This window comes from Myodes glareolus, chromosome 14, assembly GCF_982192425.1.
Source record: "Myodes glareolus chromosome 14, mMyoGla1.1, whole genome shotgun sequence".
In the NCBI taxonomy this organism is placed as follows: domain Eukaryota; kingdom Metazoa; phylum Chordata; class Mammalia; order Rodentia; family Cricetidae; genus Myodes; species Myodes glareolus.
This window is the reverse complement of record NC_142039.1, coordinates 58,140,449-58,270,352: the sequence shown is the minus strand read 5'-3', so window position 1 is coordinate 58,270,352 and position 129,904 is coordinate 58,140,449. Positions and strand designations below refer to the sequence as shown.

Genomic DNA, 129,904 nt, shown 5'->3' with positions numbered 1-129,904 from the left:
GCTAAGGACAATATCTGATACCAAGTACGGACACCCAATACTCAAGGTGCGCATTCCCTGTGAATGATTGGATGTATTCATTCCTAGTTAGTAATAACGTGTAGTGTATTATCTCAGGAACTTTATAATTGCATTTGAAGTCTCTTGAAGTGTAAATGTCCGCAAACTGTCCACCATAGCTGAATTAATAAGTCAGCTCAACTGAGATGAGAAGTCTGTGTCTTCCCCATGACAGACTGAGGCACTTACAGCCAAGTCCTCTGTCACGACATGACAGTTGCAATATGGGTGTCGTACGATGATTATCCGTCAACTTTTCAGAACTATTTTTATGCAGTGTGCACCTAGGAATTTCCCTGCTTCCCCCACCGCCTTGATGTCAAGAGTAGCTACACACGTGTGTCAGCTCTGAGGGCCACCGAGTTCATTTAAGATTTCCCTGGAAATCCCCAGCGTGAATGTGTTGGCACAATGGGGTGTGAGGTGATTTTTCTAAGATAGGTATATTAAAAAAAAAATTCTGAACAAGATAAAAGCAGTCACGTCATGTTCTTCAGTGGCAAACTTCTAGAGATGAAACTATGTAGCTCTGAATCACTGGGAAAACAAAGTCAAAAATTGAACTAACAAGCAAACTGCTGAGTTTTCTTTGTTGCGATGGATCCAAGCTGTGTGTATGGGCAAGATTACAGGGGGCGGGGGAGAGTCAGTCTTGAGAAATGTCAATATTTAATTGGTAGAAAAGGAAAGACAGACTTGAAAGGGGAACTTCAAAAAATGACCAGAGGATTGGGAGACAAATCAGTGTTTTGTTTGCTGAAGCCCAGATGGGCGAATACTCTTAAAAGGTGAGTGCAAATGATATTCTTGAATTATCCTATAAAGTTAAGTAATATAAGAAAAGCAAACAGTCTCGGAGCATGCTAGGTTGATTATTTCCTCTAAAATCCACAGAAGGGATTGTTAACCCCCACTGTGGTTTTGGAGATAGGGGTTTTTAATAGAGTAATTAAGATCAAATGAAGTCATGAGGGTGAACCCCAACCCACTCTCACTGATGTCCTTAAAGGTGACCAAGGGGATTTTGGAACAGACACGAAAGGAAGACCTTGAGGAGATCAAGAAAGATGGTACGATGTCCAAGCCAAAGATCCAGGCCTTGGGAGAAACCCATCCTGCCCATACCAGGTTATTATACTTGCAGCCTCCAGATCTGTAAGGAAATTAATTACTATAGTTCGAGTGACCAAGTCCCAGGTACTTTGTTATGACAGCCCTTGCAGACCAAACAAACAAAAGTCAGAAATGGCATACAACATGGTGGTCGCAGGAGGGTGGACACCTGGGGTATTTGATGAACGAACAGAGATAAGAAAATCAGCAGGGCAGGTCTTGGTAATCATGGAAAGAGGTTTGAATGAAAAGAGACTGAGAAAGAGGGAGAGTATCCACATCATACATGTTAAACTCGGGTAAGACCATTGATGGAAAAAAAATAAAACAAAACAAAACACCACTTTTCCCATTGAGACAAGAGTCTCACTATGTAGCTCTGGCTGGCCTGGAACTCACTACGTAGACCAGGCTGGTCCCGATTTCACAGAGATCGGTGACTAGAATTAAAAATGTGTGTCACCATGCCTGGTGCAGAAGACATCTTAGAAATGCAAAATGTCTCTCGGATTAAGGAGCAGTGTTATAATTTTATTTTGTCCGGTAATGACAATAGTTCTAACAAATAAATGATGGTACAATTAACTAAACATCCAAGGTCCAGCCAAGTTGTGAACAACCTGGTTTATGTATTTTACTAAAATTGGTCCTTACAGCTTAACGCCTGGAGCCGACCGTATGGTTAACACAGAGTTATCAGGTGGGTGATGAACGAGCCCCACAAAGTAGACACTAGCACTCCTGATGGATATATAAGTAGATTAAAACACTTTAAATAACTTCACCAGGATTTACACAGCAGTAAAAACCAATTAGTAGTGTGGAAACTACTATGGGACATGCCAACCAAAGAAAAGTGCTTTGACATATATATATATATATATATATATATATATATATATATATATGTCAAAATGCAAAAACTAGTTTCACTCTGATGTTGCTGTTCAACACAAAAAATGTCAGTCCAATAAAGCCACACCTCAGGGGTGAAAACTACGGAGGGCTTTAAGCTTCTGTGACTAAGGTCAGCCTAACACTACAACCTTATCATTCCCTACCTGGGGCCTAGGGCCTGGAGCCCAAAACTTGGAGTTTTGAGACCCATGTAACAATTACATGAAAAATCATATGTGGCTATTTTTAATTTTGTCTTCGTGTGTGTGTGTGTGTGTGTGTGTGTGTGTGTGTACAGCTGCGAGTGAGGGTTACAGTGTGAAAGAGGAGGTCAGAGTACAATTCTGTAGTCAGTTCTCCCCTCCCACATTTTCCTGGGTTCCAGGGACTGAACTCACGTTGTTCAGTTTACATGAAAAGAACCTTTCCCAGCTAAGCCTTCTTGCCAGCCCTGAAGGGGCTGGTTTTCTTGACTGCATTAGCCTGGATCATTTAAGAAGACATAAAGATGAGGGGAATCGTGTCAGACATTAATAATGGAAATGCCTTTTGGAGAAAAACCGATGGGGCAAAAGAGGCTAAGAGAGTCATCAGGCATTGGTAGAGGGCATCAGAAAGAAGGATGCTTAGGAGGGAAGTTTCTTAGGTTGCAGGCGTCTCTAAGAGAGCATTGGGAAAGCTACGGGGATTCCTCTGAGCGTCAGCAAGTCTGGTTGTTCATCACCGGGGTCCCTGTCTTCCAGGAAAGGGTCTCCTGCCAGTACCTATCAGACTTGATCTCTGGTAGGAGCCACCTAGCAGTGGGGCCCTGTGCTTGGGATCTGGGGTGCCTCCTATAGCAGAGCCTTGGCATCACCTGTACCCACGATTTCACATCATATTATCATGGCCACGTCATAGCCCATGTCTGTTTGTAGCTTCTTACTCAACACATTTCTTTTACACAAATGTGTGAACAGGAAGAAAAGGAAACTGGAAACCTGTTTAGTGAACTACCAGGTTTCCCACACCAGTACTCTGTTAAATAAGTCACCCGACAGCACCACACTGAAATTCAAGCAGCTTGGCATGCACTGGTTATACATTTTGTCATAGATGGCTAAATATTTCCAGCCTCTTGTAAAACGGTGATGTATCATTGTTTTTGAGACAAGGTTTCGCTATACAGCCCAAGTTGACCTTAAACTTGTGGTCTTCCTGTTGGTTTAGCATCTTTTAATAGACACGAACACACAAAGGAAAACTCATACTTGTCTGCCTTCCCATTGTCTTAATGGCATTAGCCAGTCCAGCTCCCAGCCTGCCTTCTCATGTAGTCTTGTCTTCTTCCTGCTTAAAAGCTCCTTCGTGGGTTGATTTTTTTTAACGTCTCTGCCAAAGTCAAACTAATGCCATTGACTTTCAACGTATTTGTTAGAAGAACCTTCTACCCATAAGTGCCCACTTAAGTTTCACAGGGCTAAGAGTTAGCGATCAAGAACCGAGCAGTGACTGGCTGCGCTGCCTCTCACTACACCGCTGAGCTTCAGCTACAGCCTGCCCAGTGTTTTCTCCTTCTAAAGTAGAGACATGACACATACACACTGTTACAGATAGAGGAATAAGCCTCTTTACCCTGCTCCCAACACAAATTGCCTCCGTGTCGACAACTGGGGCTTCCCATTTCCTCTACTTACCCTGCTGTCCTACAGAACACCTCCAGTGAGTCCTCTCACCATCCGTAGTTCAGTCTCCAGTGACCACCATACTGTGTTCCTCCGTGAGAACTAGCTCCGTGTTCCCCTAGCTCCCACACACGAATAAGGACGTACTTCAAACCCTTCTATGAGTTAAATCGCCCACCACAATGACCTCCAGAACCCCATGCATGTTGTGCCAAAAGTCAGGTTTCTGCCCATTCTTATGGATAAACAGCGTGACTCCATGTATTCCCTTCTAAAGCAGTAAACTGAGTCACAGAAGTGTGACTTGACTTTTACACTTCCTCAAGAGTAGATGCCATGTCAGAAAGGAAACAGAAGGACTGAGACAGCTCAGTCAGTAAAGCACAGGCATGAGGGACCGAATTCTACTCTCTAGCATACATATCAAAAACCAGGCACATGCTTACAGTCCCAGCACTGGGCAGGCAAAGTCAGACGTTTTCCTGGGAGCTCAGTACTGATCAGCCAGTTGAACTGAATTAGTGAGCTCAAAACTCAGAGAAAGAGAGAGACCCTGTCTCAAAAATTAAGGTGGATAGCAATTGAGGAAGACATCCAACATCGACCCCTGGCTTCCATATACACATACACACATGTGCACATAACATGAACACACATACACATAGAATACACACACACACACACACACACACACACACACACACACACACACACACTCTAAAGTTCCCAAACCTTGAGATTCCACAAACTTTAGGAGCTGAGTTTATCAGTTCCTGTGTCCACAAGAAGATAACCAATGTTTACAACTAGGTGTTGATTCCTCAGGGCACTCTCATACTGGGCACATTATTTCATTCGAACAAAGTCATTTTCTTTTCAGTATTTCAGGGGGGAAATATGGCTGCAGGACAGATTTTCCTGACTCCTAATGGTTCAGTTCCTTACATGAGGGCTTCTAGTTTGAATCTAACAGTAACTGTATTATTTCCGATCTTCTCTCGCTCCTCAGTAACACCCATACATTTGGGATTTACAATAGGGGAGGAAAGTGGATGGCAAATCAAGGCAAACCTGGGTTAGTCTGCTTCTCCAGAATAAAGAGGCCAGGGATTAACCAATAACAACGGACTCGTAATGATTCTTTTTGCCAGCTGAGGCTTCAGAGTTCAGCCACCTCTGTATGTGGAGCCCAGCCTAGGTTCTCTCACTGTCTCTGACACAAAGCAAAAACTCTGCAGAACCTCAGTAGTAAAGGACTCATTTCCTGGAAGTTGTGAATAACCATGTCAGAAAGTTGAACCTTTCAAAGGATTTAAACCCACAGATCAATTCCTATTTTGGAGCGCCAGGATCAGAAACCCACGGTCCCAAAGCAATGTCACTGACTATTTTGTTCAAAATCAGAAATGGTCCAAGTATGGCTGGGAGATTAGAATCAGAAGAAGAGGGAGGGACAGGCTATCCGTGCTGTGCTGGTGAAATGCAGTGCTGGGCTTAGTAAGGAGGCTGGACTGCAGCATGTGATTGCTGTCTGGATACCAGGAACGGCTGTCAGTTCTATTTCCTACGGCACATCTCTTGCTTGTGTTTTGTAACATGCGGTCTTTGGTCAGTAATTCTGGTTTTCCATCCTTATTTGGTTTGGCCAACCTCAGTGGAATCTTATGGAAGAGTTAAACCCAGGTTTCCCGTACAGATGCAAATCTATGCAATCTTTAACCTAGTTTGCAAAGACTTCAAAGTCCAGGATTATGCAATCTTGGTTCTAGCAAGTCTTTTCCTTTCCCCTACATAGATTCTTAGTCCCTTAAAATGTTTTGTTTTCTTTTTTTTTAAAAAAAAAAAATGTTCATGAGGATTTTTTTCTTAAAAAAATTATTAGAAGTCTTTTTCATATGGTTTATTTTGAACATAACCTTTCCCCTCCCCAACTCGTCCCAGGTTCCCCCTCACCACCCCCAGTTTTCCCACTAACTTGCCATGCTCCAGTAACTACTATTGTCTTAACATTTTACTCGGGAATTTTATATCCTCAACCTCAACAACAGTCTGAGAGGCCTTCTTTTTATTTATTGATGGAACAAGTTATTTAAGTGTTTGTCTTGGACAAAGCCCATGCTGGGTGCTGTTGGAAATGCTTGCTGTTGACACAGATCCCCAGGCAATGCAGGACATGTTGTGATTGCTTCGGCTCAGCCCTGCTCCCTTGAGTTTGTTTAATACCCGCATTGTTGACAACACGGAGAAAGAACAGGGCCAGGCTGTCTCTGCCTTGGTCTTTTCCTTGGGGGAAGATGAGAGCAAGGAAAAATTTTCTAACATCTTCCAGAACTTTCCCGTTCTTATTTTTTCCCCCTTGTGGTTCTAGGACTAGCTAAACAGGCACTAATAAATGTTCTTATTACAGTGTTACAATGTTTGGCCTAGACTAACCATTCCCAATAGAGTAGATGTTGGGGAAATAACCACGTGACTACAACAGGCATGTACAAAAAGTCATAAAATACCAGGATGGAGGGGGCAAACCAGAAAACAGACCTAGCTGGTGTGATTTGGGCGTTACACTTTGTCTTTAAGAAAGGGCTAACTTCTGACTTGGTGACTGGTCTTGGGTGGAGAAAAGGGAGAAGACTTTAATTTGCCAACGAGGCATTAACAATGGAAAAGAATGGGACCCTGATGAGGTCAGAGGTTACCTTCTTTGGCTGAGATAAAGGTGTAAGAGTGTGTCAGGCTTGTTTGCTTCCACAAGAATGAAAAACGCAGATCCACCCTTAGACTGCCTTGCTCACGGGAGTTCTATGGCTCAGGTCAGCTTTGTCTGGGTCTCCTTATTTCCTGGACCCAGGCTGGCGAACTAACTCCACACCTAGGACACACTTCTTTCATGGCAGAGAACAGAAATCAAGTCTTTGAGGTTTCTAGGAGCCCAGTGGACTGGAGAAGAGTGAGCTGTTCCATTTAAATCACGTCAGATTGCCCCATCGTAGCCCAAGCCCCGCACCTGGGGACACGTTTGGGCCCTGGAGGCAGCAGATGTCATAAGCAGGTGTGCTGTTGTTGCCAAGTCATCTTTGAGCCAGGAAGCTTTGCAAAGGGCCAAGTGTGAAAGAATGCGACAGCGCCCACACACTGTACGCTGCTTCACAGCGTGAGTTTTCTAAGTGCGGTGGTGGCTCAAGCGTCTGAGACGGTGAATGGGGTCTCCGGGTTGATCATGTTGTAGACCGCTGGTGTTTGAATGCGTAGCTGCCGTCCTCTACTGCTTTTACCCTCTCTGTTTATGACACACAGTTGTTGGCTTTCTATTGCTAGAGACTTAAGTTTGTGCTCATGAGAACCAATTGCCAGTGGTCCGACCACAGTTGTCCCCATACAATCCTGGCCTTTCCTTTGCTGTTCCAAGCCCTGAATGGTGGCTCCCATTAGCAGATTCTGATCTAGATCAAAGCAATGTAATCTTTTCTGTCAGTCAAAGTATAGGAGGTTCTGGGGGAGATGGTGGGAGGCCAAGTTGCCAAGGCAACCAGTACAGATAAAGAGAGGGTCCATGATTATAGAGAGAGAGCAGGACAGGACTTCTTCATTCTGTGTTTGTCAGATTTCTGTGACGATTAAAAAAAAACACCCAAGACAATCCACTTATGAATAGAAAAGATTTATATGCATATCAGGTTTGAAGGTTCAGTCTCTGGTCACTTCATGCATTACTTTGGGCCTGGGGTAGAGATGACACACTACATAGCAGGGGTATGTGACCAAGAAAAACCACTCATTTCATGGCCAAATGTCAAAAGAAGAAAAGGAAGGGGTGTGGCTCTCGTCCCAGGATCCTCCAAAGACCAAAGGACGGTTCATTAGGCCCCAACCTTCAAAGGTTCTACAGTTTCTCAAGATTATTGACCTAGAAATGTACACTTAAGTGTATGTGTCCATCTTTAGATGAAGCCCTAAGTGCTATTGTTTAAAGACAATATGTAGGAAGCTTTAAAACCTTAAATATGAGGCTTTGGGGCTCTGTAGTTGGAAGCATTTATGGCCCTGGCAAAAGACCTGAGTTCATTTCACAGAGCCCACACAGAGATAAGCAAACCAGAAGGCCTGACGCTTTCTTCTGGCCTCTATAGGTGCTGCACACACTGTGCACAGACACACATGCAGGCAAATAAATAAGCAGATACTAAAAGTAAATAAACATTCAAAACATCAAATACATAGATCAAATAAAATACTTTTAAACTCAAATATATAGTGGCATGATCATGGATTGGCTTTGAACTGTTTCTCTCTCTCTTTCTCTCTTTTTTTTTTGTTTTTTTGTTTTGTTTTGTTTTTGCTTTTGTTTTTGTTTTTTGTTTTTCGAGACAGGGTTTCTCTGTAGCTTTGGTGCCTGTCCTAGAACTCGCTCTTGTAGACCAGGCTGGCCTCGAACTCAGAGCGATTCGCCTGCCTTTTCCTCCTGAGTGCTGGGATTAAATGTGTGTGCCACCACTGCCTGGCTCCGTTTCTCATTCTTAATAGGTGACAAAGTGACATGAACCAGCAGAACCATAGCACTTTGCCATCTGTGTTCCTTATAGCCTGGGATGGAATGCAGCGCATTTAATCCTCACTCGTAAATCCTTTAAACCCATATTTTAGCCTGGCCAGGTGTATTTCATCACCCTTATTTTAAAATAAGAAAACTGAGCCCTTGAGAGGCTAGTGAACCAGTTCCACCTCCCTGCTGCTAACAGAATCCAAACACTTCCCATTACTGTAGGCCATTTCCCTTTATGAACTCAGACACAGAGACGGAGTCCTATAACTACTGGAGGTCACAGAGGCAAGCTACTCAGAGGAGACGGCATCTCCGTTTTGTAATAGTGTCTTTAGGAGTGCCTCTGCTCAACAAGGAATTTTCTCAATACCCAGAAATGGGCTAACGCCTAAAAGGGGTGCTCTCATGGTAAAAGCAGGAGAAGAAATAAGATCACATGGCTCACAGGGAATTTAAAGTGTACTATTTTAGTCTACCTTCCAGATCAATGAAATCTAGTAACAATTCCTAATTAAATTGCTCTGTACCCTCATGAAACCCAAACGCCAAGAGGACAGTGCTCAGTGGGCTTTTGTATTTCCACCGTCTGTTTTCTGAAAACGTCTCAATAAAGATCCACTGAGCAAACCCTGGTGTGACTGAGTGACTAAGAATCATATTTGGGTAAGAATTAATAGCTAAGCTTTCCTCTGTCATGGTACTGGCCCTTTAAACCGGGAGACTTTCTCACCAGTCACTAGCCAGAGCTGCTGGCAGTAGCCTAATACCTCTCTCACCCTCTTCCGGCCTCGGTTCTCCCTAATCACTTACCACAGGGTACGATATCTGAAACAAAGACCTCATTCATCATACTAGCCGTCCGATGACAGCTCCCCAAAGTCCCTCCCTCCATTTACCTCAGAGTTTAATGGTCCACCTGAGACCTCGTTGAGACTGTGCCCACAGCCCAAACTTACAGCTGTATTTCTCTCAGTTAAAAGTCAAGCCGGCCAGCAGATGACCTAGACCACATGCTCTGTCCGCAGAGGACCGTTTGTAATTCCTCATACACTCCAGCATGGCCTCCCCTTCTCCACCTGAACTCCAAATTATCCTTCATGACGTAACTCAAATGTCTTGACCGTCACACCCCAGGTGGAGTCTGTTGCCCCTTCTTCTGAGATAAAAGGCACTTTGGTTGCTCTCCTGATCCTCCCGCTTGTGAATTTCCCTGGCTGTCTCCCCAGACACTGAACTCAGAGTTGATGGCTCCTCATCTTTGCATGGGAGGTTCCTAGAGCCGTTCCATGCAGTCCATGGCTGTTCAGGACACAGCGGCTGGACAAGGGAAACTGTCAGTAAGGAATGAGAAAACTGTAATCCAGGCTTCTGTTTTGAAGTTCTCATACAAGCTTCAGATCATAATTTGCCCCTCGGTCACTGTAGATTATTTTTTTTTCCATGAAGGTGTGATGTGCAGGCCATGTCTTGCGGTCACAAAACTTCTCCCATAAGGATCAGTAACATGACAGTGGTGTCTGTGACCAGGGAAGTCCTCACAGGCTGTCCAGTAGCAAGGCTGATAGAGGCTTACATCTCAGATGGTGCCTCTTGGACCAGCCTGATCTGCATTCACCCTGGGTCTGCTACTCTGTTCTCCTTATAGCAAAAGCTAATTTGTGAAAACAGAGCACAGAGCCCATCATTATGTGAAACGGGTGCTTGTGCTGTGAGTTGCTCAGAGCTGGTCTTTCAAAGCATGTTCTCAATAGGGAGCAGCTATGATAGCTTCTAAAGCCCCATAATGTCAAGCGTCTGAACCAGACCTGCTCCCTGTCAGCTGAGAGCTGTTCCCTCTCCTTTGTGGCAGGGATGGGGATGACGGCAAACTTTCATCTTCCTTGACAGGATAACTCAGACATTTTCCCCAGGGAAAGGCGATTGATCATTAGCTTCTGCTCAAGAGAAACGGGGAGCGCACGGAAGCTCTCACAGAGCTGCATGCTTTGTAGCCGCCTCCTTTGAAAACATGTGAGAACCCACAGGAGCTCTTCAGTAGACAAGGAGGCCGTGTGTGTGTGTGTGTGTGTGTGTGTGTGTGTGTGTGTGTGTGTGTGTGTGTGTGTGTGTTTTCCTGAAGGCTTTCTGGTAGTCCTATGACGGAAGGCTGTCTCTGCTCCACAATGAAAACTGGCAAAACTCTCCCCACCTCCCTAAGTGCAACCCCAAATTAGCTTCTCTGCTACGGGATAGTCATTAACATCCAAGGTTTCCCAAAGACAACAGACCTACAGTGTCCATGTTGGTAGGTCCTGTAGTGCCCACTACAAAGCTGAGTAATATAAACATCCTCAACAAATGCATTGCTATTGTTTCAAGCACATGGAGTCAAAGGAACGAGGGAGATTAATTTTATGAAGTCAACTTCTTTTCAGTCAACTATGTAAAAAGCCACCATTGATTGATAGTCGGGCACCATTCCATTGGGGTGACCTAGATAACGGATAATTCTCTATAGCCAGTGACATACTGATTCTCTGGCAACCTGAAGCTGGTCCCTAATTCCTGCTAACAAACTATGTTCTGGCAACAAGAAAGAGATACAAAACTTGCAAAATCAGGATGACAAGTCAAGCCTGAGAATCCATAAAGTAAAGGGTCTTAGAAAGGAAGCGTTTAGAGAAATCCTTATCTGCTAAGAGTATAACTCGGATCTACGTTATTGTCAGAAAATGCTGGAGTGCTAATTGTTAACTTGACAGAATCTAGCTAGAATCTCCTAAGAGATGGGCCGCTGGGCATCCCGGGCATGCTGGGCATGCCTGATAGGCAATTAGCTTGATTAATTGATGTAGGAAGACATATCTTAATGGTGGGAAAGATGATTCTCTGGACAGAAGAACCTGACTGTATAAGCTGACAGAAGGGGCTGAACACTACGTGCATGAATTTGTTGCTCTCTTCTTTTGACTTTAAATGTAATTTGACCTGCAGCTTCAAGTTCTTGCTGCCTTGATTTATCATGATGGACTGCATCTTAAGCTCTGAGTCAAACCCAGGACAGATGGTTAGAATCAGTATATTATAAAGGAAATCAGGACCATGTTGTATTGCATTCTTTAAAAAAAAAACTTTTTCATTACGTTTTATTTATGTGTGTGCATCCATGCATGGGCAGGCTTATGTGACACTGTGCCCACGTGGAGGTCAGAGGACAATTAGTGGATATAACTCTGTCATATGGATCCTGTGGATTGAACTCAGGTTGTCAGTTTGGGTGGCAGATGCCTTTACCCATGGTTGTGGTTAGTTTCTTGTCAGCTTGACACACACTGGAGTCATTTAGGAAGAGGGAACCTCAACGGAGGACAGGCCTCCATCAGACTGGCATGTCGGTGAATCTACAGGACATTTTTCCCATCAGTGACTGATGTGGGAGGGCCCAGCCCATAATAGGCAATACCACTTGGAGGCCGGTGGTCCTGAGTTGTATGAGAAAGCAAACTGAGCAAGCCAATGAGGACCAAGCAAGTAAACAGTGCCCCAGGTCTCTGCTCCAGTTCCTGCCTCTGGGTTCCTTCCTGAGCTTCTAGGCTGATTTCCATTCACGATGGACTGTAATTGAGATGAGGAAGCCAAATAAACTCTTTTTCCCCCACGTTGTTTTGGTCACGATGTTTTATCACAGCAATAGAAAACAAATGAAGACAGCCACTGAGCCATCTTACTGTGCCTGTGTTCTTCTATTACAGAGCAGATGCCAGGCCTGCAAACTCATACTCAATGGTTTTCTCAGACACACGGTGATGAAGGACTGAGGAATGACGCACGTTCGTTATTATATGCCTTCATTTCTTTCCTCAGAAATTGCACTTTCTTTCTCCTATGGAAAAAATTTCTATTATAGCTACAGTTCACAGCTTTTTAATTAGTGTGTATTAATTTTATATAATGGGTTTCATTATATTTTCATGTATGAATGCAATGTATTTTGAACATATTTGCTCTCAATTGCCCTCTCTTATTCCTTTTTGCTCTCACTTAGCACCTCCCTTTGCTCAGTTCATTCTTCTAGAACTTTCCTGTCTCTGGTCTCTTGGATGACCTAGTGAGTGACATTAGGGCAGCTTTCAGTAGCACGAGCAAGGGCTGTTTACAGGGTACCCCTCCCACCCACACACCATCCACTCTCTGAGTCTAGGTCTTCAGGGAGTGGGGGTAGGGCCTCATGAACTCTTTGCACTCCATGACAGGTTATTGTCCGGCTCCATCTCTTGGAGCTCTTGGGCCGGTGATCACAACTGTCATGAGTTCAGGCCTGTTCCTGCTTGGCCTTTCCCTGCAGTCAGTCATCCACACCACCCCTCTGACTGTTAAATTCTTTACAGCCCTTCCTCCTAGAGAGCCCAAGAGTCTAGTGGGTGGTCTGTGATATAGACGTCAGTTCGCAGGGGGACGTTTGTCTGGTGTTTATTCTCCTCACAGTCACAAGTTATGACTGCCGTTCCCTCCTGAGGATGTTTCATGGAGTGGAGCTGGTAGCGCAGTAACCTTTGGATGTGGATTATTTAGAAATCGCACAATGTACACATCAAGACTTATAGACGGTTTTGCACCAATACTATACTATCCGTTTTCTGGGTCTTTATGTCCAGTAGAATAAAAGAGTTATTTATCTTATTATGTTTAGAAATAAAGATGATGAAAATGATGAAAGAAGCCAATATTTATGTGGTGACCAGTCTTCTGGTGCATTGGTAAGATTCCTGGGGATAATCAACCTAGAAGGAAAAAGGATTTAATTTAGCTCAAATTTGGGAGGTTTCAGTCTTGACTTGTTCCTTTGTGTCTGTGGTAAGAATGTATGACGAACTCTGTGGCAGAAAAGGGTGTTTAATTCATGGTGGCTGGAACAAGAGATATAGGAAGAGGCCAGAATCCCAATATTCCTTTCAACTGCATGGCCTCAGGGGTCTAACTTCTTTCCCCCAGGCCCTACCTCCTGAAAGTTCTGTTGCTTCTCAATCAAGCCTCAGGCTCCTCACCACACCTTCAGCATGAGAGCCTTTTTGGGGAGACCTTCAAAAATCCAAACTAGGGCAATTTATTTTGCTCCACTGTGAACCATGCTCTCTTTGGTTTTGTTGGTTGAGATCCATCTCCTTGCATCTATGCTTGTATTTCGGTCTACTAACATTAGGAATAGCATTATCTGTGAAGTCAACAGTTGCGGGCAACTTCAGTGGTTTGTTTTCCTTTGGGGTAACCTAAGAGCAAGGGTGGGTCTGATGGAGACACAGATACGATCTTAGTTTATCTTTCCCTTTAATTTTCGTGAGCCTGTTTGACCAGTTGGGGAGTGTCAGCTCATCTGGTGATGTATTTCTCTCCAGGGTCCTGTGTAGCAATGGCTAGGTTCAAAAGTTCCCATTCGCTTGCACACTTAAATTTTCCAAAGCCCTGATTTTGAACAGTGACTCACGTAGTGATGATGACCATGGGGAAAATGGAAGCATGGTGGCTTCCATTCCGGGACTCCTTCCGGGACTACAAGGGGATTCATAGACAACGTATTATTAGAATAATGAGAAAACCCACATGCCGTTAACATGTTCCGAATGAACTCTTTAATGAGCATGAGAGGCCTTTGATCATTTCCAACTTCTTTGTCTGTATCTGTTGAAGGTAGGTGGGTTCTACCATGCATGGATTTGAAATCTTGGCACACTGTGGAAATAGCAAAGGAGAAACTGCAGGCACTCCAAAGGCTTAAAAACGAATTCCAGACATCCTCAAGAAACTCCCCCTCATAGGAAAATTATTAGCTGGTGAGTAACGCGAAGGCCTTCGAAGCGGATCCCCGTTACATGTCTCAATGTCTCCACTGTTTACTTTTTCAAACGAGCCTTTCTCATGTTTCTCGTGGACTCCCAAACACACAGAATGGCCCAACAAAAACAACTGCTCTCTCCACCTCCCTTTTTCTACCAATCCTCATCCTCCCTAGCTCTGTTTTGGCATTTCCCTAGGGGTGTCAGCTTCTCAGAGAACTTACCCTTGGTCAGTAGATATTGGAAGGAGTTGAGCGAAGGCAATAGGAGGTTAGGAAGCCAGAAAACTTAGTCCTTGATGCCCCTCACTGCCTAAAAAAATTCTAAAATGGCCTAGATTTCTAAAAACCTGTGACATTTCCTCCATAGAGAAAGCAGGGCTCTGCAGAATCCCCTCCCTTCTCTGACTACTGCAGGGATCCTAGGTCCTGGCTTGCAGGGGTAGCTGATTTCCCCGTGGTTGGTGGGCATTGAGTCAAGATGGATCAATTCCCAAGCACTCTAGATGTATGTGAAAGTTCTCAGCCTCTACCGGGCAGTTTGTCTGCCAAGTGGTACGAGAAAACTTGTGAGAACAGGTTTTTCTGAGGTAGTTGATGCATCTGCATCCATCCCTGGCAGGAAACCAAAGCAAAAAAAGAGTCGAAGCCACCTTCTAGAACAGTGTAAGGGGCTTAATGTGAACTCCCAGCTTGGTGATTATCCCAACGAGTTGTGGTTTTCCCTGACGTTCCCGCGGGAGTCCTCATGACACTTCTATGCTCCTCCAGCCAACTCCAGCCGGCTGAGACTCGGGCCAGCCTTGTTCATCTGGATGGATTGTCAAGACCTAGCAGTTGAGCATGAGCAACCTGTGGCCTGAAAGGTCCTTTTCAACCATGAAGCTGTCGTGGGAACTCAGCCATCTCGATAGCGACAGGTCTGTAGATGGCCAAGGCCTTTCGCGTGAGCCCTCCCTTTAATATTAGGGGGGAAAGTCTCCATCTGTTGTAAAGGCATTGATTATAATAGCTCAGTTAAAACACATCTTCCCTCCAGTAGGAAATGGAGTCACGAGAGAAATCTCTGTTCTTGGCTTCCTTTGGGAAGGAACTCGCTGTCTTCCTTTCCAGGGAAGGGATAGAGGTCTTGATAGTCAGATCATAAGTGGCTTTCATCTTTGCTAACCCCTCCACTTAGATCCAAGAGAACATCTGTGAAGACTGTTCGTCTCTAGGAAGCTGGGTTCCCCCATAACCTCGCCTTCTCAGTTCTGCTTAGAAAAGCCTGCGGGAGACCAGTTGACCAACACTTGTTTTGTGGAGGGCTAGGACTTTTTTTTTTTAACACAACCTTTGCCTCTGTGAAAGCCTCCAGATTACCAGCTAGTACAGAGATATGTAATGTTATGCTGTTTGTCTCAGTAAACCTGAAAAACAATGCTTTGAGAGAAAACGTAATCTCTTGTTACGTAATTGATGAAAATAACAATATTTCAATGATGTTAACTTGCATCAAAAAGGTCTAGATCTTGGATTAGGCCTCATACTTGTTGGCTCATTTGAAAAGGTGTAAACCTACCATACCTTTGCTACTCCAAGCCCCATCTGGGAATGTTGACATTGTGTGGGGGTTGGTTAATGAGTTAGAAGCCAGGCACATGTCAGAATCAGATCCCAAGTGACCTGTGTGTATATATTCAAGTGCGTGGTGTCAAGTCTTACTCCTCCACATAACTGCTTCCAGCCAAGGGGAAGTTCAGCTGAGGCCTCAAACACAGGGTGATCCAACAAGATGGATGTCTCCTCTGATGTGAACATCAGGCAGGCTCAGTTTAATTTTTGTATTATTCATCTTCCCTTAATCCCAAGATTCAAATTTCCCCAACTTTTCCAAATCTAGCGAAAGAAAATCTCAATCTGTGCCCAGTTCATCTCAGGGGAGAGTGTTCTTGTGACTGTTTTGAAGGTTTCTAATGAAAACAAAGCAGGCCATTATTTCTGTTAATATGGGAATCCTAGCTGACATAATTTGGAGAGAGTCCACTTAACTGGATTACTATTACTATTGCAGATACTCATGGGTAAGAATTTGTTGTTGTTGAGCAAATCTGCTTATGATAATTGGTGTTTACAAAGGACCAGGAAAGGTAGACAAGAGAAAGGTGAAAGCCCCCAGGGAAAGAGGGCTCTGCTCCACTCCCTTGCCTGCCTCCACAAGCGAATGCTACACTGCCCCGCCCGTTTTGTCTTTAATGTGTCATTATTTCAATAAAACTGTGTCTGGGATCTTCTCCCCTTTCCGCCTTACAAATTCCACAGAGGATTCATTAGGAAAGCAAACGGTGAGATTTCAGAGACTGGAGAGGTCCAGTTACCCATGGCCCCCGACATCACCTGCCTTCCTGCAGCTGGCATTTCACTGGGTCCAGAAATACTCTCTGATGTTTGAAGAATCTCTGTGTGCTTGGTTAAGAGTCACAAATGCTCCTGGACATGTGTGACATCTTTGGAAAAAAAATGTAGTCTGGTTTAACTTTAGTCTGGGCCTTAGGACTCAAAAATTCAGACTCTACATGACAACGTGACACCTGCCCCTCCCCAGGAGAGCTTGTGTCTACCTCCCATGGTGAGTGCCCAGATCTACGGAAAAGGTGATCTGGGACAAAGGTCAGACTTCTCTTCTATGCAGGTTGCCACACCTGTGACTCAGAGGCGTGCCTCTAGATGCTAAGCCAATTCTCCTTAAGTGAGAGGTAATTTTAAGAAATAATAATAATATTATTGTGTTTATGTGAATCAAGGCATACATGCCATGACCCACATATGGAGGCCAAAGGACAAGCTCTCATGAGTTGGTTCCCTCCTTCTACTGTGGGATCCTAAATTAAACTCAGATTGTCAGGTGTACCTAGCAAACACCCTTCCAGCTGAGCTGTGGCATGAGATGAATTTTAATAGCGTCTTCTCATACTTGAGGTAGTTATTCAGAACACTTGTCCAAAGTTTGGACCCCAGGTGTATTATTCAACCCTTTTCTATTCTGGATCTCTGATTATGATTTATTTATTTATTCATTTATTTACTCATTTATCTATTTGGTGCTAATACAACTTGGTCACTTTATAAACCCAAATTCGATGCACTCCATTTCATAGCACATTGATTCTACATCATAGACCTCTAGGTATTTCATAACTATCTTCTACTTCAAATCTTCATGTCAGTATAGACAGAAAGCTCTTAAAATCCCAACCCTCTGTTTGTTATTCCTGGGTAAGTTAAAGCCACTCCGTGACCATTCAGCCTAACTGGAAAGCTTATGTAAGGGACTCCTTTGAAGGAAACAAATCTGAAGATAGCCAAAAGTCTATGTGATACATAAACCCCATCCAAAAAAATGGCGATGTTTAACATTTCTGTCTTAGAATTTACCACCAGACACATATATAAGAGTTTTTTGCCTTTATTCTGAGTTTGCTTCCTTTAAGAGAAGATTCCAAGTAAATATGCCCAAGGCTGGCCTTGAACTCTTTGTGCAGTCCTGAACGTCAGAGAACTCAAATTTCTCCTGTCTTAATCTCATGTGTGCTGAGAGTACACACGCAGACTAATGTATTTTAAGTACTTTTTTAAGAATAAAAATAGAATTAGCATAGTTTCCTCTTACCCAAAATTTCACTTTCTCCATATTCAATTAGCCATGGTCGATCAGTATTAACATAATGGAAACTTAGAATGTTGCCCTGTTCTGTCCTGCCTGAGACATGGCTCCATGTTGTATATGCTCTCCACCCGTGAGTTGCCTTGTAGCCATCTCAGTTGTCAGAGCAGTTGCTAAAATATGGAAGTGCTTATGTCAAACAACTCTTAGATTTCTTAATGATGTTCCAGAAAGCACAAGAGTAGGGCTGTTGATGGTCCAGATATGCCAAAAAGAAGCAATAAGGTATTTTAATTTTATTTAGGTGCCCTCTCACTATGTAGCCCAGGCTAGTCCTGAACTTTCGCTGTGTAGCTTGTGATGAGACGATGGGTATATACCACTCCATCTGACCTTGAGGTGCTTCCTTCAAGAGAAAGGCAAAAAAAAAAGTCCATATAGGCAAAACATATATGAAAGACCTGATACAAGCTATGGGTTCTCTGACTCACGGGGCAAGGGATCTTAGGACAAAGTCTCTGGGGTTTAAGGGGGTGATTACTCTCCACCAACAGACAAATTGGATTATTGCTTTTCAATCCAATTAAATTTTCCAGATCACATTTCAGAGGCCTCATTGTTTACCTGGAGGAGTTCGCTGCAATAAACACCATACTTGGACTGAACAGCTACTGACTTGCCATTGAACTCATAGTAGGCGCTCAGCAACTATTCCTGAATGTTTCGTCATGCCCTCTGTTCCTGCCTTACCAACGTGTGTCTACTATCTGAGTTGTCTTCCAAAAGTCTCCAAGGTGCTCCAGATGATGCAGAGTTTCAGACTAAGCCCTTAGTAATTCTGTCCTAAATTAAACACGCTGGCTGACTTAGTTCAGGCTGCTCCCTTACAGCAGCTTCTTCCACGGCGAGACACTCAGCAGTGGTTCTATGTAAGAAAAAGGGCTTAAGCAGAGAACACTTAGAAGGGAACAAAAGCTAATAGCACCATGTTTGCCAGTGACATCTTGGAGAACCCATGGGTATTAAACAGAAAACAAAGAGCGCCAATACAATATGCCCTTCATTCAAGTGCACATGAACATACACCAAAACACGGCAATCCCCTTTAAGCGGGAATATTTGTGGTGGAAATAATTACTGTATACTTATTACTGTTGGAGCTGTGGCCCAACAGGGGAATAGGGTAGAGCTGCTGGGGAGCCAACGGGCATTCAGCAATTTACAAAGGTCTCAGTTTGTTCTACCTGGAGAGAGGGGTGTATATTTTCAAATATCACGTTTAATTAACACTCGAGGAAGGGAATGAAATGGCTCACACCAGTAATCCTAGGCAGCCTTTGTATGGAACAGATGAAGGGGAAAGAAATGTGATTAGGCGCTGGCCTTAAGTACAGTTTCCGTAGATTTCTGTTCCTCTCTTTACCGTATAATAACATGGCTTAAAATTAGTTCTGACAGCTAATCAAAGTGAGTGGCCTTTTCTTTCCCTGGAGCGGTTAGCGAGTGCTGTGCATTGTGCCAACAAATCACACTGCGGCGTCTGTGTAGGAAGAGAAGGGGATTGACTGGTTGGTTCCTCCATGGCGGGAAGCTCTGAAACTCCTTTGTCAGAATCAGAGCCTTCTGGGGTATGCGAGGCTGCCATGGCCCACGGGAGTCTGGAGTCATCCTAACCCCATCACTGAATAAAACAGTTCTTCCTTCTCTTCTGGCTCTAACATCCCACCCCATCCTTCTCCGCCATTTCTCCCTCAAATACTTCTGCCTCTGTGGGCTCACTGGAAATCTGTCCTCTAGAAATAGACTGACGGACTAAATTTAGGCTGTTTGGTGAAGGGTGGGAAGAAAGAAATAGAACGAACGGCCTTTCTAAGAGAAGGGCTTGGGAGCCAAGAGGTTGTCTGAGACTGAGGCTAAACACCTGTATTTACCTGGGACAAGTCAGTCAGGTGAGTGGCAAGGTCAGCCAGGTGAGTAGCCAGGTGAGTAGCAAGGCTCTCTTTCCTTCGCCAAGATCTGTCTGTCTTACTCTTATCCAAAGACAGATATTTGTTTCCCCAAATTCAGAATCTCCTTCCTTGTTTGGGAGGCAAGAGAACAATCATTGCCCAAAGGGAAATGACGGCCTGGGATGAAGGTCAAGATCTCTCTGTGTTCCCACATGAAAGCAACAACAAAGTTTCCTTTGGTTGCAGTACCTGGTCCCAACACAGTCCACAAGCCTACCTACCCCAGAGCCAGGCCACATTCAAAATCCTAAGTACCCACGAGATCAGTTCTAGGTATCTCCTCTCTAAGGAGAGGATTAGGGGAATGGTTCTGGGCTTAAGATTCAAATAAGGCCAGCTGAGGCCTGAAATGTGGGCAGGTCCCCTAAGCCAAAAGTCGGTAGGTCGAAGTGAAGATGCTTGGGGGGCACAGTCAGGTCCCAGGAGGTTCTTGACTGGATTTAGGGAATCCCTTTAAAGTGTTTTGTGAGGGGAAAGAGGAACTCTTGAGTTCAGTAGTTTAAGAGTTTTACTGGGATTAGAGTACAACTGTCCTGGCTTCTCAGGGCTGTCTGCGACCATGGCCCTGCAAAAAGAGACAAAAAAAAAAAAAAAAAAAAAAAAAAAGCAAAGCTTCAAATCACTTTTTAAAAGGCACACCTGGTATTAATTATAACCAGACATGATGACACACACCTTAAAGCCCAGCTCTTGGGAGACAGAGGCAGGCAGATCTGAGTTCAAGTCCCGGCTTGTCTACATAACAAGCTCCAGGCTATCTGGCTACATAAGACCTTGTCCCAACTGAAAACAAGCAAATCACATTAAAAATCAATCGTGATGACACACAGCCAAGCATTTCAGAGGATGGAGCAGAAGGTTCTTGAGTTTGAAGCCACTCTAGACCATTCTGTAAGACTTTTAAAAAGCCAAAAAAAAAAAAAAAAAACAAAACAGATGAAACTGAAAGCACAGGCTCCATCTTACTTGAATTGATAGTTTCCTTTCTCATTGGATAAAAATATACATAAAACGTAATTGAGTCATTTTCAGTGTGTGGCTCAGTGGCATCAAATGTATCTGTAAGATCATAAACCATCAGTGCTGTCTCCTTCCAGAATGATTTCAATACTCTACAAGAAAACTGTGCACAGTCAGCCTCTCACCATTAGCTGACTCCTTCTAGTCCCTACCCAGGACCCATCTGCTTTCTCTTATCTGTTTGTGCTGGGCATTTTGTTGCCATGGGCTCATATTAAGTATAAGTTGCTTCCTGTCTTAATTCACAGAGCACCACGTCTTCAAGGTCGCTGGTGTTTCAGAATGTCATCCGTGCTTCACTCCAGTACCTGTCGTCAAGACCCTGTTTTATTTATGTGTGCAGCAGTCGGGGAATATTTGGGTTAGTTTGATGTGGGAACACTCTTATGTGCACTTGTGTGCAACTTTTTAAAAAAATTATTGATTTTACGTGTATTTTGCCTACATATATGTCTACATATCACATGTGTGCCTGGCATTCTTGGAGGTTAAAAGAGGGCATCTGATCCCCTGGCACTGGAGCAATGGACAGATATGAGCCACATGTTGGTGCTGGGAATCAAACCCAGGTCCTCTGGGAGAGCAGCCGATGTTCTTCACCACTGAGCATCTTTCTGTGCAACCTCACACTTGGTTTCCTGTCTTCAATTCTTTGGCCAACCCTAGGAGTGGAACTGCTGAGCTGCAGCATAATTTTATCTTTAGTATAAATAAGTGGTCACATTTTCTTCCACCGAGGCTGGTGCAGTCTCAGCATTGGTGTATGAAGGTGGCAGCTTTGAAACACACACACACACACACACACACACACACACACGTTCATCTGCATTGTTGCCATCACTGCCATCATTCCAGAGGAGAAGAGCTGTTTCCTCACCCCTTTGGTGTGCATGTTCTGTAGAACCATTGGTTCTGAGAGCCTATGCTGTGCGACTGCTGGCTATCGCGATGTTTTCTTTGCAGAAACAACTTTTCAAGTTCTTTGCTTATTTTACTATTGTGCTGCTGAGTTGCAGGTATTTATGAATTTTGGGTACTCGTACTCGGCCCTTATCAGAACATAACTTACAAATATCCTTTATTTCTGTGGTTTGTCTATTGATTATAGTCAGATAGGTGGGATTTTTTTTTAAAACAAAGATTCATTCATATTTATTTATTTATGTGGATCAATACTTTGCTTCCACTGCCAGTTTGTCTGGTATCCATGGAGGCCAGAAAAGGATGCTGTATGCCCTGGGGTTCCACACTGTGGGAATAAGGGATCTGAACTCTGCAAGAACGTACTTAACTGCTGAGCTGTCTCTCCAGCCCCCACATTCTTTCTGAGGGGCGGTGGAGGTTTGAGACAGGGTTTCTCTGTGTAACAGCCCTGGCTGTCCTGGAACTCACTCTGTAGGACCAGACTGACTTCGAATTCACAGAAATCCACCTGCCTCTGTGTCCCTAGTGCTGGGATTAAAGGTGTGCGCCATCACCGCCCAGCAGAGCATCTTTTGTTTTTAAAAGGGTAGATGTTGAGCAAAGCCCTCAGGTGCTGCCGAAATGAGTTTCAAGCAGAGAGGTCTCCTCGCATCAATTCCTTCTGTCCTGGTCTCTCCTAAGCAGTCCACACCCAACTTTTCTCTAATAACTATGAACCGCATACACGGTGTGAAGATTCTCGTCTAAGACACAAATGTCCTCTGTGTGTCTTCTGTCTGTGTGGGTGCCCTGCCTCGTAAGTGATAGTACTTCTGTTTTCCAGGTGGTGAAACTGAGGAACAAATACTTCAGTGAATGCCCCGAGGTCTTGCTGCTCATAGCAGCAGAGTCAGGATGCGAACCCCAGTCTATCCAGCCTGACAGCTCGACCAGCCCATCCACAGTTCGTAAGCTGCTGTTCTTGGGCGCCACAGTGCCTCCATGTGCGGGGGAAGCCTTTCTGCTCACAAGGAGGAGGGTCAGAAGAGGGTTCAGGTCTCTGGAGCCATCATACACCCCAACCACGGCAGCTTTGCTTTGATTTCTCTCATAATTTAGGACTCTGGAATCAGATCTTGGTTGAGAGAAAAGAAAGGAGGAGGATGGCGCTTTTAAAAGGGCTTGGAAAATCACAGCGAACTCCCGCCACTTTGTAGACCAAATCCCAAAGCCCTTGTCACTTCCCGTGACGCAGAGGTTTCAATAAAGGACACCCGGTTCTAAGCTGAGAGACAGAAAGGTGGCATTTGTTTGGGCCCGCCCACACCTACACATGTGCACACACGTATCCACACAGTCCCACATCCTATCTTTATCCCCCGATTCATGCCCGTTTCTGGCCCAGGACAATGCCAGCTGTAGAAGGAGTTGCCTCCAAACTCCCACTCACTAGGAAAAAAAAAAATAGTGGCCTCACCCACACTTCCCGGCAGTCCCAGTTGCCACCATCATCAGTCAGGTATGCTGCCTGCTCACCTGTGAAAGGCGTCTCAGCAGCCAAGCCATTCTCCAAACCAAAGCTTCCCGTCTCATTCTTTGCCTTTCCATGAGCAAAATGAGTTACCACCAGCCCCCCGGGGGGCCTTAGCTTTTCATCATCTCTAGTGATGAGGCTGAAATCCAGGACGAGCCATCCCGAGGAACCCTGCCTGACAAGGTGAAGCCAAGTCCCAAGAGAAATAGCTTGCAGGTGAGTGTCCCTCCTTCCTGCCTGGCTGCTGGCCAGGACAGAGAAGGCCGAGAGAAAGGAGGGGAGGGGCCAATGGATCACCCACTCCCACAGGACAGTTTTTATCTTCCAGAGAGCGCTCATCTTAGTAGGGCAGGAAAATCCCCTGGCCACTGCAAATCAGGTTGGATCTCTGCGTGTTTCCTTGGTGGAAGATCCAGGTAGCTAAGGTGAGTTTTGTGTATGAGGTTCAGCAGCCTATGCAGATGAACGGTCGCTGGGAGGGTGAGACTTTGAAGTGGATGGGGGAGGGCGGTAGATTTTGTGCAGCTCCCTAGAACCATATCTTGATTTTTCTGAACATTTTCTATGTGCCAATAAATCACTATCAGATGTCTGCTCAAATATAATTCAAGTGTGAGATTCCATGACAAGGTTCAACGCTATTAACTATTTTGGGAACGATGGGAAGAGGTATTGGAGAGTGTCCCTGCCCACTAGGTAAGTTGGATCCGGGGCAGAATATCTTTTCATCTCTATTCCTATCTTCGACTAAACAGTGCAAAAGGAAACTTGTTTGTGTGTCACCCCCAAAAATTCCCCAACTGGCTATGGGCATCTAGCCACAATTCTCTAGCTAGATAGTGATTTCTGGTTCCTTAAAGAAAGAACCAGGGCAGACAGGGACTCACAACCCTCAGCTAAAAACTGCAGAGTCACACGTGGCAGGAGGCTGTTCTCAAGAGCGTCTCCAGTGACTTGCCTGGGCACCGCTCCTTCTCTAACGCTGCCTAAACTTTTTCCAACTCCCAGTTATAGTAAGCTCATTAGCCAACTAACACTGGACTCGTGGGACTGAAAAGGACCCTGGGAAGACATACCTTGTATGACAGGCTCAGCTGCAGAGTGACCGACCACTCTGGAAGACCCAACCCATACCCATCAAAGTACCTAGGTGTGTCTCGCTGCCTCCAGCCACCATACACACCCACACTAGCTGTGTTCAACCCGCCCACCCTGAGTGGCAGCTCCAGTCCCCAGACACACCTTTCCCCATCTTTCTTCTGAGCAAAGCTTAGAAACGCAAGTGTAATGTATTCCTGTCTTTGCAAGGGGAAAAGTCTTAGAAAGAGTAGAACAGGAAGAGACTGTTAGGGCAGACAAGGCTGCCTGATTTCCAAGATCTCAGATCCTCTGACATGCTGCGGGGGTTAGTCCTTCAATGGCACATGATTCATCTGGGAGCATGGGGAAGAGTAGAGAAAGCTGAACACCCCCTACACACCACACACACATACACACACACACACACACACACACACTCAAAATGATGGGAAAATGCTATTGACTCTATCATGACAGTTAGACATGCATGATGTCTATCTGCTACACCTGTAACAGCTCTTTGGGTTCTCCAGGGATGAAATTAGCTGATAGAGCACCTGCAGAGTACAGCAGGGAGCGGGGATGTGTTTGCATGAGTGCACATTAGCCCCAGAACGAGTGAGGTAGCACGGGATAAGGAAGAACAGCTAAGTGCAATAGGAAGAGACACTGTGATGTTTAAGATTGTCCTTGCTTTTAGTTTTTCTGTTTTGTTTTGTTTTGTTTTGTTTTTAGAAGGTACATACATAGAGCAGACATCAGGGATGCTGGATAGGTGTTCTGGGGATCTGGGTTAGACTATCTTCAGGATTCTGTACCAGGTTTCAATGAAAGGAAAATAGAGATTTGTTTACACTTGAGGATATGTATTATTGAAATAACGAGACAAGAAGTAATCTTTGTTCACATGAAATGAGCCTCCCAAAGTCCTGCTCTTACTAATGGAACCTCATAACACAGGCTGCGGGCAGCATGTGGATGAGAGTGCACACAGTCGTACATGTGTTAGACACTGAGAATGCAGTCAGAACACACACGCTCACTCCATTAGCTACAGCATCCAAATGAGTATGAACAAAGAGAAAGAGCTTGAACTTGCTGGCTGATTATGCTTATTAAATTTGTAAAAGATTATTCCTCTCTTGATCATTTCTCAAAAGGAATAAAGATGATGGGTGTTTAAAAATTACACTAGGTTTTTGTGAAGAAAATACAACTGAAATATTATATTATTTCGATTACATATCTGTGCATAGCTTCATCAGTCCACTACCCAGGACCCTACTTTCTGAAGGCCCGTGTTCATGCTGGAATGTGGACAGGGAGAATGTCCTCATCTGCATCTGTAGACTAGTCTTGTTAATCTGAAGGAAATCTGACTGTGGGAATCAACAGAGTTGTGGCATTTTGCAAGCAGTGATTTCAACACAACAACGGTGTCTGTCCCAATAGCTATCCAAGTTATCTGGAAAGGAATGAGCAAATCTTTGTAAAAATAAACAAAGTATTTAAGAAATGGCTTCTGGGAGATTCTCTCAAGAAACCCACACCCGCGCTCTCTGGTGTCATACTAAATGTCTCTTCTTGCCTCTTATGCTTAAAATCTATATCAAAGCATCTTTATTAATCTCACATATATATGCACAGTATCTTAAAGAATATTCACAATATTCACTGCAATGTTTGCCTTTGGGGAAGGAAGTTTTACTTTCTTTATTTAAAATATACGTTGGAGTTTTGCCATGGGTGTTGGATCCCCTGGAACTGGAGTTACAGACAGTTGTGAGTTGTCATGTGGGTGCTGGGAATCGAACCCAGGTCCTCTGGAAGCAGCTAGTGCTCTCATCCTCTGAGCCATCTCTCCAGCCCCAGGAGGTAAGTTTTAATGCTGAGGTGATGGATTAGAAGGAGAGTTTCATTTTAACGTAAACCCCCTTTGCATATTTTTAGTAATTAAACAACACGTCTTGAGTTCCTACCCAAGGAAAAAATATTGATTCTTTACTTTTGTTTGTTTCAAAACAAGGCATCTTCTGTAGCCCACTATGCCCTGGGACTTGTTATTCAATCTGCCTGGGGTGTATTTAAGGTCTAGAGAGTAGGTTCAGCTGTGTGGAGTCTATTGCTAAGCCTTAAAAGCTTTTAAAAAATAAGTGAACCAAGCCACTGTTCACCTGAAATAATTTCCTTGAAGCATGAGCACATTTGTACACCATACAGTGTTTGTGCTCTTGGTCAGGAGTTTCAGTAACGAGATCTTGGGATCAAGATTCACACTTGACGTAAGTCTCATTAGCCATGAGCCAAAATTTCCAACTGAAACAGTTCGTGTTACCCCATCCCCCCACCCCGAGGCACTCCCTCCTTTCTTCCCTCTCGTCTTTTTAGTATTTTGAGACAGAGTTTCTCTCTGTGGCCCTGACTGTTGTGAAACTCACTTTATAGACCAGGCTGGCCCCAAACTAAGATATCCACAGTCCTCTGCCTCCTGAATGCTGGGATTAAAGGTGTGCCCCACAGACACTTGGCTCAACGGAAGTATTTCTTTATGGAAAAGGCAACAATAGTGCACTTGTACAAATTGAGAAGTACTTCTTTGTAGGTATAAGACTTAAATGATAATTTCTAAAAGACTATTTAGTTTATTTGGGATAGACATACTCAAAGCAAGTTTCTTTGAGAGAGAAATGGAAAATTAATCGTCACTGTTTGGTTTCAGGGAAACAGGAATTTACCCTCTGCACCAATCCCCTCACTCTTTCCCATCAGCTCTGGGACCAAGTTCATGCTTTGTGAAGTTTCGTGTTGTGAAGGTTGGGTTGTTTTATCCAGTGCCAAGCTTGGATTAGTGGTCAGCTGATCTTACTTCTCCCACAACGCTGGGTATATAAGAACAGCCTTCATGGGGTGAAGGCAAGGTCTCCAGGCAAAGGCTGATTCGCCACCCTTTCTCAGACAAATTAAGGCAGTGTATCTGGGCGTGAGGTTGGAGATCCTGTTTGAAGACGACATTCTCGTGTACTTCTTATGCACAAATCGATGAATTTTGCTAACCACTGTCAAAAACAGAGGGAAATTTGTTAAGACCAAAAAATAAACCCACCACATATGGTGAGGCATGCCTGTAATCATAGCATAAAGGAGGCTGAAGCAAGAGAGCCGGGTGGTTAATTTGAAGCCAATATGGAGTTGGAAGTCAGCAGAGAGATTGTTTCTTGTAGAGAAAACAGCAAACCGAGGCCTCTGGCCTTGGCTTTACACTTGTGATCAAGACAGTGATTGTGACTCTGGTCCCCACAACTCCCCTCCATTGACCAGAAATGCACAGACTTATTGATTACATGGGAACCACACAATGCCAGAGATAAATTCCTAGCAAAAAGGGCTTTTTAAAAAATTATTCAGAGACCAGAGAGATCACTACTTATAGGGCCACTGGGATTCAGGTGACAAATATTGTATTCAACTAGAAATGCTCTAAAAAGGTGACATGGTTTTGAGCGCACTGGCATCGTGTTCAGAAAGTTTTCGGTCTCAGATTTTCACATTAGAAGTGCCTCGCCAGTGAAGTCTATGCAACGTCCCTAAATTGGAATGAATCCGAAACACTTCTGGTTCAAAGCATTTCAGAAGAGTTAACAAAGTGACATGGGGGAAACTTTCAAAGTAGTGGGTTCTTCAAAATGAGTAAAGGATGGCTTATTAAAATATGGATCGGCCTGACTTCCTAGATTTCTCAAAAAAATATGGATTGGCCATAGTTATCAATATATATATCAATATATATATATATATGAGAAGCAGAATACATCTCATTTTTGTAGTGCTAGGACACAAAATCAGGAGAGTTTGGAAAAGAGAGTACTGTTCCTTCCTCAGGAGCATGATAGTTGGGATGAATTAAAACAAGACACAAACTGCAATGTTACCAGTACATAGTCACATGTGACCCCTCTTAAGACTGATTTGTGGTTTAATTGAAAAAAATACCAAAAGTGCTCTTTTTCCAGTGAGAGGGTTCAGGCTGCTGTTGAGAGGTTAGGGGGCTGTTGGAAAGCATAAGCCTATTGCAGGAAAATTAAATTCAATTAAAAAAAAAACAAAAAAACCTTGAATCAGAAATGGCCTAGAATCAGGAACACGAGGCACAGGACATTTTAACAAGAACACATAACATTTTAATGAGGCAACCAATAGCCTCTTACTCTCTAATGGGCTGAAAAATATATTCAAGTTAGTTACTGTCAAGTACTGCACATGGCTTACTGGATTTTTCACTGAGTTTTACAGACCACATCAGTTCTAAGAGTCATGTTTTCTTTGCATTTTGCTTGCACGGGACAGGTCAGGGCCATGACAGTGTCTGCACCCTCTCCCTTCTATCCTATTCCGCACTCTATTTCACGCACATCTAACTCTACTCTCGCAGGTGCCAAACGTCTCTAAAAGTGGGATGATGCTCGTGTGGCTTTGGCATTGCCATGGCATAACAAACTTGAAGAAAGACTAATTTTAGCTAGCAGTTTCAGGAGAGTTCAGCCTGTGGCTGCCGGTTCCACATGCTCAAGCATCCTGAGGGTAGGATCATGTGGCGGGGCAGGCTCCTCGTTATTAAGCAGAAAGGCAGCAGACAGAAGAAAACATAGAGAAGACAGCGGTGTAGGATGTAGGTCCCAAGGAGAAGCTCTCAGTGTCCTGCTTTCTAGAGTACCTAGAGGCCCAGTCCTACCTACCTTTTGCCACCTCCCAATAGTATCATTATCTTGTGAGTTTATCAGGGGATTAATCTGGTTACTCAATCAGAGCCTCAAGTTCTAATCTTTCCTAGAGAAATTGTCACAGAAGTTCTAGGGTTGTGTTTCACCAATGTCCTGGGCATTTCTTCATCTAACAAGTTGACAAATAAGATTGGGTCCCACAGCTTATTTACCCAATGGGCCTAACTTGCCTGATATGGCTTCAGATGTGCCAAGTCCTAGGTAAAGTAGGATTGCCTAGTCACCCTAGTGTGGTACTAGCCAACAACACAGGCACACGGAATTAAAAAAAAAAAAAACAATAGAAACACGATGAAAATTTTACATTCTCTGTGACACTGGTTACATTTCAGGTGCCCAGTGACAATTTGTAGTCAGTCGCTATGCCACTGGTCAATGCAAAAATAAAACTGTCCACATTGTAGAAAGTTCCACAGGGGTAGTGCTGAGCTTGGAGGTTGTTCCTTGCAGTTTTGTACGGCTAGCATCCTTTAAAGCAGCGCACTAATCATGGATCGGGCCTTCTCCTATGATGAGGATAGTGCATCAGTGAGCACACAGGGCCCACTGTACCAGGAGGCCTGCAGTGAAGGGTTTTTCAGAGTTTCAACCAGGCTTTTGTCTCTGTGCCCTCGATCGGCTTAGCTCGCAGGAATGCATGAACACCTGCTGGCACTCAGTGGAAGTAGGGGCATGACATAACAAATATTTAATGTATCAGCAAAACACATCACTTGACCCTTTTTAAATCTGTCCACTAAGCATGACAGTCACGTTCATTGTCTTGCATTTATCGTATCTCCTTTGATGTGCTGTACTGCACAGCTGATGGCTGATGTGGCTCACAGCTGAGGGAGGGCCGCCATGAGGGAATCTGCTGTGGACAAATGGGTAACTTGTAACTCCATTGCAACCCTATCCCAAGCATCAGTTGGGTGACAGCTATGTCGTGGTCAGAAGTCAGAAGGGCCAGCCCTCTTCCCGAGGGCAAAGGCAAATTAGAATCAGAAGCAGAGATACACACTGCCTGGGTGTTTGAAGATCCGCTGCTGAATGACCTCGGTGTGTGCGCAGGGGTTTGTTCACTTCAAAAAATGTTATTGACAATAATAAAACCTGGTGTTTATTGGGAGCTTTCCAAAGGGCAGGCTCCGATCTGCACACTTTCCCTGGGGAAGTGTGAGGCAATACTATGGGAATCAGAGCACTGGAAGGAACCTTGGGGAAAAGGTGACGTTCCATTTCTGAATACTTCTAATAAAACCATCGTTTAAGCAAAGATAAACTCTCACAAATTATTTGTGAGAACCTTATAATAATGTAGATGATGGATTTTATTTTACTTTTTAGAATGATCATTTTGTTTTGGGAAATCTTAGGATTTTGAAAAAAATGCAACCATAGTACGCAAAGTTCCGATGGTCTAATGGGGCTCTGGGTTGAGATAAACACTGACTCAATTTCTGCCAATTATTTATCCTGGGAGCCTGGATCAGTCATTGAACTACTCATGTGCATACTCAGATGGATTTCTTCAACTGTCAAATGACACAGTACTGTGTGCCTTCATGTTGTAGGAAGCAAAGACACGAGCGACTGTGTGAGAAGTGCTTAGTTCACCTGAACCACTGGTGTGCTTAATAAACATCCCTTTTTATTTATATGAATGGCATATTTACTTTAATAATTTTATGAAAATCATACATAATATTAAATGGACACTTTCTTTTTATACTTACTATAATTCCCTTTTCTTTCTTAGTTCGTTCTTTTTCTAGGTAGAAGGAACTCTTGGGGTTCACATCAAGCCAGATGGATCCACCACTTTTTGTTTTGTATCATTAATGTCCTTTTTCCTATTTAAAGAGACAGAGGGAAGCTAGATTTGGGACACCCCTGTCTCTGTCATTCAGGATGGTTTAACAAAACACACTGTGAACTAAGTAGCTTATTTGGTCTACCAGAAACTTAATTCTGTACAGCCATGGGCGATGGGAAGCCCAAGGTTAAGTTGCCTGTCCGGTCCGTTATTTGTGAGGATGCTGACCCTGACCACATCCCCACATGGTAGGGAGAGAGGGAAAGGCTTTCTATGGTTTTTTCTTATAAGAGCATTGATCCTATCAGGAGAGTTCCCCAAAGACCCCATCTCCAAGTACCATCTCACTGGTCAGTGGAGTTCCAACATAAGGATTTGGAAACAGAGGGCACAGAGTCCGAGGCATCCATGCAGGGTGGGAAGCTGGAATGTTCTAGTCTGTTCTGTTCAGGGACTCACTGGCAAGGGAAGGGGGATTATGTAGCACTGTCGTAGGAGCTCAAAGCCTGGGGACAGCGACTTTCTCTTTGGTGGAGCTACTGATGACCTACCATCTAGCTTCTTATTGTCTACTTCTGAGCTACAGAAATGGGTGGTGTGGTGGAGAAACTGGAGCATCACTGTACCCATTTCCCTTATGTTTCTCAGTTTATCAAAGTCATGTGGACCATTTCCATCTCCAAATAGAAAACAACAACAATGACAAGAACAAAGCAAGTTTCCCAATCAACTGTGGGATCTATGTAATGTGTACTTCTTTCATCATTGGTTTAACATCATGCCCACCACCTGATTTCTTAAGGACAATGGTTAAGTGAAACAGAGGTGCCTGGGAAGAAAGTAGAACACACAAGCGCACAAGTGTGGTTTCCTCAAAGAAAGAAAAGTCTATTAACTGATCATATTTGGGCTACATATTCAAAATTGGTATCTTGAGTCCCAAGAATTTGAAATGTTGTTGAATACATTTTAATTTTTCACATTTCTTTCTGCTCTCCTTAAAATCCTTTCGATGATAATTTGACCTCTGTTTTACCTAAAACAGAGATGTCAACACCAAACTGCTGTTCTTTGTACCCTACCTTTTATGACCTTAACTCACTAGCATGCTGTCTCATTCTATCTCTCAGACTTAATGATAATTTACCAACTTCAGACTTCAGGCCAATTTCGGTTGCCCTTTTCAGTTCCTGAGAAATACAGCAAGGGCTAGTGGGAAATTCTGGATCATCATGGTCTTAACGGAAAGCCCCAGATTAAGAATAAAGGTTTTCCTTAGTTTTGAAAGCTATTGTTGGCCTTAAGACAACTGAGACATATTCTTGGAAATGGTTCCCTCCGAATATTTTCTGGAAGGAATTTAGAATGTTAACAGTAGGGAGTCTCATGGCAGAACTGGTACTTTACCACGCTTTTGACGGAAAATGTATCTCCAGAATGTTCCTGTAGATGCACCTCCCAGGGCCATACACATCTTGCAGGCCATACACATAATTCCTTCAGGTGGCAGCTGCAAAGACTACCATTCCAAATGATCTTCCTATCATAAAACCTAGCGTATGTTAAATACTTACAGCCCTGGGAGCTGTGTCCAGAACCCATGTGGATTGTCTCATATAATGAGCCCAGCAAAGCTGTGACTACCTTCATTATAGTTCTACCTTCATTTCACAGTTAAGGGAACAGATACGAAGTTTCGTTGCCTCACAAATGGCCACACACATGGGAAGACTCGAACCCATGATCTGAAGTCAGAAATGTGACTTTGGAGTACACGCTGTTGAACAGTTGGGAAAATAGTTTTCTCTTTGGAACCCACACGTTTTCAGAAGCCAACATGCTAACCGAGTAGTGCGGTCCAGCTGCACTGAAGCTTTTCCTTGGTTTCTGTCTCACCCTTAGAATCCTAGCAGCAATTTCCCTGATTGGAAACAAACTTTAAGCAGCAACTGGACAGGGACCAAGGATTAGAGTTTCCTGATTGGTTCTTTGGCTACTGGACCCAGGGTGCTCTCTCTTTTCTCCCAATCAATATCTACTTTGAAAAGACAGCCAGGCTGATAAGATTAAAAAAAAATAAAAAAATAAAACAAACAAACAAAAGCATGGATGCTCATACTAACTCCAGTAAAAATTCAGAAAAGTATACAAAATCTACTTCCTGTTAAGGCTGTGGTGGCAAGAGTAGCTTTGGCAACAGAGCCCTAAGACATTGTCAATGAGCACAGTGGAGATACTATTGCCTCTCAGAACCGAGAAGACATCAACACCCAGCTATTCAACCAAGAGTATAAGAAAAATGGCCTCTGTGGAAAATAACTCTGAAGTCATGGAGCTAAGTGTTATATACTCCCAGTTTGCACCTTTTCCTTATCCTTTGTGTCGTGACTTCCTCTGAATCTTAAGAAATGGAAAGAGAAGAAGGAAAGGCAGAAGATCATGTTGGAGATTTTGACATCTTTCAAGACAAAAAAAAATGCAAGGGTGAGCCAGAGGTACAGGACAGATGTGGCTCTGGACATCTAAGAACTAACTACGATTCTGTCCAAGGAATTCTTATCTGTGAGACATCTTCATCACCGGAGGTCCAAGTTTCAAAGAAGCCTGCTTTTGTTGAAAGTAATAAAGAGAGCTGGATTTAATTTCATCTAATTTGTTTTGGGCACCTAGGAAACAAAGGGAAATCACTCTTAGTACCCTCAGACTGTGAGAATTCTATTCTAGATAATACTGAGTGACCAAAGATGCATGTGGGTCCATCAGAAAGCATGATAAGGAAATAAATAATTAAAATGTATTGCAACAGACTTGGGAGGAGGGCAGAAAATTCCTTAAGAGTGCTGACAGCTTCAACTTCAGCTACTTTGTGAACAAGTTTTCTGCCTGGTTTCATTTCATTTTTGTGTAGTTAGAGAAAGGCATTTTTATTTATAGTACACAGGACATTTAACCAAAGCAACTCTTCTTGACCAAATGCATGGAAACAGTTTTTAAGAGAAGGGGCTTTGTAAAAGCAGGCACTGTTCTTAATTTTTGTGGAAAAAAAGTACTATTTCTAGGTAGGCAAGCAAAACCTTTCACAAGGCCACATGATTATCTCTTCAGCAGTCTAGAAATAGAAAGAAACTAACAAGCCAAAAAATGAGGTATGATGATCTTTGGTGATGCATCTTAAACTAACTGTAGGAGTACATGTGATTCTAGAAGAATGTAACTTTGAAATTTAATAGTTGTAATTCCTTAATAAGGGTCACTTGTTTGTCAAGAGCTACATCAACCTCTGACCTGGGTTAGTAAGGAAATTGGAGCCTGTTCCGTTGTCAGCATCCAGTCACAACTGTGGGCAGATGCAGGAAGAGGAAAATGAAGCTTGTCCATTGGTTCTCAAAGAAATGGGTACTTGAAGTATGGCTCTGCATTCTTCTTCCACAAAGAGGATACTGAATTATTCTGACTTCTAGAGAGGCATGGTCCTCAACTGGAAGTGATTTTTCTTTCCCCCAGAGAACTTTTGATGTCTACAGACATTTTTTGGTGGTATACCAGGGATAGCATTGGTATTAGACTAACCAGGATGACCAAAATAGACACCGAAAATAAAGTTGTCATCAGAACCAATAGATGTCAGGCAAGGGTGCACATTCCAAGCACCCCTCCCCCCCACACAATAAATGTAATAAAATCTTATTAAAAATGAAGTAAGTCAAACTGAAAGACAATGATAAGAGGGGACTTTTAAGCACCAGGAAGACAACAAATGAGGTGTATGAAAATCAGGAATAACTGATAGGAGTAGGAGGGATTATCTCACTCACTGCCCAGCCCTTGGATGGGTGGAAGACTCAAGCCCTGTGGATAAGGAGTGAACAGCATACAGCTGTTAATTCAGCAGCAATATCCACACAAAGTTGAAGTGGAGATAGGGGCAAGACAATATGGGAAAGTATGGGAGATGAATGGGTTAGCCAAAACTATGGGTATATGAAGCCTTACAGAAATTACTGGCTTATAAGTTAATCAAACAGTGTAATATCTATTAATGTATGTTGAGCAGAAGTACGCTCCAGGGGTAGACAATGTTGCCATAAGAGACTGGATGAGTTACCGAATGTAAATGTAAATCTCAATGCCATGCATAGGCTATATCCCTATGAGTTATTTGTCAGAGCAGCCAAGAGGAACCCAAGACAACACAGGCTATTGGCCTTGATCTTGCTTGCTCAACTTAACTAGATAGTAAGACACTATTGCTGAATACAGCACTGATTTTGAATGCAGGGCATGGAGAAATCAATCTTGACTGACTAGGAAGCTCTCCCTTGCTTGCTAGTTTAAATGGTGCCAAAAGTTGCTATGCAGAGCTCTGGGGCAGAAAATATATAAATGACCTCACTCAGTACTGGACCCAGCATGCTACAATACCGACTTGCCTGGCAAGATGAGTTCACTGGTGCAATAGTGGCATTGAGGTTATGGAATTAACCAAGCATATTCTGATTGGATATGAGGCCTACTCTACACCATGGATTTCAAACCTGGCTAATCATAGACCTTAAAGGAGAGCCTACTGCTGCTATGTTAAATGGGTGTGCTGTCAAATTGTACTTCAAATAGTTGTGCTTATCAGTTCACAGTGGTCGTGATGACTTGCACAAGACTGGCACAAGATCAAACCAGTCAAAATTCCAACACATGGAGGGGGGGAGGGCCACTGAGGCTCCATCCTTGGAGAGGGAAATACTGGCTCTAGATGATTTCTGAAGGAAGGAGAGTCACTCTCCTTTAGTGGCATGACCTCTGGTCAATCCCTCATGTTTCAGGGTTGATCCCTTACCCATGTCCATATGGGTAGCACTGATTGAACTCAGGGGTTTATAATTTTTTTTTTTTTTAAAAAAAGGAGGGCATAAAGTTAGGAGTGAGATGAGGTGGTGGACATAGAGGCAGGTGGATGGATACAATCAAAATACATTGCGTAATGTATGAAAATTTCAAGCAATAAGTGAACAAAAAATTCTATGGGGGGGGAAGGGGAGACAAACACTGTCTCCTTGCCTCACCAGCTGCAGGAGAAATAGATTACCATAACAATCAGAAACTTTTATTTGACAGTTTGGCAGGCTTTTCCTGATTGGTCATAGGTTTCATCTTATTTGCATGTCCATATTCAGCCAATGAGGACCCAGTGGTTTAGGAAAATCAGGTTGCTTAAGGCTTCAATAACAATCTCTCCTTCACTGTTGGACTCAACAGAGGAGGCCAATATAAATTTCAGAGCCAAGCCAGTTGTTGGTGACAACAGACAATCTCTAGCCAACAGCCACTTTCATTATGCACAGGATAAGAGTAATTCTTCTCTTGTGAATCCTACTCGATAATTAGAAGATGTAGCATCAAGTGAGACAAGACTACTTACTATATTTAAAAATAGCAAAGATAAAGAGGTAAGAATGGAAGGATGAAAGGAGGCCATATTTCAACTAATATAAAACCGTATATACAAGCAGAATATAATAAACTCTGTATGTAGTCATGTCCAGATAGTCAAATGGACACACTCAAAGCACTATAAATAAATTAAGATGGAATCTTAAAATGTATTCAAGTAACATAGAAAGTCACAGAAGCAGGATCAGAGGTATAAGACATAGCAGAAACAGACTGAAAGCAAAGAATGAAATGGTAGACAATTAACAGGTAGCAGGTACCTTAAAACACAAATGGCATAAATACCACAATTATAAGACAATGTTCAAACAGTAGGTGCATACTTGTATTTCTAGCATTTAGTAGGCTGAGACAGGAGGATCATGAGTTGGAAACCAGTCTGGACTACATAGTAATACCTTGTCTCTAACTAAGAAATAAACAAGCCAAAACATTGCCCAACCATGTACTATCTACGAGAAACTTTCCTTAATTTCTACAAGCAGATAGATTGATGATACTAGGAATTAAAAACTATAATACATAGTCATTAGAATCTTTGGCCACCATCCCTGAATTATTAATAGCTATGAGATGTTGGGCAAGTTCCTTAGTCTCTCTGAGTTTTAATTTTCTAATCTGAAAGACCAACTGATCTCAAATGTCTTATTTAAAAAAAAAACTGATCTAAACTCTCAATGTGAGTCAATCTCATGCTTGTAAACAAGATGAGCTCATTGGACCTTCAGCTAAGAGTGCCCCTGTGAGACTCCTGTCAGTGACCCCGTGTCCTCTCAGGGACTATGGGGCAGTGCGCATAGCACTGCAGTCCACCCAAGCACAGCTGGAGGACAGCAAGGGGGGTTCATCTCAACCAGTGTGCCCAAAGCAGCAGGCACAGGAGGAGCTGAAAAAGCGATTACCTTTAAAATGGAGGAAAACCAAGAAACAAGCTTCCGTGTTTTTCAACACTGGCTTAGTTCGGAGGCTAGAAAACCCATGCATGTTCTTTCTAAAGAGACTTTCAAAGGTTACCTGAAGCTACAGAGTTTTAGGAAGCGGGGCGCTTATGTTGGCCTCTCAGAGAAACAGGTACTGTTGGTTGTGGTAAAAACACAGTTCAGCGGGCTAGCAAGCCATCCTATCTCCTTTCTTAGCAGTGAACAAGAGCTCTTAAGGTTGGGAAATCCTCCGGGAGATACTGGTCTCCCTGTTCTCTAACTTGAACTGCATATCTCTATCTCTTTCTCCCTCCCTCTCTGTCTCTTCTCCATCCCTCTGTCTCTGTCTCTCTGTCTCTGTCTCTGTCTCTGTCTCTCTCTCTCTCTCTCTCACACACACACACACACACACACTTATTCTAGAATCATCCCCCTTTCAGAGAGGAACTACAGAAGAAGACAGGGTGAAACAGGTCCAGAGGCACCAGGGGTTTGGGAGAATATGTGGAACACCAATAATGAGAGCATGTAGCTGGGAGCCCAACGGCCCCCTTGGCGATTATCAATGTACCATGATGCAATGCCTCAATTCACAGTGGATCCTTGTGAGCACCTGGAATCTCCCTGCTGTCTACATAGGCTGGGGATACAGAGGTGTCAGACATCACTGGAAGAGTCAGAAGTTCATTGCCTGTCTCAGGATGCCCCATCTTATTTGGGGAGGCTAATGTGAGACCAGTCACCCTGGGTGGGTGAAGTTAATCAGCTCTTGAGGTCCTGGATCAGCTTTCAAGGAAACCACTCTTCTTAAAACAGTCCTGCGAGCTGACCAGGTAGGAAGTTAACTGAGTATGTACCCAAGCTTCCACTGAAGTCTGGGTCCCCTTCCTCCTTCCTCTTTCTGCCTTTTCACAGGGCAACTGGCCTTAGAATAAGTCCTGAATTTGTCAGGATGAACAGTTGCTCTTACTATGACCTGTAATTTCCCTGTTGCCACAAGTCCCATGGAGGATACTGGCTGGGTCAAGCTCCACCAAAGGGGCTCAGCATCCCATTGGCTGTACCAACTGAGTACCTAAGGCAGCTCCCTCTTATACAGATCGAATGATGAAATCCATGGAGTCTGGATAGGAAATATTCTAATGTGGCTGGCAGTGGGGTTACTTCAATCTTTTTCTTCTATAGAATGACTGCGTTTCCAATGATTTCCTCGATACATTCAACCCTAGTTCTGTCTTCTGTATGTTTAAAATGACAGAATAATATGCAGGATAATTTAAACTCCATTACTATTTTATGCATATCCCCATTATAGCACTTATCACATCTTGCTGTAATTTTTTGTTTACATATCTGTCTCTTCCACTTGGCTTTGAGCTCCTCCAGGACTTAGGCTACGATTTGACTCATCTTAGATTCTGCCTCCTCCTCTGTACACAACAGCTTAGGGCTCTGAACATAGTAGGTTTTTAAATGAATGAGCCAGCTTTCAACAATCAAATATGCCTGCTATGCATGTATACATTTATCCATAGATATTTTTACTGTAATTATTTGTTTTTGAGAAAAAAGTAAAACATTTATACATTTATTGTACATAGCCTGAAGTTCTAAAGTGTGTGTATGTACAAACGGTTAAATCAAGCCCATTAATAGAAGAATTACTTTTTGTATAAATGCACATACCTTTCGTGGTAAGAATGCTTAAAATCTTTTGGCAATTTCCTTCTTAATGATTGAGTTTATTCTTTGGCAACTTGCATATGTACATAATGTATTCTGTTTACTTTCATTCCCACCCTCTCCTGTCTCCTTCCTACTGTGGTTACCGACTCCCTGCTCCTTATAGGTCCCATTCCCACATTCTTACCTTTTTGTTTTGATTTTAGTTGGGACCATCTGTGTGGCCATGTCTGGAACTATCCATCAGAGCAGGGATTCTCAAACTTCCTGATGCTGCGACCCTTCAATAGAGTTTTTCACGTTGCGGTGACCCCCAACCATTAGATTATTTTCATTGCTACTTCATAACTGTAATTTTTCTACTGTTATGAATTGTAATGTAAATATCTGTGTTCTCCCATGGTCTTAGGCAACCCCTATGAAAGGGTCATTTGACCTCCATAGTGTTAGAGGGCTGAGGTTGGCTCAAGTCTGGCTACTTCCTGCAGGCATGGGCAATGTGGGAGAGGGGAGAGTTGGGAGTTGGCATGCTCACACTCAATGAGAGGTGTGGCTGGGGGCGGTATCTGGGTTGCTGTCATCCTGGAGTCCTCAGGCAGCTGTTTTTTGAGGGAGATGAAAAGGTAGGTGGCTAGAAGAAAAAAAAATGTTATTATTGGCCCTATGAAATGGGGCTAGCCATAGGATAGGTATGATAGCCGATAATACAATAGCAATATGAAAGCAGATGATATGATAATATGATAGTATGATAACAATAGCAGATAAAACCAGATTTCAGTTGGCAGGTGTCCTTGATCCAGAAGAATAGCACTTTGTGGGTTGATCTTGGCCCAGGCACATCTTGGTATCATTGCAAAAGACTCAATGTCATGGATGAAGTAATAAGTTAACAGTATCTTAAGTTGTCAAATGCATTAGACAGCTCTGGGAGGGACAAATAAGCAAAAATGAGACAGCATTTTAGCTATGCAGGCAATCCCAAATCCTCTCCTTGTCTTTGGAGAACAATAGTTCTGGAAGCAGTGCTTGCCAGTCTGCCAAACCCAGAGGCAAGGCCTTGGAGGCAGAAGGTCTTCTGTCTTCTTGGAGGAGCTAAAGGGTGCTGCAGAAGCTGGCGTGTATGTTAGAGGCTCTTTTTGTTAAAATGCCATACCCTCAGATCTGTAAAGACACTTAAAAAGTACTATTACCTGTTATTTAAACTGGGCATATAAGCTAAATTTAGGTGTATATTTTATCCATTAAGTTATAGTTTACCAATGCTAGTAAATGTAAGATTAAAAGGAATATTTTAATAAGTCAAATAATCTTAAAATGAGCACACATGCACACAGAAACATTTATAAAGTTACACAGACATACTGTAGCCACATTATTTTAACAGAGAGACAAATCAAGCACTTTTGGAAACCTGTGAAGGCAGGCGGCAAAAGTCAGAAAAGCATAGAGGTGATCCCATTAAGGACCAGACTAGCAGATGCTGCAAGAGGGACAGGGCAGAAACAGATTTTTTAAAATCCCAGAGTGAGAGAAACAGTAAACAGCTGGGAAGGAGAAAGGGGACCAGAGTGATCCCCAAATAGCAGGCAGGGGCCAGGGAAGCATAGCAAACAGCTGACGGGTGAGCGCCTTTTTGAAGAATCAGCAATGGCTTCCATTGTCCTCACCTGCCGGTGGAAAGGGAGTCGGGTTTAGCACCCCGCCTCCCATCCAAAACTGGACGGGAGCCAGCAGTACCTTCGGGCGCCCGGCAGAGCCCCACAGGCAAAGGAGAGGGAGAAGTGGGGGTGGGACAAACCGTGGGCTCAGCAGAGGAAAGGCAGAAAGTGGGGGCAAGAGTACGCATCCAGAAACGGTGGGTTACGAAGTCTTAGCCCCAATTTAAAAGGATTTTTCTTGTAAAAGCTGCTCAAGAGCATTTGAGTAATGGCTTGGAATTTGTAAGGACCCACTTTAAAAGTCTATGCCCAATGAGACTCAAGTCTATTGCGATGCGTCCACCAAACAGAGCCCGTGAGTGGAAACGGGGGACATCTCCCCACACCCAAGTGTCATCTCAGCAAAAGTCTGGCTTTTGCCATGGGTCAGGCTCCCAGCACAGTCCGTGGCTTCAACAAAGACCCAAAAAGCAAATGGGTCACCCCAGGGACCCTATCGGCATAGAGCAAAAGAAGGGGAACTCAGCGAGTCCAAAGCAAAATCTGGTGGAGAGCTTGGGCTATGGACATTTTCCAGCACTGCAGCACTGTACATCTCGGTGGAACCTCTAATATGTTAGGAATATTTCCTAATGGAGCCTCTCTGCTGACACAAAAAAATCCAATCAAACCAGACTAGACTGAATCAAAAATGCAAAAATGCCCACGTTTAAGGAATGCCGTGTTCTCAGATGGTCAGGAGTAGGGCAGGGGGAAGACAGAGGGAGAGCACTTGTAAAACCCCAAGCCACGAGTTCCTTTTTCTGATACAAGCCTAAATACCCTGTGGGAGTGGTCCTGACCCTCCCCAGGGAGTGGTCAACACTTGGCAGGCTGAGAGTTGGAATCCATGTGCTTGGCAAGTCCCAGACCAGTGGCTGGGGTGACACTTCCAACTCAATATTACAATGATGGTTAGTTGGTGGCGGTGTATGCCTTTAATCCTAACACTTGGGAGGCAGAGGCAGACAGATCTCTGTGAGTTTGAGGTCAGCCTGGTCTACAAAGCAAGTTCCAGGACAGCCAGGGCTACACAGAGAAACCCTGTCTTGGAAACCCATGAGAGAGAGAGACAGACAGAGAGAGAGAGAGAGAGAGAGAGAGAGAGAGAGAGACTCGGGAAGGGGGACACTGAAAGAGCTGTAGGTGGCGGGGCGAGAGTGATGTGTAGTGCTCATAATGAAGTTCTGGGAAAAAGTTATTAAACAAAAACAGATAATGGAACATCCACGACCTAGTCAATTCCTAGCAAAGAGTACTTGCTTGCTAGATAATTGTTCAATACCAATATGAATTTAAGTTAAAAATTCAGATCCCTGTCTCCTGAGAGTGTAGAGCTACAAGGGAAGCACTTTGTGAATGTAGCTGTCTATGTAGTGTTTGAAGAATGAAATGTGTATGTGTGTATCTGCATTATTTCTTCTTAAAAATTAAATTCCTGCCAGCTTTTAAATAATAAAATTTAGTTATTCCCTTTCTCCTCTATATAAATACAGATTCTAATTCTTGAAGAAAGGAAGAATGCAGGCAAGATCTGAACTAGGCCTGTGTTAGTTTGAAATTAGTAGCTAAGAAAAGGTCACATTTTTTGCTTGTTAAAGTATACCTGTGCATTAGTTATCAGAGCCCTTGCCCAGCATGGAAGCCCTGGGTTTGAACCCTAGAACTGAAAATAAGTTAGGTGTGGTGGCCAGTAATCCCAACACTTGGGAAGCAGAGGTAGAAGAATCAGAAATCCAGATGTTTAAGGTCAGCCTGGGAGATGGGTCAGTTGGTAAAGTGCTTACTGGCAAAACACCAGAACTGGAGATTAATCAATAGAACCCACATATAAATGTTAGGCATGGTTTTACATGCCTGGAACCCTAGAACTGGCATATGGATGTTAGGTGTCCCAAGGCAAAGGCTTCCAGATACCTATTGATATATCTGATGCTGGCTGTCTGGTTCTCCCAATATCCCTCAGTCTCTACCTGTTACAGGGTCTTCCTGGCTGCCATACCCTTCCCCCTACCCTAAACTTCTCCAGCCCAGGGAGCAGACTGGAGTCCTTCCCCCAGCAGTTCTTTCTTATATAACCTCAGCCATTTTGGCTAGAGTCCTCTTGGCCTCTTTGCCGCTTGGTAGCCTCTCAGTTTCTGATGTCCTGCCTCTTAATGCCTGGCTCCCTCCTCTCTTCTCTGCCCTCTTCTCACAGGGCCCAGGTCATTTGCCAGGCACACTCATTCTGGACTCTCCCAAACGCCTCTATTTCTGCCTGTGCTCTCCCTTATACCTGTAATAAAAACCCCAACCCCTTAGGGGCCGTCATCTCCTCCTTTTATTTGTTTTTCTTTTTCCATTCAGTAAGGGCAAGAGGACTCTGGGGTTCACTGAGCACCCAGCCTAGCCTACTAGATAAATTCCAGGCTAGTGAGAGACCTTGACTCAAAGGAGGCAGATGTGTTTCTAAAGGATGGCATTTAAGACTGTCCTCTGGCCTCCAACATCCATGTGCACAAACAGAAATACACCTGTGTACCCGAGTGTACCCCTGCCCCCCCCCCACCAAACATTAAAATGTTCACCGTTATCTTTAGCTACATATAGAGTCCCAGGCCAACCAACAACAACAACAGCAAAAGTAGCAAAGCTCTACCCAATACCACACCTTTGGGCAGACATCTAAGTGTGTCGTGAAAGCGGATCTGATCATCCATCTAGGGATGTTACATTGTAATGCAGATGTGGTTATAATCTAGATTCCCTTTTGGTGACAGTTTTAAGCCATGTTTAATTAGAAAGTGCAAAAAACGCAATTTAGAAGCTACATAGTTTTTACCTATATATATCACACATTTTTATTTATTTCAATGCTGACAATTAGCTGTAATCGCAAAACAAATATGAAATACAGTACAAACACATTTAAACGCATCAACATTTATGGGGGGTCTCCTTGATAATGACATATTTAGCAGTGAGAAGCCCATCTCTGGGTCTGAACGCGCACCAGAGATTTGAGTTTTTATCTTCTCCGCCTTCCCATCTTTGCCTTAATCTTCATTCACCCCTGGTCTTCCACTGGAGACTGAGAGACTTTTCTGATGAGATAAATACATAAGAGGAAGCAATGACAAGGGAGCCAGCGGGTATACAGAGCAAAGGTTTCTCTGTGCTCTAGAGACCCACTGGCAACCAGCGTGGGCCTACTCTACCTCCTCACTGCTTGCCCAACTCATCCTTTTAGTTTAAACATCATCACAGTATTTAAAGTGCTCAGAGAACTGGCATGCCTAAAGCGCGCAGAGCCATGCTCACAGGTGAAGGAGATAGCAATGTTATGTGCAGTTTTAGCCTAGGCAATGGAATTTTGCAGAGTGCTGTCCCCAAGTCCTGGATTGCTCTCCCCAGAGTGAAGGGTTTCTGTTTTAAATGTTCAGGCCTTACCCAGACTCATGGGGTGAGAGAAATCCCAACTCTCCAAGTGATGGTTTTAGTGAGAGGTGTAGGCTATAGGTAAGTCCTGAGGACATTAAGACAGAGCCTTCCCAGACAGTATTCTAACCCCAACAACATCCACAGGATCTGTTTTGCCCCCTTTCCCATGAGAGGCCATGGTGAGAGGATTATACGTGTTAACCAGAAAATAAACCTGAACCAGACACAGAACCTGCCTGTGTCTTGGTCTTGTAATGCTCACCTCTAGAAACAGGAGAAATAAATTTGTTTATAAGCCTACAACTCTGTAATATTTCATTACAGCATTTCCAGCAGACTAAGAAATGGCTACCCTGCAGACATGCTGGCTCAGGACCACTCTCCCCTTGCCTATGAGTCCTAATGTTTGGTCTAGTTGACTTTTCATAGATAGATTAGCTCTGGGTTTCTTTGAGTTCCCAAAGCTCCTCGAAGTTCTTTTTCTCAGTTCTTGTAAACCCTGGTGACGTCATCAACAGCGTCAACTGCAGAGTTCCCTAGCGGCGCCAGGGGCATTTCGCAAGGAATTTGTTCAACCCTCAAGTCAGTTGCCCAGGGAAACAAACTGGTGATGTCACAAGGCATGCCTCTTGCGGTTCTCCTTCAAGTCCCTTCTGCACTGGCTGAGGTAGGGTCCTGTCCATTGCTCTCCCAACCCAACTGTGTCTTCTATTCCCCAGGGTGGTGCCAAAACCCTTGCTTTCCCCACTCAGCCTCGTCTATGCTCGTTCTATGCAGAACACTGGCCACAGCTATCTCCCTATGCTTCTTCCCTCTGGGCGCATAAATGGTATGCAAATGGAATGTCTAGACATCTTTTGTTCTCTAGTGTAAGGGTGGGGAGATTGAGACTCCCTTGAGTCAGTCCCTAGGGGGATCAAAAAAAAAAAAATGGCTGTTTCAAGCTTGATAATACCTCAGAGGTTTCACAAGTAGAAAGACCACACCTGATTCCCTTATCTTTCTTTGGGCCATAAACACACCCAAGTCTCTACTTCCTGATTTAAGAGAAGCTCCCCTTCTTTGAAGAGACACCTCACAACCTTTGACCTTTCTGAGCAAATGAAAAGGAAGAACAGAGGAGGCTTAGAGAGACGTCATTTGTAAGAGGTTATTTAGCAGGCGGTGCCCTGTTCCAAGTGCAACTCTTCTTTGTTGCTCGCCTCAGAGCTGTTTTGAAATATATGCAAATCATCAGGTTATCTAACTGCAGCTAACTAAAAGATTTCCTCCCAAGGTTATAAGAAAAGGTGCCTAAGGGAGAAGCACGACCCAGCCTGTGTTGAAACTCACTCCCAGAGGACTTTGTTTCTACAGCTCTCCAGTCTGAGCAGAGAGAAGCGGTGGCTCCCAGGACTCAGAGGCAAAACAGAGAGCAAGCACACAGCTTCCAAAACCATGACGAAGACAACCACTTGCATCTATCACTTCCTTGTTTTGAACTGGTACATCTTCCTCAATAGCTACATCCCACATATTGGAAAGGATAATGAGAAGTTAAAGGAATTCCATGATGGCGGACGGTCAAAGTACTTGACGCTCCTTAATCTGGTAAGTCTGTGTGTCTGCATCCGGAACCACGTCGAGCTTTCCCACGTACTGTTTTACTAAACACAAGTCCCCTATATGTCTTCCTTCTTCATGGTTGGTGAGTTTGGGGCTTCCCCTGTTATTTAGCAATTTGCTCGGAGGAACTCAGTCTGGAAACGCTCCATAGCTACCGGGGTGTCTAATTGTAAAATGCTCTCATGCAAAATCTCTTGGAGTCCAACTAGGGGAACACGGGCTTGAGTACAAAACACGGGGGAGATCTTGAGCCCTGCCTGGGACTCTGAAAAGAAGGCAGAGTTGTCACATGTTGTGTAGGAAGTGTGACTTCCACTGGAGGAATAATGTCCTTTGACAGCACACAGCGACTCACAGATTTATCTAAGAAAAGCAGGCGCGTTTGCCACCTTTCTCTCCCACTACAATTTTTTATAGGCTCAAGCTCCATCTGAAAGGAGAGATCACCCGAGCGAACAACCAATACACAATTTCAACTATTTTAAAACCAAACTTTGAGCTTAATCCCTTCTTGCCTTCTTAACCTGACTGGCCACGTGCTACTGAGCAAAGTCTGAAATGACTGGGAGAAAAACTGCCTTGTAAGAAGGACTTTAGGGGAAATAATGTATTTTTAACACACACACATATATGTTAAAGATAAAATTGGAGCATCTTTCAGACATAGGAATTGACATTTAAGTCTTTGTCGCTGTTGCTAAAATACACAGTTCCATAAAACCACCTGGTTTCAGAGAGCTGGAAATAATATTCTTGTTTTCAAGATTTATTTTTTATTTTATGAGCGTTTTACACGCTTTGCCGACATGCATGCATACGTGCCGCATATATTTCTGACACTGAGGTTTGTATCTCTGTTGGGTCACATGGGGCTGTATGTCTATCCTTGTTTAATTATTACTCAAACTCAGGCCCCAGTATGGCCCTTTTACTGCCCAGAATTACGGAGCAGTGGAACAGATTTTGTACACAGGTCCATAAGCCACCTCCCTGACTTCTTTTGGCTTTCAGTGCAATTTCCCCCTTCATTTTCTGTCTACTAGCCTATCCTACTTTGATGCTGTTTTAAAATTATAACATTTTTATTTATTTTGTGTGCATGGATGTGTGTAGGTGTTGGGGTCGTGCGTACCACACTGTAGAGGTCCATGCACAACTTTCAGGAGACAGCTCTGTACTCTCACTGTTTGGGTGCTTAGGATTGAACTGAGGTGGGCATGCTGGACAGAAAGTATCTTAAAGAGAATCTCACAGGCCCAAATCATCTCAGAGTTCAATCTCGTTTTCTGCCTTCCTGTCAAATTAGCCACCCAATCAAATCCCATTTGTTTTCCTTTTGGTTGGACCCGTCTTCCCCTCCCCCACATCCCTGCCTTACTCCTTGTCCTCCTTCCAGACTCACTAATTGGCATCCGAGGACCACGTTAGCCCTGCATCGTCCTTTCCTCCAATGTGCAGGTTCCAGATTGATCCCCCTAAGATTTTTTTGTATTTTTCATTAATTCCTTTTAACATGGTGGCCTTTTGGGGTGGGGGGAGAAAGAAAAAAGAAAAAAGAAAACTCACCTCTTAGCTCCCCTTCTTCCCAGGAAAGCTGGTGTCTCTTAGAGAAAGGCCTCTGTCTCACCAGCTATTCCCACAGATGTCCCTCCTCAAGTCTCTGCTCACATCCCCCAAACAAAGGCCTCCTGGCCTCTGTTCAGCAGTTTGCTTCCCCCACAGGCTTCCACAGACCCCCTGAAATCCCATGTCCGGTAGCAGGACTGTTTGCTAGTCCTCTCCCTTCTCTTATGTGAACAGAGAAAACAGTTGAACTCTTACTAGGTCAAAACCAGTTCTACCTCATAAGCCCTTATCAACCCAGGCCACTTACAGTTTTCTGTCCTGTTTGCCAGGAGGGCAGGGCGTAGGGCACTCGCGGAGTGGAACTTTGCTCCCTTAGTCTGTTGTAAGTGTGGCTGTGTTTTCTCCTTTGCTGAGTTGATAGCTCTCTGGCAACTTCCGGCCCCAGCCTGTGAGCAAAGGAGACATTACCTGGAATGATTCCTTTCTAGACTTCATGAATATTCCCCACACCTGACAAAGATGGGTTAAGCACCATTTAGGGGTACCATTCCAGAGGAGTTTTTGAGTACTGTGGTTCTAATAAATGTTTGAACCTCAAAACTTCTACCTCTTGAGGTCTCACAGGTTTATTTACGGGTATTAGTTTTGAATGGATTTATATTTTGTTTGAAATAAATTGGCCTAGCTGTAGAGGTCTCCTAACTTACTCTAATACCCATGTTTATTTTACTTCACCTTGGTGACATCAGTATCCAATCCAACTTAGCAGGAATTGTAAATTTTATTATATTGTATTTTATTTGGTAAGTTTTCTGCCTGAATGTTTGTATGTGTTTCATGTGCACGCAGTCCCTGCAGAAACCAGAAGATAGGCAGATCTGAACCGTCACCTAGATTCTGAGAACTGAACCCAAGGTCTCTGTAAGGGCAGTAAATAATTGTTAACTACTGGGCCACCTCTGTAGCCCATCAACTTAGCAGAGATTGTATACCCCTTCTTTTAATTTATACTGTTTAGTTAATCAAACATAACTATTTTAATGCCTTTGTAATATGCCCTGTTAGTCATGCTAATCTGTGTGTTTTCTTGTGTTAGCATACAAACTAAATGGGTGTCATTGAATTTTCATACAGGCTTTGTTTTTGTTGATCCCCACACTCCCTCCTCTGCCCTCCTACTCTCTCCCTGCCCCCTCTCGTCCCCCCCTTTGTCCCCAGTAGCCTCATTCTCCTTTCGTGTCACATGCACCACTGTCCTTGTTTTCTTCCTCTCCACGACCTCTCTTCCTCCCTCCCACAGCCCCTGTTTAGTTTCTTGACTTAGACGCTCCAGCCCACGCGTGGAAACGGTGACATCTGACAGGTGAAGGAAAACCTGTTGCGTTTTGTCTTCCTGTGTCTGATAGACCTTTCTGTTCTGCCACCTTTAGTTTCTAATCGACTGAGTGCACCTCTGCCTCCCTGTTGAATAACAAAGCCTGTCTTATTACAAGTCAGATTTTAGAACGTGGCACTGTTTTCCTCCTGAAACTGCCCCCCAGGGATTCCAGAAAGAAGCCAGAAAAGCTGCCAGAGGGTTGGTGGCTGGTAGAGTGCTGGTAACTAAGAAGAGGAAGGCAAGGGGACAAGAAAGTCAGACAGAGAGCTTGCCCCAGAGAGAGTGTGTGCTCTGGTGGTTGAGTCCATGATGTGCACCCCGGGCTGAGGACTTTATGATGTTCGTTTCCACATTTGCTAAACAGGAACAAAATTAGAAGCTAGCAGCATGACCATAAACTTAGAAGGCCATCCACTTGGTGTAAGGAGAAAGGATGGAAGGGAGATGGGGAGCTTGGAGTTATCTTGTGTTTGATGAAACTGGACAGTGTGGAACGCGGTGATCGTGGATCTCCTTGCTAAGTTCTCAGTGGATGGTAGATCTAGATGAAAGCCAACCACCACCTCTGTAGCTCCTGTGTATGCCTCCCCACACTACACTCTCTGCCATTCAGCTAGGGGAGGTTGTTTGTTGAAACACCCTTCTCCCTGCTAGGTAGCTGCTGGGGTAGACGTCCTTGACACTGCTGCTTTTGGGGAGGTATAGCTTCCGGTTCAAGCAGACAGCAGTGAGTCCTTCGGAGCGAGGAAGCCCCAACAGCTGAGTGTAGAAACCGAGCTACACACAGTTTTAGTCTGCTTGTGCTGGCTCCATCGGTGACTACAGTACCCACTTGGGTACCGAGAGGCAAACCCTTGATTTCCATCACTGAGTCAAGATTTTCATCTGTGAAGCTCTTTAGCTTTCCAGAGCCCGAATGACGCACTGATGTTGCTCGCAAAGACACTTAGAGCTGCTGGCTTAGCTCTTGGGTAACTGAAGGGATTAGAGCTGATAGCACGGAGGGAAAGGACGTCTCCAGCACCCGAATAAAGCCGTTTAAATGGACTGAGTAGCCAGGATGGAGAGCACTTTGGGGAGATCTGTGTTGAGAGAGGCCTCGCTTCTGGAGCTGGAGCACTGGCTGTCTCCTTACGTACTGTGTGATTCTGAGTGAGTTACCTAACTTTTCCACATCTCGGTTTGTTCCTGTGTTGCAGGGAGGAAAGCAGATCCTCCCACCTCCCCAGAGCTGAGAGATTCATTCCACAGCTCCCAGATGGTGTGTGGGCTTCTGATGGTTCACAGGTGATCTCCCCTCCCAGCAGCACCCTCGGCAGGAGGAAGCTGCCTCCACCAGGGTTTAGCTCCTTCCCTGGGGTTGCCAAGGCCCGCTTCAGGGAAGCACTGCAGGGCTGCTCAATACAAGAGCTCCTCTAAGAATCTGTCTGCCCCCAGATTCTTCTCCCTTCCTGTCACATATACTCTGGGGGTGTTGTGTGTCCTCAATGAATCCCCACAGGCACATCTCAGAACCACAGACTGTTTCTCACGGATTCTGCCTTTTCATCCCACAGATAACTTAAAGAAAATGTCTCTCCCACCTCCTCTTTCTCTTTTTCCCTTCTTCCCAGTAAAGGCAAAGCGACACCGAGCCAGTCCTGACCCATAGTCTCTCCAACACAATTCTGGGTTCCTAACTGGTGTTCCAGGGATGTTGGCTGAATGCACTGATAACCAGAACAGGGTTCTAATTGGTATGAGTCACTGCCGGGAACCCCTCTTCCCTCCTGTAGCTTGCTCTATCCCAGGAAATCCTGCTGCAGAATGAAAGCCACTGTTACCAGCTATATAGCCTTGACCAAGGCCTCCTACCGTCCTAACCAACATATCCCACTATTTCCTCCTTCTTATTATTGGTCTCTCCATCTTCTCTTCATTGTTCTAAATTGTGTACTTTGCGTTCTTTGTCCTCCTGGCTTTTGTTTGTCAGGCCCCCTTGTTTACCTCAGCTTCTTTTTTTATTTTAACTCGATCTATTTTTTTATTTAATTTTTTGAGAACTTCATAAATGAGTAGTTTATTTACATAGTTTTACCACTCCCTCTCCCCTCCCAGCTTCCCCAATGTACCGAAGCTGGAATAGCCTATCAGGCAGCTCCTCCCGAGAGGACACTGATGCTCCTCCCTCCCTTGGCAGCCATTGATGGATTGTTTGTGGCTCTTCACCTAGTGTTGCGTGCTCCTACATCAGCCGCCAGCTCACAGATAACAACGTGGAGACGTATTAATTACGAAAACTTGACAATAATTATAATAACAACATGGAAACTTACAATCTTGACCTCTTGCTTAGGCTGGTCCCACTAGCTGTTATAAATTAACCCATTTATATTAATCTATATTCTGCCATGTGCCATAACCTCTCCTCTCTCTTGCACCTTCTATTTTCCTCTATATGTCTTGCCAGCAACCACCTTTCTTCTTCCCAGAGTCCTTTCTGTCCCTGGAAGTCCTGCCTAACCTCATTCTGGCTTACTATTGGTCATTCAGCTCCTTATTAAACCAATTAGAAGGTACCCTGAGAAAAACACATCTTCATAGTGTAAAGAAATATTCTGCAACAACCTAGGGGTGAGTTCTTGTGAAATTTCAAACACCCATATTGGCATGCCAACTGGTGGGATTATTATGTAGGTCTTATTTAGACCATATTGTTGAGAGCACATGGGTGAAGCCTCAGAGTCTTTCTTAACCTAAAGACTCATGGGTAATGAGTGGGGATTGGGCAATTCACAGCAGCCCTGGTTCGCCTTGGCTAAGCATCCTCTCCTTCCTCCGAGTTAGCTGCATTCTTTCCACTACCATCGGACAAAACGTCTGTCCCAGTTAGTCCTTACATTCTCTTTAATTTGGAAATAGTCTTTCACTGCAAGGGTTACATCAGGTTGAGGGAAGGGCAAGGAAAGTCCCGGGGTGGCCGAGTCAGGCCCAGAACCTTGGGCTTGGCACTGGGTTCCTTGACTCATCCATCAGGAGTCATAAAGTCTTGTTCAGGGGACTTGTGGAATCTCCCTCTCTGGAATTATTATTTTTTTAATGGAAGAAATTTTCATTTCCTGGGGTTGTTTAAAAGGGTTTTGGCTTTAGGGCAAGGAAATAAATCTGATGACTTAGAAAGGGTAAGTTTCCATGATTATAAGATCCTCGTGGATTTGTGAAGACATGGAATGTATAAACTAAATAGGCTTCAGCTCCAGTTTCTTAAATCACATTAGTTATTTTTTTTAATGTAAATTCAGCTCCGTATCTGGTCATAAGTTTGTTAGCTAGCAACAGAAACAAAAGACGGCCAACACATTTAGAGCAGCAGCATTTTAGGAAAAGGCCCAGAACATTCCACTGGAGTAAAATCAGGGACGAGCTGGTAGAAAGGATGACTCAGGAAACACCAGTTATGAAAAGGCTTTGATCAACAGGACGCTATGAAGCCTGCTTTCCTGGGAACCCGAGTCCCAGGACAGTGGATCCCTGTCCATCTGCATGACAGGAGATGACCCCAATGTTCTCTCGACACCCCTCAGGACTCCCTGGAACCTCTGGCATCTCATCCTCCTCATCTTCCCACTCTGCTCAGTGGCTCCTTTACATCCTAACTCTTGCTGTGTCTTTCCCTGGGCAGCATCCATGTGCAGGCTGCCGCTGCCCAAGTAATCCTTGTTGATGCTGATGTTGTGTGTCAGTTGAGAGATCCAAGTAGCAGTCATTGTTCTGCTGTAAGTTCCTTAAAAGCATCCCAGTTCTTTCTCTGTCTGTAAAGCCACCACATGATTCGACAAGGCTGTCCTAATGGACAATGGGAGCTCCTTGTGTCACTGTATTGGTAATCACAAGTCTGAGATTGAGTCTTTTTGCTGGCTTGCAGATGGCCCGTCTGTTCCTGTGTCTTCTCATGGTCTTGCTTATGTATGTCTGTGTCCAATAGGACACTAGTTCGATTACATGGGCCTGCCTGTGTGTGCTCATTATAACCTAATTCTTTAAAGAGCCTATTTCCAAATATAGTTGCATTCTGAGAATTTCTTAGGTGTTTGAACACCAATATAGACATTTCTGGAAGGGATACAAAGAGTCCACAACTGCTGGCATTTTCTCCTGACCACTCTTCCCTTTTCCTCTTTTGAGAGCACCATCACACCATGAGTGTATGCGTGTGTGTTTATAAACATTAAAGATTCTTATTTTTTGTGTTGTTGGTAGATTAATAGATCACTATCCATCTGATGACCTGAGTTGATCCAAGTGTGTTCTTTACACCCCTAAAGACTTCCTAGAATCCCCAGCTTCTCATCCTCCAAGTCTATTCAGTGTCTCCTTTATACCCCAGTTCTAGCCTGTGTCTTTGCCTTGGTAACACTTTGGTGCCTTCCTCCCCAACACCTATGTGGGACCTGCTGCTCCCCAAATATTCACTGTGGATTCTGATGTGGTGCGACAGCGCTCAGATCAACGGCAGCAAGGCTGCCTCACACAGAGTTGGCATCTGGAGATGCTAGTGTGGCATATGTCTTGCAAGACGACATGTGAGCTGGGATGGAGGGGGAGAGGTGATTGGCACATTTACGGTGGGGAGCTAATTCATATTGATGGAGAGAAACCTCGGAGGAGCTGAGTAATACACTTTCTTCCGTAGTCTGGTTTCCATATTCCGTGGCTGAGATGGGCAAGGAAAAGAATGGGCTTGACTCCTGTTGACTCTAAGGAGCTCTGGCCAAAGGACATGGGGAGTATAAACCTCACTCTCCGGGTGGAGGCTGCCTTTCTCCCAAAGGGGCCAGATCCAGGGGATGACCACCGTGTGATGAATTGCTCTGTTCATCAACAGAGTCCAGACCCTATGGCTGCTTCTGCAAACTAAGATGGGAAGGGACTGTTGCTGCCAGAGTATCTGGAAGTGAAACATGGCCTGAGAACTATGTGGGTGGGGGAGGGAGGAGGGAGAAGATGTGACTTCTGACATCCATGTGCAAATGTCTTGTGTGCACGCTCAGAATTCTCCAGCTCTTGGGCTCAGGTCCAAATGCACCTACAGTAGGGAGAAGCATTCTGGAGGGAACCTCTGCATGGCATTTAGAACTGCAGCATTTCCCTCCCTCCCCCCCACACAGCCTCCCCCACATACAGCCTCTGCCACTGGGGAGCCTGCTGCTCCCCTGGGCACATTGTGACTCTCACCCAGCCTGTGTGTTTTGCTCCTGATTCTTCCTCGGCTACCTTGGATAACCCTTGTTTCATTCTGTGCCACACAAAAGGAAACTTCCCAGCATTCTCCCCCTACTCATGACTCCCTTAGCAATTTCATTCCACCTAGAAGGGCTGGCTCCCTAGGTCTTCTCCCACACACATCTCTCCGAGACTACCTGGTCTGCATTTCCAAGGGGAGGTTTGCTCAGACAGGTGGGCCTTACTCTGGGCTACCTAGGTTAAGAATAAATCACGGTGTGGCTTAGCTGGTCAAGTGCTGGGGCACAAGTTTCAAGTCCAGACTGCCATTCCCAGCACCTCCAAAAGAGGCCAGGTATGGTGGCATGAACTTGTAATGCCATCACAGAGAAGGCGAAAACAGGTAGATCTCTGGGGATTGCTTGCTGGCCAGCCTCGTTGAAACAGAGAGCCCCAGCTCCCAGTGAAAGATTTTGCCTAGGACAACAAGGTAGAAGATGGCTTGTGAGGAACCATGCCCAAGGTGGATCCACGCTTAAACCTCCCTCCACCTCACCAACAGACACACCAGAAAAGAAAATCAGGCAGCCTTGAGAAGATTTATTAACTGCCCAGACCTGGGTTCCCCCACCACCAGGCCAATTAGAAAGTAATTTACAAGAAGAAACAGTACATTAATAGTTTTAAAAGTTGTATTTTGTTGTCTTACTCAAGTAGAATTGTTTCTCCTCTGACTTCCCACAGAATTTTGTGTGGACGGCTTGAGAAATCTGATGTTTCTTAAGTCTGGCTCAAGAACCAGACTCCAAAGCCATGGAACTTGAACAAGTTTGTTAATCTCTCTTTACCCACAATTTCCTTACCCCACCACTCCAAAGACAGGGTTTCTGTGTGTCACCCTGACTATCCTAGAACTCGCTCTATAGATCAGGATAGTCTCAAACTCAGAAATCCTCTTGCCTCTGCCTTCCAAGCGCTGGGATTAAAGGCATGCACCACCAACCAATTTTCCTCATCTTGAAGATGGGTCCGCGAGCTTAAATCTAGCACATCACGAGAACATTTGAGAGGTAACAGTGAGTCTCAAGTCTGGCATGTAACAATCCATGACTAAAAGTCAGCTGTTGGAGTTCCGAGTCCTCAGTAAGACCCATGAACAATGGGTGTCTAACCCAGGGGCTTCTGTCCACATAAGGATCCTCTAGAGTGCTGGCTTAAAGCCACAACTAGGACCTCCTTTCATTGTGATCCCTAAGTCTGCAGATTTCCTGAGATGCTCCAGTTACTGCACTTGCTGAGGGTCTGAGGACTCAGCTGCGAGTCACCGTTGAATCCACCTCAGTCTTCTTCCCCTCAGTCACACCTCAGCCTGGGGAGTGTCCTGAAGCTAACTTTAGATCTTTGCCGGAGAGTCTAGACGTCAAACACTGTTCCCCAACAGCCAACTCGGATCAATTATTAACCCAGTTCCCCCGGACTCCTTAACTTTCATTCTTTAGGCTAGAATTCAGCTGCCCCTCACCTGCCAACACAGAGCTCCCAAGGACTGAGATGACTCCTAAGGCAAACATGCTCCAATCCACGCAGAGGCAGCACCCACCAGCCCTTAAATCAGTGATCACAACATGACACAGAATTCTAAGACCACACAAGACTTTGCCTTTCAGGCCATGCTAAGGGCTTACCATCCCAAATCTAAAGACCCGACCCTTGAAAGGCTCTAAAATCCAAGTTTCTTGTTCACAAGTATGGCACTATACATGGAAAAGTTCACACCATGTAAGCTGATTTCATGTACAAAATTGGTTTTTTAAACTATAAGGTTTAAGCCATTTTACTTATTTATTTATTAACTTTATTTTATATGCATTTGGCATCAGAGCTCCTAGAACCGAAGTTAGCGGTAGTTGCTACAAACGGTTGTGAGCTGCCATGTGGATGCTGGGAATTGAACTCAGGCCTTTTGGAAGAGTGGCCCAGTGCTCTCAACTGCTGAGTCATCTCTAGGGCTGGAGGAATGGCTCAGTCATTAAAGGCTAGGCTCACAACCAAAAGTAGAAGCTATTTTTAGGAAGTCAACATTAAAAAATGTAAATGAGTTTTGTTTGAAACACTTGAATCTTATCCCTATTATGTGTCAATATTCTAAAATCCAGACAAAGAAATCATCAATTCAGAATACTTCCAGAGCCAATCATTTTGGATAAGGGGCCTTCACTCTTACTTGAGTGAAAGAGACTGTTTCTCTCTTTTTTTCTTCTTGTTTTGATTGATTTTATTGAGCTCTACATTTTCTTTGCTCCCCTCCCTGCCTCTCCACTTCCCACTTCAACCCTCCCCTAAGGGCCCCATGCTCCCAATTTACTCAGGAGATCTTGGCTTTTTCTACTTTCTACTTCCCATGTAGATTAGATCTATGTAAGTCTCTCTTAGTGTCCTCATTGTTGTCTAAATGCTCTGGGTTTGTGGTTTGTAGGCTGGCTTTCTTTGCTTTATGTTTAAAAACCACCTATGAGTGAGTACATGTGATAATTGTCTTTCTGTGTCTGGGTTACCTCACTCAAAATAATGTTTTCTAGCTCCATCCATTTTCCTGTAAAATTCAAGATGTCATTTTTTCTGCTGTGTAATACTCCATTGTGTAAATGTACCACGTTTTCCTTATCCATTCTTTGGTTGAGGGGCATTTAGGTTGTTTCCAGGTTCTGGCTATGACAAACGAAGCTGCTATGAACATAGTTGAGCACATGTCCTTGTGGCATGATTGACTGTTTCTCTCTTGTCTTGCCTTAGGGACCTCACAGAACTCAACAGTTCTGTGTTCTGGGCATTGCTTCCTGTATCCTGTGATTTAAATCCCTCCAACTGTCAGATTGCTTCTCTAGGAAGCTACAGTGGTTCCACACTATCTGCATATCAACCCCCCCCCCCACACACACACACCAGCACAGGGTTTCATCTTGGTGCTCATGACCCTCATTATGGCCTTCTCAGTGAGAGGTGTGTGTGTGTGTGTATGAGAAAGAGAGCACGCTTATGCATGTATGTACATGTACACATATGTGGAGACCAAAAGCCCACTTTATTTCATGAGTCATTGTCTCACCAACTTACTGAACTGACAGACCAGGGATTTCAGGGGTCCACTTATCTCTGCTGTCACCCTGCAGGGCTGGGGTTACAGACACACGCTGCACCATGCCCTGCTTTTACGTGAACGCACGGGATCTGAACTCAAATCCTCCTGTTATGACTGACTGAGTTGTATCACCAGCCCCCGAGGCTTTTACCTGAATTGCCTTTCCTGGGAAAGGATCCTGACCAGGCCACCACTGTGCTCGGCCCTTCCCCTGAGCTGTGTATTTGACTCTTACCTCCCTGCAGCCGTGCCCTACAGTTCAGTACATTCTCCCTTTAAACTCTTCATTTCCATTGTAGCTGAAAGCCATTTAGACTAACTACTGTACACATAATTATCTCATGAATGAATTTCCTCAATCAGTTTTAGTGTGTGAGGTCAAGGCCCAGTGAGCTGGAAGCCCAGCTCTTGAAGTGGCTCTCCACCCAAACAACACTACCTCCCCTCCTTCTTGGAGCCACATAGCTCCCAGAGGGTTGCGGTTTTATATCGGTGAAGAGTGCATTAATTAAAGCCAATGCAAATGCTCATTTGTTGTAATGAATTTAGCTCTTGCAGGCCGTTTTCTTTGGGGTCGCCTGCCTGGATGATGTACTGAAAAAAATCAGAGGAAGAAAAGATATCAAGTTCATCACATCCTTCAGAGACCTACTATTTACCACCTTGGCTTTCCCTGTATCCACAGTAAGTGCCCAAGTGTGCACCTAACACCTTAGGCATGTACAATGGATGGACACTTCTCCTGGGACAGCAAGCTTGTCTGGGGACTAGCTATTATAACCAGAGCATCTCCATTTCCATAAATGTCCTGTCTGGGGACTGACTACATGGACCAGTGTCTTCATGAAGTAGGGTACATGATGGATGAGCTTATCATTAGTTTTCTGTCTTTGTGAAAGCTTGGCCCGTGGTCCTTGTTGCTGTCTGATGGGAAAGTTTAAACAAAATACAAAAAAAACAAAAACAAAAAACAAAAAACAGTCTCTGTATTTGTGGATTTGGGACCCACAAATTCAACTAACGGCAGATCAAAAAGATTTTACTAATGAACAAAAATCAAATTAAAAATACTTATAGCAGCCACATAACATTTACATTGTATTGAGTATGATAAGCAGTCTCTAGGCGATTTAACACACACAAGAGGGTGCAGATGGGTTCTAGGCATAAGTGATCCCATTACATATACAGGACTTGAGCATCTGTGGAATGAAGCATCCTTGCGAATGCTAAGGGAGGACCGTATCAGTAGGACAGGCTTGCTTCTACCATGATGGTGAGAAAGGCAGTACTAGGTGGGGAAGATGATCCCCTTTCTATACATTCGGAAAGTTATCAAATAAGAAATTAAAGATATAAGATGTTCAAAGTTGGTCCACCAAAAAGACACATTATGCAGAACACTGGGCAGGAGCTTCCTCCGCTGTATCTGATGAACAGAAACCAGGAGAAGCAAGCCGCACACAAGCAGAAGTAAGCTTGTTGGCTGGTACCACCCACATTGCTGTTACATTGTTTGTGCTTCCACTCATTGAGTGGGATGGAGACAGACTAAGATCATATGTGCTTACTGTGCAGAAGGGCCTGGGACTAGAAATCACTACTGTAGTGGCATTTCATGTGTATTTTAGTAAATAAAACTTGCCTGAAGACCAGAGAGTAAAACAACCCCATTGGTCAGCTGTATATACCAGGCAGTGGAACACGCACCTTTAATCCCAGTAGCCATACTAGTTTGCCACAGAAATCAGGCGGTGTATGCCTTTAATCCCAGCCCTAGAGAGGAATATAAGACGGGAGGAGACAGTACCCAGACACAGTCTCATTCTGAGATTCCTGGAGGCAGGATGGCCATTTTAGACTGAGGTAGAGATAAGAGCCGGTAGCTGACTATTTTGCTTTTCTGACCTTTAGGGAAGCTTTATTTATTAAAACACAAATGAAATATCACTACACACTACCTTATTTCCCCCCACCATAGTCCTGCGTTCTGTGGCGCGGAGAGTTCAAAACTAAGTGCAGAGTGAAACTTTGTGCCACCAGTGAGTTCTCAGATGGAGCAAGAACTTAGCATTCCAGGTTTCTTCGTGGACTCCTTCCATCTCCTCTCCCAGAAAATCTTCTAACGTTCAAGTTGTAAAAAGGAACAGTGGAGCCCCTTCATTTTTCTTGCAGATTGAACCGACGTGTGTTCAGAAGGCAGTGTGGAGAGAGAATTAATAGCCCGCCCCATTATCTTAGCGCAGACCACAACACAGAGGGCAAATGCTGCCATAGGACATACGAGAGGTACAGGAGACACAGATAAATCCAAAGTTCTGGGCAATGGAAGGACCAACTCTCACTTTACTAGCTCATAAGCGATCTGCTGCTCAGCCCTGCTCCAAGCCATCCTGCTGTCCTTTGCCGTCACTGCTTAAAGGGAAGAGGGGGCAAGGATCTAAGCCGTTCCATATGCTCATTCTCAGTGCTCCTGGTATGCGCTTAGATGAGAGAGGGCTCACTGGTGACAAAGGACTTATGGTCTATGCATCTTTTTTATCTGTGTCTTCTCTGCATGCCACAATGGCCACTGTTGCTCCTAACATATTGCCCTCATCAAGGCATCCCCAGAGAGCCAGGATGCACCGGTTATACAGTAAACATTTCCTCTTTCATTTTATGACCCTAAAAATGTGTACACGATAGCCTTCAGGCTGTCGTCAGCTTTATGCTGCTGTTTCCTCGGTTAGCTTAGAAACCTCCGCTGAAAACCAAATCTAATAATAGTACTTTTGTGTTTCCTTCCAGTTTGTATTTTTGGTATTCTGGAGCCTCTTTTACTATGATCGAAGCCTCGTTTACCCCAAAGGCCTGGATGACTTCTTTCCAGCATGGGTTAACCACGCAATGGTGAGTCCAGAAGGTTAATGGCCAGCAACACGAGCACCTTCTGCACTGAGCACTGAAGTGCCTGTGTGTGTTTCCACCCTGCTCTCGGGTGCCCGCCAGGTCACTCCTGTCTCTCCATCCTCACGGGATTTGAAAAGCAACCTGAGGGGTGCGAGAGAGAGAGATAGCTCAGGGGTTAAAGGTACTTGCTGATTTTCCAGAGGCCTTGGATTCACTTCCCGGAGCCTACGTGGTGGCTCACAACCATCAATAGCTACAATTCCAAGGTATCTGATGCCACCTTCTAACCTCCGTGGGCACCAGGTATGTGTGTGGTGCGCAGACATACATGCAGGCAGATGCTCATATACTCAAAGTAAAAAATAAGCAATTTCTTTTTAAACTGAGGATGTAGATGAATGGTATTGCTGCAGAGGGAGCGTGATGAAAGCAAAGAAGGACAGCTAAATAGTTGTCATGTTGCCCAGGAAAGTCACTTAAAAGTTACACTACCAGGAAAGGCGACCTTTGGTAGTTCTGACAAAGCAGTGACTTCTGCCCATGACTAATAACGAAATTCATTTCCAGGAATGGAATAAAGGAAGATTTAAACAAAATCTATCCACATGTTCAAATAATATGTTGCTCCAAAGGGCAAAGCAGTGACCAGTCACAGAGATTCCTCCAGGACCATGCGTCACAAACAGGATTAGTAGCAAATGTTTCTGTGTGGTTTTTCCAGTCATCTGTTCTTCACTGACTACTGTTTTGAGGAGTTAAACAGAAAGCAGAAGCTGCTCTGAGTTCAGGTCACTGGAGTCTGAAGAGTTGGCTGGGACCCAGACCTGCGGGGCTGACCAAGGTGCCCAGGTCTTCACAGCAGTGCTGGGCCTGAGTCCTTAGAGCTGTGGGTATAGTCTCCCTGGGCATTCCTAGCTCAGTTTCTCCACACTTACAGATATATTTCCACTTCACTGGGCAGTTTAACAGGAAGATCTCAGGTTTTAAAAAGCAAGACATACACACATGAGGAGAACTTGCAAGGGCTTAAAACTCCCAAGTCTACCCACAACTTTCTTCTATCCTTCAAAGCGCCCGTTGTCTCAAAATTCATAACAATCAATGAGGGAAAGTTTCGCTGCCCGCTAATACTGCCCCGTGGACCCCATGCTCACAAAACACTGTTTCAATATTTTCGCTGAGAGAAATACTGGCCATTGACTGAGTTCCGAGCTCTGCTTTCTTCAAGATCCAAATCTCCTCCCTCCAGTGTCTCCCCAGTTTTCATTAGTATTCATGACTTCACAGTGGATATTCCCAATGTGGGTGAGTCAGTGGGTGAGATGTATGTGTCTATGTATATGTACATGGGTATGCAGGAGTGTGTGTGTGCGTGTGTGTGTGTGTGCATGTGTGTGTGCGTGTGTGCGTGCGTGCGTGTGTGTGTGTGTGTGTGTGTGTGTGTGTGCTGGCCAGAGATTGATGCTGAGTGTCTCTGTCGTTATTCTCTGCCTTATGTTTTTAAGACAGAGTCTCTCACGGAACCTGGAGCTCACTGATTTAGTTGGGTTGACTGGCCAATGTGTTTCTGGGGACACCCCCCCCACACACACACACACACTCCTGCTGAGGTTATAGCCACCTTGTCCAACTATTATCTGAGTGCCTAGGGGCTAAGCTTAGATTCTCACACTTATAGAGCAAGCTCTTTACCAACTGAGCCATTCCCATCTCCCCATTTTTTTAAATGTCATTACAGTGTGTAAAACATATGAGCTGATTTAATCCACACACCCTTCTTTAGATAAGTACCCCACATTTTGAGCTTTACAAATGAAAAAAAAAATAGCAGAAACACCATGTCACCTGCCTGGAGCCAGCAAATTCATCATCCCTGGCTCACCTAGGATGGTAATCCTGCAATCTGATGCTAATTCACTGTTGCCTTTTACCAAACTTACCTTTCACCAGAAAATCAAAAGGAATAATTTATATGGCAAAGTGAGAATCTTCACTTAGAATATAAAAAAAAAATCCAGACTTCCCATTTTATGCCAATAAATCACAACGTGGAGAAAGTAAGGAGACAGGAAGCATGCACCCCCTGGGGCTGGATGCTAAGGCCATGGTTTAAGAAGTGGGGTCTTGAAAGTTCTTTCTGTCTGGAATCAAGCGCTCTTACTAAGCCCAATCCCCAGGCTTTGCGGCTCTGCTGCTGCCTTTTCTGCAAGAACTACCAGCTCCCTCCCTCTTAAAGTCCCTCTTTCTACATTCGCTTGGAAATCTTCCAGTGTGTTGTGATGGTGATGCCCAATCCTAGTGACCTTGATAAGTAAACAGCCATATGGATGCTTGATCATTTGGGAAGTGAAGCGCTGGATAAGAATGTACATCCTATCCATGAGCCAATTATTAATAGTAAGACGAATCCTGTAGCAACGAGACGCTTAAGTACTTTTGTGCCTGCCCAGCCTGGGAGGGCGATATTAGTGATTCTGCCCCTTGCCCTTTGGTTGCTATCACCTCCATCCCGTAGGGAGATCAGGCAAGAGTCAAAGGAGGTGAGCAGTCTGGATTATGGGAGAAAAGGAGGAGGCATTCTGCAACGGGTTAGACACTGATGTTTCCAGGTTTCTCTTCGCTTAATGGGAGAAAATCCCTGCAGAGCCATCTCAAAAAAACGATACAAAGCAGAAACAAACAAAAGACCACTCTCAGCAAACCCACTGGGAGTTCCCTAATGAAACTATCGTCAAACATCCTGCTTCTCTTCAATGTTGGCTCCAAATTGATTGTGGTTGTCTCTTCCCTTTAATCCAGACTGCTGTTTACTCCAGATATTTCTGTCTTTACTGTTCAATCCTTCTAGCCTGATGCTTCAAGGATGTTCTTAGTCAAATCTCATATAATGAGAGTTAAAGGCTAGGGACTCACTCAGTCAGTAAAGTTCTTGCTGAACAAGAATGAAGACCCGAGTTCCATCCCTTGCTCCCACAGTAACTGGGCACAGTGGATGTTCCCATAATGCTAGTGTTGGGGAGTTAGGTGGATTCTTAGAACTCATTGCCAACCAGCTTAGTTAAAGAGATGAGCTCCAGGTTCAGTGATACATTGTATCTCAAACTAAATGAAGTGGTGTGCTGTCTGGTTTTACCTCAACTTGACAGAACAGTCATCAGAGAGGAGGGAACCTCGATTGAGGAAATGTCTCCGTAAGATTGTACCGCAGGCAAACCTATGGACCAGTTTCTTGATTAGTGATTAATGTGGGGGAGTCCAGCCCATTGTAGGTGGTAACACCTCTCGGCTGGTGGTCTTGGGTTCTATAGATAAGCAGGCTGAGCAAGCCATGAGCAACAAGCCAGTAAACAGTGCTTCCCCATGGCCTCAGCATCAGTTCCTGCCTCCAGATTTCTGCCCTGCTTGATTTACTGACCTAACTTTCTTCAGTGATGAACTATGATGGGAAGCATAAGCCAAATAAACCCTCTCCTCCGCAAGCTGTTTTTGGTCCCAGTGTTTCATCATAGCGATGGGAACTCTAAGACAACAGGAGAACAAATGAGAAGGACGGCTAACATGGGCCTCCAGCTTCCACACGCATATGCGCATGTGTATATTCTCATGAACACATTTATAGGAACATGTATGTACAACTAGGTCCATATGTACTCTCCATACCAAAACAACTCAAAAATATTACATAGGGATGGAGAAATAACTTAGTCAGGAAAGTGTTTGCCACGCGAATGTGAGGATTTAAAAAGATCCTCAGGCCCATGTACTAAACCTGGGTGCTGCAACACGTACCTGTAATCCTAGGTCTGGAAAGTCTAGCCAAGCAGTGAGCTCCAAGAGACCCCATCACAAAGGTAGAGAAAAATCAAGGAGAGAGGGAGGTAGTTATTCAATGCTATGGTTCATGTGTAGAATGGTCTCCAAAGACCCGAGTGTTAACCCCTGAGTCCCTAGGGCCTTTCTGTTGGCAAAAGATGAAACATGGAAGAGCTAGGTGCTAGTGGGAGGCCTCGAGGTTACTGGTGAGCATGCTGTTAGAAGGGATTTGTGTTGTTTTTGTTTTTATTCTTTCGAGACAGGGTGTCTCTGTAATTTTGGAGCCTGTCCTGGAATTAGCTCTTGTAGACCAGGCTGGCCTTGAACTCATAGAGATCCACCTGCTTCTGCCTCCTGAGTGCTGGGATTAAAGGCTTGCGCCACAACCGCCCAGCTTAAGGGATTTGTAAACCCAGCTTCTGTCCTCTTTCTTTTAGCTACAGGGTAGAGAGGTAAGAAATTTGATGTCACAGAGCAGCGGTGGCGCACGCCTTTAATCCCAGCACTCGAAAGGCAGGGGCAGGTGGATCTTTTTAAATTCCAGTCCAGCCTGGACTACAAGAGCTAGTTCCAGGACAGGCTCCAAAGCTACAGAGAAACCTTGTCTCGAAATAAACCAAAAGAGAGAGAGAGAGAGAGAGATTTGGTGTGTCCACATGCTTCCTGGCATGTGATGCTGCTTTTCCATGGCTCCAAAATGTAATTTAACGAAATGGTCATCAAATGGACCCTCTGAAGCCATGCACCCCATAACCCTTTTTATCTTCATAAGCTGTTATTGCCGGCGTTTGGAACAGCAATGAGAAGCTGACTAGCTTACTGGGTCACTTTGTCAGAACTTCCCATTTTACCAGTGCCCTTCTAAGACAACCTAAAAAGATGGTTCAGTGCTGGGAAGCTGGGATCAGAGGGCTGACAGGCAGACTCCCGGACAGGTGGCCTCTGTGCTTCTGTGTGGGGCCAACCTGCTCCCTGGAGTGATTCCCTCCCCATACTGCTCCTCCTTTCTGCCATAGAATAGCTGTGACGTCACCGGAGCCCTGTGCTATAGAAAGGGCTCCTTTACAGTATCCCTTATGCTGACTTGATGCTAGCTTTCTTTTTGTAATAGCTTTCTTGTCCGCATCAGTGTTCTTGGTTTTGTGATACTTCCCTCTGACACTGTATTTCTAGATGCTTCGGGACTAATCAAGTCTTTGCCCTCTTCCTTCCTAATCCTTCTGACTCACTGGAAGTTTGTCGTTCCTATAGGACCCTGCAAAGCTGACTGCCACTGTTGTACTCAACAGACATGTTCCTGTCCCTGTTACGTTTTAGTCCAAGCGGTAACCTTGGAGGGATGTTTGCATCCTCATGAACAGACTGCCTGAGTTGGTGACAACTTGACCGCCTTAGGTGAAGTAGATCAAGGCGACTGTGTTATTGCTGAGCAGTTCCCTGGCCTTCATAAAAGAAGGAACAGAATAGCAAAGCATTCCTCAGGGTTTGCCAGAAAAGCATTAACTCTTCAGGTCTTATCTAAATGCTTACTAAAGATAGAACCAGAGCAGACCGATTTAAATAGCAGGAAGAAGACTCTTAGAAACTGAGAAAGAAGGACTCCCCTTCCATCCTGCAATGGAGGGGGACTGGGGAAAGCATTTCTCTGGAAATCAACCTGAATTGTCCAAGTTGGAAAGAGGAGTGGAACAGATCAGAGTTTCTCCTAAGCTCTGCTGCATTTGAAAACCATGCATAATTATCTAAAATGTGCCCGAACACTTTCCAAACAGCTAAAGACTGCATAAATGGAAGTCATTAGCATGTAAAATATAAGGATCCCAGCCAGGACCCATCACACTTTTCTTTATCCACAACCACAGTCTGGGGCCCATAGGCTCAGTCGGTGTGAATGGAGCTTAGAAAGAACCTCCTTCAAGAGGGAGCCTTTCCTCTGGCTCTTTGAATTAGAGGAAGGAACAAATATGGCTCGTTAGTTACTGGATATGTTGCTGTTTGTTCATTTGAAAATAATTATTAAGCACTGTTAAGTGTGTGGTGCCATCAAGGTTAGAATATCAAGTGCCCCTCTAGAGGACATGTGTAGATGGGTGGATGGATGGATGGGCCCTCAGTTATGGTGCTGCTAAGGGGTGACTGAATCAAGAGATTCCTGAGTTCATGGTTGAACAGACTCTTAGGAGACAGGCTGAGTTAGAGGAAGTGGGCCAGGGAAGTGTGCCTTTGAAGAATGTCTCTTGTCACAGGACACTCATTGCCTTTGGTGGCCCTGTTACCTGGTTGCTATGAGGAAAACAGCTTGGTTCTACTCTGCTGTTATGATTTATGGTGGCATGACCCTGGCAGGTCCCCCTGCTGGTGTGGGGGACCAAGATCTGCCATGCAGAGAGAGCTTGCGTATAGAGTTTATTTAGTGGGTATTGGGAAGGGTATAAGGGTAAGGGGGATATGGGAGAGAGAGAGAGAGAGAGAGAGAGAGAGAAAGAAGGGAGGATGGGAAAGAGGTTGCCTCTCAGAAAAAGGAGAGAGTAGAGGCCAGGGAGGCACAAGATCTGCTTGCCTCAGTAGGAAGGGGAAGATTGGAGGTGGGCAGAGTTCATCTCTTAAAGGGAGGCCAGCAGATTTATAATCACAACACCTGCAACCTCCACCGTGATGTTCTGCTTCATCACCATGGACTAAAACCATTGAGCCCAAACAAGTCCTTCACCCTTTAAATTGTTCCCACCTGCGTTTTGTCACAGTGAAGGAAGTTAAGTAACAGATGATGCAAGCAACATTTGACTAAGGTTTTGGCATCCAGTGATTTTGAATCCCTATTGAGTCTAACACACACACACACACACACACGCACACATGCACGCATACACACACAATGCACACAAGCACACATGTGTACACACACACACACACGAGGTTGGGGGAGGGAGGAGATAGAATAGCAGTGAATGCTAAGACAAAACACTGGTTTAGAGGACAACATGTATTGGTATGTAATTCTTCACTGACAAGTATGTCCTGGGCAGTTGGATAATCTTGAAGCCTTTGTCTCCTATTTTTATCTCCCAGCCGTAAGCTCAGTGGGTGATGTTTGGGCTACTAAGTACTACTTAGTGAATCCTGAGGAGTCAAGTAGACCGATCATGGGCATGTCACCCACAGATGGGTGCCCTCAGTTTCCAGGCCTTATAAACTGTTCTTTCTCCCTTCCTGATTCCTCATCCTCTATCTACCCACTTCGAACACAGGTCACCCATAGCCTAGACACGTCTCCACGTTTTCAATCTTTCAGGGACATTAGCTGTGAATCTGAGTAAATCTTCAAGCCGTTTCTCAGGGATAATCCAGATATCCATTAAATGAGTGCACTGTTTAAGAAGGCCTCAGACCTTCAACACTCCAGTGAAGCTTGGTCTCTGGATAAGAATATCTAATATATTGAGCATATGCTAGAAATGGAGCCTTGTGTGATGTCCAGATATGTAGCAAGAACAGAGCCGTCAAATAAAGAAACGGGGGGCTCAGAAGTAGATCACTTACCTAGCCCATGGAAGGCTTGAAGTTGGGATTCAGGGTAGAGAGACATATATAGTAAATGCTGAAGAACTTTAATGCTGAGAACTGGTTTTGTTGATGGTGGTGGTGTTGGTTGTCTGATGGTTATCCTTGAGAGCAGGTTTTAAGCGTGCACTTGTCTGTATCCATGAGTGTTAATAATTAGAATTAAAAAGAAAAAGTTGGACTATTTAGAAGGTGTTGTCAACACACTGTGAGCTGTGATGGGGAAATCTCACCCTGACTAGCTAGGAAACTTGGAAGCTCTCTCCAAATCTCAGATTCCACATTTCTTTTTCTAGAAGGAATCCTAGGAAGACCCACTATGTTATTTTTGTCTTGTATTAAATCTTGTTTTCCAAAGGAAAGAACAAGAGATTAAAATTCTATTTCTGTAACAGTCTTAAAATAGCAATTTTGATTCTATTCTTAAATGAGTATGGCATTTGTGAACATTTTCTTACATTCTGCTGGTGACCTCACAGTGCTAGCTGCTACCAAAGAGTGATGATTCATCCTCCCTGTGTTGCTTCCTGGAGACATAAATGTGGGGTAGAAGCAGAACTAAAACGCCTCCATGCTGAAGCTTCAGAAGGGGAACTGGAGGAAGGCGAAGCACAACTGTGACGAGCTAGATCCAGCTCATGACCCTGAGCCGTAAACATGTTTTCATTAAGACGTTTATACTTAATAAATCTTTCCCTCAAGGCACATCAGTCACTAGACAGAGAGTTGTTTCCCTGCACCGCACAATCCTTATATGCGGACATGCAATGCCTACCCTATGCCTATTTTTCCTTGATTCCTTGATTTGCTTTAAATTGAACTACTTTTAGATAGTTAGAGGTTTGCTTACACACATGAGGAGTACCACAAATGCCCTGTGACCTTCTCCCATCTCCACCAGGGGTATTGGTGATGTATGTGTGTGTGTGTGTGTGTGTGTGTGTGTGTGTGTGCGTGCACACATGTGTGTGCGCCTGTGAATCCCTGTGGCCAGGTGTGCTGTGATGTGCATGTGAAGGTCAGAGAACCACCCTTGGGGTCAGTTCGCAGTGTCAATCAGGCTCTAGGTAGGGTCTTGCTGTTTAGCTCTGCATGTACAAAGTGGTTGTTTCTGAAGACGGAATCCTTCTGTCCGTACCTCTCACAAAGATGCTAGACTTGCAGATATGCTAGGCTTGCAGATGTGCTAGGCTTGCAGATGTGCTCCGCCATGCCTTAGCTTGCATGTGTCTTCTGGAGACTCACACTTCAGCTCTCACCCACAGAGCCATCTCTCCAGTCACCCTGTCCCCATGCACTCTGAGTGTGCTACCTATTGAAGAAGCTCGGAACTATGTCTGAGTCCTAAACACAGAGGCAATCACTTCCCATCATCTCTAATCCCACTCTGTGGCACCGTTAAACTCTAAAATGTGTCCCGGCCACTTCCTACTCTAGATTACCGTCTTGGTCCATTTCCCTTGTTGTAATAGAATACTGGAGAGTAAGACATTTAGAAAAGAAAGGGGTGGGTATTCAGCCCACAGTCTCGAAGCCTGGGGAGTTCATTAGGAGGCTGTACCTGGAGAAGGCTTCATGCTGTAATATGTGCATGGCATTAGTGAGAGAGCCACACGAGAAATTGGCAAACCAGCGTATGAAGAGAGAGGGGCAGGGGCCAGAAAAAAAAAACTCACCCACTCTTGCAAAGCCAGTCCAGCCCCTTGAGAAAGACACAGTTCTTCTCAAAAGCCCCAACACTACTAGACTGGCAACCAAGTTTCAACAGGAATTTTGGCAAGAAGGATGCAGAGCCGAAGCCTAGCAACTATGTTTACATTGGAAAAAGGAAATATGACTTGAATCAGCGGTAAATAGTTCTGGAAATCACCCTCTCCTATGAGCCCGGGGAGGGTGGCATGGGTGAAGGTTGTGGATGGGCACGCCTGTGGGCACACCACAGGGAAGAACCTGAACCTGGGAGGGTGTAGGAAGCCCCTACTCAGAGAAGCACAGCTGTTAACCACACCCTGACAGTTCTTTGGCCTGATCACAGGGGTGTGGCTATGCGTGGCTTAGATGTATTTCTCACCGTCCTTCCTTTCACTTTGCTCACTTCCTAACCTAAGGTGTGTTAGACAGTCCTCCAGCATTCACTGGAGATTCCTTGAGAAGGCAGATGAGTATTTAAGTATTTTAAATGCGGCAGTGACCCCGGAAGCTAAACTTGGCTTTGTCAGTGGTTACTTGCATGACAAGGACCACACCACCCTCGCAAGCAGAAGGGCATGTTAAGTATGGCCTGCCTCAGGATAACCATCTACTGCGGGCTTTCTGTAGCTAGAACCAATCAGGCATTCACTGGGCCTGTTTTCTTCCTCTCTGGAGAGCAGAAACCAGGATGCCATCAGCTTGCCTGCTTTGTTTTGTTTCTTTTAATCCCAATTCAGAGACGGCCCAATTTGTGCCGCAGCGGCCTGCTTTCAAAGTTCCGTTGATTCTCAGTTGTTTGTCAAGGGGCTGCTTTCAGGCAGATCACAGATTTTTAAAAATGCGTCTCAATTTCTAAATCAAGGTCAAAGGTCTGCAAGTCATGAAAAGCATGTAGACATCTTCTGAGAAACTGCAGGAATTGAAGTAATTGGAATCATTCTGTGCGCATGAGGGCTTGCTAGGGACCTCCCTCCTGTGTGCATCAACCAAGCCTGACTGCCATGGCAACCACGTATAATCCTCCAAAAGGAAGAATGGCTTCGCTGGAGTCTACCAGGAGGCGGACACTTGAGACAGAAGAACCCAGACCTCTCTGAAATACCAAGAGACAAAAATAAAAAGCTAAGTAGGTAGGAAAGACCAAAAGTCCCGTAATCTGGAAGCAAGTGAATGCCCAAGAGCAGGCAGCCTGGTATGTGGGCTGGGCAGACACCCCAGACAGATTTGAACAGACGCCCGGCCCCCTTCCTGATGAAGCAGACAGTACAGAAAAGCCATCTTTCCACTCTCCTTGCTTAATAACCCTACAGGTGGCTACTCCCGTGGCTGCTGTGGAGACCCAGCCTTGAACATAGCAGCTGCCAGCCCTCACCCAGCCCCCACTGAACTCATCCCTCGCCTCTTCCATCTCCTCTGCCCACTTCACACCACCTGTGCCTAATTGGGAATTCTACCTCCTCCTCTCCTCCCGACCCCCACTTCCTCTGGGTGGATTACCAGTCAGTAGGATAATCTTGTGGGGCATTACCCAGTGGCCCTTTGGATGGCTTAAACAAATTACCCAAGGATTCCAGCACTTGCATGGCTTCTCAGTGCTCCGTGCTTGGTGTTCATGCTTTGGCTCTCTCAACTTCCAACTGCCTTTCCCATCAGTTCTTCCAGCCCAGGACCCAAACAGCTCGTCTTTGAGCAAAAGGTCTAGCTTTGCCATCCCCTGCCTGAATCTCACCAAGTCTTTTGAAGTCACGGTTAGACTTCCTACCACAGGTACTGTGGCTTGAAGGTCCCCACTAAGTCCTCCTGTGTTGGAAACAGTCCCCGGTGCAGCAGTATTGGAAGGTAGGACCCTACGTGGTCATTCAGTCATAGGAGTGCCACTCTTGGTAAATACATAATTCGCATTTAAGAAGAGCGCAGTTAAGTGAGCGGTGAGGCTGGATCCCTAATAAAAAGAGGGGGTTGAGCTTCCCTTCTCTGCTCTTACTATGTTCCTTCTCCCACCTACATTTTCCAGAATGGAGTAGCAGGAAGACCCTCGCCAGATGCAGAGCCTTCAATGCTGGACTCCCCAGACTCTAGCACTATAAGAAACAAGCTTCTTTATAAGTTACGCAGGCTCTGGTGTTCTGTTCCAAAGACGCTAAGCAGGCTAAGTTGTCTGGCTTCTCCCCTCTCCCAGCATCTTTACTGACTTGCTGGATCCATCCACTTCAAAAATATTTTGTTCAAACAAAGCTAAAGAGGAGCGAGGAAAGGGGCCTAGGCAAGAACTTTCTTGGGGGCACATAGCATACTAGGCTACGTGAGAGACAGGGGTGTGGGCCAGAGTTAACAGAGAGTGAGTAAGGTCTGCTCCAGTTTGGGATTCTCTTCCTAAGCTCAGGAATTCTTGAGAGTGCCTTGTAGCCACCTGTAATCTTGTAACAGCCATGGCCACCTGAAAGCACTTCAGACATTGTCAGGGAGTACCTCCATTCTTGTAAAACCCACAGGTATGTGCTGAGCCCTCCCCACAAAGAGTCAGGCATCAAACCATGATGGTCTTACCGCAAAGGAAACAGTGATGCTAAGGGTTCCCCAAGGGAAGGTAGACTGACAGGAATTGCTGCTTGCAGATACCATTATTACTTGTCTTTTTTTCCCCTCAGGTCACATGACTCTAGCAGATGATCATACCATGAGATTTTCTTTCTTTTTATTTTTTTTATCTATTTCATGCCCAACAATGAATATTCCTTGGTAGAAATGATTGGCAGTGATATTAAAACACTTAGGCTGTCAAATAGTGTATAATAAAGGCCTTTTGTCTCCAATCAGCACAGGGAGTCAAGTTCAAGGCTTATATGTGGGAACATTTTAATTAATATGCATAGTTATACTGACATATTTTAAAATAATACTTCATAATTCAGTGTCAGAGTTGCTAGCATTAAATTGTCATTGTGAGCACAGAAGGTGTGAGCTTGGCAAAAAAAAAAGTTACTTGAGAAATATTTGTTGAAGGATATTTGCATCTGTAATATGGGGTTATATGTCCGACTGAATGAAGGTGGCCTTTGGAATTAGTAGCTTTTGTTCTTTTTACATTGAGGTGCTGGTTTCTAGAATATGAAGTAAATATGGGGCATCATTTTATGCAAGCCATGAGGAAGTGTGTTATATGATGAAGTGATTTCCACCTTTACAACTGTCTCTCCACATGTGTTAGAGGTCTGTTTGGGCTAAGAGGTTGAGAAGGGTAAACTAGGAAGGAAAACATTGAAGCTCAGTCACTCCCTACACCTCACATCGAGTGAAATACCTCTCTGCCTAAGCCACAGAGAAACAAGCACGCATAAGTTTATAATAGATCTCATGAAAAAAAAATTGACGAGTCCCAGGACACCATGATTTTGATCTCTATTAATCTGGTAGTATAAATCTGGCTGTAACCGATTTTAAGGGGAGGAAAGGTGCACAAGGACTTCGAGTTTGAGGGGACATATGACATCATTTTGGGGAGGGCATGGTGGAAGGAGCAGGAGGATAGCTGGTCGCCCTACATTGTTAATCAGGAAGCAAAAAGTGAACAGAAAGTGAAAAATGGGCATAAAACCCCAAGGTTTGTTTCCCATGGCCCATTTCCTCCAATAAGGCTTCTCCTCCTAAAGGCTTGAGAACCTTCCCAATAAGGTCACCAGCTAAGGACCAAGTGTTCAAATACAAGAATGAGCCTACAGTGGAAGATTTTTACAATCCACAACACGATGGTGTTTCTGCCATTGCCTTGTCTGGTTTTAAGAAAGCTAATAAATTTGTCTGAGAGTTGGATTCCTTAGAACAAGAAAAGTGTGTTGAACCTCATGAAGCCTCAGAAATGTTATGGAGAGCAAATTAAATGTTATATACGGGAATGGGGAAATGGCTCAGTGGGTAAGGTCTTGTGCAAGGATGAGGATCTGTGTTCAAATACCCTAGCACCCATGTGAAAATCCAGGTGGTGTGGCTGCACCCTTCTGCGGGTGGGGGAAAGAAAGGGGACAGAGGTAGGCAGATCCCTTGGGCTCACTGGCCAACGACTTTAGCTGAAATGAGAGACCTTGTCTCAATAGAAGATAGATAGATAGATAGATAGATAGATAGATAGATAGATAGATAGATAGATAGATGTGTTGACAGAAGTTTCTGTCCTGCTGGGTCCTGCAACCACTCAGTCCCAAAGAAACACACAGAGGCCTACACTAATTATAAACTGATTGGCCTATTAGATCAGGTTTCTTTTAATTAACTCTTACATCTTACATTAACCCATAATTCTTGTCTGTGTTAGCCATGTTATTTGGTACCTTTTATCAGTGAGACATTCTCATCTTGCTTCCTCTGCGTCTGTGTGATACTGCAGATGGAGCCTTTCCTCTTCCCAGAATTCTCCTATTTTGGTTGCCTCGCCTATACTTCCTGCCTGGCTACTGGCCAGTGTTTTGTTAAGCCAATACAAGTGACAAATCTTTACAGGTTACAAGACCATTGTCCCACAGCAGATATGAAGAGAGAGTGATAGAGGAAGATGGCTGTTGTTGAGTATCGGCTGCATGTGTCTGCACATGGCTGATCCCACATACACAAACATACACCCCCTGGTACACACAGTGTGTTAAGTGTGTAACATTTGAATTACAGTTATGTAATGAATTAAGTCAAACTGAGGCCAACTTGGAATTGCTCAGCTTCTTTCCTACTCTCTACATAGCAGAGAGAGCCAGAAACCACACAGTTTGAAGCATTCTTTCCTCCAAGGGGTCTAAGCAAGAGAAAAGACTGCTCATGAGACCCAAAGAGAAGTAGAGGTCACTATTGTCTAGTGGAAGAGGACAACAAGTTTGTGGGAAGACTGCAAACCCGGAGCTAGTAGTGGTTCCTGGATGAATATGTAGCGGTCACACAATTCACACAGTGAGCAACCGAGGCCATGGTGGCAACTCATGGAGACACTCCATAGGGGCAGCTCATGGAGACCTTGGCTCTCATTTACCGCATCTGATAGAGAGCTCCCTCTTCCATGGGAGTTTCTCTGATTTTACCATTCCGTGTTTAAAATAATTGCTTGAACTGCTTGTCCATGTAGGCTTGGACTCCTTGAGTAGATTTATTTTTTCCCAGTGAATCCTGATGCCACATGATCATAAAATTCATGCTTCTTTCTGAATCATGGTCATGATAACGATACATTTTTTTTATACTTTTCAAATTCTCTGTGCGCATGTGTATGAATGTGTAACAACCTTAAGTCCAGACTTTCGCTTCTACCTTGCTTCTGGTAGCACCGCTTGTTCATTGCTAAGCACACTAGGAAGCCTCCGTACCCCTTGTCTCCAGCTCCCATTTCACTGGAGGAGCGTGGGGATTGTAAAGCTGCTACCACATTTAAGTTCTGGGGATCCGAACTCAGGTCCTCAGGCTTTAAAGCCAAGCACTGTCTCACTGAACCATTTCTTCCCACTGTTACTTTGCATTTCTAGAGTTAACCTACACAATAATGGGTTTTATTGACATATGGACAAAGGCATCCATAGCCAAAGGAATCCGAATCCAAAGGGACTTTCATCTCTGCCATACCGTAGAAAAGCAGCCCACAAAGGGAAAACTCTCGTTAAGAAAAGGGTACCTCAACTGCTGAATAAAACACTTTTTAAAAATCTTTTCAAATGCTTGGCTTACATACAAGAAAGCAATGGAAATTTCCCAAAGTTAAAATAAAGCGGAGAGATAACAAAAAAGTGAGATAAAGGCAATATTTGAAGAGATAATTACTGTTTTTTTTTTAAGTTTAAGAACAATGAATCATCATATTGAAGAAGTAGGAGAAAAGAGCTCCACATAGGACTAAAAAGCAGACAAAAAAACACTCTTACTAGGCCATATGTGTGATCCTGCAGACCCCTGAGATTAAAGAAAATTCTGATGACAGTCGTTAGTAGGACACGTTTCCAAACATATTCTGGTTTGGAATCTTACAGATTCAGTTAATGAAGATTAGAAATAATTGAGGAAATGTTTATGTACCAAACATGTTTAGATTTTTTTTTCTTATTTTTACCCTCTAATCAGTTAGTGTAACAATGATTTACATAGAATTACATTGTGTTGGCCATCATTGATACTCTAAGGGTGACTTAAAGTGTAAAGGATGGTGTACACACCTTCTAAGTAACTGCCATGTTTTTTGAGTCATCCATATAGCTCTGAATGGAGGTGCTTGTTACTAAGTTTTATGACCTGAGTTTAGTATCAGGCCCCACATGGTTGAGAACTGACTCCCACAACTTACAATCCAACCTCCACATACACACCATTGTACATGTGCACATGTGCACCCACTCCGGACACAATAAACCAATAGAATGTAAAAGGAAAAGAAAATACCTCCATGTTTTAGATCAGTGGTTCTCAACTGCAGGTCATGATCCCCACAGGGGTGGCATATCAGATATCCTGCATAGCAGTTATTTATATTGCAATTCATAACAGTAGCAAAATTACAGTTCTGAAGTATCAATGGAATAATTTTATGGTTGGAGGTCACTACAACATGAGGAACTGTATTAAAGGGCTATAGCATTAGAAAGGTTGAGAACCACTGCTTTCGACAAAGGATTTAAGTATCCAAATATTTTGGTATTCAAGGGACCCTGCAGTCAGACCCTTGTGGACACTGAGGCACCACGTACTGTCAGACTTGGGGATGGGTTTCGGCAGCAAAGGTGCAATAATGGCTTCAAGGTTCTTAGAACGGAAAGAAAGGTAAGGGGAAAAATTGATTTAATCAATGTGGTGTTGAGAGGGTTGAGTCTCCCGTCTTGGGATCTTGTTCTGCCCTTCCTCTAAGAATGTAGTGGGCAAACAACAGAGGGCACCTGAGACTTTTAGCTGCAGGAAGATGCATCCAAGAGAGCCCATGGGTATCATAGCCCTGTGCTGTCAGCAGGTTTTGGGTGCCAATCAAGAGAGGTGGCGAGTGCCACAGCTTTGTGCCCTCAGCAACCTTCAAGGTGCCAACAGAGACCGTTGGCAAGAGTTAGAGCTGGAGAGATCTCAGAGGGTTTCAGCTGCCAACCAAGAGCAGCCCTACAGGAAGCGGGTCAGCCACACGAGTGGCAGGAGTGGCAGGCCTTCCATCTGTGGCGTGCCTTCAAGGCCAGAGACAGCAGCAGGGACAAATTCTCTCCCCCAACTCGAGCTTAAAGCCTTGAAGCCAGTCTTGCTTCCCTATAGAGCCCCTGGAAGCCCAGCCTCTGGGGTCCTAAAGCCAGGATTCTGCTGAGGGCTGGCCTCCGCCAGGAAGTGGCATCGAAACTCTTCTTTTCCTTGCTCCTCTGATGCGTGTGTCAATTAAGACTGCCTCTCTAAGACTCCTGGGTTGAGCTCTTTGGAACCAAATGGATTCTGATTAGATGAATGGGATTGCATGCAAATAAGGTGGGAAAAAAAATGGGACCAATCAAGGAAGAGCTGTCACACCTGGAAGAAAAGAAGAGGGAGGCAAGGGAGGGGAAGAGCAATACCCAGCAGGTCTGGGTCCAGCCTTCTGCCTCTGCTGTGGACCAGAGGTAGGACCAGGGCTATGGAAAGCAGTTTTCCTAGGTTTAGGGTTAAGTCTATGACTCTCTGATTACCTTTGCTCCTAGAGTGTCGGCCAGGCTCCCTCCCAGGATCTAAGCCGTGCTTGCCAGGGAAGCAGTCTGACCTTCAGCCCTTGCAGGCTACATCCAGTTTCTTCCCCACATCACCCTGGGGCTCTTCCTGTCTGCCGTTAGTTCTTCACCCCTGGCTGCCACTTCTCTGAGAGCTTGGGTTACAGGTGTCTCTTCATTCTCAGGGCTTGAGTCATTTTGAGACCTTGCTAAAATGACACATGATGGTAACCTTGGAACTTGGGAGGCTGAGGCAGGAGGACTGCAAGCTTGAGACCGGGCACACAGTGAGTCCTTGTCTCAAAAGCAAAACAACACAAAACTAACAAACAGCCAAAAGTGTTAACTCAGTGAGAGTATTTTCAAAAACAGGAGTGCAGACACTAACACAGATTTTAGTGCTCACACCCCCGCAGCAAAGGGTGACCTTAGGAAAAAAGAATGAGATCTCAGAAGGGAGATTTGAGAAAGCTCCCGGGGCTCCTGAGAAGAATGCATCCAGTGTTCAGATGGATCATTCTGGTAGATCTGTGTGAGTGATGTCGTCGTTTAACTCTGATGTTCCTTTGTTGATGGTTTGTCTGGATGCTTTTAGAATGGGTGACTGAGGTCTTGATGTGACACACTGCTCTTGGACAATGCCAGCCTGTGCTTTTCTGTCAAGTAGAGCTTGTTGGGTAAAAGCAGAGGCATCGGTGTTCCATTTATGGGTGCTGTGGATGGATCACAAAACCTCCTGATGAGTTGTCTCTGTCATCAATACTAAGTGACCTTTTTCATCTGTTCTTATTTTGGTTTGAAATCAATTTTGTCAGATGGTCATACTGTGGTGTCTGCTGGCTTTCTGGGGTTGCATTTTCTTGGGAGCGCATTTTTCCAGCCTCTTCTTACTCTAAAATTTGTGTTTATCTTTAAAACAGAGGATGCTTCTTGTAGGCAACACATAGAGGTACCTGTTTGTGAAACCAGCTTTCTAGTCTGTATCTTTTGATGGGAGAATTGAGACCATCAAATTCAGAGTTATTATTGAAACCCATACATTCCTTCCTGTCATTTGTTCTTTTTGTAATATTTGGGGCTTTCCTGGGTCTCGCTGCTGTGTTTACTGTTCTGGTACGGGGTTTTGCTTTCCCGTGACCTCGTGAGTGTTCATCTCTCTTCACCGTGTAGGGTTCCTTCAAATGTCTTCTTCAATATTGCCTAAATGGTCACAAATCTCTTTTCCTTTGAGTTGACATGTTCAGAACCACTCATTTTATTTTCATTGCCAAGCCTATTCTGGGCTTTTCCAACTTTGGAACTGGAGCCATGTTCTCCTAATTGCTTAGGATAAAAGCCAGGATTGGCATTGTAGTTATAAGACTGTTTGGAGCTACACAGTGAGACTCTGTCTCTTGAAACAAATAATAAGCTGGGTTTAGGGGCTCATACCTGTAACCCCAGCACCCAGGAGACTGAGGAAATGCAGGTGGATTTCTGTGGATTTAAGACCAGTCTCAGCTACATAGTGAGTCCCAGACAAACCTGGGCTATCAGGAAAGTGGATGCCATCTGATGTCATTGTGTTTTGTGAAATAAGCGACTCAGAAAGACAGGTGTTGCACACTTCTTCCTTTAGTGGATCCTAGAGTCTATGTAAATAAAAGCTAGATACGCAAAAGGGGAGGCTGGGGGAAGGAAGATGACATATTATGAGGGGGAAGGGGGAACATGGGGTGGAGAAAGGAATATGGTCAAATCATGTGACATATTTGAAAGAAATTGTCTTTATGAAACCCAGAACTATGCTCAGAAAATATAAACTAACAAAAATATCAATCAAACAAAAAGCCAGCATTGACCTTGCCAATTCCTTAGATATCTTATCCATTCCACTCAAGTATGTTAGCATTTCTGGTCACTTTCTAGAGTCACTGCTGATGTGCTGGGGGCTGCAACCACTTCCTACGTGACCTATACCAGAGCTCTGGACCAGCCATAACTGTTTGCCATTCTCACTATCTCCACGTGACAGCAAAAAAGATTGGAAAATACTACCTTAGTCTTCCTCCATGGCTTCCTAGTTTGTTTGATCTGTGTTCTTCAGACTTAACTGCTTCCAGCTCAGATGGGACGTCTTTCTTCTTGGTGTGCTGGGAATTACTTATTTATATTTATTTGTTTATTTATGTTTCCTTATGTATACAGTGTTCTGCCTGTATGTGTGCCTGCACTCCAGAAGAGGGTAGCAGATCTCATAGATGGTTATGAGCCACCATGTGGGTGCTGGGAATTGAACGCAGGACCTCTGGAAGAGCAGACAATGTTCTTTACCTCTGAGCCATCTCTCCAGCCTCTTGTTTATATATATTGAGACAGGGTCTTACTGTATAGTCCTGGCTGGCCTCAAACTCACAAAGATCTGCCTGTCTCTGCCTCTGCATGTTGGGATTAATGGTGTATGTCATCGATGCCCGGTGAGTTTGAGATGTTCTTGCCATTTCTCTTTTCCTATGAACCTTGAAGTCGTTCCTGCACCAGGACCTCTTCCCATGCAGTACTTCTTACCTGGAATCTTCCCCATCTGATCTTGAATGGCTCCCTTTATGTTTCAAAGCATTTGTAAACCCAGCCTCTGAATGGCTGTCCCTGACTCTGTCTGTACTGCACCCTTTCTGCCTGTGTTCTCATGCGTCGTTTCTCAGTCTTTCTTCACAGCACTCAGTGTGTTGGCATCTGTGTTTTCTTGATTATAGAAAATTTTGCTCATCAGTGAAGTCTTCCAGAGCAGAGACATTTGTCTTTTATCTTAAGTGGCATACAGAGCATGTGTAATGGAGGTTATTACATGGAAGGATGGAGCATCACCGCTTAGCCTCAGGTTTCCCTGTAATCTTGACTGAACCCAAGATTCTTTCTCTTTAGGGGTACAGTAGGGTGTGATGAGATCAAGTGGCCTTGGTGGCAGAGGGAAGTTATACTAGGGGGGCAGATAACACTTTTGAGATAAGGGTTTTTTGTCTGTTTGTTTGTTTGTTTGGTTGGTTGGTTGGTTGGTTTTTGTACACAAAGTTGTAATGAAATTCTACCAAGCTCCCTAGCATCTTGAAATACTTATGTAAGTTTTGGTTCTACCTGAATGAGACCCGGTATATTTGAGGCTAGTTAATGGGTAAGACAAGAACAGCACCATAGTTACAGCATTCATTTTATTGACTAATGTTTATCCTGGTTTGGGTCGTGGCTCAAAGTCAGACCTTTTAGTGGAGACTTTTTGCTGATCTCTTCTTTCCTTGGTTATCACCATTGCCAGGTGTACACTGGGCAAGAACATTCAGGGAGCCAGGGTGAGAGGTCAAACAGCCATTGCAGCAAGGAAGAAGTGTGGCTGAGGAGGAAAGGAAGAAGAGAAACAGATACACACTCATGGAGGCCACCAGATTAATGAGATGTGGGAGGAGACATGATTGAAAATAGAAGCATCTTTTCTCGCTGAACAAACGTGTGTGAAGGGCCCATTTCCCTCCTTTGGGCAATGGCTGGCTCAGCCCTGACAGTGAGCAGTGTATTCCATACACAAACAAGGGTTCCCACAGATGTGTGACTCGGAGCGTCGTTTTGTTATACGAAGGAAGCAAACCCTTGAAATACGGAGCCTCATCAGGAAAAAGCAGTTCTTTAGTGGCCTCCATTGAACCAAACATTTCCATTGCTGCCTGCTAATCAAAGGCTTTATTTTAAGAACAGAATTTTAAGAAAAACCTCAAACAATTTCAGCCCTTCCTTACTTCCCTTACAAGGAACAGATGCTACCAGCAAGAATTTAGATGGGAAAGCTGAGACGCATCAACATGCAGAGGATTGCAGGGGAGTTTTTGTTGCATTGTGTTTCCTGCATTTGGAAACCAAAAAGTGCAGAATCATTCCAGAGGGGTATTCCAGACACCTTACCCAGCGTGTGTTCGGCATATCGTCTCCAGGCGCATATTCAGGCTCAAAAGCCACAGTTGACTGCTCTTTGTTCAGAAGATGCTTCATGACCTTTAGAGCCCTTTTGATGTTGTTTTCTCTAAGAAATCCAGGAGAAGGAAGCAAATCAGCTTTCTGGGTAATGAGAAATAATTCGCCCAGGCACGCTTTCTCAGGAGTGTGAAGGGTGCTGAAAGTCATGTCGCTCCCTTAACCCGCACACAGGTTCCCAGATTTTATAGTCCCAAGTGAGATTTCAGTCCATCTCTGGGTCTGTGGGACTGCTGGGAATGGCAGGGTCTCCAGGCTAACCCTCAAAGTCTCTCCAGGGTCCAAGACTAAGAATACCATAAACAGGAGGCTGGCAGCCAGTGGCTCCCTGGGCAAGAAGTACAGACTCGCTGTGGAAGGGTGATCCGTGTGGAAACACAGAGAACTTACAATTGTCTTCTCGCCTCTATACTTAGTCAATTTAGTCTTGTGTCTTTGTGTGTAAGTGTATGCATATGCATTTGAGTGTGTGTGTGCAAATGTGTGCACGTGTGTAGAGATCAGAGGGTTTCTTCCTCAATCACTCTACACATTATTTTTTCAAACAAGGTCTTGACTGAACCTAGAGCTTCCCCATTTGTTCTATGGACTTGCTGGGAAACCCCAGGGAGCCTCCTGTCTCCAGCCAACACTGGAATCATGGGTATTTGCTCCTATACACTGCTTTGCACATGGATGCTGGGAGCTACACCAAGGTCCTAGTGCTTGTATAGAAATTTACCAACCGAGATATTCCCTTAGCCCCTGGTGCTATGTTTTAATATTTCTCCTCGAGTTTGGACACACACGATCACATTGTTACTGGAATCACCTAGTTTTCTCTTTACATGACCCCTAAACTGACCATTTATGTCAGCCTCATTTGCAAAACAGTCTTTAGACCATCATTTTACCTGGGGACCCCCAACTCCATCTGACCCCCAACTTCATCTGACCCCCCAACTCTATCTGACCCCCCCAACTCCATCTGACCCCCAACTCCATCTGACCCCAACTCCATCTACCCCCAGATCCATCTGACCCTCAACTCCCATCTGAACCCTCAGCCCCATCTGACCCCCAACTCCATTTAAGCCCCAACTCCATCTGACCCCCAACTCCATCTGACCCTCAACTCCCATCTGACCCCTCAGCCTCATCTGACCCCACAACTCCATTTGAGCCCCAATTCCATCTGACCCCCAACTCCATCTGACCCCCCCAACTCCATCTGATCCCTCAACTCCATCTGACCCCCAAGTCCATCTGACCCCAACTCCATCTGACCGTCAACTCCGTCATATTCTGAACTTATCAGACTCTCAACTCTCAGCTGAGATGGAATTTGATCTCCAGAGGACATATAACAATGTCTGGAGGCAATTTAGACTGTCACACTGGGACTAGGGACGGTGCTATTGACATCTGATGTATGCAAACCAAGGATGGTACCGGACTTCCTGTGATACATGGGGGAAGCCCCAACTCAAGGATGATCTTTTCTAAAATGTCAGGCAGAGGAGCATGAGAAGTGCTGGCTGCACTGTGCTTGTCCCACGATATTTCATTCCAGATACTTGCTTATTCCTCTCTTCTCCCTCCATCCCATTCTCTCTACTTTGATTTTTAAAGTTTGTTTAATGCTCTGATGACTCCCAGTTCTTTGTCCTTATCTAAATATTTCTCAAATTCCCAATATCAGACTAGACAACTTCAGTTTGACATCCTACGCACAGCCATTTTTGTTTTGTTTTGAGTTTTTTCCAAAGAGAAACAAATTTATAATTTTAAAAGTAGTTTAAGGCAAGTAGACATCTAAAATAACCTTTTCAAAATACAACAAAACACAATTTGGTAACCATTATGAACTAATCAGACCTGACGAGGAGCCCAAAACTATGGGAAAAAAAATCTTCGAGTTTTTAAGACAGACTTTGATCCAGTGAGCCTCACACAAAGGGGCATAATTCTTTGAATTCGGCAAAGACGAATGTGGCTCTGTGGCACAATGGATAGCACATTGGACTTCTAGTGACAAATTAAGCAAAGATGTATCCATCCTTTGCGGTCCCCAAAGACTTCACCTCATGCTACCTACCACTGTCTAATGTTTTCAGAGCTTTCACCACATGGAAGTTGAAAAGCAGTCTGTCCCTGGGGTGACAGGGTCAGTTTGAAATAAGTCTAAGTTTACATTCCTTAATGTTATTTTTCAGTTGCTTAACGTGAGGATTCAGAGCTGTCTTTTGAGGTTCAGGGCATTTCTTGGCCCTCACTTTCAGCCATCCTCCTCCTCACTGACAAGCACTCAACAGAAACCACACTCAGACTAACCCCACGTCAACTGATTCATGTGCATCTTGGAAAATCACCAACGAGCAGCAAGCGTTCGCGCAGAGTAGCTAGCGAACGCCAGCAGAAAGGATGATGGGTCAGCGGGAGGAAAGGAGGAGGAAGAAAGGGAAGTGGTCCCTCAGAGGATCCGCCTTGAGGAGGGCTCAGAACTGCACCCCAGAACTTGTGCTTATAGGGCAGTTTCATGAATCACTGCTGTTCCCCAAGCCAAACAGCTGTCTTTCCTGTTCCGAGTTCTCCACTGATGTGGTAATAGGATACTGGAGAGGAAGTGACGTTGCCTGGGAAACACAGTGCCTACAAAGCAAGCCAAACCCCAATGCTTCCTAAACCCCCTCTGTGTGGAGAACAACCTCTCATTTATTTTGAACAGTCATCTAGAGAGTTCCCTGTCCGTCTGTCTCTGTATGTGCCTGGTGGAACCAGACAAGGGGTCAGGGAAGAAGTATAGGAGAAAGATTGATGAAGAAAAGATTGATGAAGAGTGGCTATTCAACAAAGCCATAGGAGAGAGGATTCCACCTGTCCCAACCTCAGGATGGAGGTAGCCCAGTTAGTCCTAGGACAGACAAAGAGCTGTGTATGCTACCTTCGGGTTTTTCAGCTTCCTGCAGGGACAGTGACTCCAAATGCCAGTACCACTGGTTAAGCCTGCAGTGTAGGCGTCAAAATGTCGGCACCTGTTGGTTGTTCCCCAGAGTCTCACCTGCTCATAGACTTCCTTGCAGTATCCAAGACATAATTTTAAGACCTAGCGTGCCATCTCCAGCCATGACGAGGTTGCTGCCATCTAGTTGTGAGACTGGCTGCGCCACTCTTCCCTCACACACACATCCTGATCTACAGAAGCCGCTGCCTATGGATGTCACTCTGGGCTCCTTTCCAGGCCCACAGAACTCTCCACCTGCCCCTTGACTGTTCCTTGGCCTCACTCATTAATACCACCAATATTAAGTGGCCTAAGCCCTAAGTTGCTTCAGTCTGAGGGAGACGCTCTGGGCTTGGAGGATGTCGTGATGGGAATGGACAACAGATGGCTTCAGGCAGGCCATGATGAATATCAAGTGGAATTCTGGGATTCATCCAGGACTCACTGAGCCCTCCATAATGGGGAGGAGGGGAAGAGGGTGAGGACATGGAGGGACAACAGGTGATCTATCTGTACTAAAAGAGGGCACAGAGGTCTTCAGATGGGGATGCCGAGTAACCAGAGAGAGGTGGGGGGGAACTTGATTATGAGGTGAAGAAAAGATAGGTGCCCAAGCCACACGAAGGACTTGCCCTTCCTCTGTAACTAGAAGACCAGTCAATGTTTATTTATCCAACCAGAGGCAAGTGTAGCAAAGAATAAATTAGATCTTCGTCCTCAAATGATGTGTTATCTCACTGAGAATAGGAGCGGACACACGAAACTACAGCCGAACAAGCAAACACACTGAATAGGGCTGAGGGAGGGCCTTGGAGGAAAGGGTGTGTCCTGGTCAGGAGTGGGGGTGGGTAGGGAAGGGGAGTCGAGTGCAGCTGAGAAGGAGGTACTACTGGTTTGCTTGGGAAGGCTTATTTCCAATACCAGGGCATCAGTATCACCACCGCCTTTAAAAAATAATCCCTCCAAGTTTTTACATCTGCGTCACCACCCGCAGATAACTCTTGCACCTGGGCTTTAGACAAAGAGGCTGACATCCAGTTCCAAACTAAAAACATTGACTAAGAAAATGGCACTTCCGGTCTGTTGCTCAGACCAGGACATGTTGCACAGTGGCGTGCAAGGCAGTGTCTTCCCCGGTCATGCTTTCTTCTGTTGCCTTCCCAGGCTATTGACCCACAGATTCGAGAACTCTGAACTATTTGCCATGGGGATGCTGTTAAAATCGCTAGATCACTTATGGCCCCCTAAATGAAGTGTAATGGTAAAAATTTCTTTTCGGTTTTCTCACAAGGAGAACACCTTTAATTTCTCCAAACGGAGCCTAAAACACGTCATGCCAGCCCCCTCTCTTTCCTGTCAGTCGTTTGGGGACTCACTACCGCTTTCTGGCGGGTTTACTGTGCCTGTTCTCTTGAGTCCTGTTTTTTTTTGGGTCGTCCAATGCTAATGAATGGACTTGAGATGAAAGGTATCTCAAGGCTGGGGGCGGGGGGAGAGGAACCAATTTAAAACAAAGAAAAGCAAGGAGTCACAGGAAAAGACAACAGAAGCAAAAAATACGGAAGACAGCCTGCTGACAGGCCTTGGAGAATAGGGATGGGATTTGAGAAGGGGGACAGGAACAGGAAGGGGAGAGCCACCAAAGGGTTTTGAGCAGGAAGTAGTCAGACGGGATTTAGAAGACTGGCCAGATGACAATGTAGGAAAATAAGCTCCCGATAGGAGTACTCCTTTCTTTTTTGTTGCTCTGACAAAATGTCATGACCAGAAGCGACTTAGATGAGAAAAAGGTTTTGATTTAGTGTAGCTTACAGCTCCAGATGGATTACAGTCCATCATGGTAGGAAGGCATGACAGACAGAAACAGCCAGGAAGCAGGGAGCTCCAGGCTTCCACACACCGGAAGCAAGAGAGAGTGAGGGCGGCAAGCAGGAAGTAAGGATGTGAGGGCAGGCTATGAAACCTCAAAGCCTGTGCCCAGTGACAGACTTCCTCCAGCAAAGCTCTGCTTCCTAAACGTCCCATATCGTCCCTCCATAGCACCACCAACTAGGGACTACGTAGGCAAATACATGAGTCTATAGGGAACATTTCTTACTCAGACCTCCACGTGGGGGCGGGGAAGCCAGCAGGTTGAAGCTTGAGATTTAAAAGTTAAACAGCTGTAAGGAATATAAAGTTTGGATATAAGGTCTAAAGGAGTAAGTCAATGGTTACAAGAACGAGTGTGGCAGACAGCATAGAAGGAAAGACAGAATGGGGCAGAATACACCATGCAGTCCTAGAATCTCAGATGTCTGTTTATCTGACCCTAACTAGAGAGAATCCAAACCATAACTACCTCTCCAGGCCAAACTCTATGAAAGCCAACTAGTTTCTCCAGGCAGGAGGAGGATGCTTGGGTTAGTGAACCCAGAGGATACCAGTCTACAAGCGGAAGGTGACTTACAAAGCTTTCAGAAGGTTCAAGAAGCTGTCGTCCAGCTACCCATTCAAAAACACATCCATAAAAAAATACCAGCACACTTCCTCCCTTGCCCCACAGCACCACCTATTTCCAAGTCAGAGAAGGCTATTCAACTCTCAGTGTTTTTATTGTAAAAATTTTCCACCACACTGATGAAAGGATTCTATGGTGAACTGTTGGTTCTGCTCTTGCTGGCTTGGTGTTAGCATAGATCTGTCTGTCCATCTCTCTATGCGTTAGTTCATCCGTCCAGGTGCATTTCAGCGTAAAATGGAAAACCCGTTAACTATCCTTCCCCATATATGAGGCAGTTGGTCTTTAATGTCTTTGCAGGTGGGTAACCTGTGTCTGGCTACCTGGGTGGATAGTGGAAATAAACCCAGAGCTTGTAGCTCTGTCTGTGGGTGGTTTATGTCCCTCCATCCTCCGCCCCTTGCCCAAGGCAATTTCACGTTGACTCGGTAATTACAGTGGAGTCTTGCCAGTGAGTTCCTAGAAAGCAAAAGAGAATTTTGTTTTACAAGTACAGCCAGTCCTCTTTCAAGACTGTAATATTGAGGCTAGAAGAGGAGTCTTGCCAACCCTAGGGACACAAGAGTTAAAAGCCAAGATCCCTTCGAGGCAAAAAACTGAAAGACCTGTATGTACACTTCTGAATTAGATTTACTTCAAGCAAAACTGCACCTTTTTTAACAACAGGAGGGAGTCTATAATACAGATGGCTTCAGTTTGGGACTATAAAAAACTCCCGGCAACGTGTCCAGGACCTCCACTGTTGTCCTGTGGGGATTTGAAGAAAGCCAGCCAGGGAAGTCAGTGCGAAAGAGGGTCAAAAGCTGTTAGCTGGAGACCACATGGTGCTAACAAAACCAGGCTCTGCCCTAATAGGATCAGCCAAACCGCTCTCACTGCATGGAAAGGGACGTGGGCATACTGGTGAGCCACGTGACAAGCCTCAGCTGGGCATGACAATGCTTAAGTAAGGTTTGCTTGGCTTCCACTCTTTCACCTCTGGCATTTACATTTAAGATTTTGATTTGTCATGCTTGTCCTCAAAAAGCTTCTGTGCAGGTTCCTTTTATTTGTCTGGTGTGTCTGGTTTATCATGAGATCTGTCTTTCTCTGTCCAGAAGTGAGGTCTTGTAGCACACTAAGGCTCATTTAAAAACATCCACCCATTAGCGCCATGGAGAAGTTATCTTAGACACTTTTCTCATTGCTATCACCAAGATCTGCCTGGGAGGGAAGAGTTCTTTTTGGCTCACAGTTGAGGGACAAGGGACCGGGAGGCCGTGACAAGAGCTTGCTGAGTCACATAGCCACAGTCAGGAAGCAGAGAGCAACTGTGACTGCTCAGCTCCGCTTTCATTTTTATTCAGTGTGAGACTTCAGTCCCTGGAATGGTACCTCCCACATTTAGAGTGATCCTTTCTTTTTCATTAGAGAAAAATTAAATGTTCTCCCCCAACCCTCATTCCACCACTAGAGTCTTAGGTGACTGTAATAATGAAGGGGCCTGCTTGTTGGGCTTTCTGTCCCACACAGTTCCCCACAGCAGGCAAACCCCAAAGAAACTCACACAGAGATCTCCATAAATTATAAACTGATTGGTCCATTAGCTCAGGCTACTTATTAGCTCTTGTAGCTTATATTAACCCATTATTTTTATCTATGTTAGCCACATGACTTGGTACCTTTCTCAGTGTGCCAGCTCACATGTTGCTTCTTTTGTGATCTGGGCAGAACTGCAGAGGGAACTTCCTGCTTCCCAGAATACTCCTGTCTCATCGCCCTGCCTCTACTTCCTGCCTGGCTGATCAGTGTTTATTTAAAACATGATTGACAGAATACAGACAATTTTCCCAAAGGTAACTGGCTGTCCTGTAGATGTAGTCTCTGAGCCTCCGTAGCCATGAGCAGCTAAAATTGCAAGGCTAATCCCGAACTGTAGAGCAAAGACCAAAACCAAGATGCCTGTGGGCTCCACTCACGCCTTCATTGGCTGAGGAGTGCTGCCTGAGAGTCAGGCAGAGAAGGCAGCCATGGTAGGTTCAGGTCACCTGTAGGGCCACTGTAGCAGCCGCTTTTCTGCAACAAGGAGGCGAATAGGAATGCGAGCTCAAACGTTTTTCCAGTTACTTCTCTTGCGATCAGTAAGAATGTTCTATGGTTATTATTCACAACCCCAGAGAATCTAAAGTACAATTATTGTACTAGTACCTAAACTAATATTTTGCATGTAATTCAGATGGAAATTGGCATTATAGAAAGACTAGGGGAGAAGGAATAACCGGGAGGGACAAAAAGGGACAATGGCACATTGAAAGGAGAATTCACCCAAAAGACAACTTCATTCACTGGGAGAGATAGTTTCGCCCCACCCACTGTGTTTACATATGCCATTGTTTCAGCCTGTGATGTTTTGTTTACTTCAGAAGGAAATATTTTACCCTCTCTGAGATAATTAATTTTTGTCAGTTTCACGGTTTATAAGGGAAACTGAGAAACTGTTAATTGAAATACAGACTGAGTCACTGTTTGCGGTAATTTTTGGCAGCGTTCTAATTTGTGTCAATCCCAGCCTAATTATTAGATTTTGTTGGAAGCAGAAAGCATATTTGATTTTTTTCCCTTATTGAACTCTTTTTTCCCATTTTTTTTCTTTGAAATCTGTGCTCTCTGGCAAAGGTTATGTAATTTATGTCAATATGAGGTGAAACACAGATATATCGGAAGCACAGAAGAGGTTTTATTGCATCGTGCTTGGCTCTGCTCAGTAGCTCAGTATTTACAAAGCCTGTAGACCGCAGTCTTCCGGCCTCACTCCTGTCTACCCCAAACCCCTTTGAGAAAATGTGGTACTTTAAAGACCTTCTCACTGGTGAGAAGCCGCCGTCTATGGACCATCACTAATAGCATCACGGAAGTGAATTTCCCAGAAGCCATCAGGGAGAGTTTATTTGGAAATCCAATTGCATGTCACTAGCAAAGGGCAGGCACCTAGTAGAGGTGGCCAGTCATGCATCCCCTGAGTTGTTGGTTGTAAAAGCATTAATCACCATGAACTCATTTACTCCTAATGCAAACATACTGCATTATTCCACAGGAATTCTGTTCCCAACCATCATTAGCGCAGACAACAGGGAGCTTCTGGTTGTGGGTGAGGTTAATAAAATCTGTCAGCTCAATGGCCAGTATAATGGACCTGTTAATGACTCCTAATAGAAGCTGGATCCGTCCTTCCCACTGCAAAGGCAGGAAGAGAGGCAGTTTTCTACGCAGAGCAGACAACTCTGTCCCTTGACAGCTCCCATGATGGCTTCTACATAGAGACAACGCTAAGATCAGCCACTGAGGATGATCAGAAATTGGAGCCTGCTGCATCTGGGAGCTCTGGGACCTGTGCTGGGCAGGGGAGGAAGTCCCCAGGATGACCCAGGATCTGCTCACATTCTCTAGCATTCACGCTGTAGTTGCTTGTAAAGCACAAGCTAGGAGCATCCAAGCTGTGAATACCCCAGACCCTTCTCCACCCTGAATTCTCCCATGAGAAGGATGGAATTCACAACAATGATAGTGACAACCATGGCCGGTGGTTGCCAGACGCTCCCAAATACTAAATAATTTACATGAGCTTACCAAAAGTGGCTCACACATTGTACCCACTTGACATCAGGGTAGCCGAAGCCCAGAGGTCTTCAACTACTGCCCCAAGGTGACATTAGGAAGGTTATGTCCCTAAACACCATTCTTCATGCCCCTAAACACCATTCTTCTCCATTGGAGGAACACAGAAAAACAGCAAATTGTAGTCAGGCTCATGGGAAGGTACTGGGCATGAGAGAGAATCTGGAACACTCTCCAGTGTACGTCCATCTAGCTAGTCAGCACACGCAGGACCAGGGTCAAGCAAAGTGCATAAAAGCTGCGCTGTTCTCCATGCCTTGTTACTACCGCACAGGACCCCAAGCCCTTAGGATGCTCAGCAGTTCCATTGTCACCCATTTGTGACCTTGGCTGGGATACTCCAGCCAATGATGTCCTCGCCCTTATCCTTAAAATCTGCATCCTATTACCCCAGTCCCATTTGTCACAAAACTGGTCACCCGAAGAAGCTCATCTTGATCTCCTGATTGGGCTCTAGCTGCCAGGGACAAAAGAAGCTACCAACTCCTGGAGACTACCCCCCCACCGAGCTGAAGTCTTGTGGGACAGTCAATGAGGAGTTCCCTGAGCCAGAGACCTGAGCTCCAGCCCCATAGGCTAGGTAGAAGCACCCAGATCCTCCTAAGCCCTGAGGACTCTGTGACTTAGGTGGGGACAGCTACCAGGACTCAACATCAGGAGGCTTTGGATGCAAGGGGCTGCAAAGAACTGTGTCAACCTGGGTGCAGAGTGACAGATGGTCTTTTCAACGAAGGGAGCTTTGTGTATAGACCTCCAGGGACTGGACCTAGAGCAGCTTCTAAAACCCAAAAGGGTGTAGCCCCAGCAGTTTTAACCAACAACCTCATCCCTAGAGGTGCACTTCCTTGACTGTATTTTCTTAATGGAGTCTTAAGTATTCGAAAGATAAAACAAAGCATATGGTTAGAATAGGGAAAGATATGGGGAAGACGGTGAACTTAGCGTCAGAAGCAGCCTTCTGAATGCCCCACAGCACCTAGCATCCCTCGCAGGAATGAGCTCAGCGCTGACTACAGTGGGGGAACATAGAGAACGTGGGAAGTGTTTTCTGCCCCACACCCCATGCTTATGGATGCATGGCACCAGTATGAGTCTACATGGCAGCCAGATACAGCAGCAGCAGACCAAGAGAAATTAGCAAGAGGGAAAATCCACAGAGAGCGCCACAGAAGACAGCATTAGCTGTCAGGAGTCTAGCTCCACGCACGTGCACAGAGGGAAAAGACACAGCCCACTTGTGGAGAGGAAGCTTGATGAGGCTTCTGGATAGAGCACATCATACAGAGTACAGAGAACTCTGAGGGACACTGCCCTGTCCAAACAGAAAAAGAAGGTATTTGTGCGTGTATACGTAAGCGAAAGTGTGTGTGTGTGTGTGTGTGTGTGTGTGTGTGTGTGTGTAAGGGCACAGCAGACAGCATGCAAGGCCAGAGAGGATGGTAACACATGTCTTAGAAGAGCCTTAGAAGCCACACAGAGGCATTCAGACCAACACTGCAGGTAACTGGACACCACAGGAGGACCTGGGGCTCCCAAGAAGAATGGCCCAACTCAAGTGTCACAAAAGTCAACCTGGTACAAGTGGATAGAATGGAAAAGGACTAGGGGCTTACGTGCACTGTGAAAGGCTGGGGAGCCCTGCCTCATAGTTTGTCTTCTTCTCTTCTCCAGCATACCTCCATATTCCCCTTTTCACTGATGGAAGCCATTCTCCGTCCACACCACTACCCACCGAAGAAGCTAGGTCTCTCCTTGTTGGGTGCTTGTAACCTTGTCTACATTGTCAGGTAAGAATTTCACAGAAAGGGACCCCGGAGACTTTGGTGCCATTGGTGACCCAAATGAACATTCCATAAGAGCATATCATTACATCAGTACTTTGGTTGGTTAAGTCGGTGATATAACCAATCTTTAAATTTCTAGAGGGAAAGGGTTCTTATTGTTTGATTTTAATACTCATGGAGAACTCATATTCAGAGGACGCACACACACACACACACACACACACATACACACACACACACACACACACACACACACGGCAAGCCACAACTTCCACATTCTCCCCTCATGAAAAGTAATTATTGCCAAGTGGCACACATGCTTCTGTTTCCAAAAATATATTGATTTCAGTTTCATTTGCAATTAGAATGTTTGAGAGAATGAACGAATTCTCTAAAGCATCTATATTTACGGCATCTAAAAAGGGGCATTTGGTGGGGGAAGCCAGATGCTAGTGTCCTGCATCATCTTAAGCCTCAGACCTAGAGGGCAGTTGCCAGAGATCTGAAGAACATGGGAAGTGAATCAGGTAACTGGCCTTAATTTGATCACTCTATCACCCGGTGACCCTCACTCTTTGTAATGCTGCCCGGTGGTCTACAATCAAGGGCATGCCCGTGATCTTCTGTCTGGTACTTGAGGAAGCCCAGTTCCCGTCCACAGCTCCTTTCTTTTCTTTCTCTGCTTGTTTGTTTATTCTGAGACAAGGTCTTACATGGCTCATGGTGGCCTTAGAATGACCGAGAATAACCCAATGGTCTTCATTTTGAATCTTCCTGTCTCTACTTCCCAAGTGATGAAATTACAGGACTATATTGCTGCTTTAGTTAGCTATTGCTGTGAAGAGACACTGTGACCATGACAGCTCCTATAAGGGAAACATTTAATTGGGACTGGCTTACAGGTCCAGAGGTTTAACCCATTATCATGGCAGGAAGAGGCAGACATGGTGCTAAAGAAGGAGCTGAGAGTTCTACATCTGGATTGTCGGGCAGCAGGAACAGAATGACACTGGGACTAGCTTGAGCATCGGAAACCTCAAAGCTTACCCCTAGTGACAAAGTTCCTCTAACCAGGCCATACCTTCTCCAACAAGGCCACATCTTCTAACAGTGTACTCTCTAGGAGTCCGTGGCAGCCATTTTCATTCAAAGAACCACAACTACCTTGCCCAGTTTCATGATACTCATGTTGAACTGAGGGCCTCATACATAGTGGGAACGCATTCTACTAATGGTTTGTGGACCCAGTCCTACTTTCCACAGCCTTTCATATGACATTATTTCATGTCTGAAAGGGCCATGCCGTCCATGCGCAGAACCTGAATACTGAACCCATGGCAGTCTGGATCATCCCCCAGTCTCTATACAGGAAGCCATTTAGTGCAGTGCTCTGTTGATAATGAGAGCAAAGTAAAGGATGCCATTTCAAACGACATGGGAAGTCATGGTAATTTGAATGTAATTGGCCCCCATAATCTCAGGGAATGGCTCTACTGGGGGATGTGGCTTTGTTAGAGGAAGTGTGTCATTATGGAGGTGATGTGCTCAAGCCACGCCAAGTGTCTCCGTTCACTTCCTGCTGCCTGCGAGATGTAGATTTCTCAGCTCCTTCTCCAGCCCCATATCTGCCTGCACACTGTCATATCCTGCAGTGATGACAATGAAGCAAATCTCGGAAACTGTAAGCCACCCAATTAGATGCTTCCCTTTGAAAAAGCTGCTGTGGTCATAGTGTCTCTTCGTGGCACTAGAAACCCTAACTAAGACGGGAGAGGGCATCCCAGGCCCTTGAGCAGCACATTTTTCATGGAAGTTACCAGCTTGGTACCCAGAACTTCATGACCTCTCTTTCCATCCCGTAATCTTCTTTTCTTCTCCCCATCCTTCCTCATCCTCCCCCACCCTCGAGCCCCAAGATCTTTCTTGCTTTCTCTTGAAGGAAGTTCTTGCATAAAATAATTTCTCTGAGAATCGTGTTCTGTCCTGTTCTCCACACTCTGGGATTTTTAAAGTTTCACAAAGGGACACTTTAAGAAAACAGAGCTCTAGCTGGCGACCACTTGGAGTCGACACCAGGATCACAGATTGAGGCTATATTGTACGATTTAGATACTGAGTACACAGGGTGGAACAAGAAGCCTGTGGCTCCTAGTGACTGTCTGAGAATGAGATGGGACACAGGACAAGGAAGACACAGTAATAAAACTGGTGGCGGGGAGGCCAGGAGCTGCGGCTGATGGTCAGTGCTGGCTTCTAAAGGGACGAATCCTTTCGGCTGAGATCCAGAGAGTGAGTAAGAACTCAGAGAAGACGTGAGCAAAGATTAGTCAGCTCAGGGAATGACCACCCTGAAGCACCAAAGGAGGCGAGCACAGAGCTGAATGGGAGGACAGAGAAAAGTTAGGTGATGAATATATCTCAGTGACCTTGCATTTACACACGGAGCATTCTCCTGGTTTAAAAAAAGATTTAAGTAGGTTCACAGAGTCAGAATGTACTGTGAGGTAAGTACAACAGTAGGTAAGGGACCGTGGCTGAGGTGGGGAAAGGAGACAAGGGAAGAAGAGAGGTAGTCACTGACTCAGAAGTGTCAGTGTTAGTCAGGTGCTCAATAACTACGATATTATCTCAGAACATGAATGGAGGTTGGTAGCTTAGAGGTCAGCGGCCTCTGAACACCAGGGTTCCAAAGGCTTAGATGGCATGTTTAAGGTCATGAGGTCATAAGGCAGAGGGAGTACAAGCACAAAACCTTAAGAAAGGTTTGAAAGTACTGAGACTAAGGCGAGCTGTGTGCTCACCTATTCCCCCGGCCTCCAGTACGGTGGTTTTGTACACACTGGGAGCTGAGCAGGCTCTTGGCCCTGTGTACACTGTGGAGAAAGAACTAGGTTTGGAAGCAAGAGACCCCAGTTTAAGGTGGCTTTACACCCAACTTTGTCCCAGAATAAATGGAATACAACTATACCAGAGGGCATTTTGCTATTGTCCCAGGAAGAGGGCATGAGACTCTCTGCTGCCCGCTAGCTCTGCCTTGTCGAACAAAATGCACCTTCAGGCCTCCATGAGCACACAGGGCTATAGTAAAACCCCTAGCAGTAGACACCCATGGAGACGTGTTGGCACAGTTCTTAGGGTGCGCTGGTGGAGATGGTCAAATGGGGTGATAGCATAGCAAGAACGAGGTCCTGAACAGGAGCTGAACCACAGAGAGCATGAAAAACAAACTAGAATCTGCAAGGAGCTGCCGGCTGCACCAGAGACATCATTCTGATAAAGCCACAGTACAATGACCTAAAATTAGCCACGTAGACCCCTGGGGACTGCCTCCCCTGTGCTGTTCTCTTTCTGTTACGTTTTTCAGGTTGCAAAATTAGAGGTTTGGCCCTGCAGAGGAAAAACAAAGCCCTGCAAAGGAGTAACAACAAAAATTGCTTCATTTCCTTTGGATCGCTTCAGCCACCAATAAATTTGTTGTCTTGCTTCTGCCTCCCTGCTTTCTCACCCTCAAAACACCCTGCCTCGCTCTGTCTGTGGCAGTGGTGATGGGTGGAGAAAGGAATGTTCCTGCCGCAGGCCCTATTCCTCTTTAAAAAGGGGGTTTGAACAAGTATTTCCCCTAATAGCGAGCTGGTCCTGTTAGGAAAAGCGAGGTCATATAAGGCCAGGCTCCAGCCTGCAGGGGACTGATACTTAAGAAGTGGAAATGAGCCCGGCATCCAAACTGCAGGAGCCCGGACTGGAAAGTGATAAAATGGAATAAACGCACAAGGAGCTGCAGGCACACAGAGAAGGAAGGAAGGGCGTGGAATGGCATCAGCATCCTGAGTGGCAGGCGTAGGGGCTGAGACCCCAGAGACCACACAGGGTTAGCACCACCACAAGCTGTTCACACAACATCCACAGTCAGCAAGAAGAGAATGATAAATGCCTGTGAATCAGCCAACCCTCTCCTTTTCACTCACTTTTATGGCCAGTCTCCTCCCCTCAGTAAGCCTAATCAAGACAATCCCGCATAGCCACGCCCAAGAGGCTAATGGAATGAGAATAATCCACCCCGGGTGTGTTCAGCACCTTGCCTTCTGGATGAGTCCAGTTATAGGAATGCCTATAAGGGTAGCAGTGAACATTAACTACCACACGCCTCAAGAATAATAATCTTTGAGCCCATCCCTCACTTACACACACAACGATAAATTGTATATGTTTATACTGAATATATTACAGGCAACTAAGAGCTGAGCCAAGCTGAGTTCAGATAAGCTGGCCATACCCACCCTTCTCTCCTTTTCCAATTATTACATCATGGCGAAATCTTTCCAAGAGACGCTGTTTGCTGTTTCTGAAATGCAGCCTTCATCTAGAACCCTCACAGTCAAACGTGGTTTCATAGCGTTTACCTAAATTGTTCTAGCATTAATTAAAACACAGGAGTGAGAAATTGAGGTTGAAAACCTGATACAGCCAAGAAATAGCAGGAGGACCATCAGCTGACCCTACTCTCTACTCTCTCCTGCATCTGAAAAGCCCCAGACATCCCCTCAACCCCTCCCTCTCCTTCCTGTCCCACTTTTCTCCAACTTCCTCAGTCTTCCAACATCTCTATGGCTAATCCAGGTCAGGCAATCGCTGACCATCCTTGATTCAAGGTGGCTTTATGGGCACCATGGAGTGACAGTGTGAACAATTCTCCCACAGCACCGTTTTGAAGCTCAAATCTTAGCAAGGGTTAGAATCGCAGCCCCATTTTCCACAGTGATACTTAGCAGTCGTCATGCTGATGTATGAAAACAACCATCAGGATGTCACCCCATGCCCCTCTATTCTCAGCATTTAGGGCTGAGCCTCTGGGGAACAAAATAAAAAGTAATTACTATGTTTGTAACAGAAACTAGAAATAATAGCAGCATAAAGCAGGCGGCTGATTCTTTGGAAATGAAGAATCTACCAGAACTATATTGTTAAAGGAGTGAATAGGTTTATGGATTGTTTGGCCTGGACCGGGTAAATGTAAAAGACACATTAAGGAGACTTTTAAGAATTTTCAGATAGTGGCCAGGAAAGACCATGGCTTCACTCATAGAGATGAAGATGAATTGTGAACGAAATAGTTAGGAATAGTTTTCTAAATGGCCAGTTTAAAATCCCATATTCAGATTCTATTAAAATCTAATGCTGAGCCAGTTGGTGGTGGTGCGTGCCTTTAACCCCCAACCCTTAGGAGGCAGAGGCAGGTAGATCTCTGAGTTCGAAACTAGCCTAGTCTACAGAAGGAGTTCTAGGACAGCCAAGTCTATGCAGAGAAACCGTATCTCGAAACGTTTCCCTGCCAAAACAAACAAACAAACAAAAAAAACCCCAAAAAAACAAAAACAAAAAAACCCTAACAAATAACACTGGTTCAATTTGTTTAGGGTACATACAGGGTATTAGGAAAGTAATCCACACTCCACACACCCCACACACCCTACACAGCATTTCTCTCCACAACAAAGACTGAGACCTATCCCCCAAGAGGAGACTCACCACATCCTTTTTGAAGGGTGCCAAGGCATTGCCAGTAGCTGACCCCTCAGGTGGGATGTGATTTCTGGAGTCACGCGGAAAGATAAGGAAAAGAATCAGGAAGCAAATGCTGGGGTGATGCTCTTGTCTTGGTGATGAGATGGTGCAGGACAGACAAGAACCCCTATGGTCTTGAACAAGGAGGAAGCCTCACACCTAAGGAAGGTGGACCAGGATGATATGGACGAATTTCAAATTCAGTCCATGCAGGAGACAGATGTGAGGTGCAAGCAGAGGGTACCATCATCCCTCCTCCTCCTCCCCTCCCCTCCGTACTCCCTTCTTTTCTCGCTATATTCAAGCAAACTATGGAGAAATGATTCCAGCTGCCACAGAGACTCTCCTTACTCACCCCTGCCGAATGCCCTTTAACAACTCCTGCAAGCTTACCTCGGAATCCACTGGGCTTTCTTCCACTTTTCCTCCTGCCACCCAACAGCTATCACTTCTCTGGCATGTTCTCTGTGAAGACGTGCAATTGGGTCTCTAACCTCAGGATCTTTCCTTCCTAAGCCTTACAAGAGAAGTTAGCAGAAACGTCTCCTTCCTCTAGGGGGATGTCCTTGTTTGTAGACTACCTTACACGAAAGGACATGGGAGTTAGGAAGCCCTAATTTCATGTATCTAAAGTAAACCATGTGAACTAATTAATAGAATCTGGGAGTGTGCTCAGGGATCATTCTTATCTGCTTGGGGACGTTTGCTTTCTGCCCTTTGTTCCTACAACCATGCGGGCAAGAAACACCAAGAAAAGTCTTTGGCAGTGCATCTCTTCCATGCACATCTTCATCCTAGTATTTATTATAATGAATGATATCAGTTTCTTATGGCTATCACATCATCCATGTAGCAGGGAGCAGCTTCATGGTTTGGGAGAATAAAGGTCCCCAGTACGGCAGGACTAGGGACCAAGCATTGAACTTGGTCATATACTTGCATGACCCCAAGACTCATGCTATCTTTCTTAGTTAAGATTTCTGTTGCTTTAATAAAACACCATGGCCAAAGTGAGGGTGGGGAAAGGCTTTGTTTCAGTTTATAACTTCCAAGTCACACTCTGTCCCTGAGGGACATCATGGCAGGAGCCTGAAGGTGAGCCATGAAGCAGACGCCATGGAGGAGTGTTACTGAATGGCTCACCACGGTTTTCTCAGCCTGCTTCTTGTAGAACCCAGGACCACCTGCATCACTCACAATGAGATAGGCTTGACCACATCAATCATCAATTCAGAAAATGTACCACAGGTTTGCCTACAAGGTCAGTTTCGTGGAGAATTGTCTCTATTGAAGTTCTGGCTTCACAATGACTCTAGCTTGTGTCAAGTTTAAATAAAACTAGTAAGCGTACTGCCCTAAATTTATTTTAACTGTGACAAAGTAAACATAGCATATAGTCAACCATTTTACCCGTTTGAAGTGGCGTCAAGTACATTCACATTATTTAGCTATACCCGCATGCCCCACCCAGAACTCTGAACCCACTAAATACCTCCCCATCCCTTCTCTGCCCTCCACGCACACTTACCGCCAACCTTTCTGTCTCTAGGAATCTGATGCCTCCTCCTCTAAATGGAATCCATGTGTCCTTTTCTCACCATAGTGCCTTCAGGGTTCACACCTATGTTGCAATCTTCGTTCTTTTTCTTTTTAACGTCATGTTTTACTCCACCATTCACCCATCAGTGGCCTCTTAAGCTGTTTCCACCTTTGGGTTATAAACTCTAATGCACAGTTATCTTTGGGTCTCCCATGTCAAGTCACAGAGCGTGTTACCCACTGGTAATGAGGGTACACGGCCGATGATAACCTGTCCTAACACTCTGAAGGACCTCCTTACAGTTTTCCTAGCCAGTGGCAAATAAGGGATTCAATTTCTCCTTATCCTCCTAAACACGTACGTCCTGTGGTTTGATTTGTTTTGGGTTTAGTTTTGATAGAAGCCATTCTCTGTGATGATGCGAGGGCTCATGACTTTGATCTGCATTCTCCAGAAGCTAGTGACACCTGACATCGTCCTTGTTTATGTTCTGTGTGGGTTGTCTATCCAAGTCACCTGTCTGTTTCTAATTGAATTGTTTGGGAGTGTTTTTTAATTAGGCAAATTATTTATATAGTCTACATGTTAGCCTATTAATATATATGTATATATATATATTATTTGCATATATTTTTCTCCATCCTGTAGATAGCCCTTCAACACTGTTGACTGTTCTTTTTGACTAAATCTTAATCATTCGATTTTATCAGCAAAGACTTGGGAGCCAGATGTTGGCATGAAAACCTGCAAGCTCAGAGAGGCAGAGAATGCACCCATCTGACCTTCTTCCTCCACTAATGTCCCAAAAAAGAGTTTTCTCCTACACTAGCTCAAACAAAACTTCTCAAACTAAATGTTCCTCCCTTCTGCTTCCTGTGTGTCTCTCTGTCCATCCTCCTGAGTCCCTCTTACTCTTTGCGCTTGCTCCACCTCTTGACCTATGGTTGACTTTATTTAATCCTATTTACAATATCCAAACAGAAAGCCCTTGGATTAAAGGTGAATGCTAGGGCTCAGCCACACCACAACTAGAAACAGGTTTTTCCAGTAAATAACGCAATCTCAGTGGGATCAAATATCCTGCAACAGTTGACAGTATCCTTTGATCCATAGAGATGAGCCTCTAAATTCCCCACTCTCGATCCCTTTTGCCCCACCCTAGTTCTGGGCCCAACTATTAGCCTTTGTCCACAAAACACTTACCAAACTGAATGCAATAGAAATGGCAGAGATTACATTCAGGTTTCTGAAAGCTTAATTAAGCACAAAGCTTCATATTTCTGCCCTCCTCTTGTTGGCAAAAGCTGTTCATTTGTTCCTGGCTTCCCAGATTTGAAATAACCACACAGAAACTATATTATTTAAAACATTGCTTGGCCAATAGCTTATGCATATTTCTAGCTAGCTCTTATATCCTAAATTAACCCATTTCTATTGATCTGTGCATCATCACAAGGTCGTGGCCTACCGGCAAGGTTCCAACATCTCCTCTAGCAGCTACATGGCTTCTTCCTGACTCCACCTACTTTCTCTCTACATCTCTGGATTTCCTGCCTGACTTTACTCTGTTAAACCATTGGCCAAAAGCAGCTCTGTCTATTAACTAATAAAAGCAACACATATATAGAAGGACTTCCCACATCACTCTCTGACAGACAGCCATCTTTTAATTCTGTTTCTCAGGCCTGGGCTATCTTCCCTTTTACAAGAGAGCCGTGCTGGGTTGCCCATGGCTGCATAGGCACTCTTGTCAGACTCCCACATGCCAGGCACTATCTTATGTCTCTTGCGCATGAAATAAATACATGGGTTGCAAACACCTGGTTCATTGCAGTCATTCTTGCAGCATCCTGATGAGGCCTATGCTATTTGAACCCCCAGTCTACCCCAGCAGTTAATAAATGATGGAGGTGATGGAGCTGGTAGGTGGCAGACTGAACATTTAAGTCACAGAGTCCGCGTCCAGATCCTCTACACTTAACAATTGTAAGCCACAGCAGAGGCGACATCATTCCTTAACACATATTCTGTGTTTTAAGTTATTTCAGACTTTGGCATCTTCGGTGCGTTTGGCTTCCAGTGTACCACATTTTTAGTTTCCACTTAGACATCATGGCTTCTCTCCCAGCGTTTCTTTTCTGTCCCTTGGCTCACAGGAACAACTTATAATCTATCCTCACATGAGTAAGTTCTGAGTTTCCCTACCAACTCATCCATTCCTACCCAGTGCTGGCTCCCTAAGAGTTTCTGTGAGCTAAAGTTAGGGGTAACACACAACCTCCAGGCATCCTGCTTTAGAGCAATGACGAACCATCTCTGCCCGACCTGGGTCGACAAGACTTGGAGAGCTAAGAGAAGCTGCATTGTCCTCTTAGGCACCAACACCCAGGGTAGCACACATCATTCCTTCAGCTGCAGGCAACAGAACTGACACCATCTTCACAGGTCCAGTGTCTCGGGCAGCTGTCCATCTCAGAGAAAGCAATAATGAAGTCATGGGCTCACATTACCTCCTTCGCTGATAATGTGTGATGTGCTTCTATTCTTTCACTAAGATGAATCACAAAGTATTAGATAAGGAAAAGGCCGACTCATTCCATGAAAAACGATGTTTTATTAAAACAAGTAACAGCCCTAGGAGATGATAGATTCTCTTCTGTAGATCTGGGGGGACACTTCACGTGTTGACAAACGTTTCCCAGGGCTGGTTTTCACCTGCTGTCTCCCAGTGTCCCACTGAACCTGAGGTGAAAAATAGCTTACTGGCATCTGTGGTCCTGATCATTTTGACTTCTTGTTCATGCAGTATCCTGTGGCGCTACTCTCAGACCGGAAGCTGGGTGTACCCTGTGTTTGCCTCCCTCAACACACTGGGTATTATCATCTTCTTCTCGGCCAGTTACATCCTGAGTGCCGGCATCTACTTGCTTGGAGAGAAGATCAATCACTGGAAATGGGGTCAGTGCTTCCCTCTCGCCCACAGTCCACAGAGATACGTCTCTCTCTCACCCATTCTCCGCTCTCCACCCAAACCAAAGGAAAGCTTAGTCCAAGCCAGACGGCACTACCAGGTGCCTTTGTTATAGAGCTCAGGTGGGGTCTATGGAAAGTAGAAGAAGAAAAGCCTGGCGCACGATGGCATTCCCCTGGAGAACTCCAAGTGTCTCCTCTCTTCTGCCAAATAATATCTCATTTAACTCAAAGACCGAATCTTCTTTCAAAACTTTAGGAACCAAAGAACAAGGTGTTACCACCCCAAACATAAAGGAGGGAAATTCTAGAAGGGTTTTCGCTCACTGCAGAGAGGGCTTGGGGGACAGGAACTTTTAAAGTGTGAGTTCCTTTTGTTCTAGAAAAATGTGACTCTCATTCTAAACTGTAAGAGATAGTTTATTCTGAGCCAAATGTGAGTAAGCATGGCCCAGGAGACTTGGATTCAGGTTGCTCTAAATGATGTACTCCTTCTTGACTGAAGAACTTGCACAGTCACAGACAAAGGACAATCACAAATCAACACATTAAACCAAACATTGACGCGTTGATGGGGACAGCAGGTAGGTGGGCCCATGGGCTATGACAAAACAGGGAAACTCTGCTATAGGTTTCAGATATTACCTGATGACTGTTAGTTTAGGGGCTAGTGGGAGTCAGCAGTCTGTCAAGTTATCCATTCTAAAGGTTTTATGTGACAGTCAGAAGATGCAGAGGTAGGCAACAAATAACTATCAAGGGGAGTAAGGATATCTCAGGATAATTTTGGTGCATCATTCCTGGAATTTAGGGGTGATATTTTATGTTTTAATTCTTCAAGGAGACACACAGAAATTCACCTTAGTTTTGTATATAACAAATAAGAAAAAAAAAAACCTGTAGTCACCACCCCCAACAACAGCTACCAGCAGTTCTGGTCCATAAAACAGAAATGGCATCTCCCACCATTCTCTGAGTTCACGGGAAGTATAAGCTTGTGGGTGCAAAGGGCAGGTGGTATCCAAGGGCCTAGAATGAGCTACAACTGAAAGGAGGCTGAGACCACGGAGAAAGAACCGGTCAGCTTGGCATTTACCTCTCTTGGAAGATTTAGTTTATGTTTTTAAATTAATTTATTTATTTTACATCACAATTGCAGTTTCCTCCCCCTCCTCTCTTCCTATTCTTTCCCCCACCTCCCTCTTGCCTCCACCCCATCCATTTCTGTTGAAAAAGAGACATAAAGGGAGTGTTTTCTATGAAACATTTAAAATGAGATGCTACAAGCAAGCAAACCAAACTAACTCAAATTGCAAAAACAAGCTGCTAAAAACAGCATTTCAAACCCAGAATTCCAGTTCCCAGGGAACTCACTGGGGGTGGAGATTGGGATTGCAAACGTACTGGCGTCTAATTCTAACAATTCGGGGGTACTTGAAGTTATGGGTGAAGATTTCTGATGACTCTCAAAGATCTACAATTCTGAGAAAGGAAATAGGAGGGAGGAAGGGAGGAATGTGCAGGAAAGGACAAACTCATTTGGAATCCGATAGTTGGAAACGCAGATAAACAAAACTCGGTTACTTAGAGATCATCAAGAACTGTGAGTCTTTAAATCAGTTGTACTGAGTTTGTAGATGATTGATGTTTTAAGTCGTTTCTTTGCAATAGTGAATGTTAAACATCTTCAATCAAAATATAAACCATCCCTCCTGAGTTCTAGGGATCCCCACACCCTCTGACTTCTGAGAGCACTTACACACGCATGGCATACAGAAAGTCACACAGACATACACACATGCACATACATAAAAACAATAAATACATTTTTTTGCTGTTGCTTTTTTTTTATTTTTAGAGACAGGTTTGTTTAGGTATAGCCTTGGCTGTTCTGGAACTAACTGTGTAGACCAGACTGGCCTTAAACCCACAGAAATCCACCTGCCTCTGCCTCCCAAATGCTGGAATAACAAATACATTTTTTAATAAAATAAAATCTCACTGTGTTTATTATCCTTCAAATCCCCAAAGCAGCAAGCTCCTAATAGGCACCACTGCTGAGCAGTGTGTCCAATTTTGCTCACAACAAGCATCAGCGCACAGGCTCCCACTAACCAAGAACCTGCATGTGACGTACAAGATGCAGATTAGTATGGACAGTGATTGCCTCTCCTCTAGCTTGGCACTTCTGAGAAAAACAAATAGGTGAAAAGCCTTACACTGCATCAGACCAGAATCAGAATTACATCTTTTTTATCATTCACTGCAAAGAGCCAAGTGATGAGGGAGAAAATGCAGCGAGGGCGGCTGTGGTTGACACACGCCCAAAATACTTTTGCTTTAGAGAGCTGAGACACTGAGGCAGGAAGATCAATCACAAGCTCAGGGGCCAGTCCCAGCTACTTCATGAAAGTGGGTGAAAGCATTAGAAAAGAAACTGGAGCCCTCGAAATTTCATTGGCAGTTAATGTTTTTAAATAACTAAAACACAACAGGACCGATGGTCCATGCGAACCTACACCCTTCTTCTCTACTAACAATATTTCAGTCCTCTCCTGGCTTACAGAAGAAAGCGCAGCCCTCAGAATACAGGTTCTCTATGAGTTGGGTCCTGTCTTAGTGTTTCTCATACTCTTCCAAGTCTCCTTCCTTTCCCTCCCTCCACACGGGTATTGCTCTGGCCCTCATGGGTCTAAGCCCCTTTCCCCATCCCCAGCCGTTGTCTGGCTCGTGTTTACTCATTCATTTCACTTTATCTCTAAGATGGCTGCCCTGATCAGTGTCCTTCCCAATTGTTTCTTGGCTCTTCCTCTCTCTTTTAAAGGCCAGACCCTATGTTTTAGCATTACTACTTTTGCGATAGCTTTAGGGCTTTGTCTTTGTAGAAGGCTTTGAGTTTTCCAAGGGTTAGGATGCCTTAGTCATCTTTGACCCCCCGTTTCTGCTAGCTTTCCCAATGACTCAATCAGAGCAGGTAGTTTAAAAGGGGCGGGTGTTTCTCTCTCTAGGTAGGAAGAGAGAATACTCACAAAGGTTTTCTGGAATTAGCTGCTAGAACAGTAGCTGTAACCGTTGTATGACACTGGGCTAGGAGTTTGCTGTCTTGGCAGGTGGAGATGCGGTGTACCCACTGAAGAGCTGTTGGAGAAAGAGGTGCATGTTGAAGCAGGCCATGTAAAGCAGCCAAGAGCACTGAAATAGCCATCTGCACTGAGCTTCTCCAAGGCGGCCCTCTGAAGCCAGAAAATGCTCTTTACATTTTCCCTTTAACAGTTCTGATGAGTGTAGTCGTAGGCACACAACTGCCAGTATTTAAGGAACCATTTAAAAAAAATTGACTTGTGTTCTGACTCCTGTATAGTGATGAGGCAAGCAGAGCAGACCCGAGAAATTGCTGCTACCAAGAAGCCATGCTTTACTCTATTCTTTTCTGCCCAGAATTACTTCCCAAGCTCTCTCAGGCTTTATGTGGATGCAGTTGTCCACACAGTGGCACACCATTTGTAGTGATGAGGCCAAGCAGGCCTGCTTTTTGTCCCGCCCAGCTTCCGCATGGCTAGCTTTATACCCGAAATAACAACATACAAATTGTATTCATTTAAACACTGCCTGGACCATTATCTCCAGCCTCTTACTGGCTAACTCTCACATCTTGATTAACCCATTTTTATTAATGTGTGTAGCACCACGAGGTGGTGGCTTACTGGGAAGATTCTAACCTACGTCCATCTTGGGCCAGAGCTTCATCGTCTACCTGCCTCTGCTTTCTTTCTCCCACAACTCTGTTCTGTCTTCCCTACCTACCTATGTTCTGACCAATCAGGCCAAGCAGTTTTCTTTATTAATTAACCAATGAAAGCAACAGATAGATAGAAGACCCTCCTACATCACTCCTGGAGTCATAAAGTCATGCGTGACATCTGTAGTCATATAGGCGAGAGCACTTGCTTTGCACACCAGCAGGTGACTAGTGCAGATTGGTCTTAAACTCTCTGATATGTGTGAAAGAGGATGAAGGAAAGACTAGAGAAGTCAGGGGTGGGGCCAACCCTCTGGCTGCTGACTAGGAGGCTTTTCACTGTGAAACATTCCCTTCAATCAAAAAGTACTCCAGTAACCGACATTATTTCCCACTCGGAGCTTGAAATCCACTTTGTAAATGTCATTTATGGAAGATAGATGGCCTATTAATAAGTTGGCAGTTTCCTTGCAATATAGAAGCATGGTCAGAGAATAAATTTTGAAGACACAAGGGAGCCTGGAAATTGCTCAGCTCTGAGAGAATGCAAAACTAAAGACCCATCTCATGCCTCCGTGTGCTAGAAACACAAGAAAAACACTCTTTTGGAGGAAATCAAAGCATGTAATTCTCTACAGAATGAAGTGACTCGAATCTCCACACACTGAATTGTGTGGGAAGGTGCCTTCTCCATGGGGGTGAGTGTGTTAGTCAGCTTTTCATTGCCATAATAAAACATCTAAGACAGTTACTGTTAAAAAGCAGAAAGTTCTATATGTGCCTCACAGTTTTGGAGGGGGGAGTTCTATTGATTTAGCTTCCGGTGAAGATGGCATATAGGTTACAGATCATAGCGTATTTTAGAGATCAAGCAAGCTAATACATCTCACACCATGAAGAGACTAATCGATCAAAGCCAAGGCAACTAACAGTCCTATGAGAATTTCTCCATAACCCCAATGACCTAAAAATCTCCCCCTATGGTCTACCTCCTAAAAGTTTCATAACCTCACAGCAGGATCACGTGGAGGCCAATACTTTAATCGCAGTGAATGTTTGGAGCTAACTCAAGTCATACTCATGACATCGCAGTGGACATGTGGACATTCCCTAGCATCCCATCTAGTTACTTTGGTTTGGATGGAAGAGACTCTGATGTAGAGGAAGAAGACACCCTCCTCTCCCAGCAGAGCTTAAGTCATCAATTCTGCTTTTCTCTGATTCTTTGTACTCTGAGCTGGGCCCGAGGAGAGAGGCTATGATTACAATCAAATACAAGAGGTGGGGTTTGAAAAACATGCGGATAGAGAGAATGTTAGGACCCCTGAGAGTCAGAGCAGAGCAACCATCGTTAAGAAATGTATATTGATCAAGCCTTTGAATGTGAAGGAAGCTGCTATTCAGTCGACAGAGGATACTTAAAGGGCTAACGTATACACTCAGCCAAGAGAAGGAGACACCATTGAACTTAGAGCATAGAGGAGACTACTGGGACAGACATGATGGTCTGCACCTTTAATCCCAGCAGTGGGCAGAAATAGACAGGGATCTGTAAATTCAGGGTCAGCTGGATCTATAAGGGTGAGTTCCAAGGCTACATCATGAGACCCTATCTCAAAAAAACAAAGAGAGAAAGAGAGGCGGGGGAGAGAGAGAAATCTGAGAAGACTTATTGGGAGTTGATGTGACTCACATAAAAATGAAAAGAGAAAATGAATGTAATATGAAACCTTCAGGCTCAGTAGGCGCTGCAGCTCTGCTGGAGTAATTGCAACAGTCTGAGTTGATGAGAGGCATGAATACAAGAATGCTCATTAAGATCTTGGGATCAGGGATGCTATTTTTAAGGAAATCAAGGTGACTAAAAGGCCACAAGTAGGACTTCAAGATACCCGCCACCACCCTAGAGAGATGGTTCAGTGGTTAAGAATAATGACTAATCTTCCAGAGGACCCAGGTTCAATCCCCAGTACCCACATGGTGGCTCACGTGCCACCTGGGGGGTAACTCCAGCCCCAGGAAATCCAGCAGCTTTGCAGTATAGACTGTTTTTTCTGTGTTTGTTTGATTTTACTTTTAGCAGTGCTTGAATTGAACCCAGGGACTTGCACCCCCTACCTCTGAACAATATTCCCAGCTACAATGTGTGTTGTTGAAAACAGAAGTGTTGAAGGTGGCAGTCTGAAGGATGAAAACAGCCTGGAATTTTTTATGTGTTTGTTTGCTTTGCAATTAGCATACAATACACTATGTTCTCTTGTGGTATTTCCATACATTTGTTGTTGTTTCTCCTCCCCTTTTCTTCCCCACCCTTCTGTCACCCCAGCTGTATCCTCCCAATGCTAGCATTCAGCTCCTATGTCACATGGGTCCTGTTACCCTCTTCCCTTCCTTAAAACCTTCGTTTGCTCTTGGTCCCTTTTCTGATTTTGAGACCTTCACACAACCCACTTATACACATGTACAAAAAATTTAGAAGCTGGAATCTACCTATGAAAACTTGTGTTTGTCTTTCTGAGTGTGTTGAGTATTACTCAACAGAATAATTTCCAGATTCTATTTCCTGGCAAATTTCAATTTTTTTTCACAGCTAAATAAGATTCCATCGTTATGTGCCACATTTTTATTATTCACTCATCTACTGATGAGCATCTAAATGCTCCCATCTTCTAAGCTGTGATCAACATGGATGAGCAAGCATTTCTATGGTAGAATACAGTCTTTTTGTGTTTTCTCAGAAATGGTGTAGGTGTGCCACGTGGTAGTTACATGTTTAGAATTGTTTGGTTGTTGTTCAGAAACCTCCACACTGAATTCACTATGGTGACAGTTCTTACTTCCCTTATAAGTGAACAAGGGTTTCCTTTTCCATATATCCTCACCAGGATTTGCTGTCATTTGTTTCCTTAATCATAGCCATTCTAACTGAGGTGAAGTGGAATTTTACTTTTATTTTGCCTTCCTTGATGGCTAAGGGTGTTGCACATTTAAAAATAAATATTTATTGACTGTGTTTCTTCTTTCAAGAACTGTCTGGTACTTATGGAGTGATAGCTTTGTTTGGAGAGGAGTTTAATTTTCTGAGTTCTTTATATATTTTAGATACTAATCCCTAATGAAGCATGGCTGGTCACACTTTTTCCCGTCTGTTCACTCTCTTGCTCTCTGCTGCCCTGCAGCTTTCGGTCTGGGATCTGAGTGTGAAGCCACTCCAGCAATACCAGACCAGAGAAATCACAGCTCTGATTCCCAGTTCTACTACCAAAGTAGAACTGATAGTATTTGGCAATAGACAGGATGAATAACAAGCTACAGAGAGGTTATCAATTTCAAAGCTTGTGTCAACATTAGTGATAATAAAATATGGAGATACCAACATGTTGGCTAAATGGAACATTCTAGAAATGTTGTGCATGGTTTCCACTGAAGAAGGACCCTGTACTATGCCTACTTGAAACAAATCATGTGTCAGTATTGATATAAATTGGTTTGGATGAAGTCATGGAGGACCCAATTAGGCAGACTTCCACTCTTCTACTTCCTCTCTAATTCCATGCAGTCTTTTTGTCTCTATCTGCAAAGTCTCTGCATTTCCCTATGGATGTGTGCAGTACACAACAATCACCCAAAGCACCAGCAATTGGAGGCTGAGTTGAGAACGCCATGCAAACCAACAGCATCGCTGAGTATCTGGCTAACCACACACTGAGCTCCAAGTCAGGAGATTAGATTGCTTCCTGTCCTTTTAGCAATAGTGGCTGTTTATCAGAGTTCTTCACTCCTGGAGAAGTGTTTTTGACTTTCCACTGCCCCATCAGGGAGAATCTCTACCCACTCAAGAACACCCATTAGGGAGCCCTGTCTGAGATATCTCTGTATCTGTTTGTGTAGGTACCACAGTGAAGCCATGGATGAAAAAGAAGTGACTACACACTGTTTTCCAAGAGCCATGGAAGAAGAAACATAATAACTGGTTATCTTTCTATTATTCTCATTATTATTATTTCTTTGGGGCTCAGTGGTGGGATAGCATGGGGAGATACAAAAGACAGAGAATAATGCATAAGTTTAATAAAGCCGATGAAGGGAGCTTCGCTTGAGGTCTCTTGGTTTTCTGAAAGGCTGGTGAACAATTCCTGAAGTCTCAGAATCCATTGATTTTTGTCTGACCTCCATAGAGGATTGTTTCTGGCTGGGAAAAAAAAAAGACCAAAGAAGCCTGGGTAAACTTGCTGGTGGACTATTTAGAGAAGGGGTGTGGGGAGAGGAACTCAGAACCATCTACTCACTTTACCTTCAAGGGGGATGGTGAGGACCCAGATGACAAGTTGTTAAATCGTCAAAATTATTGTCACGCTGGACTAGCAGTGCACATGGGTATTCCCAGCATACCAGGTATAAGATCAGCAAGATCATGAATTCAAGGCTGGCCTAGGCTGCCTAGTAAGACCCTGTGGTGGTTTGAAAGAAAATGGCCCCCAAAGAGAGTAGCCCTACTAGAAGGTATGGTCTTGTTGGAGCAGATGTGATCTTGTTGGAGGAAGTGTATCGCTGCAGAGATGGGCTTTGAGGTCTCATTATTTGCTCAAGCCATGCCCAGTGAGACAGATCACTCTCTGTTGCCTGCCTATCAAGCTGTAGGGCTCTCAACTCCAGCACCATGTCTGCCTGAATGCCACAATGTCACATCATGATGATAATGGACTAAACCTCTGAAAATGCAAGCCACCCCAATTAAATGTTTTTCCTTTATAAGAGTTGCCATGGTCATGGTGTCTCTTCACAGCAATAGAAACCCTGACTAAGTAGACCCTGTCTTTAAAAGACCAAAAAGAGAAGAAAAAAGAAAAGAAAAATTGCTGTCACAATGAAGGCAATGACGTCTACCCCCAGATCTCTCAATACCCAGTGCTGGGTCGTTTTTCAATAATTCCAACTTCTCTAAAACCTAAGGATTTTGAGAGTTAATTGTCTTGGATGATTCCTGACCTGCTTTCTCTTGACTTAGAAGTGTAGTGACCTAAAAGCTGCTGGAGGGGGGTCTGTCTGTCTGCCTAGGATGATAGTGAACCCACTGGAGCTGTCAGAATAATTTATATTAAATGGTGAGAAGTCTGCCCTCTTTCAGAACACACATTTGGGGCAGGAATTAACAAGGAACGTATGGAACTGTCAAATGGCTCTTCCATTTGAATACTGATTTGAATGGAGGCGTGGGAAAGTTATCACGAAACCAATGTGTGTAGCCTATGCAAAGAAGACTGTAGCTGGGAAGAAGGAAATGCCAAGGGCTGCGACGGCATCCGTACAAACTGATCAGGTGACTCACGAGGCCTCCTGAACCCTGGTGGGTTGTAGGTCCTTTTTTTTTCATTGTTGTATCCTCATTGTGCATACAGAACTGGGTCTTGTTAAAACAATTCCTTTTAAGAGTATATCATACATTTTAACCATATTCACTTCCTAAGAATCTCCCCTTTCTTCCCCTTGCCAACTCCTACTCCTCCCCCCAACACACACACACACACACACACACACACATATATGCATAGCTTCATGTACCTACCCTTATATAGGAGAGGCTGGGTAAAAGTGGACACCAAAAAAGATCCTTAAAGAGTTATAGACGTATAGAACAGTGAACTAGTCTGATATTTTGGGCACACATCCCAGAGAAAGACTACCAGACTAGGGCAAGTACCAAGAATTCTGTTTAGTTTTGTTTCTTTCTCCTAACTACAGTGGGAATATGAGCCTCCAGATTTTTTTCCTTGAACCAGGAGCTCCACCTCCTGCTCCACCTGCTGCTGCTCTGAACTGCCTGGAGCCTCTGGTCTCAGCAGAGCCCCCCTCCCCCAGCAGTTGTCAGGGTGGAAACTCCCTGCCTGGGAAGCTCACAGGGGACCGCCCAAATTTTCCACACACCGAAGATGACCTGTGCTGCCTTCTTCTCACGGGCATAGTACGCGCCTGTCCCAGAGGAGCCCATTTGTATCTGTGGCTTGACTGTCCTGCCGCCAAATTAAACCTTGATGTCAGCGTGACTGGCCACCGCGCAGTTCTGTCCTGACACCAGAAATACCTCAGCCCCGTGTTCCACTGGGCACATGCATAATAAGCAGACAGGTGCTTCTTGGGGCGGGTGTAGTTAAATTACAAGCAGCAAGACACTTGGAATGAATGCTGATTAAATATTCATGAAAAGACGTATAGCATTTGCTGCCTGTGTAAGGCTGTGTTAGGGGCCTTAGTGGTTAGACTATGACAATAACAGGAGCCAAACGATGATGCCAGCTGTCATATTTGAACAGTGTCGTTCCTAATCACTCCCATTTTAGCCTCACGATAGGATGTATGTGGGAAGTGCATTGGGTTCCCATTTTACAGTGAGTTAGGCTGACCTTCTGCTAGTGGTGTGCAGGTAAATGTTTAATGACCACCAACAAATTAAGCTCCTGGTTCACGCTGTTGGCTCCTTCCCGTGGCATAAACGCTCCCCTCGGTGATCGCTTTTTTTTTAAGCTATCAAGATGCTACTGGGGCTGGCAAGAGGTGTGCCCAACCCTTTGGTCCCAGAGAGCCTGTTTCCAGCAGACTTCTGGATCCAGAAGGGGTAGCGTGGGACAAAAAAGGTAGATGACCGGTCCAAGTTCACATAGATAACTGATTCCCTAGCCAGCACAAAATGGCAACGCTTTTAACAAAACCCATCACATCTTGCAGTGTTATACAGGATAAAGTGGCCAAGCGCCCCAGAGTAGTTGGAGACCCTTATCCAGGCTGGGGATGAAGCAACACCTCTCATCCCCAACCAAAGCTTTGTCCCCAGGTTGCTCTCACAAGTGAAACCAGTTTTGAGTAAATAATTCCCTTGCAGTCTAAAGCGCCACCATATTCACCTCCGCTTCCAACCGAAGGATTGTACGTCCCATAAGCTATTTTAAGCAACTCAGCACCTACTCGCCTGAAGTATTTGTCATAACAGGAAGCCAGTTTCATATACAGTAATTCTCAAACATGTTGAGGTGCGTGTGGGGAGCATGAGTGGGCTGAGGGAGAAGTAGGGATGAGGTGGCCTCCCCGAAGCCCCGAGGCCTGATCCAGGATCTCCCAGCCTCCTTCCCAGGTCCAGAGACTCAGAAACCCAATTTATCCCATAGTCAGGCAGCCTTGTTTTCCTTCCTCCTGTAGTTGGTGGTGCCTTTTTTTTTTTAATAAAGGATTTTGAGTAGGCAGCTAAGCCAGTCAGCTGTTTATTTATAGCTGCAGATTTTCAATGCTGTATAAATTAGAAACCATTGCTGAATGAGGCCTGCGCCCACTCACACACGCAGGGCCCCTATCTGTGAGTCCTTTCACACAGTTTGACTGTACAGTCTAAAATGGGAGAAAATGACATGCTCCGAGTCAAATGACGGAGTCACAGCTAAACGGCAAAGCAGAAAACCAGCAATTATTTTTCCTCGGCACAATATGGGAGGTACGACAGGTGCAATTATCCAATATTATTTAACAGCACCGGTTTGTGGTGTATGGAGAAAATAAAGGTTTCTGTGTCTTGGAGAAGAGAGAGAGAGAGAGAAAGAACCTGCCTAGCAGCTCCTGTTTCTGTGGATTAAGCTGTGTTATGTAAATTGAAGCTGGCCAGGATTCTAAAACTGGGGAGGGAGAGCCACCTGGCTCCAGAGCCTCCCTCAGGCCCCAGAAGTCTGCAAGCAGCTGTGTCACTAGGGATTTCTGAGGAATGACCCCAGACCAGGGAGCGAGCCCTCCCTGAAGTCCGTGGGGAGACTGGGTTTACTCCTTTAGGGAGCCTCGTCCTGCATTTGACTCTGTCATCGAAACAGTGATGAAGCCTAAGAGAGCCCACAGGGACGACTTCTGTTTGGTTTACATGTGAAATGTCCCCGTAAGCTCTTGCATTTGAACACTTGCTCCCCAGCTGCCGGGTCTGTTTTGGAAGGCTGTGAAACCTGTACATGGGGGGCTTACTGGAGGAAGTGAGTCATTACGTGTGGATTTGGGGGTTTGATTGCCTGGTCCCACTTCCTGTTGTAAATCAGTATCTTGACTGCAGATGCACACCACACTCTGGTCACGGCCACTTCCCCATCATGATGAGCTGTACACCTTCTTATACTGAGACAAAATAAATAAACCTTCCTTCCTACACTTGAATTTTTGTCTGCTGTTTGGCCACAGCTACCGCCTCCTCTTCAGCCTCCAGTCTCCAGTGTTTCTTCCCAGGCCTTCACTTTAGCTAGTCCATCCGGAGTCACCATTGCTCTCTCAGAGGGCCGCTTCCAAGCTCTCTTCCTAAAAAAAAATTTTTTTGCTTTGATTAACCCTCAGGGCTTCTGGTCCTCTGAAAATCCATAGTCCCAAATCAGCCACACGGTGTTCTATAGCTCTCTCTGCATGTGTCACCGCAGGTTCTGCAACAGGATAGGGGTCAGAAAAGAATACCACCCCAGGCCTTGACAAGATCTGCTGAGTTTAAATTATGCCTCCACGGTCACAGTCTGTATTGCAGATGAGAAAACAGTAAGTTTTTTTGAACCTTTACTTCTTGTCTGTGCAGATAAGATTGTAGTGTCTTCCAAGAGTAGACAAAAGAAGATTATAATACCTCGCATACACCTTTAATCCCAGCACTGGAGGCATAAAGAGGTAGATCTTTGTGAGTTCAAGGTCAACTTGGTCTACAGAGAAAGTTCCAGGACAGCCATGGCTACCTAGTGAGACCCTCTCTCAAAAATTATATGTATCTATATATGTGTATATAAGTGTATACATATATATGTATATATAATATTATATATATGATATGCACACACATACCATGGTTAGTAAGCTTTTAATGGTGGGTCCAAGTCCCTGGTCTCCAAGATTCCATCTTGCCCTGCTGATTACCAATGCCTAAGATAAAGGATCATGTCTGCCTTTGACCCCAACAAAGCCTAGTTGCGTGCCAATATGAAATATAAAATATGGAACATATAAAGAGATTGTGGGTTATATAGTTTGTTTCATCTCATTGTCTTCTCTACCCAACTCTTTCCCCAAAGCTGGGAAGATCACTTATCCTATGTAAGATACTCTTCACCAGTGACCTTTCAGAATTTCTTGCAAATCATTATAATTTCTTGTGACCTGGCTACAACAAGAGAGGGTCATGGACATATATACACACAAACACTCCACAAATATGCACACGGATAGACACATGTACATATAAACACTCTACACACATGCATACAGATGCACATATACATACAAACACAGACGAGTTCACTTTGCTTTAGATGACTGTTTGCTTCTTCCTAAAAGATGTGCTAGTGTTAAGGCCTTATCTAGTGTGATTCAATTACATCATTTCCATCACAGTTTCATCAACCAGCCCCACGATCTGATTCTACAGGAGTTGAGGATCAAAGGCCTCTGTTCTTATTGTCAGACCATATGTCTTGCTAATGTTAGGGAAGAAGATAAGAAGAACCCTTCCCAAGGATAAAGCCTTCCATTCTCTGTGGAGAAACAATTTGAGTTTGTAACTATGTCCAAATGACTTAACATTTAATGTTAGATGGTTTGCAAGTACTTTTTAGCACGGAGGAGCCAAATTTAGAGAATGAAAATGACCATTTGTTGCGGGTGGGGGGAAGAGGGTATAGAAGCAATACACAGATTTCTAGGGCAATCCTCCCCTAAGTTACAACTTTCCACCATAGAAATTGCCAAGATATGGTGAGGTTCTCCCTCTTCTCAAAAAAGCTGAGTGACATTTACAGAACCCAAAAGGGAGCTGGCCTGCAACCTTGGCAGCTGCTTCAACAGAATGGTGCATGCTCTTAGAAGCAGAGATGGAGAAGACAAAACTGTCTTAGGCTGTTGGAGTCTCCAGTCTTGATCTGGCTTAGACTACAAAAATTTAAACTTCCATCATGCCTGGAGAGAGAATTAGTGTTGGGTTATCACCATTCTTGGGGAGGAGAGAGACAAAATAAAGTCGGATTCCCCTGGCTCCTCTAGGGGCTGAGGCAGCACTGGACTTTTCTAAGGTCTTTCTTCCCAAATGTCCGTCTTATTGACCAGTCAGAGATCCTCATTTGCTTGAAGGATGGACATTGTGTGCTTCTTGGAGGGAAGGGCAACAAGAAAGAGGCCATTTTTACCATCACACCCCCACTTTAAAGCATAGAGCCTCAAGTATGGCACACATTAAATACATGTTTGGTGACCGGTCAGATTTAAGTAGCACACTCAATGAGTCATGGAGGTATTAAAATTCAGCCTCAAGTCCATCTGGCTCACATGCCCCAGTGTCTCCTCACCACCAGCATCCTTTAATCTCTCCTGACAGCTCCTCTCAGGAAGAATTTTTCATCGGGTCTCAGAAGAAATACATACTCAACAAAAGTGACCATTTCTGTGTATAACCTACATAAAGCTTTCATAAAATCATATTCACTTTAAAATATATGTGAGATCCCTATATTTTCCATCAGCCTTTCATCTTCTGTTGTATACACTCTGCAGCTATGAACCGATTCTTTAAACTACTCGGTGATATAGAAATAATGTATTTTGGAACTTAATGTTAATAGTAATGATGGGGTTCAACTTAGTCCAGTGCATTGAGCCACATGACACTCGACTGCTCTCTCATCTTCTCATTCAGTCACTCAACAAATAATTATGAAGTGCCTAGTCTAGATATGGCTACAGTGGTCTACATCTGATGGTTGTTTGGGTACGTGGTGTCCTCTGCCTGGGTCGTTTCCGTTAGGGCTGAAGGTTCCCATCCTTTCCTCCAGTGGCCTCTTAGGAAACGCAGAACACAGCTTGGGTTTCCCACCTCGCACTTGCAGCTGCTCCACCACTCCAGCACCTCCCAGATGTTGACAGACTCTCCCTGACCGCTTCCACACGTGAGCCTTCAGACTGTCTGCCGAGGCCTGGGCTTGGCCTGAGCAGACAGATTTGGTTACACTTCAGGGGTTTGTTCACATTCAGCACTAAATTTTGTGAAGAGTTGAATGATGAAATTACATGATGTTGAGTTAGGAAAACAAACTGCCTGGGGTTTTACCTGGTTGGGAATTTGCTATGTGAGTCTAAGAGAAAGAAAAACAACAGCCAAGACACGCTTTTGCATGCAAAAACTTCTACGTAGACCTAAAAGGCAATTAGGCTGTCATTTTTATATATAGCATTAACTTAACTATGCCGATTTACAAAATCACTTGGCTAAATCAAATTCTCTTTGTTATACAATAGGCTCCATAAGTGTTTGCCTCTGCTTTCTGCCACTGTGACCTTTGGCTGTCCCTATACATCATCAAAGTAAAAAGGAAGAGGCCAAGAGAACCTTGGGCCGCCAAGCCTGTCATAATACTCCCTGTTCAGAAGTATACATTTCTGTGTAAGCATCAAATCCAGAGAAAGGACAGAACCATGGCAAAATAGTGGATGGACTTTTCTTTCCCACCTGCCAGTTCCCAGATAACCAACATAGATTCTTAATATTAACTGCAAATGCCTGGTCAATAGCTCAGGCTTGTTACTAGCTAACTCACATTTTCAATCAACCCATATGTTTATCTACGCTTTGCCACGTGGCTTGGTACCTTTTCTCAGTATGGCATGTACATCTTTCTCTGCATCTGCTTTGCCACTCCTGACTCTGCCCTTCTTCTTCTCAGTGTCCTTAGTCTGATTCTCCCACCTAATTTTATCCTGTCCAGCTACTGGCCAGCCAGCTTCTTTATTAAACCAATCACAGTGACATATATTCACACAGTGTAAAGGAATATTCTATACAAAATGGCTTTGGAACATACAGAGAACTCTCAGTCCACTGGAGAGCCACATAGGACCCAGGTATACAACAGAAGAACTATTTGTTAAGAAGAACCTTTCTGCTGGACAAAGAACTCCAATCAAACCAAATTAGACTAAATCAAAAATGCCCACACTCCTGGGTGGACCGGGACAGCATGGCAGGAAGAGAAGCCCACGCAAACGCCAGAGACCATGTATTCCTTTTTCTGGTGCCAGCCTAAATAGCCTGTGGGAGGAGTCAGCGCTTGGCAGGCTGGGAGGTGGAGTCCGGAGGTGGAGTCCAGCCTAGGGCAACTTCCAGGTCAGGGAATCACAGTAGTCCCCCCTTACCCATGAGAAATGCGTTCCAAGACCTGCGGTGGATATCTGCAACACTAGGGATACTGCTAAACACTATGCACACCATTTCTTCTCCTGCGCATGTGTACCTATGATGAAGTTTAATAAAAAAAGCATAGTAAGAGAACAACCAATAATAATAAAATAGGAAAACTATAGAAACAGACTACAATAAAAATCATTAAAAGCTTATGGGCTAGATTATTTCTGGAGCTTTCTGTTTCCTGGTTTTGGGATGGTAGTTAAGGCTAAACAAAGGAAACTTCAGAAGTGAGACAATAGGTAAGCGAAAGCCAATGTACTTCGATGAAGTGAACTTACAGGCTCCTTAAACTGAGCCTAGGGAAATTTCTCACACACACAGAACTTGGTACTGTAGGTACTGACTGCAGGAGAGACTGAAAGGGTAACTCCAGGGAGGGCCTCCCCCACAAGAGGAAACTCGAAATCATTCATGGTCTAGTGTGTTACACGCAATTGAAAGACAGCTCTCCCTCCCTCTTTCCATGGTTGATGAGTAGACATGCAGAGGGCCTGCTGCTCTTGAATGTCAACTGACGGCCCTGCCACACTCAACTCCTGTCATCTCACTGGGCCCTCACACATTCCCTCTTGGGAAGACCCATTAAGTCTCCATGGCTTTGATGACGATTGTTACATTAGTATCAAATAGTTCCGATAAATATTTAGCTTTAGAATGTTATCATTACTAAGTCTATCATATTTACAATGTGAATCCCTTATAGTTGCAATACTTAGAAGAACACGAATGCTGGTTATTTTAGACTTTTAGAGCAAAATGTCCCTAGCTGGTATTTTTGTTATTCATGGTACCTGAAAAACCATGAAAGCGCATTCCCTCAGATCTGTGGAAGCTAACAGTCTTGAATGTCAAGGATAGCAGCTCCATGCCCCCTTGGAAAGTTGTGAGGAAGAACTTTTTCTCTGGTGGCTCCCAGGGTCTAGTCACAGTGGCACTACAATCCCGGCTTCCACTTTCCTTCCTACAGGCGCCTTTTCCCCCTTACCTCACAGAGAACCTGAACTCTAGGCCCAAATCTCCCTCTCTTTTCTCTTATAAAAACCCTAGTCATTGGATGGATGCAGCCACGCCAAGCCCAACATGAGTCACGTCAGGACAGTTAACACTTCGCATATGTGAAGGTCCTAGTTCCAACTAAGGTCCCATTCTGACGGCCTAAGACTGTGAACACTGGAGGATGCTATTCAGCTCAATACAATCACCTCAGCAGGAGAGAAGACTCTCTAAAGACTGTCAGATGAGCTTCTCCCTTCAGATATCAGCCTGTTGAGACAATGGACCCCAAAGAACTGGAATTTCCCCCAGGAGAAGAAAGACTGGGGCCCTAAGGCCAGGCACAAGGAGAGCTTATCTTCCCAGAAAAAAAAAATCTTCATGTTGACAATTTTCTGGATAGTAGGAATCAGGAGCCACACTTGCTATATGACTCCTCACTTACACTCTGCCTGCATGGCGTATTTGTCTCTCATCTGCCGTGAAGCCTGTGGCTCTCACCCACCAAGGTCTGTCCCTCTCCCCCAGAATCCTTACATCATCACACCAGTGACGATTCAGAGTCTGTGCTGTGTGCTCACCTTCAAATCCGCATTTCCTATTCTTTACCCCCACACTTCATTCACCACAGCACAGGCAGACATCATTAGTCTGGTAGCAAAACATCCCTCAGTAACCCTGGGTAACAATAATGGATTTTTCTCAATAAAGAACTGGCCAAGACAAAATGGCAGGTAAAGCTCTTTCCCGTACACCTTGTGACTGTCTCACCAAATCCTGCTTCTGTCTCTTTCATGATGACTGTAAATCTAACCTTCCCCCTTTGCCTTCAAGGTCCCCGCTCTAGACATTTTTCTTTCAAGTCTTTTAAGGCTCCTGGTTCCTGCTATATGTGATGGGTGCTGCGTTAGAGAAAATGGTATCACTGGGGAAACACCGCTTTTCTGAACTCAAGTTTGTTAAAATGCCCAAAGAGAGTTGGGACCAGCGATACAGCTCAGTACGGCACACATTTGGGTGTGTCTATGTATAAGATCTCACCACCATCAAAAAGAAAAAATAGGCTGAACGGACATCCATTCAGTCTGGAAAGGGAAACACCAAAGACTGCTAAGGGTGGCTATGGTTTGACTGTGTCCCCTGGGAATTCGTGTGTGAGAAAATGAATCCCCAAATCCACATGTTAATAGTAGTCCCTTGGGAGGTAACTAGGCTGGATGAGGCCTTGAGGTAGAGGGCTTTATGGAACTTTCTAGAAGGATGGAAACTGAAGATTCCATGCCTGTGGACTCTCTATTTGATGTACGCCGCCATATTAAGATGTAGTATAGGGCCCTCCCCAGAGTCTGACCGGGTACCAGTGCTGCTCTTCTAGAGTTTCCAGACTCCAGAACCTTGAGCCAAATTAGGTCTTCTACTTTCTAACCGATCCAGTTTGTATTGTGTTACGACAGCTCTGTAGCACAGGCTTCCATCCAGCCTTCCTTGCATAGGAGCAGTCAATAAGGAACTTATAGGAATATAAATCCCCAGATCCCCCTGCAGAGATTCTGAATTTGTCTGCACTATGAATCCTGCACTAAGTGTTTTAAACCCCTTCTAGAACGTTCTAACACATAGTGAAAATTAGAATCCCCCTTGGTGTATGAGAATTCTGCTTTACCTTGTCCGTGGAAAGACAACTAAACCATCAAGCTACTGCCTGATTTCCTAGCTGCCACAAGGGGCCAGTGCAAAACCAGATGAAGGCCTGGTCACATAACTGGCTACCTAGCCTCTTTGGGTACACAGCAGAGGTGAGTTCGAGGCACAGTGTGGAGACAAGGTCTGGCTGTGGTTTGGAAGCTTCTCTAGAGACCCCTGGTCAAGGCATCTCATGCCTCCCTGTAGACATGAACCAATGTGTTTTCATAGCAGTGAGTACCAGGCTGTGGGTGCCACGATTGTGGCACCAGCGGGAAGACTTCTGGCATTCAACATCAGCACTTTCTGGGCCTCCAGCCTGCACATCTGAGATTCGCCAGACTCCTCCATCACCGGAGCCTATTCCTTGAATGAAATCTGCTCAGCATGCACACGGATCTGATTGGTCCAGTTTCTCTGCAGAGCCCTGACTAACACACCCCAGGAGCTTTGCTCCTTCCTCTCGGTCTGCCTCAAGCCAGCTCTGTGCCCACACTCCCTCCCTCAGCCCCCTCAGTATCATTCGCCCTCAGTCTCTGTGACTCATAGGTCTATAATAAACCTTCGGCTTCTGTTTGCCACGCTCTCTGTCTCCTCCCTTCATTCAAGAGTCTCCCCAAATCCCACATCATCCAGTCAGGGAACAACAGCCAGGCCTTCCTAGAATGAACCCAATCAGTGGAGCAGAGTTAACAAAGAGAACGTGAATGGATGACTGTCAGGTGGAAATTAATTTCCGAGACTATTCCACGTATGACCATAAGAGAATTTGGTGTTCCCGGAAGCAATAAGGGGCTGCGTGCTTCAAAAGATTCTTTGTCTCTGCCCACAGACTCGTGTTAGTCTTATCTTTCCAAATGGCTAATGGCTCTCATAGGTCCATAGTCGTAGGCACGGCTTCCTGAATGAGTGCCAAAAGCCATCGCTTTGCGTGAAGCGATGGGCTGCAAAGACAGACTCCTGTCACCATCTTGATCATAGGACTGGGTGATTGTGGGTGAGGAGACCTGGAAGAGTCAGGGGAAATCCCTAAGAAAGGCACATGCTCTTGACGGTAGGTCCTCATCATGGCGGCTCCGCCATAGGATCCGGGTCCTGTGGCAGGCTCGCTGTGAGCACTATAAAGTCCACAGCAAGGAGCGCAATCGTGACTGGGGTCCATGAACCTCACCTGTGTTTATTGTCAGGCAGCTCAGTTCAGAGGCCACAGGCAGCTGGAGGGAGAGGAGTAGCTGTGGCCAGAGCACTGCAGTTACTGCAAGTGGTGGCCAGGCTTCGCATTGTCACCCCAACCCTGCAGACAACGCGGGCCTCAGCTCTTCCCCTTCCTCTCAAATGCCAGGAGGAGCCCTTACAGTGCAGCAGCCATCGCAGAGGCAAACTCCCAGGAGGCAATGCCATGCTGCGATGTGCCCCGGGGCTCCTCTGAGGAGCTGCTGTCCCAAACGCCCTGAACGGCTTGCGGAAAGAGAATGAAAGCCAGAATTGTCGATTTCACTTTGTGCAGGCTCCCAAAATGTCAAGGTGAAAGAACGTAGACTCTCTAGGCACTCTAAATCCAATTAGCCCTGTCTCTACAGCACTAGCAATCAGGGGTGACTCAGCCCCGCAGAGCTGGGTTTCTTCTTATGCAAAGTGGGATCATGATGCCTGCTTTCTGTGAGGGTAGATACCAGCAATAATGAACCCACTCAGCACTCACGCAATAACATTCATTTCCTTCTCTGCTTCCCTGATCCAAGAGCTCTTATCAACCCAATGAAGATTATATATATATCTATATATCTCTGTCTCTCTCTATATGTGTGTGTGTGTACATATATATGTATATATAATGGTTATAATTATATATTATATGCAATCATTATAATTTGCAAGCCTGGTAGATTTGGTGTTAAATCCTGGCATGCAAAGAAGCAATGTTGACACAAGGAGTAAGCTGTGGAGGGGAGGAAAACTCACTTAATATCGGCACATAGTCACTAAATCAGTAAGAGGGTCCCAAATCACGCCACATTGGGCAGTCAAACAACAAATACTCTGACTGCGATGAGCTCCAGCAATCTTAGATTTTAGTGGATTTTCAGGGAGCACTAAGTTTCCAGTAATTAACACAGCTTCAATAGACTCACCTAAAGGGAAGCAGCTCACTGCCACATCCTCCCTCTTCCCACCCAACATATGGGCCAAGTTTCCGGGCAGCTCCTGCTTCGCAGTGCAGCAGAAATAAATTCAAACAGCAAGTACCAACAGACAAGGAAGAGCCCCTCCCCCACCCCCCAACATTGGGAGATGGAGTATTTAGAGCACATTTGTTCAGCTTCAATCTCTCATCTTATATGAAGATGGCTTGGCAGGATGTCTTTACAATGGTTGCATAAATTTAACGGTGAGAAGAGAAGTCATCCCCACCTTGTGTGAATGTGTGTGTTCCTGTGTGTCATGTCCCCTTCTGGGCTTCAGTTGTATTTGTCTCTTCTTTTGGGTCTAAGTCTACCGTCAAATGAGAAGCTGAGAGCCCTCTGGTGGCTGAATTAGCTCTTCACTTCTTAGAGACACGGAAGCACATTGTCTTGAGACGCGAAATTCCTACGTCTTGTTTTGATCGGCGAATTTTCACTTTGTAAACAGGCAATGTGGTGTCACACCTTCAATTTCTTTGATGCCCGTCCTCTACGATTAGGCAAATAGTCAAGGCGCCTTCTAAAAACACCACTTTAGTAATTTAATTCCCAGATGTTTATCTAACAATATTGATTGGGTGTCTATAGAAAGTCTAGGATGATACCATCCTAGGTATAAGAAAAAATACGAGAAAATTTAAGTAACCTCTGACCATGAGAATTTTGAGTTATGGACAGAAAGAATGGCTTTTAATGATGTGTTTTCTCTATGAAATGGACCTATTTTATCATGAGTAATGTTCTTATCAGAGGTATGCCTCCAGGCTCCCTGCCTTCCATCCTTCTACTCTCCAATCTAATTACACACAATTTACAACCAACTCTCCTTGCTGGAATTCCTGTTGACATAAGCTTAATTAACTCATCATTTCAGATCCTTCCAATATACTTTAAACTTTTGGCTTTTGACATTAGTTTTGAGTATCTGCAACAGATTTTCCCAGAAGTTCACATGTTGAAAGTGTGGTCCTTTGTCTAATGAGACTGCAGACGTAATGGGGCTGTAACAATGTGGGGCCTGATGGGAAGGAGGTGAAGCCATGGGAATAAGAGGCTCAAAGATGGACTGGTGTCCTTCTGTGGAGACTGGGTTAGTTCTCTCGGGATCTAGACGAGCTCTTGTATGAAGTGCTCAGCCTCCCTCTCTCCGGTCTTTCTTGCAGGCATGCCTTCTCTTGGCACAGGCTTGCTTGCCTGTCCACTCTTCTTCCATCTTGTGATCCAGCAAATAGCCTGGCCAGAAGCTGAGCAGACCCAGACACCATGCTCCTGGATCCCCAAAACCATGACTCCCAAATGAAATTTTTTTAATCATGAATCACAGAGTTCATTTGCTCTAACAACAATATAATACTGTACCACTGTATACACAGCGCATACTGCAGAACTCAGGATGTAGAATAGTGACTGCATTCAAAAGGCTTAGTCCCCCTTTTCCTCCCTGACCCCAGCCCATCCAGTTCCCTTCTTCCAGGCAACTATAAGTCCAATTGCTTGACGGAGATATGAGTAGGCTCTTTAAAAAGTAATAGCATGCTGTCTGGTTGTTCCTTTATCTTTTAGTGAACATTGCTGAAAATATTCTAACTTGGTGTATAGCAGGCTACTTTGTCCTTCTTAAAGAAATGCATAGAAGTCTATTATATACTTTCATAATTTATTTAATCATTCCCTGTTGATGGAAATTCAGACCATCTTAAATGGTTTACTATTACACGTTGTCGTTGTAGTGAAGACTTTCATACAGACATCATTTTGTACACATGCCAGAATATACTTAGAATCATTCCTGGAAGTGGGATTACTGGATCAGAGGGATGTGTGTATTTTTACTTTTGACAGTCACTGCCAAATTATCCTTCTGAGAGGCTTTATCAAAGTCTGTCCTCCCTGACAGAATGTGGGGTCTGTTTTCCAGAATCTTCAGCAGTACAGTGAGTTAATAACTTTGTGTTTTATCTTTCCCTATCCTATGGTGGAAATGAAATCGCAATAGATTTTTGACTCAAACTATTCTTATTTTGAGTGAAATTAAACATCGCATAGGAACATTTTTAAAGTATTAAGCTGTATCTTCATACGTATTTAAAATCATGTGTGCCAGTCCTAGAAAAGTAACTGAGGGCTGTACACATACAAGGCAAATACTCTGCCACTGAGTTACATACACCACCAGACCTACATGAATTTTCTATAAATGAACTTTCTATATTCTCTCTCACTCTCTCCCACCCTGCTTCCTTCCCTCTCTCTCCCTCCTCGCTCACTAGTTTTAACTGGCAACTGTTGTGGAACAGTCTTTCTGCACACTGTGAAGATGTGTCATTCGGATTGGTTTAATAAAAAGTTGAACAGCCAATAGCAAGGCAGGATTTTTGAGGTAGCGAGGTCACATGGAAGAAGAAAGGGAGTCTCCAGTCAGACGCAGAGGAAGCAGAACATGCAGAAGGAGAGGTAACAGCCATGAGTCACGTGACAGGATGTAGATTACTAGAAATGGGTTAATTTAAGTTATAAGAATTAGTTAGAAAGAAACCTAAGTTATAGGCTGAGTTTTCATAATTGATTATAAGTCTCTGTGCTATGATTTGGTATCTGGCTGGCAAGACAGAGAAAGAGTTGCTACAGTCAACTGGACACAACCAGAATCCACTGGGAACAGAGTCTTCATGGGAAAATATCTTGATCAGGCTGACCTGTGCACATGTCTGTGGGGGTTGTCTTATTGTCAACTGAGATGGGAAGATCCACTCTGAATGTGAGCTGCACCATTTCATAGGCTGGGCTCTGGACTGTACAAGAATAGAAAGGACTAGTTGAGAACTAAGCAGGCAAGGTAATATTCATGTATTTATTCTCTCTCTGCTCTTGAATGTGAGCATGATACTTTAAATTCCTACCTGGACATTCACACAGTGGTGGACTAGGGTCTAGAACTGTAAGCAGAATCAATTCTTTTCTCACCTAAATTACTTTTGATCAAAAAATTTAATTGTAACAACAGAAATGGTTATCCTCCCCCTCCACTCTCTCTGTCCCCCAGAAGCTTCTAGCAAGTAACCTCCAAGATGGACCCAGACGATCTCCAGATCCTGGTACTATCCATATGTAGTACCCTCCTACATTAAACTGTGATGTGTGGCCAATAAAATATAGAAGAATGTTAGTATATTGCTTTCAAGACTAGTTTATAAAACGTGTTCAGCTTATGTCTTGGTGACTATCTTAAGTCACACTGCTTTGGGTACTCAGCATGTCCTGAGCAGACAGAAGTGAGGAGTAATTGAAGTCTCTAGTGATGAACAGAGGTCTCCAGCCACAACTTATACAGATGACCCCAGAAGTGATCCTCTGGCCTCTGGCAAGTCTCAGGATGGCAACTCTGACTCATGTCTCTACACACCATCAGGGGCTGTTCTCCTCTAGTCCTAGAACCATTTAGCCATTCTGTATCCAGATTCTCAGCCCTTAATCCTATGAGATAAAAAAAAAACTTGTGCTAATCTTGACTGATAAGTTTCATGGTACTTGGGTTTTTATATATCAGCTAATGCCAGCATAGAGTTCTCAATACATTAAGAAAAAGTCTTTTCTCTTATGCTTCAACTTACTGATGCAACTTTGGAATACTCTTTCTGTGGACTGACTACTAGTTTTCTTTGTACATATTTTTTTCTTTTTCCATCCTTGCCTTCCCCAAAGATATTTATATAGATATAAGTTTCCTGTCTTGGAGCCACTTGGTCCCAAATACCCAGTAACCACTTCCCAAATTACTACATAGTGGCTTAATGTTACTTGTAAAGATTGACCAATAGCTCAGTCTTATTACTAACTAGGTCTTACATTTTAAGTTAGCCCATATCTCTTCTTTACGTTTGGCCACGTGGCGTTACCTTTTCTCAGTACAGCATTCCTATCTTGATTTCTCCATGTTTGGTTGGCATCTCCTGACTCTGCCCTTTTCCTTCCCATCATTCTTAGTCTACTCACCCCACCTATACTTCCTGCTTGGCTACTGGTCAATCAACATTTTATTAAACCAATTTGAGTGACAAATCTCTACAGTATATACAGCAAACTTCTTTTTGCATAGTAAAACACCAATTTGAGATCACTCTTCTACTTGGAAATGATGAAAACAATACATGGAAAAACTATCCCCAAATTTCGCTCCCCACTTACAAGGATAAAGGACCAGGTCAGTTGGCACAGCTTTTCTGTTAAAAGTCAACAAAAACTAGCAGGAAAAAAAATCATTTTCTAAAATTAGACAAAATAGTATGTATTCTAGTCTGTCTTTTGTTGCTCTAAAAATACTAAACAACACCAAGATGGAGGAGAAAAAGAACTTATTCATTTTGCAGGTTATCTAGTCCATTATTTAAGGAAGCCAAGGCAGAAGCTTGAAACAGAAACCTCAGAAGAACACTGCTTACTGGCTTACTGCCTCTGGCTAGCTCAGATGTCATTCTTACAGAGCCCAGGCTCAACTGCTAGGAATTGAAACACCCACAGTAGGCTAGATCTTCCTACTTCAATTAACAATCAAGCAGATGCCTCACAGACATGGCCACAGGTCATTCTGCTCCAGGCAAATCTTTGGTTGGCTTTCCCTTTCCAAGGTGACTCTAGGTTTGTGTTGAGTTTATATTTGAAGCTAACTATGACAGTAAGAAATTGCCAACGCAAGTTCCTAGAGACTCCAGGGTCTCAGAAAGGGAAGAAAAGCAATGGCAGACTTTACAATGAAGGTACATGAAGAAACAATCATGTTAATAGTTTTGAAGGCCCTACAAGTAAGAGGAACAGACGTCAAATTCAGAAGTGCATGCAGGCTGGTAGGTTAATGTTAGAGTTCCCTTTGCCATAAAATAGAATTGCAAAGGGAAAAGTACCAATTCCCTAGTAAAAATGGGCTCAAGATAGAAATAATCTTGATACTGAGCAAAGGGGTGGTGCAGGAGAATTGTATTCTGTCAATCATATTTTAATAAAATGCTGATTGACCAGGCAGGCAGTATAGGCGGGAAAGCCTGACAGGAAGTAGGGGTGGAGCAAAGAGACTGGGAGTATTCTGGAAGCAGAGCTCCCTCGGCACTCCTGCTCAGACCACCGAAGAGGCAGCATGTAACATGTCCAGCTGAGAAAGGTATGGAGCCATTATGGCTAACATAGATGAGAATAATGGGTTAATACAAGTTATAAGAATTAACAAGAAGCCTGACCTAATGAGCCAATCAGTTTATAACCTGATGTAGACTCTGTGTTATTTTCTTTGTTGCTTGCTGGCTGTTGGGGTACTGGGAGGGACAGTAACCCCAACAAGCCGGCCCCTCATGTTACAAATGGCGCCAACGTGTGGACAACTGTATCCACATAAAGCCTGAGACAGCTTGGGAAGTAATTCTAGAACAAAATAACAGCATTATGCATGGTTTCTTGGTAGCAGCAATTTCTCGGGTCTGCTCTGCTTGCTAGAGGCAAGCAAGTGCCCTCATCTAAGAGAGGCTTCCTGACTCAGCTTTAGCTGCAAAACCTTGCAGCTCTTTTAAGAGATCCTGCCGCGAAGCACTTAAATAGTGTTGATGAAAAGCTGAACACATGCTTTTCGGGTTTTCAGCAGTAGCAGGAAAAAAGCTGCGCTGTTTTAAAATGCCGGCTTTCTGGGCTGTCCTGTCAGGACAATCTATGACTCTTTCAGGCAGGCAGTTCGACTAAGTGTGGTCTGTGAGCAGAATGCTGCAACTTGCTTGCTAGCAAGGACCTTGAAACGCCATAGAGTTGTGGCAGTGAACACAGCTCTGACTGGTATCTCAGCCACAAGGCTGGAAAGCTAAGGAATGGACTGGATCTAGCCATCAAAGCCACGGCTTTAAAGGAGAGGATTGATCTCCTTAAAGACTCATGTAGTCAAAAAAGAAAGAGAGATACAGTAAAGAGAGGTTCAAAGATGAAGAAAACCTCTAAAGAGTTTACAATGTGTTAAAAATATATGCAGGCTAAAGGTTAAAGTTATTAAAAAGAAAAAAGAAAAAAAAGGAAGTAGTTAGGTGTGGTGGTACACACCTTTAATCCCAATGCATGGGAGGCAGAGGTACGTTGACCTCTGAGACTTTAAGGGACAGAGGTAGTTGACCTCTGTGACTTCAAGGTGTGGTAGCACACACCTTTAATCCCAATGCCTGGGAGGCAGAGACAGACAGATCTCTGAGTTCAAGGTGTGGTAGCACACACCTTTAATCCTAGCACTGGGGAAGCAGAGACACGTAGATCTCTGTGAGTTCAAGGTGTGGTAGCAAACACCTTTGAGCCCAGTACTGGGGAGGCAGAGACAGAAGGATCTCTGTGAGTTCAAGGACAGCCTGGTCTACAGAGTTATTCCAGGACAAAGATATATACAGAGAACCTGTCTCAAAAAGCCAAAAGTTAACAGTAAAATTAAAAGAAATAGAGGTTGAAATAAAGCCGCATAAAGATGGAAAATACACAGAGAATCTTGATACTGTGTGTTATTATGCTCTCTTTGAATTGTTTGAATGCTGAGGAAGGAGCAACAGCTGCTAAAAGGCTTTTGTTTTTAAATGCTGCTGAACTAACCCAAGATAGGTATTTTGAAAGTACCTTGGCTTCAAAATTGAAGGCAAAAGGTATGTTACTTTGGAGAAGAGATTCTGCTTTTGTTTCCACAGAAAACGAGAGGCTCTGGATTTATTCAGAGTTAAGAAAAATCACCTTTGACCAAGGGAGGCCACCTGAAAAATCTCTGACAGGAATAGATGGCCCAGATGTCTGTTTTACATCCAGAACAGATTCAAGACTACTGCCTGAGATGATCAAGACTCACAGGATACTCCAGTCAGGACTTGATTATAACTCTAAATTTTCTTTAGGTCCCCATAAGATCATCAGCGCCCCCAACCAGCAGGAAGTAGCCTGAAATACTACGCCCACATTCCCAACAAATGGACTATGGGTATGTTTCTTTGTTTAAAAAAAAAAAAAAGAGGGAAATGGTGCGGGAGAATTGTATTCTGTCAACATATTTTAATAAAATGCTGATTGGCCAGGCAGGCAGTATAGGCGGGAAAGCCAGACAGGAAGTAGGGGTGGAGGAATGAGAACAGGAGAATTCTGGGAAGCAGGGAAGTTCCTCTGCCACTCCTGCGCAGACCACCGAAGAGGCAGCATGTAACATGCCCAGCTGAGAAAGGTACGGAGCCATTATGGCTAACATAGATGAGAAAAATGAGTTAATATAAGTTATAAGAGTTAACAAGAAGCCTGACCTAATGAGCCAATCAGCTTTATAGCTTATAGAGATCTCTGTGTGATTGATTTTCCTTGGGGCTTGCTGGCTTGTTGGGGTACCGGGCGGGACAGAAACCCCAACAAGCCGGCCCTCATGTTACAAAGGGGGAAAGTGAACACACATGCATACACACACCTACCCCTGAATACTTGTATCTACCAATCAACCTTTCTATAGAATTACAGCCCAATTTGAAAAAAGTCAGGGGAGATTCAGAAAACTCTAAGCCTGGAATTAAA

General features: G+C 44.5%; 1 protein-coding gene and 1 long non-coding RNA gene across 4 annotated transcripts; one reads left to right on the top strand and one right to left on the bottom strand.

Annotated features, from left to right (window-relative positions):
• The first annotated feature begins 23,185 nt into the window (after positions 1-23,185).
• Adtrp (androgen dependent TFPI regulating protein) lies at positions 23,186-109,357 on the top strand. Of its 3 annotated transcripts, none has more exons than XM_085699419.2 (7): positions 23,186-23,408; positions 45,376-45,609; positions 57,459-57,593; positions 59,700-59,801; positions 91,345-91,460; positions 101,366-101,517; positions 109,160-109,357. In XM_085699419.2, exons 2-7 carry the CDS (start codon positions 45,457-45,459, stop codon positions 109,192-109,194), a joined length of 693 nt encoding a protein of 230 aa, XP_085555545.1. In that variant the 5' UTR covers positions 23,186-23,408; positions 45,376-45,456; the 3' UTR covers positions 109,195-109,357. The 3 variants fall into 3 exon arrangements, with proteins under 3 accessions (XP_085555545.1, XP_085555546.1, XP_048275686.2); XM_085699420.2 differs by lacking the exon at positions 23,186-23,408 and adding an exon at positions 23,515-23,617; XM_048419729.3 differs by lacking the exon at positions 23,186-23,408 and adding an exon at positions 44,668-44,686.
• Positions 26,892-47,491, bottom strand: LOC125390718 (uncharacterized). The gene is made up of 2 exons (XR_007228864.3): positions 47,191-47,491; positions 26,892-27,328 (listed from the first exon to the last, which is right to left on the bottom strand). It is a non-coding gene; the product is annotated as an uncharacterized LOC125390718 (long non-coding RNA).
• Positions 109,358-129,904: the final 20,547 nt, after the last annotated feature.

Coding starts and splice junctions, on each gene's coding strand:
- Adtrp (XM_085699419.2), top strand. CDS start 45,457: ATGACGAAGACAACCACTTGCATCTATCACTTCCTTGTTTTGAACTGG. Junction 45,610..57,458: donor ACTTGACGCTCCTTAATCTG/GTAAGTCTGTGT, acceptor TAATGAATTTAG/CTCTTGCAGGCCGTTTTCTT. Junction 57,594..59,699: donor TGGCTTTCCCTGTATCCACA/GTAAGTGCCCAA, acceptor GTTTCCTTCCAG/TTTGTATTTTTGGTATTCTG.